Source organism: Medicago sativa, chromosome 8 (assembly GCF_051527215.1).
Source record: "Medicago sativa cultivar Bolivia chromosome 8, Bolivia_mono, whole genome shotgun sequence".
Classification (NCBI taxonomy): Eukaryota; Viridiplantae; Streptophyta; class Magnoliopsida; order Fabales; family Fabaceae; genus Medicago; species Medicago sativa.
Window position 1 is genome coordinate 71863859 of NC_140756.1, and position 114315 is coordinate 71978173.

Genomic DNA, 114315 nt, shown 5'->3' on the forward strand with positions numbered 1-114315 from the left:
AAGAAGATGAAATAAATATGAATTTTATTGATCGTACCTGATCAGAAGGTGGCTGCCGGTGCTTCCATAATGCGGTGGTTGAAGGTGGTGGAAGTGCGTCAATTGAATACTAGAACGGCGGGGAGATGTGTACCTGCAGACACTCCGATGCTCAAGTTAGTAAAGGTCAAGAATGGGGGTTTAGAAGTGAAAGAGATTCTACCTTGGAGGCTACAGAAAGCCTCATATTTATAGAGGTGGGTGAATGCAGAGCCGTTGTAATGACACACATGTGTCCGACAGTTACGAAACCGGGGGAAGTGTAACCGATGTGAGATATTTGCGGGAACGTGGAAAGAGACGTTACATCTCGTTTGAATTGGTCTCAGTTGCTCCGTGCACCCCCCCCCCCTGCGGTGAAGAGGTGTGTTGCGAGTAAACTGCCAAATGTAGCATTTGGGCTTGATTTGTTATCGGGCTTAATCAATTGGGCCTAGGTCTCTGACCAGTCCAGAACATTTATGTTTTAAGCAATAAAAATTTCATATATATTTTTTTGAACAAGTAAAAATTTCATATATTAATTCGTGTTTGTTAAAATATTCTATTTGTTGTGAGAGATTTTTATAATAGTCTAAATATTTATATAAAAACTAATTCTAAAATTTGAGGGGTACACACGACCTAACTTAAAAGCAAAGATCAAAAGTGGTAACAAAAATTTTTGAAGGACTAAAAGTCGAAGAAATTTTTTAACAGGACTAAAACGGAAAGTTGAAATATTTATATGGATCAAAAACATGTTTAACTATAAAATAAAATAGGGGAAATGGGGATTTTTTTTTTTAGGTGAAAGGGGGAATGGGGATGTTATTATTAAATAAAATGACATAAATGACGATTTTATAATTGTTCCTGAAGGGATTGAACTCCATCTCTATCTTTTATGGTTACAAGGTCAAACTCTAATGGTCTGTTTGTTTGAGAAGAAATAGAGACGAGTGAGATGTGGAAGAAAGAAGCAAGTTCTTTCGTTTGGCAGAGCAAAGAGATAGAATAGAAAGACTAAAATGTTGTGGGGCCCACACTTTTTCTTTTCTTCACATGTATGCGAAGAACTTCACATGTATGCGAAGAAAGACGAGAGAGATCTGTAAAATTTATATATTTCCTATGCTGCCCTTCTCTCTCTTCACGTTGACAAGCTCATTTGCAAAATAAGATCACTGTACAAATTAAATTTAATATCTTATATAAGTTATATTTTAAAAAATAATTACTAATACCCTCTCACACCAAAAATAATTAATTAAGTTGATCTAGTTTATAAATCTAATACAAATGAAATAAAGTAATCTTAGTAAAATTAATTCCCAAAGAAAATAGTAAAATTAATTGATGGGATGTGCTTTTAATTCAAGGGTATTATTGTACTTTCAAAACTAATCAATACTTCTATCTTTTCAATCTCTCTCTTCTTTTTCTTATACCAAACAACCCATCAAATCTACTCTATTTCTCACCTTTTTCTCTCTTCTCAACTTCTCTCTCACCTTTTTCTCTCTTCACAACTTCTCTTATAAACCAAACACACCCTAACTCATGAACTAATACCTCGAGCATTGTTACTACCTATTCAAAACCCCTCTTTTTAATAAAGATTAATTAAAACAAGAACTTTTTGTTAAAGATAGACTTTGAAGAAACTCAAAATAAATAAAAAAATAATAATGAAATATAAAAAAGGATAAATAAAAAAACCATTTCAATTATTAAAAAAAGATTTCAAAATACTCTTTTAAAATCAACTAGCCAAATATTCGTACATTCGCACTTTGCTTAATTGGTCATTTTGATATTATATTAAGGTAGAAAATATAGTAAAAAAACTTTTTAGAAATTTTATTTTGAATATTATTAAAATATAAGTGTAGTTGATGTAATCCTTATTCAATCAATAAATTCTGAGTATGGTTATGATGCCAAATTTTCAAACTCCTTTTAATCAATGTAACTTTCTCTTTCAAAACATGTTCATCCCTCAACTTGTAAAGAGAGTCGATGTTCCTTAAAGAATTTTTGATACATTGGTAAGTTTGCCCAACATTTCAACATACGTTGAAGGCATGACCCCCAATTTTCTTCATCAATAGTCAACATTAAATGGCAATGATTTGAAATACCTCTAGGAAGAGCCGTTTGAATGCAATTGGGCCATATAGAGGAGTGATCCATTGTTCAGATAACAAAAAACGGTCTAAGAGACTCATAAGGAAACCATCCCCACGATTCCAAGTAAAGTTTCTTCAACACAAAGGTAAATAAAATAAAATATTATCATCAATAAAGTGATTAAATTGAGAAAAGTCCTTATATCGATCACCTAGCCCTCTACTTCTTCTCTCAATAGTTGATCAAATAGAAAGAAAATCACCATTCACGCATCAAATATCATCCCTATTATTTTTAATCAACTCGTCCAACCTTACCCACAACATTTGGCTATCTCCACTATCACATAAAGCGTAAACATTTGCAATAGAAAACTCATTATTTCTATTAATAAACCAGGCTTGTATAATTAGAACATTTTCATCACTCCTGGTGACCAAAACCTCCACCTCCGTAACATCCCATAAGGTTAAGATTCCACCCGAAGCCCCTACGGAAGGCTGATAAGAATAGCCAATTGAAGCAATACCTCAGAGAGACCGACACACGTAATCATCCACCAACTCTAATTTTCCCATCCTCCAACATTAAAAGAAATAATACATATTTGCACCACCAACTGCCCTCACCACCTTCAAACTAACCCAACCTAAACGCCAGAATTAACCCCACTCACACCTTCCTCAACCCCTCTCATTCCCACCTCTACTCCCTCAACCTTTCCCCCTCTGCCACTTGACATTGATAACACACTAAACATATTGTTGCGATCTCTTGTATTCAGCACCCTAATAACTATCTTCAAGTTCAATAATGAAGGCACTAATTTTTTAGCACTAAGTTTAGACAATTTATTTCCCACCTTCAACATACCGGAAATCATCGTTCCTTTATTGATTTTTGAATGAACGATTGGAACAAACTCACAAATACTTTTTATCTTGAATCCACTCATATCTCCACGGTCTTGGCCCCGTTGATTCTTGTGGAGTAGGGGGACAAGATTGTTGGCCCCACCACGTGTGGGTATTGTTTCCAGCCAAAGACAATTACTACAAGTAATTGTAAATAGTCTTCTACCTATTTAATGCAAGGATGCATTTGTCTACAAATATCCAGCCGAAGCAAATTTCCATTTTTCTTCTAGCTTTTGGTGGCTTGGTTAGTTGTGCAGAAAAGTTTGAATTTTTGAAATCCATTCAAACTTTTACACTCTAATTTCTTTGACTTTTTGGTGTAAGAGGTGTGAATCAATTCCAACTCTTACTCCTCTTTTCTTCTATAAATAGAGGAGTTCTTAGAACATAGAAGTAGAGAGAGAGCAAGAGAAGCAGAAAAAAATTATAAAGCTTCTTTTGTGTGTAGAAGTGTGTGAGGAAAAAATAGAGTGTTGAGTAAATCCAGAGAGTGTGGGAAAAATACACCGGGTGGGTATCATCTCTATAACTCGTAGGTGCTATAAAATAATAGCATTAGAATAGGAGTGGGTCTCACGGGAAACACTATATTGTATCTCTTGTGTGTGTAAGAGAGTGGAGAGAATATTGTAATATTCTTTAATATAGTGGAATATTTTTTCGGAGTTTGTCCCGTGGTTTTTCCTTCGGTATTAGAAGGTTTTCCACGTTAAATATTGATGTTCATTTTTATCGTTACCGCTGCGCTACAAGATCCAATCTCTTTTGGATTTTGGAATTTTAATTTACACTTGCGTTAAGCTCGTCGAGCCCAACAAGTGGTATCAGAGCTCCGGTTGGAGCTCGAGCTTATAGTGTAAATTAAATGGTGGAGAACACTGGTAACACTGGTACGATGATTAAACTCACTTCTACAAACTACTCCATTTGGAAGCCAAAAATGGAGGATATACTTTACTACAAGGATATGTATGATCCTGTAGAAAAGGGAGACACGAAGCCAGATAAGGTGACGGATGAAGACTGGAAAAAGTCTCATCGGAAGGCTGTCAGTCTGATTAGGCAGTGGGTGGATTCAGTGTATTCCACCATGTAGCCACAGAGACAAATGCCCAGACTCTGTGGAAGAACATCGAAAAGATGTATCAAAGAAAGACCGCTCAAAACAAAACTTTCGCTATTAGAAAGTTGGTGAATTTAAAGTATCGGGAGGGAAGATCAGTTGCCGAGCACTTGAGTGACTTTCAAGACTTGGTAAACCAATTGGTTGCCATGAAGCTGGTGGTGGATGATGAATTACAAGCACTGTTACTTTTGAGTTCTTTGCCGGAAAGTTGGGAAACTTTGGTGGTGTCATTAAGCAACTCTGCTCCAGATGGAGCACTCACTTTGTCCCAAGTGAAAGATAGTATGTTCAATGAAGAAACAAGAAGAAAAGACATGGGATCAAGTAGCTCTCAAGCCCTTGTCACGGAGAACAGAGGCAGAAGTAAGAGCAGGGGGAGATCCAATAAATCCAAAGACAGATCACAATCTCAACCTCCAAGAAAGTTCAAGTGTTTTCACTGCGGCGAAGAAGGTCACATCAAAAGAAATTGCAAATCTTGGAAGAACAAAGAAAAGAAGGGCCGGAGGAATCAAAGACCAGACGACGATGAAAATACCACAAACCCAGTAGTTGATGGGGAAGTGGTGTTGCTTTCTGTTGAAGAAGAATGTCATGTTGCAGATTCATGTGTTGAATGGGTCATTGACTCAGCAGCTTCTTATCATGCCACTTCCAACAAAGAATTCTTTACGATGTACAAAGTAGGAGACTTTGGCAAAGTAAAGATGGGCAATAATAGCATTGCAGATATTGTTGGAATTGGTGATGTGTGTGTTCAAACCAATACCGGTTTCACACTAACACTGAAGGACGTGCGACATGCCGGATTTGCGTCTAAATCTAATCTCTGTCCATGCTCTTGATTTAGCCGGATTTCAAAACAACTTTGGTGATGGAAAGTGGAAACTTACCAAAGGATTGTTGATTGTTGCTAGAGGCGCCGTGTATTCGACGCTTTACAAAACTCAAGTCAAGTTGATCAAAGATGGCTTGAATGCGGTCGAGAATGTTGCTTTGCCAGATTTGTGGCATAAAAGGCTGGCTCATCTAAGTGAAAAAGGATTGCAAATTTTGTCAAGGAAGTCCCTCATTCCGTCTGACAAAGGTACTAAGTTGAATCCTTGTGATTATTGTTTATTTGGCAAGCAACATAGAGTATCTTTCAGTAGAACTTCAAAACTGAAAGATAATATACTGGATATGGTATATTCTGATGTGTGTGGACCCATGGAAGTGGAGACTCTTGGTGGTAGCAGATATTTTGTGACGTTTATTGATGATGCTTCCAGAAAGGTGTGGGTGTACTTCCTTAAAAGCAAGGATCAGGTGTTTCAGTACATCAAAAAGTTTCATGCGATGGTGGAGAGATCGACTGGTAAACCTTTGAAGTGTCTTCGTTCGGATAATGAGGGTGAATATACTTCCCATGAATTTAAAAGTTATTGTTCTGAGCACGGCATCAGACATGAGAAGACGGTACCTGGTGTTATACCCTAATTTTGGACCTGAAAATACTTGTCCAATTCTTCTTTTCTTGCATTATAAGTCATCTGATATGGCTCTGTTCAATTGCATCTTTCTCTGCGTTTTATTTCAATATTATTTGCAAAATTCATATAAAAGGGTATTTTAGTCATTTCCTGCATTCAACTCATTTTAATCTTTGAAAATTGTTTGGGTCTTTTAAATTGGTTTGTATAAGTCCTTGTTTCAATCTCATGTCAAAATTCACTTCAAAAATATCAGTTAAGTCATTTTTTAGTCAGTTTAGCCCTTAGGGGGCATTTTAGCCATTTCCTATGCTAAAATTTCTTTCAGTCTTTTAAAATTTTGTTTGAGTCTTTTCAAGTAGTTTGAATAAGTCTTTGTTTCATTCTATGTCAAAACCCTTTCCAAAAATTGCATTTGAAGTCATTTTTAGTCAGTTTTGCCCCTAGGGGCATTTTAGTCTTTTCATGCGTTAAAACCCTGTTTAAATTCTAAAAATTGTCTCTGAGTCTTTTATTTTGCTTGTATGAATTCTTGCTTTAATCCCTTGTTAAAAAAAATCATTTTAAAATCGCATTTGAGTCGTTTCGAGTCATTTTAGTCCCTAGGGGCGTTTTGGTCATTTCACATAATATTTCTGATTCGTTTTAATCTGCTTTGTTGATTTTAATCGTCTCGCGTTACGTTAATTTTCAATTTACTCTTTCAATTCAATTTTAGTTTTGATTTTCATTTTAGTCCGCGCACTTTCGTTATTTACATTTTAATCCCTTTTAAGTTTGTTAGAGTCCAAGTGCCATGTGTCCAAATGCTATTGGTCCTCAAAAGTTTGTTACAAGTCAAGTGCCACATGTCTCTATCCTATTGGTCCAAGGCTAATGACTTAGTCTATAAATTGGTCAAAGGGTCAATGAATCATTTCCACCAATCATTCTTTACAATTCCACAAAAAATCACAAATAAATTTTCTTTCTTTTCCCTCTCCTCTTCTCTCTCACGTAACTAACTCTTTCCCCATCTCTAACAACTTTTCTCCACCACAAAAACCACCACTCCACCACCATAACTAACTAACTCCACCCTCCAAACCACCACAACAACCTCCTTCTTCCACTACCAATCTTCAAATCCACCACTCCACCACCGTAACCTTTCCCTTCCACCATCATCACCAATATTCATCCACAATCTGATTAGTTTTCTTCTCCATTTTCGTTCAACAACAACAAGCCAAATTGATAGACTCATCTTCACAATCCAAGCACAATTCGATTCAGTTGCATTCCATCATCATCATCATCGAATTTCTTGCTACCGGAACAAGCAGCGGCGAATTCGAATCCAGAATCAAGAAGGAGGACGGAAACAGGTCGTGAAAGAAGGAACACGAAGCTGATTTCAGTCCAATTCAAGGGATCAGAACGAGGATTTCAGCAGCAAGATCCACAACCGGTCAAGCTTCGAACGAAGAACGTGAGGTAATCCTTTCCTCTTTCCACATGTTGTTCTACGTTTGGTGCTTCCTCTGTGATCATGTTGTAATTCTCATATGTTGCTGATTCATGTGCAATTTCGTTTGAATCTCCATTCTTTGCGTCGGATTTAAGCTTTGGCGTGTTTATTGTTGCGTTCTTTCTTGTTGGTGCGTGTATTTGTTCCTGCTTATGCTGCGTGTTTAAAAACGAAAAACGATTGATAGAAGAAAAGAGAGTGAACGTTTAAGAAAGGGGAGGAACTCGAAATCTGGAGCCAACCGAAAAGGTTGACTCGTTTTTAATTGCAAAAACGATTTTAGGATAGAATCATGATTCCAGATCCAAAGCTAGGTGAATCTTTTGTGTTTAATTGTTTTTTCTCAAGGAAATATGACGGAAAGGATGTGATTCGATGCATGAGTGTGTTATGTTTCAAGTGTTGTGCTGAAAAAATGAAGGAGGAAGTAGATGAATATGAGAGAATGGAAGGAATGGAACGATGGGGGAAGAAGAAGAAGCTCTTTCATGTTTTAACTTATGGCTAACCCATGAACCATGATCCTAACCCATAAGCCCGATCCATAACCCTACCCGTTTCTGCATTTTGGATTTGGGCTTGGGCCTGCTTGACTTTGTTTTCAATTGCCAGTTTACTTTTGTGCTATTTTCACCCATCAAATTGATTTTTTACACCCTGGTGCACTCAAAATTGCTTTAAAAAATTCCTAGAAAATTTTCCTAGTGCTTTTCTTAATATTTTTGTTGATTCTTGGTGGTTGTTACCTGTTAATGTTGGCTAGAAAAATATTGGTGAAAATGTTGATTTCTTGATTAGTTTAGTGCTTTTAATTTTGTTAAAGCCTTGTTAAAACCTCCAAAAAATTGTGAACTCTCTTGCAATTATTTTTGATGCTTGAAATTGGTTTCTCATGATATTTTGGTATGTTGAAAATTGATAAGAATATATAGGGAGACTTCTTGTGGCTTTGTGTCACTTTTTGATAATTTCTTATGAAAATTTTGCATATTCTTGATCCCAAAGTCTTGCTATGGTATATTGGTCCTTGGTATGAGAGTTTGCAATGCGTATGCCCCTGATTTAGAGTCGCTCTTTACTGTTTTGGAGTGTGACTTGTTAGTACCTTGTGTTATAAGTCATGTAAATAATTGTTTGTGGAAATAAAGTGTAAAATATGCTTAAATGTGTCATAATTCTTGGTGTAATATTGTCTTATAATTTTCGTGTCATAGCTGAAGTGAAACTCTTTGAAGATTGTCATGGCATGAAAATTATAGGCCTTATGATTGTGGGAATTTTATGACAAAGTTTAGGCATATTTTACCACTTTTGTGTGCTAGGATTTCTACCTTTTTTGTCAAGTTTCATTACTTCCCTATGCTATTTCACTTGCATCCATTTCAATCCTTATTATTCCTTGTGTTACTAACCCTTTCATTTCATGTCTCATATTCTTCATAAGCATTCACACTTCATCTTCCTCTCCATCCCATTTCTTGCGCTTTAAGTTTTCAATTTCATGCAAAAATTAGAATGTAAAGATTTAGGAGTTCTTGTAATATTTTACTTCCATGATTTTAATTTCTTGGCAAAGAGGCCATAGAATGTATCTAGGGTATGATGTAAAGGACAATGGACTCTAATGATGTACACCGACACAAGCACCGACACATGCACACACACCACTATAGCTAGAATATGCATGTTTAGATGTATGTTTAGGATTGTATGTTTAGATGTATGTTTAGGCTTTATACTTAGAAAAATTATTTTCCAAAAAAATATGAACAAACTTCACCCAAATCTTTTTCACAATAAACCTTGGGGTCAAAACCCCATTGATTTTTCTTTTCATTTTCTTAATCAAATTTCAATAAACTTTAATCATACTTTGACTTGTTTTTGCAAATAACTAATCAAACCCCACTCTTTTCTTAAATTCTCATGCCTTCAAGGCCTCTCAATCTCCATTCTTCAAAATCCTATTTTCAAACTTAAAATCAACCAACACAAAAACAAAAACAATTTTTTGAAGAGAACTACGGTGGATTTGATCCCTTAATCGGGTACGTAGGCAAGGAACAAAATTCCTTCAATTCAACTAAAATAAAAATTCAAAAACATTCTTCTCCCTCCAATTCTTCACTTAGAATACCTTTAGGTGTAAATAACACTTTCAAAATAGCATTTAAAAATAAAGCGCGCGCGTAGAAATTAAAGACGGTTCCTATAGGATACTATAGTCGTTATGGGTGCCTAACACCTTCCCGTAGCGAAAACAACTCCCGGACCTCGATTTTCAAGGGTTTTGCTTACTTTTTCCCTTCCCAAGAAAAAATAAGATATCACCGGTTTAAAAGGTTCAAACGTAATCAATGTTTGACACCCGAAAACCAAGATAAAACAGCTGGCGACTTCACTGGGGATTCGAGAGTTACGCCTAGTCTTTATTTCCACGCTTGCGCTCTTTTTACTTGTTTCTTTTACTTGCTTTCCTATGTGAATAAATGTTTAAATTTTTGCAAACGTGTGGGGTGAGAATATCAAAAGTCCTGCACCCGGGCTGAGTGAACTTAGGATTTAGGAGGGATATAATCGACAATTCATTCCGGGGGTTGCCTCGTGTTTTGGATTATGCGATCAATCCCACATAGCTAAGGCATTTTGGGGGTGATGTTGTCGGCGCGTGTTGTCGCGTTTAGGCACTTTACTTCTAATTGTTCTATGACGCTATGAACCGTAGATAACCGAACCCATCCATGGCCATTTTCTAGGATGTAGTGCGGAGGCTAAACCGAGTGTTGTCTCGAGTTTTAGTCGTCACGCGATACTACACTCAAGTTAGACCTTCTTACGGATAATCTTGGAGCGAGTGTTGTCTCGTGACACCATGATATACGTCGGAGAGGTTGCAACTTGGGAACCTTTTTAGAACCCGGTTACTATTATCCTAAAGCCTTAGATTCACCGGACGCCGTGTCCACCCATGACTCCTTGACTGTGAACTTCAACCCACCATGTTTTCTCCGAACTTGAACATAATCATGCATACATGCATACATGCATAAAACTTTTTCCCATGCATTTATCAGAGGACTTAGACAAGTCATCTTTTGAACATCACGAATGTGAACACCAAGTGATGCCATCTCAACTAAACTTTTAGTTTTGATCAAGATTTTCAAATAAAACCGTGTTTCTCCGTGATGTTCACAACCACTTTGACAAGTCTTTTGACAAAAAAAGAGTCTTTTTGCATATGCATTAACACATTTCATGCATCATATGCATTCACTGGCCACAAAAAACTTCTCTCGTGCTCATTGCCTCCTGGTTTTGTCCGCCGCAGTCTGAAAAGTGGCTCGTGTTTGCAAAGTCTACCAACCAGATAGAGTTCATCAAACAAGATTTCACAAGAGAAGGATTATGGCTAACTTTGAAGAAGAAAATGCTCAGCTCCGTGCCGAATTGGCTGCTATGAAAGAAGACTTGGCTAAGGCTCATGACACTATGTCCGCTTTGCTGGCTGCACAAGAACAACTAGCCACATCTGTACCAGTTTCTACTGAAGCAATTCCATCTATCCCATTGTCTACTGTGGCTACCGATGCTCGGTTTGTTATGCCCAACGGCCGTCCTTATGACCTCTCAGCTTACTATTCTCCTAATACTGCTGCTGGTGTCTCTGGTTTTGCTGGTCAGGGACAGATTCCTGTATCTACTGCTATGCCTCAAGTAACCACTGTTGTTACCGACCCTATTGTACACACTGTGCAACAGGTGATTGATGTTGACACTCCGCGTGGACAAGATCCCGCAATGGAAGCTATGAAAAGACAGTTAAGGGAGTTGGCTGGAGAACTCCATGAAGTCAAGGCTAGCCGGGGAAACAATGGTGCTCCTGCTAAAGCTCGTGATCTATGCTTGGTATCCCGATTTGAGGTTCCTAAGAAATTCAAAGAGCCAGAATTTGACAAATACAATGGAACTGCTTGTCCCCACAACCATGTTATCCGGTATGTCCGAAAGATGGCTAACTACGCAGATAACGACGCACTGATGATCCACTGCTTCCAAAGTAGCTTGACAGATGACGCAGCAGATTGGTACACTAGTTTGAGTAAAGACAACATCCACACTTTTGAGGAACTCGCTACTGCTTTTGAAAGCCATTATGAATTTAATACCCGTCTGAAGCCGAATAGGGACTCTCTTAAGGCTCTGTCTCAGAAATCAGATGAAACCTTCCGTGAATATGCTCAGAGGTGGAGAGGGGCAGCTGCCCGTGTTTCTCCTCGATTAGATGAGGAAGAATTAACGCAGACATTCCTGAAGACTCTGAAGAAGGAATATAAAGAAAGGATGATAGTCTCTGCTCCAAACAACTTCTCCGACATGGTCACTATGGGAACTCGTCTAGAGGAGGCTGTCAGAGAAGGCATCATTGTTCTTGAGAAAGGTGAATCTTCAAGCAGTGCACCAAAGAAGTACGGTAATGGCCACCATAAGAGGAAAGAATCCGAAGTAGGGATGGTATCTGGTAACCCATCTGTAGCTGCTACACAATTACCTCTGCCCTATCACTACATGCAGTACTCTCAACATCTTTTCTTCCCACCATTCTACCAGCAATATCCTCTGCCACCGGGTCAACCACCGGTGCCCGTTAATGCCATTGCACAACAAGTACAACAACAGCCTCCTGCTCAACAACAACAGCAGCAACAACAGGGTCCCCGACCCAGACCTTCTTTTCCACCAATACCTATGCGGTATGGTGAGCTGCTCCCAAGTCTACTGGCTAAGGGACACTGTGTCACTAGACCAGGCAAGCCTCCGCCTAATCCTTTGCCTCCCAGGTTCCGACAGGATCTTACATGTGAATTCCATCAGGGCGCTCAAGGCCATGATGTGGAAGGTTGCTTTGCTCTGAAGTATATTCTGAAAGACCTGATAGAAAAAGGACGGTTGACTTTTGAAAACAGTGTTCCTCATGTTCTTGACAATCCACTCCCAAACCATGCTGCTGTTAACATGATCGAGGCTTTCGAAAGAGTTCCCGTTCTTCAAGAGGATCCCATGTTGAATGTCTGCAATGTTGTTACTCCCTTGGTACCGCTACATGTCAAGCTTTGCCAGGCTTCTTTGTTCAATCACGATCATGCTTCTTGTTCAGAATGTCTTCAAAATCCTATGGGCTGTTGTGTGGTGCGGAATGATATCCAGAGCCTGATGGATGACAAGCACTTGATTGCCAGTGATGTATGTGTGATTGTACCAAGGGCCGGTGCTAGCATGGCTTCATTGAAAGACGCCCAGAAGGCTGTTCAAGAAGGACAAGCTGCTGGCTGGGGCAAAGTGATTCAGATTTTGGAAAACAAACGTAAAGAGGGCCTTGGATTCTCCCCAACCTCAGGTGTTTCAACAGGAACTTTCTACAGTGCTGGGTTCATCAATGCTATTGCTGAAGATGCTGCTGAAAGTAGTCACGTGCCTACATTTGTTGTACCAGGAGGCACTGTGAGAAATTGGGAGGCCATTGATGTTCCTTTAGTCATGCATGCTTCCATGTAATGTGTCTTGTTGCTCATGTTTTCTTTGTTTTCAAAATAACAATCCTTTCGCTTTGCCCAAGGCGAAAGTGATATCATTGTAAGGGCGTGTTTGTTTCGGCATTGCCGTTATCAATAAAAATTGTCGTTTTTCTCACGACTCCTTGTTTTTTACTTTTTAGTGCCTTTTTCTTGGAAATAATGGTAATGCCAGAAAAAACCAAAACATCTGTATTTTCTTATGAATTTTAAAAATCTGCATAAAAAAAAAACATTTTTCTAAAATCATCCCAATCATATTATGCAGATTGAACCACAATAAACCCGTTGAACACAGTGACCCTATGGTTCCTCCAAATTTTGAATTCCCTGTATACGAAGCTGAAGATGAGGATGATGATGAAGAGATACCGTATGAGATCACTCGACTGCTTGAGCAAGAAAGAAGAGCCATTCAGCCTCACCAGGAAGAGATTGAGCTTATCAACCTGGGTACTGAAGAGGACAAGCGAGAGATCAAGATCGGTGCTGCACTTGAGCCAGAAGTGAAAAAGAAGATCATTCAACTTCTCCATGATTATCCGGATGTCATTGCATGGTCCTATGAAGATATGCCGGGTCTAGATCCCAGGATTGTGGAACATCGGATACCGACAAGACCTGAATGTCCTCCTGTCAAACAGAAATTGAGAAGATCTCGTCCAGACATGGCTCTTAAGATCAAGGCTGAAGTGCAGAAGCAAATTGATGCGGGTTTCCTCATGACAGCTGAATATCCTGAGTGGATTGCCAACATTATACCAGTTCCGAAGAAAGATGGGGAAGTTCGAATGTGTGTTGATTACAGAGATCTGAATAAAGCCAGTCCAAAAGATAACTTCCCATTGCCTCATATTGATGTGCTTGTTGACAGTACTGCTCAATCCAAAGTGTTCTCCTTTATGGATGGCTTCTCTGGTTATAATCAGATACGAATGTCACCTGAAGATAGAGAAAAGACGTCCTTCATCACTCCGTGGGGGACGTTCTGTTATAAAGTAATGCCGTTTGGCTTAATAAATGCTGGTGCTACTTATCAAATGGGTATGACAACTCTGTTTCATGATATGATTCACAAAGAGATTGAAGTATATGTTGATGATATGATTGTGAAGTCAAGTGATGAAGAGCAACATGTTGTGTATTTGAAAAAGATGTTTGAAAGATTAAGAAAGTACAAGCTGCGGTTGAATCCTAACAAGTGTACATTCGGTGTAAGATCTGGAAAGTTGCTAGGCTTCATTGTCAGCCAAAGAGGCATTGAAGTTGATCCAGACAAAGTCCGAGCCATCAGAGAGATGCCGGCCCCTCAAGCTGAGAAGCAAGTCAGAGGTTTCCTCGGACGTCTGAATTATATTTCAAGATTCATATCTCACATGACTACTACCTGTGGACCAATCTTCAAATTGCTCAGAAAGAATCAGCCTGTTGTATGGAATGATGAATGCCAGGAAGCTTTTGATAGCATTAAAGAATACCTGTTAGAACCACCTATCCTTGTCCCGCCAGTGGAAGGAGGGCCTTTGATTATGTATCTGTCAGTGTTAGATGATTCTGTGGGTTGTGTTCTCGGTCAACAAGACGAGACTGGTAAGAAAGAGCATGCTATCTACTATCTGAGCAAGAAGTTCACCGACTGTGAGACTCGGTATACAATGCTTGAAAAGACTTGTTGTGCTTTAGCTTGGGCTGCCAAACGCCTGCGTCATTATATGGTGAATCATACAACTTGGTTGATATCCCGAATGGATCCAATCAAGTACATCTTCGAGAAGCCTGCTGTTACTGGAAAGATCGCACGTTGGCAAATGTTGTTGTCTGAATATGATATTGTGTACAAAGCTCAGAAAGCAATCAAAGGAAGTGTCCTTGTTGAGCATCTTGCTTGTCAACCTCTTGATGATTACCAGCCAATTAAGTTTGATTTCCCTGATGAAGAGATTATGTACTTGAAAGCAAAAGACTGTGAAGAACCACTGATCAATGAAGGGCCGGATCCCAATAGCAAGTGGGGATTGGTGTTTGATGGTGCTGTTAATGCTTATGGTAAAGGAATTGGAGCCATCATTGTAACACCGCAGGGGCACCACATTCCTTTCACTGCTCGAATAACTTTTGAATGCACAAACAACATAGCTGAATATGAAGCATGCATCTTGGGCATTGAAGAAGCCCTTGACCTGAGAATCAAACACCTTGACATCTATGGAAATTCTGCACTTGTTATTAATCAGATAAAAGGTGAATGGGAGACTCATCATGAGAAGCTGATCCCTTACCGTGACTATGCAAGACGTCTATTGACATACTTTACCAAGGTTGAGCTGCATCACATCCCTCGGGATGAAAATCAGATGGTTGATGCTCTCGCTACTTTGTCTTCTATGTTTCGTGTCAATCATTGGAACGATGTGCCCGTAATCAAAGTGCAACGTCTTGATAGACCCGCTCATGTGTTTACCATTGAAAATATGCCAGATCAAGCGGATAAGGGTGTGAATAATGAAAAGCCCTGGTATTACAACATCAAACAATTCTTGCAAAATCGTGAATATCCACCTGGTGCTTCCAACAGGGATAAAAAGACTTTGAGACGATGGGCTAGCAAATTCCTTCTGGACGGAGAAATCCTATATAAGAGGAACTATGACCTGGTTTTGTTGAGATGTGTTGATAAACAAGAAGCTGAGAAATTGATGCACGATGTACATGATGGCACTTTTGGGACCCATGCTTCGGGTCACACCATGTCAAGAAAACTGTTAAGGGCCGGCTATTACTGGATAACTATGGAGCGTGACTGTCACAAACATGCTAAGAGATGCCACAAATGTCAAATTTATGCTGACAAGATTCATGTGCCTCCACACGCTCTCAATGTTATATCTTCCCCATGGCCTTTCTCTATGTGGGGCATTGACATGATTGGAAGAATTGAACCAAAGGCTTCCAATGGACATCGTTTCATCCTAGTGGCAATTGACTATTTCACCAAGTGGGTTAAAGCTGCTTCCTATGCAAATGTGACTAAGCAAGTGGTAGTGAAGTTTATCAAGAATAACATCATCTGTCGATATGGTGTCCCCAACAAGATCATCACTGACAATGGTTCCAATCTGAACAATAGCATGATGCAAGCTTTATGTGAAGAATTCAAAATTGAACATCACAACTCTTCTCCTTATAGACCTCAGATGAATGGTGCAGTTGAGGCCGCTAACAAGAACATCAAGAAAATTGTTCAGAAGATGGTCACTACTTACAAAGACTGGCATGAAATGCTACCTTTTGCCTTACATGGTTACCGTACTACAGTGCGCAGTTCAACCGGGGCAACTCCTTTCTCTTTGGTATATGGTATGGAAGCAGTTCTCCCTCTGGAAGTGGAGATTCCATCTCTTCGAGTGATCATGGAAGCAAAGTTAACTGAGGCTGAATGGTGTTAAAGTCGGTATGATCAATTGAATCTGATTGAAGAGAAACGTATGGATGCTATGGCTCATGGACAGTTGTATCAAGTGCGAATGAAGAATGCTTTTGACAAGAAAGTCCGACCTCGAGAATTCAAGGAAGGCGAACTTGTATTGAAAAGAAGGATAAGTCAGCAACCCGACCCAAGGGGCAAGTGGACACCTAACTATGAAGGTCCTTATGTTGTCAAGAAGGCTTTCTCTGGTGGTGCTTTGATTCTTACACACATGGATGGTGTTGAACTCCCAAATCCTGTTAATGCCGATATAGTCAAGAAATACTTTGTCTAAAAAGAAAAGAACAGCGTGGTAGGTCGAAAACCCAAAAGGGCGGCCTAGGCAAAAATGTGCTTCCCGGTGGATCGAAAACCCGAAAGGGCGATCCAGGCAAAAGTTAGGGACAAAAAAAAAATGAATATGAAAGAGCTCGCTGAGATTGTACGCAACTCAGGCAAGAATGAGCGCCTCGATGAGCCGAAAACCCGAAAGGGCGGTTCATGCAAAAATGAGGTTGACAATAAAAGACAAGTAACTATATCTGGCAAATCACCATCCCTCCTTGGGGCATCTGCAACTGTCAATGATCATCTTCATCAAGGGCTTCTGTACTTGTGAATTCAAAATTTCTATGAAATATAGCGGTCATCGTGTTCAATGTATCACCAACCAATAAAATTACCATTTTCCAAGCTTTGTAAATACGTGAAGTCATGCTTTTGGCTGATTTTCACTCTTCTACATCAATTTGAGCCTGTGCTATTGTTTGAAACTCTACTTTTCTTTCTACTTTCAATGCTATATACAAAACATTTTCTTTCTATTTGATAATGTCAATGTCTGAAACAAACATCTTTTAAAAACTAAAAAATCTTTTTCTGTCTATTTTGAAAGCAAACCTGAGCAATAAGGTACATTTCAATGAAACATGCATGAATGAATGATGTAGACCAAGATTTTCGGGTGTCAAGCCATTGATTGGACTTGAACCTTCAATCTACCGGACTTGCTCGATTTTATTCTTGGGAAGGGAAAAAGAGATTGAAAAACCCTTTTTGGATCCGGGGGTCGGTTACGATTCGGGAAGGTGTTAGGCACCCGCGTCGTTCACGGTACTCCGTGAGAACCTCTTTCTAACTTCATTTTTATTTGAAAATTTGTTGTTTAAAGTTGAAGTGAAAGAATGGAGGGAGAAGAAGTAGGAGTTTTTGTCATTTTTATTTGATCGATTTGGAAGGAATAAACCCTTGCCTACGTACCCTTAAAAGGGATCAAAACCACCGTAGTTCACTCTCAAAATATTTTTTGTGGGTTAGGTTGCTTTTAATTATTTTTGAAAATGGTTTTCAAGAAGGGGATTGAGGGGCCTCAAGGCTCTAGAAAGAAAATAGAAGTGAGGTTGTTTCATTTTATTTGAGAAATTTAGTCTAAGTATACTTAAAGTTCGTTTAGGAATTTGATTAAGAAAATAAAAAGGGAAAACAACTTGGACTTGGGTCCAAGGTTTATTAAGAAAATAATTTGACTCTTGCTTATTTGATTTTTTTTGAGATAAAAATGATTTTTCTAACTAACGGAAAGCTAGCGTAATAACGTGAAAAATAAAGCGCGAGTAAAACGATAAATAATGTGATAGTGTCGGTGCTTGTGTCGGTGTGTGCATTACCTACATTATTACAAAAATTCCTAGATACATTCTATGGCCTCTTTGCCAAGCTACAAACCAATGGTAAAAAATATACATTCGTTTTCTAGTTATACACACTAGATATCATGGAATTTAAAATAAATTGCTATAGGAAAAGAAAATGCATGAGATTATACTAAAATTAAAGCAATTGTGATATGATGAGATAATAAGAAATTTAAAAGCATCGTATGCAAAGATGTTAAAATTTTTAAAGCAAAGCATGTAGTAAAGCAAAATTCACAAGTAAAAACATTGAACAAGACATTTAAAATGCATGAGATTATATTAAAGATGACGCAAAAGATAAAGCATACCAAAATATTAGATCATGAACCAAAAGATTTAGAAGAACATTACATACGAAAACAAATATCAACTAAAATGCATGACATTAAGTATATTAAAAACATGGAATGCAAGTTTTGAAAACAAACATTAAATTAAAGCAAAATTAACCACAAGATGCATGCTATAAGGATTAAAGTATTTAAAAAAATGCATGACACATAGTGAAATTTTTGAGTTTAAAAAACATGGGGTTAAATTTTAAAAGAAGGACTAGAATAAAATGCATGACACATAGTGAAATTTTTGAGTTTAAAAACATGGGGTTAAATTTTAAAAGAAGGACTAAAATAAAATGCATGACACATAGTAAAATTTTTGAGTTTAATAACATAGGGTTAAATTTTAAAAGAAGGACTAGAATGTAAATAAGGCATAGATAAAGGATTAAAATGCAAACAAGGCAACTTGGCTCAGCCTGGATTAATTTGGACCGTCTGATGAATCAGAGGGTCCAGATTAAATAACCAGCAAATTCATCACAGCCACAAGATGAATCAAAGAGCGTATAAAGAGGAAGAAACACTACACATTAAAGCAGATTACTCAGGAACCGTCAGATCGTAGATCTGACGGTTAAAAAACAAGGCGCACCAAAACAAATAAGGACAGGCATACACACCAACTAAAGTGAGGGTTAACAGTAGCCGTTAGATTAAAGACCTAACGGCTCACAAGGATGGCCTATGTTAAGCTTGCTAGACGCGCATACACAAGATTATGTAGAGGTATATAAGCTAAAATACACAGACAAACTCATTCTAAACCCTAATTCTTCTAATCTCTCAGCCGCTTCACTCTTCTTCTTCTTCTCTGTTCTTAAACACGTTAAACACACTATAGTTACAAACCCACAGACAAACTCACTCCAACCTCTCATCTCTCAATCGCTCTTTCTCTTATCGTTCATCCATCGTTCTTCACATTTAAAACTCCTTCAACCCTTTCTAAACATAAAAGACTCAACACAACAAGAAACAACACATAGCGGTTTCAGCAAAAAGGGTGGAGAGCAATCAAAGCAAACAGAGAGCAGACAGAGAGTAAACACAAACGAGGACGAACATATAGATATATACGGTTGATGAAGAACGAACCTGAGCTAAATCGGAGAATCGACGAAATCGGTACGGAAAACTTCAGCTAAAGCTCGATCTGAACACGACACTTATGATCTGGATCATCTCTGGTTCACTAAGAGCTTCACGTTTCCGAGCTTCGATCTGAATTTGTTTGATGTTTGTACAATTTAGTTCCGATCTACACCTCTTGATGCTTGTGGATTCGGATTATGCTTCCTTTGATTCTTGCGCGTGGAATCTGTACTGATGTGTGAACCAATTGATGAATCGTTGTATGGTTATGGTTACCGATTTGAAGCAAAGAACAAGTGAGTTCAGATTTGAATCACGTTATGATTTAGAGTGAGTTTGGAATTGATTTAGGTGGAAAAAATGGTGTTGTTGATGGATTTTGAAGATGCAATGAAGAAGATTAAATTCGATTTTGTGTTTAAAGGTTCATATGATGATTTTGATTTGTGTGTTTAGTGAATCTGGAAAACGAAAATGCTAAAAAAGTTCATGAATGTTCTTCAAAGTTTTTGTATAATTTGAGTGTTTGATCTGAGAATTGGACAGAAGAAAGAATACTAGGGTTTGTGATTTGATAGCTGCGGCTACAGTGATTGGCAGAGTCAGTGTCATAAATGCTGTATTTATACTGTGTAAAATAGGGTTTGCAGATGAATTCAGATGACGTGTCCCTTTTTGATTGGGCACCTTTGCAGCTGGACTGAATGAAAATGTGAACCACTAAACTTGGACTAAAGGACTATAAAAAAAACTAAAAAAAACAAACGAAAATCCCTTGTAAAATAAAAATAAGAACGTGACTTTAAGGGAACTAGAGACAAAAGTATAAACAAAATAAAATAATATAAAACATGAGGCAAAAAAGGAAATTAAAAATAATGAGAATTAAAAAATAATAATAAAGATGAAGTAAATGAATTAATAACATTTAAAACTGTCCCTTCGGAACCAAAAATGAGGTATTTTAAAATACTTCTCTGACGAAAATTCGTCTGAGACGAAGAAAATACTCGGCGTTAAAAGCATGAATAAAAACGGTAAATACCAAGAAAAGTGGTCAAAATTTGGGGTATGACAGATGCCCCTATTTAAGTTTCTTCGTCACGAAGATTTGAAAGAAAACTTTTAAATCGATGGGTCGAAGAGACTTAAATACTAAGTACACCGAATTTTGACCAGTTGAAAAGCTGAGAATGCAATGAATATAATGATATGAATGCAAGCGATGCAAGTATGAATGCAATGACGACAAAAATAAACTGACTGGGGAACAAACTGATAGGTCACTGGGGAGACAAGGAAAAACTGCATATTACCAACTACCATGATAAAGACAACATACGGAGGATAAAGCTTGTCTGTTACCAACTGTCGTAGTAAATGATGAAAATACGGAAAATAAAGCTTGAGCAGAAGATAAAACTCAGACGGAAGATAAAGCTTGAGACGGAAAATAAAGCTTGAGACAGAAAATAAAGCTTGTCCATTACCAACAGCCCGTGGTAAATGATGAAAATGGTAACAAAATCTGTTATCAATACAGGAGTACTTTAAGCAGGATACTGGGTAACTGATTAGCATTGGCAAAGTGATTGTTTGACACAAGGGTATTTGCGGGCTATTAAACTGATCCAAAACTCTTGTTAGGGTATTAACCTGGTTCAAAAGGCGGTGGCAGGGTATTAGCCTGATCCAAAAAATAACGACAGGGTATTAACCTGGTCCAAAAAGGTACAAAAGACATTGGCAGAGTATTGATCTGGTCCAAAAGGCACAAAAGACATTGGCAGAGTATTGATCTGGTCCAAAAGGCACAAAAGACATTGGCAGGGTATTAACCTGGACCAGAAGGTAAGAAAAGGCTTTGGCAGGTGATTAACCTGGTCCGACTGGTGCTAAAGAGATTGACAGGTGATTAACCTGGTCCAAAAGACATTGGCAGGGTATTAACCTGGTCCAAAAGACATTAAAGATATTGGCAGGTGATTAACCTGGTCCAAATTTGGCTCAAAAGACATTGGCAAGTGATTAACCTGGTCCAACAAGCGCTAACGAGATTGGCAGGTGATTAACCTGGTCCAAAAGGGATTAGCAGGGTATCAACCTGGTCCAAAAGGCATAAAGGGAATTGGCAGGTGATTAACCTGGCCCAAAATGTAAGAAAAGACATTGGCAGGGGATTAACCTGGTCCAAAAGGTAGTTGAAGATCGAACTGAAAGGATACGACCAAACAAGACTACAGGTGACATCTTTGGAACATACACAATGGGGATAACACTTTTGTGAGATACAATTGAAATAAGACACAAGGTGGTCAATGCAATCATGTATGAATGATATTTGTATGCAAGTTATGTGTGCCTGAATGCTTATATGCATGAATATATGTATGAATGAATGTATGATTACATGAATGTATGAATATATGACTGTATATGACAGGTGAACTTAATGAAACAAAACAGGACAGGTAAAATGAGAGATGGACTAACATCGCAGTACAAACACTCGGCAATCTTCGTTGGGGATGACATTACTGGAGATGAATCAAGACATTGTCGGGGTAAAAGCCCCTTCAAACAAACCACTGATGGGGATAAAGCCCACATTCAAACCAGCTGATGGGATAAAGAGCCCAATAATCAAAACACATGAAGGGAGACACAACCCATTAATCAAACCACTGAAGGGAGAATGCCCCATAATCAAACCACTTGAAGGGAGAATGCCCCATAATCAAACCACTAGAAGGGAGAAAATGCCCCATAATCAAAACACTTGAAAGGGTAAAGCCCAATAATCAATCCCCTTGGGGAAACAGCTCATCAATCAACGATTTGGCAGAAGTCGCCATTTCTCGGGGTAAAACTCGGTCAGAAGTCGCCACTTAATCAAACCGCTGGCAGAAGTCGCCATCAATACAACCATTGGCATGAGTCGCCACTTGTAACCCAGCACAAAGTGCATTCTTTCCATTTGGCCCACTTGAACTGCGATGCCTCTATCTTTATTTTTCGTTCAATTTTTTTTGTATTGTTTTTTTTTTGAATCCCTAATTTTTGCCTGGATCGCCCTTTCGGGTTTTCAATCCACCGGGAATATATTTTTTGTATGCCCCTAATTTTTGCCTGGACCGCCCATTCGGGTTTTCAGTCCACCGGGACGCTCATTTTTGCCTAAGCCGCCCTTTCGGGTTTTCAACTTAGCGAGCTTTTTTTTTTTTTTTTTGTATTCTATATTTTTTTTTTTACAGAGGCCAACTCACAGCACTTGGTCATACCTATCTTGCAGAGTTTAACTGTCCTTGAGACGGATGTTGATGTATGTTTCTCTTACTCATGAATTCAAAGAAGATGTACCTGTTGCTTATGCTTTTCAAAAGACATTAAAAAAGTTTAAATATTTTTTGCTTTAAGTATTTACATCAAAAATAGAAGAAAATTATGCAAACAGAGTAAATGAGAGTTCCAAATAAATGGGCACAAGCTCAAATTAGATGTAAAAGAGTGGTGACCTGCCAAAGGCGTGGCTCCACAGATTTTAAAAGTTTTGGAAAATGGTAATTATATGGAAAAGGTACATTGAACACAATAACCGCTATGCTCTCTAGCAATTTTGAATTTCAATGTTCCGAGTCTTTGACTTACAGATGCTTTAGATCAGAGGCCTTTTGACAGTTGAGATGCCCCAGATGAATCATACTTGATTTGATGAAGATGCCTTGCCATAAGTCGGAAGTCTTTTGACGACTGGAATGCCCCAAGTGAGTCATGTCCGACCAGATGCAGTTACTTTGTCATAATCCTTAACTTTTGCATAGGTCGCCTTTGCGGGTTTCAACCTATCAGGATAAACATTCTCTTTTTTATGTCTCTAACTTTTGCATGGACCGCCCTTTCAGGTTTTCAGTCCATCGAGACGCTCTTTTTTGCCTAAGCCGCCTTTTCAGGTTTGCGACTTATCGAGCTCTTTTTTTTTTATACATGTCTCTAATTTTTGCATGGACCGCCCTTTCGGGTTTTCGGTCCATCGAGACGCTCCTTTTTGCCTAAGCCGCTTTTTAAGGTTTGCGACTTATCGAGCTTTTGCTTTTTTTTTTTTTTTGTGTTTTTACAAAGTATTTCTTGACTGCATCGGTATTCACGGGACCTACAAGTTTGTCACCATTCTTTGTAATTTAGCATCCATTTGCCCTTGGAATCGGGTAACATATTTTTGAGCACAAAGCCATTTTCTTGACATTCACGGGGACGAGCCTTCTTTGTCGAATACTTGATATAACTGTCTATGGCACCCGACAATAACACTTTTGAATTTCAATCAAGTTTAGCTTTCATTGAAACTTCCGTTGACAGGACTTTGACCTCCATGTGGAACACTGCCTTTAAATTGTATACTGAGGGATGGTGGGGGGGTTGCCCCTGTTGAAGTGTGCACTTGAAGTATAACATCCCTGCAAGGCAGATGGTAGCATCTCGTGCCAGTCTTTATACATGAAAGTCCTCTTCTGGACAATCTTTCTTGATATTCACAGCTTCGATGGCCAAGATGCCCTAGTAGGCGAGAAGTCATATTGGAAACTTCTTCATCATCCTCCTCTTCAGTCTCGGATACAAGGAACTCAAAGTCGAGAGGGAGTACAGGGTTTAAGTGTTCAACGGGTTTATTAATGCATGATTTGATTATTGATATAAACATGACGATTATGCAAATATGTGGAAATGATTAAAAGAAAATTTTTGGTTTTTTTTGTATTACCATTTTTCCAGAAAAAGCACAATAATAAAAACAAAGTCGGGATCAAAGCGACTTTTTAATTAATGATGAAAATACATAAAGCAAAACGCCCTAAACAAAGTTCAATTTCGTCTCGGGTGGGACGAAAGGATTTTTTTTTTTTTGTTTTGAAAAACATAAAGCAACAAACATACATATTAATTGATCAAATGAGTAATAGAAATAAACATCAACTAAGACCCAATTGCAGCTAAACATTCCATGTATCAACATCAGGTTCCAAGATCCGACATCGGATTAACTTGCACATTCGAATTCAAAATCTTCAAAAGGTATGAGGTTTTTTCGGATCAACTTCTGTACTATCTTCTGAAATGCAAAACATTGTTCAATATCATGACCTACTGCCCCTTGATGGAAGGCACAAGAGAGATCAGCTCTATACCCTGCTGGCAAGATTGTTGGTACTGAGAGAGGTGCCTTGGTGTGGATCAAATTCCTTTCAAGCAACCTTGGGAACAGATCTGCATACTTCATAGAAATAGGATGAATCTGAGTTCTTGGAGCCTATTGTCGAGGCTGCTGTTGATATTGCTGAAATTGGGGTTGACAACCCGAACTTTGAACAACATTTGTGACAGGCATAACAGCGGTAACAGGGTGATAAGCCAGATACTGTTGTTGAGGCTGGTTTTCTACCACACTCATTTCCTGATCCTCCTCTTCTGAACCTTTAGTGGGAACAACTTCTTTGATCAAATGTCCTTTTCGGACCCAATCTTCAATACGCATGCCTGCGGTCATCATATCCGTGAAATTGCCAGATGCACTTGCAAGCATATGCTCAAAATAAAACGGATCCAGAGTTTCCAGGAAAATCTCGGTCAACTCTTTCTCTTCTAGACGTGGACGGACTTGTTCAGCGAAATCTCTCCAACGTTGGGCATAAGCTTTGAAGGATTCATTATCATTTTGGGTCATGGCCTGCAGTTCCTTTCTATGTGGGGCCAAGTGCAAGTTGTAGTTATACCGCTGAACGAAAGCCTCACACAAATCACTGAAAGTTTTGATATCATCCTTGCTCAGACTCATATACCATATCAGTGCAGCACCAGTCAAACTATCTTGGAAACAGTGGATAAGGAGTTCATCATTACCTACTTGAGCAGACATCTTTCTCACGTACATCACCAAATGAAGCTCAGGGCAAGTGTTTCCTTTGTACTTCTCAAAATCAGGGACCTTGAATTTGGATGGCATAACGACATTGGGAACCAAGCAAAGATCATAAGCATTTTTCCCAAACAGTTCTTTCCCACGAAGAGCTTTCAATTCCAATTGTATTTTGTCAAACTTTTCTTCCAGTTCAGCTATCCGGTCGTGTGCAACCACATTTTCTGAGTGATAGATTGGCCGAGGACCCTGCTGAGTAGTATGAATCAAAGGAGCTGAGTAGGTCATAGCAGCTTGAGGGATCAAAGGGCCTGATTGAGGGACATGCGTTGTCTGTTGCACAAAAGGAGCTTGAACCTTAGAGATACCAGGACGGAATACTTCACCAGAACTTAATGGTGTGCTCCAGAGATAACCTTCAAGCATTGCATGTTGAGGAGTACTAGCAAACACTGTTGAAATTGGGGTAGTGGAAGCAAACGTCTGAGCTCGAGTGCTACCAATAGGAAGAGACAATGGCTGACTCTGTGCAACCGTCATTAAAGATACTAAGTTCCTCAAAATCTCATTTTCGGCCCGGAGGGTTGTCACCTCTTCACGAAGCTTGTGGTTCTCTTGTTCAAGATGATGCATTCTGATTTGCACGAGTGTTGTAGATGCGAGAAGACGGATGGGTAGACCTTTTGTAGACAGAACCAAAGCATGAGACACGGACTAGAAACTATGAATGCAAAATGATGCATGATGTGCTTATGCAAAAATATACAATCTTTTTGTTATCGAAGGATTTGTCAAGGCGAGTGTAAACATTGCAAAGGAACATGGCTTCATTTGAATATTGTAAAGATATTGCAATCGGTTCCCTTTTCAAAAGGTAAGAACGAAACCAAGGACGTAGTTTTTAACAAAAGCAAAAGCTTAGTTAAGATTTTTGAAATTGTATTGCTTGGTGCTCATTCTTACAAGGTCCATACCTTTAATGTTTACAAAAAGATTGGCTAAATCCTTCAATATTTTTTTAATGGATGAAAAAAGTTTATGGATGAATGCATGTATGCATGATTATGCAAGGAATACATGATGAGGTTTAAAGTATACAATGTTGGAGCTTAGGGATAACAACGCCATTTGGTAAGGACTATGGTTTCAAATTGCACTTGTAACAAGGGTTCTGCCAAGTTCCCAACTTACAACTACCCTTATGAATATCTCGGTGCGTAGGATTAACTCCTAGACCAATAATTCGTAAGGAAGTCTAGTTTGAGTGTAGTATCGCGTGACGACCAAAGTCAGGACTACTCCTGGTTTAGTCTCCGCACTACGTCCTAATAATAAGGCCAAGATGGGTTAAGGGTGATCTAAAGGTCCTCAACGCTTGATGGATTTCAAAAATAATAACGCCAATCACGACTACTCATGGTGACGTATATGTACTCTTGAACCCACGTTGAGTGGAGTTATATCACATGCACACATAGGCAGGACTACTCCTGGTATGGCACTATGATCGTACTCCGTCCTATCTTAGGTTTCACTCAAGTCCGGGAGTAGGACTTCTTTTTTTCACCCCTCACGTATAAACATTTACAAAGTATATACAAAAGATAAAGCAAAAAGTAATAAAGAAAGAAAGGTGGGCTAAACCCGCGTAGGATCCCCAGTGAAGTCGCCATTTTTGTAGACCAAGATTTTCGGGTGTCAAGCCATTGATTGGACTTGAACCTTCAATCTACCGGACTTGCTCGATTTTATTCTTGGGAAGGGAAAAAGAGATTGAAAAACCCTTTTTGGATCCGGGGGTCGGTTACGATTCGGGAAGGTGTTAGGCACCCGCGTCGTTCACGGTACTCCGTGAGAACCTCTTTCTAACTTCATTTTTATTTGAAAATTTGTTGTTTAAAGTTGAAGTGAAAGAATGGAGGGAGAAGAAGTAGGAGTTTTTGTCATTTTTATTTGATCGATTTGGAAGGAATAAACCCTTGCCTACGTACCCTTAAAAGGGATCAAAACCACCGTAGTTCACTCTCAAAATATTTTTTGTGGGTTAGGTTGCTTTTAATTATTTTTGAAAATGGTTTTCAAGAAGGGGATTGAGGGGCCTCAAGGCTCTAGAAAGAAAATAGAAGTGAGGTTGTTTCATTTTATTTGAGAAATTTAGTCTAAGTATACTTAAAGTTCGTTTAGGAATTTGATTAAGAAAATAAAAAGGGAAAACAACTTGGACTTGGGTCCAAGGTTTATTAAGAAAATAATTTGACTCTTGCTTATTTGATTTTTTTTGAGATAAAAATGATTTTTCTAACTAACGGAAAGCTAGCGTAATAACGTGAAAAATAAAGCGCGAGTAAAACGATAAATAAAGTGATAGTGTCGGTGCTTGTGTCGGTGTGTGCATTACCTACATTATTACAAAAATTCCTAGATACATTCTATGGCCTCTTTGCCAAGCTACAAACCAATGGTAAAAAATATACATTCGTTTTCTAGTTATACACACTAGATATCATGGAATTTAAAATAAATTGCTATAGGAAAAGAAAATGCATGAGATTATACTAAAATTAAAGCAATTGTGATATGATGAGATAATAAGAAATTTAAAAGCATCGTATGCAAAGATGTTAAAATTTTTAAAGCAAAGCATGTAGTAAAGCAAAATTCACAAGTAAAAACATTGAACAAGACATTTAAAATGCATGAGATTATATTAAAGATGACGCAAAAGATAAAGCATACCAAAATATTAGATCATGAACCAAAAGATTTAGAAGAACATTACATACGAAAACAAATATCAACTAAAATGCATGACATTAAGTATATTAAAAACATGGAATGCAAGTTTTGAAAACAAACATTAAATTAAAGCAAAATTAACCACAAGATGCATGCTATAAGGATTAAAGTATTTAAAAAAATGCATGACACATAGTGAAATTTTTGAGTTTAAAAAACATGGGGTTAAATTTTAAAAGAAGGACTAGAATAAAATGCATGACACATAGTGAAATTTTTGAGTTTAAAAACATGGGGTTAAATTTTAAAAGAAGGACTAAAATAAAATGCATGACACATAGTAAAATTTTTGAGTTTAATAACATAGGGTTAAATTTTAAAAGAAGGACTAGAATGTAAATAAGGCATAGATAAAGGATTAAAATGCAAACAAAGCAACTTGGCTCAGCCTGGATTAATTTGGACCGTCTGATGAATCAGAGGGTCCAGATTAAATAACCAGCAAATTCATCACAGCCACAAGATGAATCAAAGAGCGTATAAAGAGGAAGAAACACTACACATTAAAGCAGATTACTCAGGAACCGTCAGATCGTAGATCTGACGGTTAAAAAACAAGGCGCACCAAAACAAATAAGGACAGGCATACACACCAACTAAAGTGAGGGTTAACAGTAGCCGTTAGATTAAAGACCTAACGGCTCACAAGGATGGCCTATGTTAAGCTTGCTAGACGCGCATACACAAGATTATGTAGAGGTATATAAGCTAAAATACACAGACAAACTCATTCTAAACCCTAATTCTTCTAATCTCTCAGCCGCTTCACTCTTCTTCTTCTCTGTTCTTAAACACGTTAAACACACTATAGTTACAAACCCACAGACAAACTCACTCCAACCTCTCATCTCTCAATCGCTCTTTCTCTTATCGTTCATCCATCGTTCTTCACATTTAAAACTCCTTCAACCCTTTCTAAACATAAAAGACTCAACACAACAAGAAACAACACATAGCGGTTTCAGCAAAAAGGGTGGAGAGCAATCAAAGCAAACAGAGAGCAGACAGAGAGTAAACACAAACGAGGACGAACATATAGATATATACGGTTGATGAAGAACGAACCTGAGCTAAATCGGAGAATCGACGAAATCGGTACGGAAAACTTCAGCTAAAGCTCGATCTGAACACGACACTTATGATCTGGATCATCTCTGGTTCACTAAGAGCTTCACGTTTCCGAGCTTCGATCTGAATTTGTTTGATGTTTGTACAATTTAGTTCCGATCTACACCTCTTGATGCTTGTGGATTCGGATTATGCTTCCTTTGATTCTTGCGCGTGGAATCTGTACTGATGTGTGAACCAATTGATGAATCGTTGTATGGTTATGGTTACCGATTTGAAGCAAAGAACAAGTGAGTTCAGATTTGAATCACGTTATGATTTAGAGTGAGTTTGGAATTGATTTAGGTGGAAAAAATGGTGTTGTTGATGGATTTTGAAGATGCAATGAAGAAGATTAAATTCGATTTTGTGTTTAAAGGTTCATATGATGATTTTGATTTGTGTGTTTAGTGAATCTGGAAAACGAAAATGCTAAAAAAGTTCATGAATGTTCTTCAAAGTTTTTGTATAATTTGAGTGTTTGATCTGAGAATTGGACAGAAGAAAGAATACTAGGGTTTGTGATTTGATAGCTGCGGCTACAGTGATTGGCAGAGTCAGTGTCATAAATGCTGTATTTATACTGTGTAAAATAGGGTTTGCAGATGAATTCAGATGACGTGTCCCTTTTTGATTGGGCACCTTTGCAGCTGGACTGAATGAAAATGTGAACCACTAAACTTGGACTAAAGGACTATAAAAAAAACTAAAAAAAACAAACGAAAATCCCTTGTAAAATAAAAATAAGAACGTGACTTTAAGGGAACTAGAGACAAAAGTATAAACAAAATAAAATAATATAAAACATGAGGCAAAAAAGGAAATTAAAAATAATGAGAATTAAAAAATAATAATAAAGATGAAGTAAATGAATTAATAACATTTAAAACTGTCCCTTCGGAACCAAAAATGAGGTATTTTAAAATACTTCTCTGACGAAAATTCGTCTGAGACGAAGAAAATACTCGGCGTTAAAAGCATGAATAAAAACGGTAAATACCAAGAAAAGTGGTCAAAATTTGGGGTATGACAAATGAGTGTCAATGTCTCTTTCAATACATGTTACAAGCAGGTTACTCCTCAGGATGATCTGTGGTCAATGGCAAGAATGAAAAAACAGAATGAAAATGAAAAAATGAAAAAATACAAATGAAAAGCTCGCTAAGTCGAAAACCCGAAAGGGCGGCTTAGGCAAAAATGAGCACCCCGCTGATTGACAACCTATGAAGGCAATTCAGGCAAAAATGGGGCACTGAAAAGAATTTATTCCCCGGTGAATCGAAAACCCGAAAGGGCGGTTCAGGCAAAAATGGGGTTTGAAAATGAAAAAATAAAATATTGAAAAGCGTTGACCACAGATGTGAACATCCAATGTTTACCCAGCACTGACACGCCTAGCAACGGCGACCTGTATCCAGGAGTTTTTCAAGGCTATTTCCTCTACAAGTTTTATTGCCCTCAGCCATGGTTTCGATACGTCTCTCAACGACGGTCTCTCCAAAAGAGGTTTTCCCCTGTGAATATGTTGCAGCACGAGCCATTACGTGCCCAATCTTCCAATGTTCTGTCTGCCTTTGTGAAATTTCTCTGTCAAGTTTCAGACCAATCATGCATTTCAAGCATTCATACATGCATAATCATGCATTTTATGTGCTCATACATCCAATAATCTTGTTATACCATACATACATGTTGCATATCCAACTCTCAACTGTCAAATTCAATCCAAATTTCAACTGTCAAACTCAATTTCAATTTCAATTTCAATTCCAACTGTCAAATTCAAATTCAACTGTCAAATTCGATGCAATCTCCAATCTCAATTTCAATTCAAATTCAACTGTCAAATTCGATGCAATCTCCAATCTCAATTTCAATTCAATGTCAAATTCGAAGCAATCTCAATTTCAATTTCAATTCAATGTCAATGTCAATATCCAATGTCAATGTTAATGTCAAATGTCAATGTCAATGTCAATGTTAATGTCAAATGCCAATGTCAATGTCAATGTTAATGTCAAATGCCAATGTCAATGTCAATGTCAATGTCAATATCCAATGCCGATGTCAATGTCAATGTCAATGTCAATGCCAATCCAATGCCAATGTCAATGTCAATTTCAATATCCAATGCCAATGTCAATGTCAATGTCAATGTCAATATCCAATCTCAATGTCAATGTCAATGTCAATGCCAATGTCAATGTTAATGTCAAATGCCAATGTCAATGTCAATGTCAATGTCAATGTCAAATGCTGATGCCAATGTCAATGTCAATGTCAATGTTAATGTCAAATGCCAATGTCAATGTCAATGTCAATGTTAATGTCAAATGCCAATGTCAATGTCAATGCCAATGTCAATATCAATGCCAATGTCAATGTTAATGTCAAATGCCAATGTCAATGTCAATGTCAATGTTAATGTCAAATGCCAATGTCAATGTCAATGTCAATGTTAATATCCAATGCCAATGTCAATGTCAATGTCAATGCCAATGTCAATGTCAATGTCAATTTCAATTTCCAAGCCAATGTCAAATGCCAATGTCAAATTCAACTTTCAACTGAATTCAAATCAATGTCAATTTACTTTTGGGCCAACAAAAATGGTCATGTCTATTTTCAAATCAAGTCAATAACAATTTACCCTCAATTGGTATCTTGTTAAACCAGACTTTCAATTTGTATTTTGTTACTGGTCAAGTGGCAAGTTCGATCCAAAGAACAGCTTGTACCTATCTTTTGTTTGTATTCTCTCGGTCAAGTGGCAAGTTCGATCCAGAGAACAGCTTGTACCTATCTTTTGTTTGTATTCTCTCGGTCAAGTGGCAAGTTCGATCCAAAGAACAGCTTGTACCCGTTTCTTGTTTGTATTTCCTCGGTCAAGTGGCAAGTTCGATCCAAAGAACAGCTTGTACCCGTGTCTTGTTTGTATCTCCTCGGTCAAGTGGCAAGTTCGATCCAAAGAACAGCTTGTACCCGTTTCTTGTTTGTATTTCCGGTCAAGTGGCAAGTTCGATCCAAAGAACAGCTTGTACCCGTTTCTCGTTTGTATTTCCTCGGTCAAGTGGCAAGTTCGATCCAAAGAACAGCTTGTACCCGTGTCTTGTTTGTATTTCCTCGGTCAAGTGGCAAGTTCGATCCAAAGAACAGCTTGTACCCGTCTCCTGTTTGTATTTCTCGGTCAAGTGGCAAGTTCGATCCAAAGAACAGCTTGTACCTGTCTATTTGTTGCCCGTTCTTTCTACCTTGATGTCTATAAATCCCTTGGTGGTGTGACACAGCCCGTAGATTCCGGTTCGATTGTCCTGCATTCATAAATGAAATGTTGCATGGCATTCATGTGTTTTTTTGAAAATCTGAAAGTGTATTTTTATGTCCAAAAGCAGTGCAAATGTTAATATTTAAGTATCTTCGTCCCGTCAACTCAAAGACTTCGTCTCTTGACTCTCCGGACAAAGAAACTTAAATAGGGGCAGCTGTTATACCCTAATTTTGGACCTGAAAATACTTGTCCAATTCTTCTTTTCTTGCATTATAAGTCATCTGATATGGCTCTGTTCAATTGCATCTTTCTCTGCGTTTTATTTCAATATTATTTGCAAAATTCATATAAAAGGGTATTTTAGTCATTTCCTGCATTCAACTCATTTTAATCTTTGAAAATTGTTTGGGTCTTTTAAATTGGTTTGTATAAGTCCTTGTTTCAATCTCATGTCAAAATTCACTTCAAAAATATCAGTTAAGTCATTTTTTACTCAGTTTAGCCCTTAGGGGGCATTTTAGCCATTTCCTATGCTAAAATTTCTTTCAGTCTTTTAAAATTTTGTTTGAGTCTTTTCAAGTAGTTTGAATAAGTCTTTGTTTCATTCTATGTCAAAACCCTTTCCAAAAATTGCATTTGAAGTCATTTTTAGTCAGTTTTGCCCCTAGGGGCATTTTAGTCTTTTCATGCGTTAAAACCCTGTTTAAATTCTAAAAATTGTCTCTGAGTCTTTTATTTTGCTTGTATGAATTCTTGCTTTAATCCCTTGTTAAAAAAAATCATTTTAAAATCGCATTTGAGTCGTTTCGAGTCATTTTAGTCCCTAGGGGCGTTTTGGTCATTTCACATAATATTTCTGATTCGTTTTAATCTGCTTTGTTGATTTTAATCGTCTCGCGTTACGTTAATTTTCAATTTACTCTTTCAATTCAATTTTAGTTTTGATTTTCATTTTAGTCCGCGCACTTTCGTTATTTACATTTTAATCCCTTTTAAGTTTGTTAGAGTCCAAGTGCCATGTGTCCAAATGCTATTGGTCCTCAAAAGTTTGTTACAAGTCAAGTGCCACATGTCTCTATCCTATTGGTCCAAGGCTAATGACTTAGTCTATAAATTGGTCAAAGGGTCAATGAATCATTTCCACCAATCATTCTTTACAATTCCACAAAAAATCACAAATAAATTTTCTTTCTTTTCCCTCTCCTCTTCTCTCTCACGTAACTAACTCTTTCCCCATCTCTAACAACTTTTCTCCACCACAAAAACCACCACTCCACCACCATAACTAACTAACTCCACCCTCCAAACCACCACAACAACCTCCTTCTTCCACTACCAATCTTCAAATCCACCACTCCACCACCGTAACCTTTCCCTTCCACCATCATCACCAATATTCATCCACAATCCGATTAGTTTTCTTCTCCATTTTCGTTCAACAACAACAAGCCAAATTGATAGACTCATCTTCACAATCCAAGCACAATTCGATTCAGTTGCATTCCATCATCATCATCATCGAATTTCTTGCTACCGGAACAAGCAGCGGCGAATTCGAATCCAGAATCAAGAAGGAGGACGGAAACAGGTCGTGAAAGAAGGAACACGAAGCTGATTTCAGTCCAATTCAAGGGATCAGAACGAGGATTTCAGCAGCAAGATCCACAACCGGTCAAGCTTCGAACGAAGAACGTGAGGTAATCCTTTCCTCTTTCCACATGTTGTTCTACGTTTGGTGCTTCCTCTGTGATCATGTTGTAATTCTCATATGTTGCTGATTCATGTGCAATTTCGTTTGAATCTCCATTCTTTGCGTCAGATTTAAGCTTTGGCGTGTTTATTGTTGCGTTCTTTCTTGTTGGTGCGTGTATTTGTTCCTGCTTATGCTGCGTGTTTAAAAACGAAAAACGATTGATAGAAGAAAAGAGAGTGAACGTTTAAGAAAGGGGAGGAACTCGAAATCTGGAGCCAACCGAAAAGGTTGACTCGTTTTTAATTGCAAAAACGATTTTAGGATAGAATCATGATTCCAGATCCAAAGCTAGGTGAATCTTTTGTGTTTAATTGTTTTTTCTCAAGGAAATATGACGGAAAGGATGTGATTCGATGCATGAGTGTGTTATGTTTCAAGTGTTGTGCTGAAAAAATGAAGGAGGAAGTAGATGAATATGAGAGAATGGAAGGAATGGAACGATGGGGGAAGAAGAAGAAGCTCTTTCACGTTTTAACTTATGGCTAACCCATGAACCATGATCCTAACCCATAAGCCCGATCCATAACCCTACCCGTTTCTGCATTTTGGATTTGGGCTTGGGCCTGCTTGACTTTGTTTTCAATTGCCAGTTTACTTTTGTGCTATTTTCACCCCGCAAATTGATTTTTTACACCCTGGTGCACTCAAAATTGCTTTAAAAAATTCCTAGAAAATTTTCCTAGTGCTTTTCTTAATATTTTTGTTGATTCTTGGTGGTTGTTACCTGTTAATGTTGGCTAGAAAAATATTGGTGAAAATGTTGATTTCTTGATTAGTTTAGTGCTTTTAATTTTGTTAAAGCCTTGTTAAAACCTCCAAAAAATTGTGAACTCTCTTGCAATTATTTTTGATGCTTGAAATTGGTTTCTCATGATATTTTGGTATGTTGAAAATTGATAAGAATATATAGGGAGACTTCTTGTGGCTTTGTGTCACTTTTTGATAATTTCTTATGAAAATTTTGCATATTCTTGATCCCAAAGTCTTGCTATGGTATATTGGTCCTTGGTATGAGAGTTTGCAATGCGTATGCCCCTGATTTAGAGTCGCTCTTTACTGTTTTGGAGTGTGACTTGTTAGTACCTTGTGTTATAAGTCATGTAAATAATTGTTTGTGGAAATAAAGTGTAAAATATGCTTAAATGTGTCATAATTCTTGGTGTAATATTGTCTTATAATTTTCGTGTCATAGCTGAAGTGAAACTCTTTGAAGATTGTCATGGCATGAAAATTATAGGCCTTATGATTGTGGGAATTTTATGACAAAGTTTAGGCATATTTTACCACTTTTGTGTGCTAGGATTTCTACCTTTTTTGTCAAGTTTCATTACTTCCCTATGCTATTTCACTTGCATCCATTTCAATCCTTATTATTCCTTGTGTTACTAACCCTTTCATTTCATGTCTCATATTCTTCATAAGCATTCACACTTCATCTTCCTCTCCATCCCATTTCTTGCGCTTTAAGTTTTCAATTTCATGCAAAAATTAGAATGTAAAGATTTAGGAGTTCTTGTAATATTTTACTTCCATGATTTTAATTTCTTGGCAAAGAGGCCATAGAATGTATCTAGGGTATGATGTAAAGGACAATGGACTCTAATGATGTACACCGACACAAGCACCGACACATGCACACACACCACTATAGCTAGAATATGCATGTTTAGATGTATGTTTAGGATTGTATGTTTAGATGTATGTTTAGGCTTTATACTTAGAAAAATTATTTTCCAAAAAAATATGAACAAACTTCACCCAAATCTTTTTCACAATAAACCTTGGGGTCAAAACCCCATTGATTTTTCTTTTCATTTTCTTAATCAAATTTCAATAAACTTTAATCATACTTTGACTTGTTTTTGCAAATAACTAATCAAACCCCACTCTTTTCTTAAATTCTCATGCCTTCAAGGCCTCTCAATCTCCATTCTTCAAAATCCTATTTTCAAACTTAAAATCAACCAACACAAAAACAAAAACAATTTTTTGAAGAGAACTACGGTGGATTTGATCCCTTAATCGGGTACGTAGGCAAGGAACAAAATTCCTTCAATTCAACTAAAATAAAAATTCAAAAACATTCTTCTCCCTCCAATTCTTCACTTAGAATACCTTTAGGTGTAAATAACACTTTCAAAATAGCATTTAAAAATAAAGCGCGCGCGTAGAAATTAAAGACGGTTCCTATAGGATACTATAGTCGTTATGGGTGCCTAACACCTTCCCGTAGCGAAAACAACTCCCGGACCTCGATTCTCAAGGGTTTTGCTTACTTTTTCCCTTCCCAAGAAAAAATAAGATATCACCGGTTTAAAAGGTTCAAACGTAATCAATGTTTGACACCCGAAAACCAAGATAAAACACCTGGCACCCCACAACATAATGGTGTAGCTGAAAGAATCAACAGAACCATTATGGAGAAAGTTAGATGTATGCTGAAAATGGCTAAGCTGCCTAAGCCATTTTGGGGTGAAGCTGTTCAAACCACATGCTACCTGATTAACAGATCTCCATCTGTTCCTTTGGGCTTTGACATTCCTGAGAGAGTATGGTCCGGACATGATATAAGTTACTCTCATTTGAAGGTGTTTGGATGCAAAGCCTTTGCTCATGTAAATAAGGAGCATAGACAAAAACTTGATGATAAAGCCATTCCTTGCATATTTGTGGGCTATGGAGATGAGGAATTTGGCTACAGGTTATGGGATCCATAAAAGAGGAAAATAATTAGAAGCAGAGACGTAGTGTTTCATGAGCAAGAAACTATGTCGGATTCTGCTATTCCAGAAACACCAAAATGTGATGGTAAGGTTGATCTTACACCGACCACTCCTCCTATAAGAGTTGCCACATAAGGGGGAGATCTTGACAAAGACCCTAGGGTTGATGGCGAGCCAGCAATTGAAGATGGTGATAATGATGAAGATGTTCAGGAGGGAGAGCAATCCCCAACATCTCAGCTCAGGAGATCAAACAGAGATCATCAACCATCTACCAGGTACCCTAGTTCGGAGTACATCCTCATCACTGATGAGGGGGAGCCAGAAAGTTTCGATGAAGTTCAAACTCATAAGGATAAAATCCAATGGATGAAGGCAATGCAAGAAGAGATGGATTCCTTGCAGAAAAATGATACTTATGAGCTTGTGAAACTTCCTGAAGGCAGAAAAGCCCTGAAGAACAAGTGGGTGTTCAAGCTCAAGAATGATGGTGACAAGCTAGTGAAGTACAAAGCTCGCTTAGTCGTTAAAGGTTTTGGACAAAAGCGAGGAATAGATTTTGATGAAATCTTCTCTCCAGTTGTTAAGATGAGTTCAATTCGAGTTATACTCGGATTGGTTGCTAGCTTGGATTTGGAGCTTGAACAAATGGATGTAAAGACTGCATTTCTTCATGAAGATTTAGATGAAGAAATCTACATGGTTCAACCAGAAGGATTTGAGAAGACTCGAAAGGAGCACTTGGTTTGCAAATTGAAGAAGAGCTTGTATGGATTAAAACAAGCTCCAAGACAATGGTATAAGAAATTTGACTCTTTCATGATGAGTCATGAATATACCAAGACAGATGCAGACCATTGTGTATATGTCAAAACATTTCGAGGTGACAAATTCATCATTCTTCTGTTATATGTAGATGATATGTTGATCGTGGGACAAGATAAGGATATGATTGGTAATTTGAAGAAGGAATTGTCAAAATCTTTTGACATGAAAAATCTAGGCCCTGCAAAGCAAATTCTAGGTATGAAGATTTTGCGAGACCGGAAAGCAAGGAAGCTATGGTTGTCACAACAACAATATGTGGATCGGGTTCTAGAAAGATTCAACATGAAGGGTGCTAAACCAGTCAGCACGCCGTTAGCCAATCACTTTAAACTCAGCAGAGTGAGTTGTCCTACTAGTCAAGATGAAAAAGAAGCTATGGCTGCCATACCTTACTCCTCAGCAATTGGGAGTTTGATGTATGCAATGGTTTGCACTAGACCAGATATTGCTCATGCAGTTGGAGTTGTTAGCAGGTTTCTTTCCAATCCTGGTAAACAACATTAGGAAGCTGTGAAGTGGATCTTGAGGTATCTGAAAGGAAGCTCTGATAAGTGCTTATGCTTTGGAGGATCAGATTCGATTTTGAAAGGCTACACAGATGCTGATATGGCAGGTGACCTGGATGGTAGAAAGTCTACTTCAGGAATGGTGTTTACTTTCTCAGGGGGTGCTGTATCATGGCAATCTAAATTGCAAAAATGTGTTGCCTTATCAACAACAGAGGCGGAATATATTGACATGGCTGAAGCAGGGAAATAAATGCTTTGGCTAAAAAGATTTCTTGATCAATTGGGAATGAAGCAGGAAAAGTACGTTATCCATTGCGATAGTCAAAGCTCTTTGGATTTGAGTAAGAATGTGATGTACCACTCTCGTACAAAGCATATTGATGTCAGATATCATTGGTTGCGTCAAGCAGCGGAAGAACAACAATTTATGTTGGAAAAGATTCACACCGATAAAAATCCCACGGATATGTTGACGAAGGTTGTAGCACGTGAAAAGCTTCAACTTTGTGCCGAGTTGATCGGCATGGATCGCAGGTGAATGAATTGCGAGGATATCTCCCTTTGGCTGGAGGGGGAGAATTGTTGGCCCCACCACGTGTGGGTATTGTTTCCAGCCAAAGACAATTACTACAAGTAATTGTAAATAGTCTTCTACCTATTTAATGCAAGGATGCATTTGTCTACAAATATCCAGCCGAAGCAAATTTCCATTTTTCTTCTAGCTTTTGGTGGCTTGGCTAGTTGTGCAGAAAAGTTTGAATTTTTGAAATCCATTCAAACTTTTACACTCTAATTTCTTTGACTTTTTGGTGTAAGAGGTGTGAATCAATTCCAACTCTTACTCCTCTTTTCTTCTATAAATAGAGGAGTTCTTAGAACATAGAAGTAGAGAGAGAGCAAGAGAAGAAGAAAAAAATTATAAAGCTTCTTTTGTTTGTAGAAGTGTGTGAGGAAAAAATAGAGTGTTGAGTAAATCCAGAGAGTGTGGGAAAAATACATCGGGTGAGTATCATCTCTATAACTCCTAGGTGCTATAAAATAATAGCATTAGAATAGGAGTGGGTCTCACGGGAAACACTATATTGTATCTCTTGTGTGTGTAAGAGAGTGGAGAGAATATTGTAATATTCTTTAATATAGTGGAATATTTTTTCGGAGTTTGTCCCGTGGTTTTTCCTTCGGTATTAGAAGGTTTTCCACGTTAAATATTGATGTTCATTTTTATCGTTACCGCTGCGCTACAAGATCCAATCTCTTTTGGATTTTGGAATTTTAATTTACACTTGCGTTAAGCTCGTCGAGCCCAACAAAGATTGACCTCTTTGGGTCGACCCTTTTGACTTTTAAACTTAGAACCTTCCTTTAGGTGATTGGAAATATATATTGATCTATATTCCTTCTCTACGAACCATTGATCTTTCCTCTCTATAACAACTGGTATCATGACCTTAGTTTCTTCTATCAATTACCAATACCAAAAGATAAAACATTTCCTTTGTGAACCTTGTCGAAACCTGCCACATCCTGAACTTTGCTCGGACAATGAACAACACACCTTCTGTCATCAGCGTCTTTACCTGCCTCTAGAGACCAGTCCTCATATAACTATTTAACAAAAGTATCAACTAAAGGAGCATCATCTTGCAAAACATCTGGCCCTGAATACAAAGATTCTTTCTCTTCCTCATACGCAACTAAACATGTGTCATCTTCTATGCCAAACTCTAGGTCCTCCACAATTTGAATCTTATATTTCTGTTAGTCTATCCAAAATTCTTCCAGCATATTGAATGAGTAGCGTGTTACTTTTTTTTAGGGAAATGTTAACTAGTGTCTCCGGGACACTCTTTAAGGACCATATTTAGTAAGTATATTATGAAAATGTATATAATTAATGTCTTGAAAATCGAAATGTTTGACTTTTTTAAAGAATAATTGCCTATTCTGGATAGCTTAAAGAGTGCTCCGGGGGTACTCGTTAACAAGACCACTTTTTTTAATCATATTTGAGGTGATGTTTATTTTTATTATTACGTTAGATATTTGTTGATATAATTTATTTAAAATTTGGTCAAAATTTGTGTGGGTTATGACATCAGAAATGAGGTAAATTGGAGGGTCAAAATCGCTCAATTGAGACTAGAGTTAAAAGTCGTCCAATTGAAAAACTAGAGGATGAACACCACTCATTTGAAACAAGAGGTTTTAAAATCACACAATTGTAAAATTAGGCGGTCAAATGTATAATTAAGACATTTTTGAAAGTAACTCAATGCCATTTTACAATAGGGTTTTGTTAACTTGTACCTCCAAAAGTACATTTTAAAGAACTCAAGATTAGAAATCTTACATTGAACATAATAGGTTTTGTACTTTTGAGAAATTGATTACAAGAAGAGTAAGTAAGTATATGTAGTTTCTTAGGGTATGCTCATAAGACATGTTAACATTTTTCTTTACAATAAAAAGTCAACCATGTTTGATATGTGGATTCTCTCCGGCCCTTTTGGTTCAGCCATATCTCCTTTTTCAATTCAACTTGGTTGATTGATACATGAAGACAAGAATAATAATAATAAAGAAGAGAGAGAAAAAAAAAGTTAGTAAATGGTTGAGATTAAGGTAAGATGAACAACACGAAAGAATGAAGATGAGAGGATCCAAATCCCCATGTTTTGGGTAAGACGATCATCATCACTTCATTTAACAATACTATTATCATTTATTAAGGAAGGCTCTGCCAGCTTTTGCAATAAAATCAGGTGGCATTTAGGGTGGGTAGCAACAATTCTTTCCCACCATGGGAAAGTTGCAATTTTACTGCCACGTGCCAGTTAACACAGGTTATTTTTTCTTTATCAAGTGTTACAAAAATGTAATACTCCCTCCGTCCCTATATGTAACCCCATTTTGCCTTTTTCACATTTCTTAAGAAAAGTTGTTAGTACAATTAATGTGTATATTTTGTGTGTTAATATTACCAAATTATCCTTTGTTTATATGTGTATTAAATTGACTTTTCATATTTCAAGATAAGTTAATACTATTAATTAGGGGTATCTTTAGGAAAAAATAATAAATGCATCTAGTAATTTGAAAAGGTATTTATATATAGGGACAATTTTTTAGTCAAATGGGTGGTTATATATAGGTACGGAGGGAGTATTTATAATAGTTTTAATAATTTTAATAATACACAACTTATTTTTGTGAAAACAAATCTGCACCTCCCCCATCTTCTCAAATCAGTGGCGAGTTTTTTACCCTCATCTTCCATGGCATCCCATTCAACATAATCAGAACTCAGCTATGTTCTTTTCCTTCTCCAAAGTCCAACCAAAACAAGAGAATCAAAATCAGTTTCACAATAAAAGTGTTAATTCCATCTCCACCAAAATATCAATGAAACCCAGAATAACCAAAATTCTGTAATTCCAATAAGTCCATACTGGATCTACAACTGCAAGAGTGAAATGTGTCTCTACCAAACCCCTCTCAATTGAAATTCATGTGTGGCAAAACCCCAATTTTCTCTTCAATCGAAACATATCCATGTCGTTGACGGTTCGGAGAGCTTCTATTGTTTTCAGTTGCGGACGATGATGAGTGAGAGATGGCGGGAGGATTGAAAGTATCATGAAATTCTTTTTGCTTTTTGTGAAGCATCGTGGAAGGGGAGAGGCGGAAAAGAAGGTGAGGAGAGTTGGTGTTTGATGAAGGGGTAAAACTGTAAAAGAGCAACAGTTAATATAAATAATTTAAGTATGATTTAATTACTTAATTTAGTTCTTTTAGAGGGTAATTAATAATTAGTTAAAGCAATTAGAAATTGACCTTTTTTTTCAAAAAAAAAATAATTAGAAATTGACCTTTGAATGTACAAAGACAGTAGTATTTAATCAATACAATTAATTTAATCTGAAAATTATAATTAACAAAATAGCAATAAACAATTGAAGTTGGGGTATCTTTTTTTTTTTTCCATGTAAATTGCCAAAAAGTCACAAGCAGGTATCCTATCTTAGATCTGAACCATTGAATTATAAAAATAATATATCTATGGCTGAAAAGCAACTTTCCCATCATGGGAAAGTATTCCTCCTACCCACCCTAAATGCCACCTAAAATCAACCATGTTAATTGCTTGCTTTCCTATGCTAACTTTTCCAGGAAGTAAGCCCCACTAACACGCTCTCGAGAGTACATACTCTTAAAAACATTTATTTGCTTTAAACGTTGACTAATTAAGATTGATATATACATCATCGAACATTTTGTTTTATTAGTTTTATATTCAAGTTCATAATATTCACCCGTGAATAAGAAATATGTAAACAGTTTTGAATTTCACACATACAATTTAAGTAGTAGCAAGCAACATTACCTCTGCCTATCATATGTTTACATCTAGGGTTAAGTCCCCGTGACTAGAGAAAACAAATATTATATTTCATCATTTACACAAATACAAAAGTAATACAAGGATGATATTGATGACACCAATATCATATTAATTAAGATTTTAGAGATAGAGAATTGCATGCAGATTCAAACCCACGCTTCACCTATAATCTGAAGAGTATTTACGAGACTAACATCAATATTCATTAACTAAAGTGAAGGATATATATAACACTAATTCACTTACACTGTTTTGGAAGTTCTATTATATATATGACAAATAAAAACATATATAATTGTTGACAACAAAATAATAAGAGTTTGACTTTATAATTTTAAAATAGAGTTTAAATATCATAAGAAACAATTGTAAAATGAATATTACCTGTTATAATTAAAACATATTTGCTCTACTGCGAATGGCACAACTTCTGCTTCTAGAATAAAGAAGGGGCTTGACCTTGATATTGTCATCATCTTCAAACTCACATATCTCGTCTTCTTCAATCCTTCCAATTCCAACACTGCGACTCCGAGGCACTTTCATCGCTTTCGATCCTAACTCAACACGATTTTCATCTCTGATCCTAAGTGACGCAGCCCTTACGAGTTCCTTGAAATCATCATCACTTGTGGTCGATGTTGTAGAGTTAACACTGAAGCTCCTAGGAAAGGAGTAAAGTTGCGTAGGACATCCCATGGTTGCAGGATCTACATAGGAAAAATCACGAGAACATTGGATCATGCCATTGACGTACATGTCCTTTACCTTTACCAGGAACCTTAATGGTGCCTTCATGTACCTACTGAGCTTGCTTCCTTTGCTCTTATCTTTTTTTGTCATGTTTCAAGATTACTTCGAAAAATGGCAATTAGAGGGCCTTTTATATAGGTTCAAGATTACTTTAAAAAATAGTAATTAGAGGGCCCATTATCTATACTATATATTAAAAAGATAACTTCAACTCTTTTGGACCGACTTTAATTTTTTCTTTTAAAAAATACACTCAATTTTGAATACAAATAACACATATAATAAATAGATAAGAATAAATTTAAATATTAAAAATATGTAACAAACACGATATGAATATATATATATATATATATATATATATACACTTATTTTTTCTCTGTTTTTTTTCTTCCCTTTATCATTTAAAAAGTGTAACAAACTATGAGTATATTTATACTTACTTTTTCATTATCCCAATTAAACAAATTTTTCTATAATAAAAATCGTTGTTGGTGTCATTAAGAAAAAAGAATTTAGATTTTTTTTTATTGTTGGTGTCATTGAAATAAATAATCATGATTAATTTGGTTTGTTATAACTTCAAAGCAACAAACATTTATATTTTTAGTTTTAATCAAAATTAAAATTTCATTAAAAAAAACGTTAATAATTTTCAGACGTTAACACAAGAAAAAGAGCAGAGTGCCCGTCTTTTTGCTAGTCTATATATAACTCTCAACTTTCAATACAAATAACACATATAACAAATAGATAAGAGTAAATTTAAATATTAAAATAAAAGTATAACAAACACAATATGAGTATATATTTAGTTTTTTTCTCTTTATCCTTTTTTTTTAAACCAAAGAGGTTACATCAAAGAGCTGCAACCAAAGATAATATTAAGGAAAAGGAGCAGATACAAAAGAGGGGGAACTATAGCCAAAACCCTCAGAAGGAAACAAACCTACAGTTAGGCATGTCTAACTTGTTTTGAACCAAAAAACTAGAAAGGAAGGATGGTGTTGTTTCCCAAGAAAATAATCCCTGCAAGGCCAAGCCAAAGTTTGCAAGGGAATCAACACACTGATTTCCTTCTCTGAAAATATGGGAGACTATAAAAATCATGTTAATCAAGAGCTTCATGCAGTTGGACCATCTGTTCCTTAACTGCCATGGAACAATATCATTGTTTGAAAAAGCCATTACTACTAACATAGAATCTGACTCTAACCAAAAATTTGTCCAACTTCTTTGAAAGGATGTCTCTATGGCCCTCATAGCACCAAGCAGCTCAGCATAAAATGCAGAAACCAAACCAAGATTTTCTGAGATACAAAGAAAACAATCTGCATTAGAGTCTCTAAAGATGATACCACAAGCAGAAGACATTGATGATGAAGATCCATCTGTGTTCCTTTTAATCCAGTTATTGAGAGGAGGATACCACATAACTTCCTTGATCCGAGGGGCTCTAGGGGGTGTATGTTAACATTAAACTTCTTTATGATGGTGAAGTCAGTCATAGAGGAGTTGGAGGTAGCTTTGGAACTGTTACCTGACAAAGCAACATTAGATGAAATTAAGACAATTGCAGATTTTCAATGAATAGCTTTCCCTTTGAATCTTGCAGAGTTTCTTGCAAACCAAACCACAGAGAGAATGTTTACAATGGCAGCTTTGATGATTATCTTGCACTGAGGATTCCATCTTCTATCACAAATGTGCCAAATTTTCTCAATGTCATTGAAGTGTAAGTTAATATTTAGAGTGGTAGCAAGCCAGTTCCAAATTTTAACTACATAAGGGCAATCAAAAAACAAATGGAAAGTAGTTTCAGTATTATTAAGACATAGATTGTAGATAGAAGGAATGTTGCATCCTCTCTCCATAAGCTTTTCATCTGTAGGTATCTTGTCATGCATAATCCTCCATGCTATCAGAGATTTTGAAGGTGGAATGTCAACACTCCAAATAGTAGAAGCCCAATGAAGCTTCTGCATATAATGATTTTTAAAAAGGTAAGCTTCCTTTAGGGTAATGTCACCAGTCTTGGACTCACACCACATAAGCTTGTCTTGTCTATGATCCATAGGTATAATAGTAAATTCAACAGTCTGTCTGAGAGAAGGATATTGTTGTTGCAGCTGCCAATGAACGTGCAAATGAAAATTTTGGATATAGTCACTGACTTTTGAGGTAAGAAATATGTGAAGATGAGCAAGTATCTGATATATATCACATAAAGGAGGGCCACACCATCTATCAGTCCAAAAAAAATATATTTTCACCATCACCAACTAAGAAATTAGAGTTGTCAAGAACTGTTGAATAATCACTTTTCACACTACTCCAAATTGAGGAATGTTGTCTATCTCTGAAAACTCTGCTTCTAAGAATGATTGCCCAATGTTCATCTGAATTGACAAGATTCCAACACAATTTGAGGTTAGCAGCTTCATTGATCTTGATTAAGGATCTAAGACCTAGACTCCCTTCATAAGGTCTGCATAACTTTTTCCATGCCACTGAACAAGCTTTCTTTGAGATATGTCTCCACTCCAGATAAATTTTTTGATGCATCTCTCAAGATCCTTTAGCAAAGATATTGGCCAAGAATATGTTGTTATTATACTATGAATGAGCACGCCCTTTATCCTTTAAAAAGCATAACAAATTAAATGAATATATTTATATTTATGTTTCATTATTCCAATTATATCCATAATAAAGATTGTTGTTGGTGTCATTAAAAATAAGAATTTAGATTATATTATTTTTTTGTTATATTATTGGTGTCATTGAAATAGATAATCATGGTTAATTTGATTTACTTTGATTTGAAAGCAACAAATATTTATATTTAGTTTTAATCAAAATCAAAATTTCATAAAAAAATACCGTTCATAATTTTCAAACGTTAGTGCAATAAAAAGAGCAGAAAGACTGGCACGCGAGCGCCCGTCTTTTCGCTAGTATAGATAAAGTAAATAGACAGCTAGCTCTAATATGCCGGAAATAGATTGACTAACTTTCAGTTGTTTACCTTTAGTAACTTTAGATATGAGAGAGAGAGAGAGAGAGAGAGAGAGAGAGAGAGAGAGAGAGAGAGAGAGAGAGAGAGAGAGAGAGAGAGAGAGAATGATCAGAAAAGATGCGAGAGAAAATAAAAGATGAGAAAGATAGATAGATAAAAAGATATGTGACTTTTCCATCAAAAAGATAGAGAATTCTAACCTAACACAGATCTATCTTAATAAACTTAAAGAGGTACTCCATTTGATATTTTATTATGCATATTGAATCTCTCAACATAAATATATGATTAACATCTTGCTAATCTCACAAAATAAATATATGATTAAATATCTTGTTAATTATACGAATGGCAGGGTGAGTTCTTTGGATTAGTGGTCCATCGTAAATCAATGACTCATAAGTCACTCTTTAAATCTCAAATGAGAAACTTACAATTTTATATATTTCAAATGATATAATACATGAAAGTATTGTCCCCTATTCATTCTAATTCTAGAGACAAATTTACAGTTGAAATAGCGGTAATAATTAATGACATGAATGGAAACACAACGTAGTCAAATTAGAGACCGTCAAACATAGTGACTTGATTGACATAAAGTTAATAATAGGGTGGTGGAATGGAGAAAATAGTATGGTAGAGTGGTGGCAATTGAAGAGTTCGTCTTAATAGGTATCATACTCCTTGGGTTGAATAGAACTCGTCTTCGAGTTTATATCAAGTTCATCATCCAAATATAGGAGAAATATTGGCAACATTCAAAGGTATTTGAGATACCATAGGTTCTTTGCATTTCTACCTCGAAAGCATTTTCATTGACTGGACCATCATCTTTTGGAAATAAACTGTCATTTGGTTGATTTGGAAATTTTTCTTCTGTCACCAAAGACACCAATAACCTTGATTCCTTGTTTCTTTCATTGACTTTATTTGGTGGTAAGGGAGTTAATTTGACTTTTACTCCATCTTTGACACAGGAGTATGTGTTTGCAAGGAAGAAAGCCCCACTAACATGCTCTCAAGAGTATAGACTCTCTAAAAATAATATTCATTTGCTTTAAACGTTGACTAAAGAGGATTAACATTTTGTTTCATTAGTTTTAAATCCAATTCCTCTAAAAAAGATTAAAAATTCAAGTTCAAATATTCACCCATGAATAAACAATATGTGAATTTAACTTTGTAATCTTAAAATACAAAGTTTAATTATCATATGAGACATTGTAAAAAAATTATTACATTATTAATAATAATAATTAAAACATGCTTCCTCTACTACGAATAACACATGCTTATTAATTAACTTTGTAATCTTAAAATACAAAGTTTCATTGTACAACTTCTACTTCTAGAATAAATAAGGGGCTTGACCTTGATATTATCATCATCTTCAAACTCACATACCTCGTCTTCTTCAATCCTTCCAATGCCAACACTGTGACTCCGAAGAACTTTCATCGAATCCTTACCCAACTCAACACGATTTTCATCTCTGATCCTAAGCGAAGCAGCCCTTACGAGTTCCTTGAAATCATCATCACTTGTGGTAGATGTTGTAGAGTTAACACTGAAGCTCCTAGGAAAGGAGTAAAATTGCGTGGGACATACCATGGTTGCAGGATCTACATAGGAAAAATCACGAGAACATTGGATCATGCCATTGACGTACATGTCCTTTACCTTTACCAGGAACCTTAATGGTGCCTTCATGTACCTGATGAGCTTGCTTCCTTTGCTCTTATCTTTTTTTGTCATGTTTCAAGATTACTTCAAAAAATGGCAATTAAAGGGCCCCTAATATAGATAAAGAAAATAGACAGCTAGCTGTATTATTAGTGGTTTCTGTAGGGAAGCTTAAGTTACACGACAGATAACTTCAAGTTGAGTTACTCTAATTAATATTTTATTATAGATATTGAATTGAATTTCACAAATTAAATAAATGATTACTACTGTATATATCTTGTTAACAGGGCCGTCCCTAAGAATTTGGAGGCTCGGCTCTAGGAATGAAAAGAGGTCAGTGATAAAATCAAAACGTATTTTTTTTAAAAGAGCAATGTTCTATTTATATTTTTTAAAAGATAAATATAAGGTGTCGTATATATGTGGTACACCCAAAGGTGAAAATGACTACCGTATACATGAGGAACCCCCACCTAACACCAAAAGCAAGAGGATCTAATTCTAATAGGCCTAAAAGGCTAAAACAAGGTGACAGAAAATGACTGGGGGTATTAAAAAAAATTGGAGTGCAGTAGTACTAGTGGGTATTAATTTTTTTTTTTGAGGCCCGTGGCTGAGGGAGGCCCAGCTCTGTTGAGCTGTTGCACCCCCTCAAGGCCGGGCCTGCTTGTTAATTATATGAAAAACAAATGGTAGGGTGAGTTCTACATATAAATGGTAATGGTCCATCGTGGATCGATCTTTAAATTTATCAGGATTCTTACGCTGATCGGCGATACTATTTAAAAATAAAAACTCATGTCCATTCTCATATTTACGTTCAAAGTGGTGTCTTGATTGATGTCAGCGCCGAATTATATTTTTATTTTTTTCGTTGTTTTAATCAAATTAACTGATATCAATTAAATGTTAGAATGATTATTAACATCTACTATAAAAAGACAACTCCCTTTTAAAAAAGGGTTAATTATGTTTCTAGTCCCTATAAAATAGCGACCTTGTAAGTTTAGTCTCTACTTAATTTTAATAGCATTTTTAGTCCCTATAAAAAAAAATTTACTTATAATTTTAGTCCCTGCTAAAACAAAGTTTGATTAATTATCCTTAAACTCTTAAATTTTTGAACGATTTTTTTGAGACAAGATTAGAACACTATGAAAGGTTCGTTTACTAAAATTTAGAATTTTCTGACATGAAATGAATTAAATATGAATTTTTTAAAACGACAAAAGTTAAAGATAAAAAGTAATAAAATCTGGATGTAGAAATCAAATTTTGCGATAATTTTTTGCGGACGAACTTTTAGTAATGTTCTAAACACGTCTGCAAAAAATTGTTCAAAAATTTAAGAGTTTAATCATAAATTAAACAAATTTGAATTGAGTAGGGACTAATACTCAGTGCAGAAAAACAAAATTAGGGACTAAAAATGCTATTAAAATTAAGTAGGGACTAAACTTACAAGGTCGCTATTTTATAGGGACTAGAAACATAATTAACCCTTTAAAAAATAAACGACGATGTTCGTCGCCGTTAGGATTTTAGACTTTTTTTAGTACTAATTGACCATTTGTAAAGATGGTCTACACTAAAATTTCAGAATGATTAAGCGTTCAAAGTTTCCTATAAACTGCATGTATTTTTTTCCTATAGGTATACATAGTTCTGTATTCTAACCGTCAATATAAATACGAAATATGATGCTTGAAAAATAGTTACCTATTCTCCAATATATACAAAGTGCAAGTATACACTGCCGCGACAAGTAATAAAGAATAAATAGAATATCGATCCCACGAAGATTGTCGTGGAAAAGTTTGAAGCACTTTCAAATACTAAGCTTAATTATTTAAGGTCCAAAAAAGCAAATAACAAAGACATGAACTTAAGATACTAAAGTTGTAAAATGCATAAGTAAATAAAGCATGTAAAAATGAATTAGAGATTCAAGTGAAAAAGTGTGGTTAAGGAAACTTGTTAAAGATAGACGTTTGCAAGATTTAGAAAGTTACAACTCTGAGATGAAAGCTATAGTTTCGTACAACTTCCCAAGGAAAGATGTAAAGAGCTATAGCTTCGCATAGCTTCCTGGCCACCTCGTGGCCACTGGGAGTATATCGCAACTCATCCTTCATGTTAGGCACGTGAAGACGTCCAATCGGAGTGCAGTCACATAATTTTAACATGCTACATTGCTAGGTTAGGTCATCAGCATTTCCCACTGAAGTGATATTCTGTTGAGCCTTTGGCCTATGACAAGAGTCATAGTTAGATCCCAATGCTTAAGAGGCTCCTCTAAGATCTAGTACTTGTGCAAATTAGTCTCTCTTGTTCCCTTCACTTTTGAGTGCGTAGAGACTAATTCATATCAAACAAACATTTTCCATTCCCTTACCCAATCGGTACCAGGGAACTATAACATCCAAATTAAAAAAGATCAAGTTTTATTTTAAATATTTTAAGTTAAAACAATTTGTTTGAAAGAAGCTTTAAGGGTTGTAACAAACTATACTTACAAACATAATTATTACCTTATCATTCCCTAACCACAAAAGTGGTTAGTTCATAATGAACTTAAATACAAACATAGAAATGGAAAATATAAGAGATAAAAACATAATTGCATAAATAAATAGAAATGAAAAATATAAGTTACAATCCTTTGAAGATGAAGGTGAGTCTTTGTAGCCTCACTTAATAATTTACTCTAAAACTCTAAGATTCTAACTACTATGCTTTCAAGTTGAAATGGATGAAGGTTTGAGATAAAGAATAATGATTTGAATCTCTAAAAATGGTGGCTAGGGTTGATTGGAGGTTGCTACCTCCAATCTTTATTCTATTCAGCACAAAACAACACTAACACACCATGTAGATGAATGCTTGTTGTCCTTTTATAAAATTGACTTGTAAACGTTTTTGGATCAAATTAGTCTTTTCCATGTTCAATATCAATTTCGAATTGTTCTGCAAAAAAGAGCCGACTTATTGGGTAAAAAAATCTTTGCTTAATTATTTCTACTATCTCATTCCATTTTAATTTATCATCCATGAAATGATCTGTTGTTTTTGGATTTCCAAACTGTTGTATTTTGGTTTTCCAAATTCTATTTTCTACCGAAGTTGTTACTAGGTTGAGTCACGACCAGGTCGCTCTCTTTAAGATGTTTCGCGGCACTGCCCAAAATTGTGCAAAGCAGACCATCAACCACGCCGCCTCCAGGATAAAACAAGCTCAGCTACAACTGTTCGATTAACTACTGCACTGTAGAAAACCGTTCGAGAATTACACCTCCAATATGGTACCAAGACCATTCTTTTAATACTGAAACCAATATGGTATTGTAACCACTCTATTATGGTGCTAAGACCACTCAAATAAGGTGTTATCACTATTCTAGCTTTAATTTCTCCAAAACATCAATATGGCACTACGACCACTCAAATATGGTGATACCACCATTTCTCCTCAAATAGAAAAAATATTGTTATAATATTTATATACAGTTAAGATCATTCTTGATTCCGACGGGACATTGCTATTCCAAATAGGGACTATGATCTTAAAAGTACGCTTTATTCCGAAGGGACGTATATTACCGAATATTACCGAAGGGACTATGTTTTTAAAACCATTCTTAATTCCGAAGGGACATTAAACCGAAAAGGGACTATGGTCTTAAGAACACTCTTAATTCCGAAGGGACAGAAAAATGAGATGAGGAGAAGAATAGCTCGTTAACACAAGCTGGAGGGAGAAGAGAGAAAGAGTTCTCGACAACTCAATGAAACTCTTTGGTGTGTGGAATGCACTGTGTGAGTTCTCTATTTATAGGGGAAAATTCACAACTAATAAGTGAGAAACTTTGGGAACAAGTAATATATTACTTTGTGATTAAGTAATTCACATATTAGATCTAGTACAAAAATATCTTAAGTGAGTACCAAAATACACTATATTATGTACCAAAATATATTTCAGATCAAGTACTAAAATATATTAGATTGCGTACCCAAATATTTTAGCAAAACCTGAGGACTAAGAAAACACTTTCTAATAATGATACTTTCTAATAATGATTAAATTAATTATTTAATTTATCACTTTCTAATAATAATGATTAAATTAATTATATTAATTATTTAATTTATCATTTTCAAATAATAAAATATATATCAATATATATTTTTTTCTCTAGTGCTTACTTCGTTCACATAATTATGTACCCCCATTAATTAGAGGTACACCCCCAGTATATAAACACTATTAATGTGTGTGTTCCATTCGATGTAGGACTTCCACTTTTTTCAATTCACACAACACTAGTTGGGTCTTTTTCAATTCACAAAACACTAGTTCTACCCAACATGGGAATTTGTGTTTAGTCTTTTTACTCAATTTCCACACATGTTCCAACATGATCCATACTAACCTCTCCCTTTTTGCTCAAATATGTCCCTCTTTGTATTTCTTATTCATCCTAAAAGACACAAATTAGTCCATAAGAATCTTGCCTCTGTCTAGGAAATCAATAATATCTACAGACTCCATTAGACCCCCACATTGCTTTGATCACCCATTGAGCATTTCATGAATAAAGACTCACTTGACTAGGTTAAGAATGCTAATGAGATTCTTATTACTCGAGTTGAGCAACCCAACTTTAATATTCATTTAAACTTAATTTGGAGTATCTTCGAGGGTGTTGTTATTTGCTTGGAGACTATTCAATAAAAGGAGCCCAACGAATAATAATTTAATTAGTCGTAGTGTGGTGCCTTCTAATTCTTTACTTTGTTCGGTAGGATATGATAAAGAAGAAACAATTAATATTTTTTGTTTTTGTGAATTCTTTAATCCTTATTCCTTAGTGATATTTTTTTTTGGACAGATATTCCTTAGTGATATTTGAAATCTTAGTTTTTTATTTTTTTTGATGAGAATGTCTTTTGTCAACCCAACCGAAAAATGTGAAGATAATTTTTCCTTTACTTATTATTTCATCAGTTAATCAAATAGTGCATCAAAATTCACTTGATTTCATTTATTTTATAAAAGGAATAAAAATGAAATTAAAAATTATATATTTAAAAGGATTAAAAATATACTTAACCTTTATTCAAAAATAAAAATATACTTAACCTTTTAGAAAATAAAAATTATATATTTAAAAGGATTAAAATTATATATGTGAAGATAATTTTTCCTTTACTTGTTGCTCCATCATCGGTTAATCAAATAGTGTATCAAAAATCACTTTATTTCATTTCATTTTTTTCTTGACTGATTCTTTATACACAATTTTTTTCATTTTCATTTATTTTTTCTATTTCTATTTCTAGCTTCTTTATGCAATCCAAATTCCGAACAAAGGCAAATATGGCGGCACAGGAATGGGAAGAATAATTGGTCTGTTCTCGTAGCGTTGCCGTCAATAATATAAGAAGTAATACAAATGCCTCCCTCTGAATAGACAACAGTGAATATGACAGAAAAAAAGTCAATAGAACAGAACCACAATTTTTTCTTTTCTAAGGGAATAACAACATGTGGCGGCTGTTATATCAAGTCATCTATTAATATCTCAACTCAACTAACTTGGAGTATATTTTAATATGTATCAAACATTAAATAGGAATCCATCCAACTATATTACCTTTTATTTTTTTGAAAAAATGTACTTTGAATAAAGCTGACCCAAGAAAATAAGAGGCTATGACAAATTTTATAAAGAGGTTTTTTAAAATAAAAAATAAAAAGGTAACACAATGTCTGTAAAGGATTTGAGGCCTTAATTTGCCCAACTAATCAAGACAAACATATATACATACATAAATAATTAGGTTAAATATGTTTTTCTCCTTATAAATATACCAACATTTCATTTTAATATCTCTAAATAATTTTTTTAACTTTTAGTTCAAAAAAGTCTTTCATCGCCATTTTTTGTGCCAACTTTGAAGTCAACTGTTGTGTATTTTATATTTTTGAATGAAATTTTTTAGGAATATTTAGAATATTCTTGTGTAGATTTCATATTTTTTAATCAAATTTTTCAGGAATGTTTAGAATATTTTAAGAGTCTTTTTTAAAAAATAAATAAAAAATTTTAACAAAAAATAAATTAAATATGAATTTTTTATATTTTTGTTGCTTAAAATTTCATATTTTAGTCATAAAATTCAATTTCTTTTTGAGGACATTCTGATAGCGTTCTAAACTTTTTAGGAAATTTTCCTTCAAAAATATGAATGTTACACATAGGTTGACTTAAAAGTATGAACAAAAAGTGATGATTGAATTTTTTTTTCATGACTTATAGTTTGGCCATTTTAAAGAAATAGATTTCAAAAAAAACTGTTTTGCTTTCTTCTATTTAAGAAAATGCATGTCTGATTTAACCTAGGTCTGACGTGGGAAAGGATCCTCTCCAGTGACTGGAGGGTCCAGTTAATTTCAACCATTGAATAATAAATACACATGAGCAATTAAATGTTAAAATTAAGAGAAATAGTGTATTTAATGGTTTGGATCCTTGACTGGAGAAAATTGTAGATGATTTCACTGGAGGGAATCTTCTCCCGTCTGACGTAGTTTAAATCTTGTCAATTCGGTTGAACTAATTCCCACTTGAATTTATATATTTATTGGCTTAATTGATCATTTGGTCCCTTAAATTAATTCCCACTTTATTTTTTAACATAAAGTTGTTTATAACGTTTCATTAATCAAGATGTATTCGTTGCGATATTTAATACGTCGACTAAGATATGAGAACTAACTATAGACCGGACCATCTTAACTAAACAATAGACATCCTCGTTTACTTGTCTCCTTACAAAAATTGCTATAATGATTAGAAATGAGGTTCCTATATATGTAATCCCCTCTCAACTTAAGTCACCACTTACGTTGCAAGATGTATAGATCCGCCGCCGCTAAAGACAAAAAGAAAGGTTCCTCTCTAATTTCAATTCAACACTCTTCAATTATTATTCCCCAATAACTCAAAAAAAAAAATCTATAAATACATAAATGGATCACAAACATATAATAGTAACTAATTACCTAATCTCTTGAATCATAATAACTTCTTCAAAGTCATATTGAAAATATTCCTTACCATATTTTATATCTTCTTTAGAAAACAGAAACATAAATCAGGATAATGGAATCTTATTCTAGCTCATATTCTTCATCTAAATCTTCATACATATCTCAAAACACTAACAAACCAAAGGGATCGATAAAAAATGAATACCCTACTCAATCCAAATATTCTTGGCTTCACTCAGTAAGAAAGTCACCAACAAAGACATGGAATAAGAAGTTACCAATAGCACCAATGGCACCAACACCTGCTAAAGTGTACAAAGTGGATCCTATAAACTTCAAAGAACTTGTTCAGTCCCTCACATGTGCACCTCAGTTCATACCTCCACAGCCTCATCACAACCTTGATCTTCAAAGCGCCACAGACTATACCACTGTCAATGACAGTATTCCTTCTCTTCCAATGGAAAACTTATCAAACAAAGATACTATTACTGTTGAAGTGTCCCCTCCATTAGAGCCAGTGAGTACTACTAATAGTTGGTATCAGTATTTTCAAGCTGAATATTTTGGAAAGAATTCTGATCAGGATGAGGAAGTAATCACACCTGGTTTGCTTGAAATGAATTTGTTCTCACCAACTTCTTTTGGTAACTGGTGTTTTGTTCCTCCCATCATCACTCCAAGAGTTTGATTTGTTTGGAACCTGTTCTTTTTGCTATGCCTTTTAGAATAGTTTCATTTTTTTTTCTCTCTTTAATTATTTCTCTACTACCGAAGAGTGAAGACATATATTGGTGTTTTCATCCCACCAGCTCAATATTCCATTTGAATCATAGCCATAGGCATCAATTGGAATTTTCAGCTGCTGCATGTAAACCGTTCTCTGATATGCTGTCTATATTCTATACATGTAATTTTATTTACCTAGATTCCATTCAGTTATTAATTACAGTAACATTCAAATTTAATTTAACTTTTATTTTTAGCTCATCAAATGTCAAAAAGACTATAAAAACTCAATAATTGATATTCAGAATGCTGTTATCTTAAACTTATATCCAAGGGTTTGATGTTTTACCATTAAACCAAACCCTTTGGAGTTACAACTCTTTTAATTTTGATATTGAATAATATGTCCTACCCAAATATAATTATTTTGATGTTGACTTGTGACCTTGGTTTCCGCTCTTGTTAAAGTCTCATGTTCGATACCCCGGTTGTCAATTTTGGTTGGCTAATCCATACATAGCTCTGCTCATACTTTAAATGTGATCATTCGCAAGTGAATGATGAGATTAGACATGTATAAACAATAACCTCTATATATACTATGATTCCTCAACAACAACAAAAAAATATATAATGTGGTCCAGTGGTGGAGCCAGAAAATATGAATAGTGGGGGCACCATTATATATATTTTGCAAGAAAATGTAATTGCAGTTTTTGATACTTCAACTATAGAAGGTGTAACACACTAAATCGAAGCGAAACAACACCGGTGCGCAACATTTTTTTATCAATAGAGTCTGGTTTTCAAACATGTCGAACGAAGTGAGCATCTTAAGTTTCACCATTAACCCAAATTTAAGCTCAACAAATTAATAAAATATGTTCCCCCTCGTTACATTTATAAATAAGTTATAAATTATAAATGTATAAGATTGGAAATGTAAAATTAAAATTTACAATAGGGGTTTAACCTTTAAAAATCAATAATGGAAGAAAGTATAGATGAGTGAGGTTTGTTGTTTGTATTGTATGTAGTGTTTGTGTTTCTTTTAATGAAATTTTATTATAGATGTAAGACAACTAAAAGTGAGACAAAAACAAATGTCTGATTGTGAAAGTGTGTATACCATGTTCTATGTGAGTGCAATAGAGAAGTTTCTAACATTTCAATTGAATAATAGATGAGTGTAGGCTACATGGTCAAAATTTCAACATATAAATATAGTAGTTAATAATTTCAAAAAACTTAGTGTAGGCATGTGCACCCACTAAGCTCTATGTGCCTCCGCCCCTGATGTGGTCTAGGTTAAGGAGGGATATATTTGGGGAGTGTATGCTAATAATCGATTTGGTGTTAGATACAAACCACAGATTCGTAAACATTAAAGTATTATCAGCCTTCATTCTTTTTGCCAAAGAACATTGGTATTAATAGAACTACTTATTCAATTTTTTATTTCTTGGCTCTTGTTTTTCTATTTTTTTTTTTTTTTGTGTAGGTCATTTTTATTATGGTTTAGTCTAGAATGTTTTATCATTTTTTTAACTAAGTTCTACTAGTACCCCATCCCAAACTTAAGATGTTGTTAAGAACAATCTCAAACTTAATTTCAAACCATACCGATTACCTATGATTCAATCACTCCAGATAAAAATTATATAGATATAGCATTGAGTTGAAAACCCTGTGGCATGGTTCATCACTAAAACAACAAAGAGAGACTCAAAATGGGTTAGCAAAGGTTTATAATAAATAAGAGTAACTTGAAAAGGCTTAAAGTACCAAACAATTGTCTCATAAGTATGATAATACAATCAATAGTCTATAGAGAACCAATGCAAGCTCCAGAAAAACAACACTTGAACATATGGATGCTCACATGTTTGAAAGAATTATAGTAAAAAGTGGAAAATATTTGGCTTGAATTCTCATTGGTTATGCTATAAAGAAAACATATGGTGATTATGATTAGTAGCTTCCGCAACAAGCCACAATATTTATCGTGCTCTTGAACTTTAGTGATAAGTTAGCCCTCTTCCTTAGTGGTAAGAATAGAACTCTGAGACAAAAACAATTCTTTATTTTTATTTTTTTGGTTATGCAGTTCATTCAAGTTCAACAAACATAGTTACCGGTAGCAAACAATAACTAATCATATGATGAATGTTTAAGACGTGACATGAATTGAAAATTGATTGAAAAATTAAAATTAAATGGGTTGCCTCCGCGTGCTTGTTTAATGTTATCAGCTTAACGCCTCAATCACTGTTATCGTGAAGTCAATGTCGGCATGTTTCCCTAAGTAAGATTTTAGAATTTGTGATATCCCTCCTTATAAAACTGTTAGACTCTTGCTGCAAATAATTCTTCATTTGAATCTCCAATGTTAAGAATTTTGATCGAAATGACAACTTGTCTACTTGCGCCACCGCATCCTCTTGTACTTTATATGGATGTTTAATTGATCTATATGCAAGTGTTAGAGTATGTTTGATGGCTCCACCTAAACTCTTTCTGATCTTTTTTAGCGTCAATAACTACACCAAGTTAATGTTTGCATCTAGATTATACAGAGTATTTTCTATGGACATCTTCTTAATAGAGTTGAAACTTCCGGGATCATTTTTCTTTAGTTTAATTGTCTTTAAAATATGGCATTATAACTTTCCTTTTGAGCAATAAGTTTTTGCTTATTTTATTTTAGAGAAATGATAACTTCTGCCCTTAAGGCACATGTTAATGAATCAAAAATAGAAATATTTTGTTATAATTAATGCATTTTAATTTAATTTTTTTACTTTTAATTAATTGAATGCATAAAATTTTAAAAAAAAACTTTTAATTTTAATTATTTAACATGACATTAGTTAGCATGGGTGCCTCTCTAAATTTACTATGTAATGCCTTTCAACTCTACTCATAGTCTTGGGAAAAATAAAAAATAAGTAGGGTATATATTTCTGTTAAATTATTCATTTTCTTCTAGTTTCATTATCTGGAAGGCAAATATGGTGGGCGGGGGGGACCATTTCCGCCGGTCTGTCCCCGTTGCTTTACCATTAATCAATACACTCACTCACTCATGCATATATACTCATTCCCTCTGAATAAGACAGATAAAAAATACACGTGGTATGGGACAGAGGCTGCTATTATCAAGTGCTCCAATAATCTCTCATTCACTTATCACATATCACTCAACTCATCTTGAAGTTGAATCTTCATCTAGAGTCTAGACAGACTCTCACCCTTCAATATCATGACATTAATTAATTAAATGTTGTGAGTGAACGTTAACAAAAGATAATTTTGGAGTTAATATTTTAATATTTCTAGCTATGTTGCTGTTTAAGAAAATTCTATTCCCACATTATTTTGCCATTACATGTATATATCGATTAGCTGACGGTCAAATACAAAAAGAAAGGTCCAATTTCTTCTCATTCCTCAGCTGCCTCACACTACTTAGGTCGTTAGCCTTTGTTGAAATTCAATTCCACACTTTCAATTATTATTGTCCTCATATTTATTGTCCATACACTTACAACATTAATCTATTATCTATATATACCTAAATGTATATCTCAACATAACATAAAGTTTAAAAAATATACTATACTGCATTCTATCTTGTTAGAAAACAAAAAACATAAATAGAACCATGGAATCTTATTCTAGCTCATATTCTTCATCTAAATCTTCATACATATCCAAAATTACTAAGAAACCAAAGGGATCAATGAAAAACGAATACCCTTTTGAATCCAAATATTCTTGGCTTCACTCAGTAAGAAAGTCACCAGCATGGAATAAGAAGGCACCAATAGCACCAATGGCACGAACACCTATCAAAGTATACAGAGTGGATCCAATAAACTTTAAAGAACTTGTTCAATCCCTCACTTGTGCACCTCAGTTCATGCCTCCACAGCCTCATCACAACCTTGACCTTCAAAGCACCACTGACCATACCACTGCTAAGGACATTGTTCCTTCTCTTCCAATGAAAAATATATCAAGCAGAGACACTGTTGAAGTGTCCTCTCCATTAGTGCCAGTCAGTTCTACTAATAGTTGGTATCAGTACTTTCAAGCTGAATATTTTGGAAAGAATAATGAGGATGAGGAGGTAATGACACCTGGTTTGCTGGAAATGAATTTGTTCTCACCAACTTCTTTTGGTAACTGGTGTTTTGTTCCTCCCATCATGAACCCAAGAGTTTGATCTGTTTGGAAGCTGTTCTTTATAAAACACCAGAATCTGTTTCGAATTATGCGACGTCGATTAGAATTTTCAGCTGCTGTGTGTAAACCGTTATTCTATATACTGTCTAGAGTATATACATGTAATTTTTATTTACCTTTCACGATCAGTTATATATTACAGTCACATTCAAATTTAATGTAACATTTATTTTGAGTTCATCAAATGCCAAAAAAGACTATATAAATTCATTAACTTATACTGAAGAGATGGTAGATAGAGTAAATTTGGTTGTTTATGAAAATGTGTTTAGGTGGTGATACATATCGATAAGATGTGGCGCACCGTTAAATAAGTGATTTTTTGAATATTTGATCTTGTGTTCGGATTATGGTTTGTGTGAACAATTTCGACGATGAATGTCTTGAGAATTATCGTGTTAAATGTATGTCATGTGAAATGTTTACCATGTGAAATTGAGAAAAAACTGAGTGATGATGCCAATGATGGTGCTCAGTATGGAGTGACCTATTTTAACCAAAGGGAGAAAGGTATGTATGGTTGACTGCCCACTCATGTGAGGAGGACGATCCCTTGTACCCTATGACGGTCGGGAATGGATCCTCTCTTCAGTCATTGGAAGGTCCAGTGAAATCCTAACCATTGAATAATAAATACACATGAACAATTAAACGTTATAATTAAGAGAGATAGTATATTTAATGGTTTTAATCTTTGACTCGAGAAAATTGTAGATAATTTCACAGGAGAGAGCCTTCGTCCACGACGGTTTAATGAACACAAGTTGTGTTCATATTATACATGAAATAAGATTTGTTGATGTTGTAATATCTTGTATTTTGGTAATTTCCAGGTGATAGGTGACAACTAGATTGAAAATAAATTTATTTTATTTTGTTGAATTAACCTATATTTTATATTTTATGAGGTTTTTAAGGTTTAATGTGTTTGAGTTTGATCTAGTTCATTTTTCTTCCTAATAAAAAATCCTCCTAACTTGGGACTCAAACATGCACTCTTTCACGAAAATTTTGGAGGATTTATATGAATTCATCAAATTTAATCTATATGGTTATAATTTTTTAAATTTTCACGAAAATTTTGGAGGATTTATATGAATTCATCAAATTTAATCTATATGGTTATAATTTTTTAAATATATTGTTATAAAAATATATTAATCACAAACATTAATTTATCATTTTCTAAAAATATACTCTTTAAAGAAATATGAAATATTTCTCTGATTTACCCTATATTCCCCCTCTCTAAAGTCTTTTCCTCCCCTCCAAACAATCTAAAACAAATCCTAATACTTCTGTTTTTGTTTAGTTGTTTTATGGAGAATGTTAAACAGTGCCCTTAAGGTATTGGTGCATGTTCTTAGGGAACAAAACATGTGTGCAGATTTTATGGCTAAGAAAGGATCACATGCAAGGTGTTCTGCTCACTGGAACTGCCCTCCGCCTGACATGGAATCTCTCATCCTAATATATAAGCTTGGAACTTAATTTCGTCTCTCTTTTTTTCTTTTTCTTTTTGCCTCGTTACATTGTAACAAAAAAAATCCTTAATTATTATTCAGAAGGTACTGGTTAGCAAAACCCTTGTTTATTGTCCTAGTTTGCTAGAATTGAGTTTTGGAGATAATTTGATTCCTTTTGTTTGTTTTTTTTTTTTTTATTCTTTTCTTTGTTTGGTTTAGTCCCTTCAACTTACTTATCAAGTTCACACAAAAAAAAATATTGATATTTTATGTTTTGTTAGTATGTACTTTACTGTTTATTACTATATATTAGATGGAAAATAATAATAACTTACCATTAACTAAAATAACATACTAATTATGTATATCATCACATGTCTACTATTTTTAAGAGTATCTTATCGTCTATCTGAACTGGTACCACATAAAGTAAATCACAGTAAGTTGACTATGGATCGACCCCAACAATTTGAGGAAATATTAGTGATTTACTCTTTATGTTATTATTCATTTGCTTTGAGCATACACAATAGAGACCCTCACTCTTGAGATCTTAAACAGGTCTCACATTGACACATCACTTTTTTATAATTTTTTAATAACAGTGTTTAATAGGTCCAAATGTTTAGGGGGGTAACCTTGGCGCAACTCGTAAAGTTGTTGTCATTTGTTGTCATGTGACTGAAAGGTCACGGGTTCAAGTGCTGGAAACAGTCTCTTGTGTAAAACAAGTTAAGGTTGCGTACAATACACCAAATGGTGGGACCCCTTCCCGGAGCCTCTTGTGTAAAACAAGTTAAGGCTGCGTACAATACACCAAATGGTGGGACCCCTTCCCGGACCTTGCATATGCGGGAGCTCTAGTGCACCGGGTTGCCCTTTTTTTAGTGCTTAATAGGTACTCAATCACTCCAATAAAGATCCTCTAACAAAATGTCTAAATGGGTCCCACCAATAACTCTTTATCATTTACATTTCAACAAAAGCAACTCAACAACGATTATTTTATTAAAAAGTGGTGTCGGTTCCACTTAAGAACGAAGGTCTTAAGAGACCTCAAAAAAAATTCTTCAATGAGAGTATCTATTAGGTACCGGATCATAAATGAAGAAGACCTCATCATTGAAGATGGTCTTATATTTTCTCTGCTTCTAGTTTCTTTATGCAATCGAAACGTAGACTCACTCATTGCGTTGCCATTCGTCCATAGACTCACTCATGCTCATACTACTAATTATCTCTGAATAAGAACAAACAACACGTGGGAAGGATCGACAGAGGCTGCTCTTATCAAGTGCTTCAATAATATCTCACTCATTACTCAACTCTTCTTGAAGTTGAATTTCTATACTCTCAACCTCCAACACAATGACTTTAATTGTGAGTGACCGTTTCAACAAAGACAAATTTAGGTCATTATAATTTATACCAAAAAAACAAATTTGGAGGCAATATTGTGATATTTTCAGCTGAGGACAAAACTAGAAAGGGGACCAAACTACTACCTCCGGTCCTATTTATAAGAGAAATTTTGGTCAACAAAAGTTAATGTATTTGGTTAAAAAAGTGGACCAGATACATCCACTTTTGTTGACCCAAATTTCTCTTGTAAATAGGACCGGAGGGAGTATTACATTTACTTTGCTCCATTTATCTTTCTATTATTTGTGAATTATGTCAAAAATTAGTTGAGATCGGTAAATCAAATTTGTATCCATTGATTAACAAAGTAATGCGACTTGTGTCGACTCTTGTTATGTCAACAACAACCATATAATATGCTTTGCAGCGATGAAAACACTATAAAAACAATGTTACTCAACAAGACGGGAAGGTAAGTTTCTCAAAAACTACATGATTTTTATATTGAAGATGAGATTGTTGAAAAATTTACCTCAAAAATGATAATTGATGATTTTAATTCTAAAACAACAACGAGCATAACTTCATAAGTAAAAGTTAGTTTTTTTTTCGGTTTAGCTCAGTAAACATTACATAATATATACAGGGGGTCAGAGTTCGAACTCCGGACACCACACTTATTAATCTTAAAAGGATAATTTTTGACCAATGGTCTACTTAACAAAAAACAAAAAACAAAAACTTAGTTCTTTTTATATAGTATTGACAATATTAGAATGTATCTTATAATTTAGTATTGTTCATTTGAAAATTTATTTTTTCTTTGCTAAATTTTACTTTTAAACATGGCCCGCGAGCTTAACTTCTCGATTTGTCCCCGTTTCTAGCTATTAAGATTTGGGTCCTTCATTTTATTGAAGTTGTTTGAAGTTTGGTTAAAATCGCACATTGTTTAATTTTCCAAATTGTTGGATGTATTAATGTGTTTAGACACCCTCACTTTTTAAGTTGGCTTTTGGGATAAAATTTTAAGTCCAATTGACATGATATTAGAATAGGAATAAGGATCTCAAGAATTAAGATTATAAATGTGTCTTGGCACCGCCATCCTTCAAGCTAATTTTTATAATAAGATTCGAATTCATTTAACACATCTAACTAGGGGTAGAAATAGGCCAGGCTAGGCCAGACTTTGATAGGCTTGAGTCTGGCCTACGAAAATTTTTACAAGCCTGAGTCTGGCCTATGGCCTATCATAGGTCGTTTTTCTTGGTCTGGTCTGACCTATTTAAAAGTCTGGACTGGCCTGAAAGCCTACTTACAGGCCTAATTTACATTAAGGTCATCAAATAGTTCATTTGACCTCCTAAATATGCTAAAGAGACCTTAAAGCCTACTTAAAAGCCTATAACGACAAAGCCTATTAAGGGACTGATAGATAGAGAAAATGTGTTTATATTTTTAATGTATGCAGTTAATTAAATATATTAAAAAAAACACTTTAATAAATAGGTGTTAATAGGCCGCCCTATCAGACTTAACAGGCTTTTCTGGAAGCCTAAGCCAGGCATATTTAACTAAACAGGCTTTTTAAAAAGCCTAAGTCTAGGCCTATCTACTAAAAAGGCCAGGCCAGACCAGGCCACAGCAGACCAGACCGTAGGCTCCTGTTGGCCGGCCTGACCTATTCCCAACCCTACATCTAACTAAGTCACTATCTGAAAAAATTCTATCCCACATTTTTTTATATAACCACTTTATTCTGCCATTACATATATGTACCGATCCGCAGACGGTCAAGACAAAAAGAAAGGTTCCAATTTCTTCTCATTCCTCAGCTGCCTCACACCCTTAGGTCGTTAGCCTTTGTTGAAATTCAACTCCACACTCTTGAATTATTATTCCTTCATATTTATTGCTCATACCATACACTCACAACCAACAATCTATAAATACCTAAGTAGACATCACAACATAAGAATAAGTAAAGTAACTAGTCTCTTGAATTATAAAATCATATTAGAAGAAAATACTTAAGTACTATACATTCTATCTTCATTACAAAACAGAAGCTTCATGGAATCTTATTCTAGCTCATATTCACACGTATCCAAAAATACCAAGAAAGCAAATGGATCAATGAAACATGAATGCCCTTGTCAATCTCATTACTCTTGGCTTCACTCAGTAAGAAAGTCACCAGTAAAGACATGGAATAAGAAGTTACCAATAGCACCAATGGCACCAACACCTGCTAAAGTATACAAAGTGGATCCCATAAACTTCAAAGAACTAGTTCAGTCCCTCACTTGTGCACCTCAGTTCACACCTCCACAGCCTGATCACAACCTTGATCTTCAAAGCACCACAAACCATACCACTGCCAATGACAATGTTCTTTCTCTTCCAATGAAAAATTTATCAAGCAGAGACACCATCGAAGTGTCCCCTCCATTAGTGCCAGTGAGTACTACTAATAGCTGGTATCAGTACTTTCAAGCTGAATATTTTGGAAAGAACTCTGATCAGGATGAGGAAGTAATGACAGCTGGTTTGTTAGAAATGAATTTGTTCTCACCAACTTCTTTTGGTAACTGGTGTTTTGTTCCTCCCGTCATCACCCCAAGAGTTTGATTTGTTTTGAAGCTGCTCTTTAGCTAAAAGTAGTTGTATTTTTATCTTATTTTCAGTTAAGAAAAAGTAGATGTTTAAGTTGTGGATGTGAGGTCTATGACTTCTCACAAAATAATTAGTATAAACGATTCCTTTTCATTTTGACGAATAGATATAGTTTATGAATTTAATATACCAGCAAATCATAGGTAAATGATTTTTGTGATCCTAAATTGGCTATATGGCCACACATTGTAGAAATGCAGGTTTTTTTTTCTTTTTGAAATGCAGGTTTTTACTTAACTTCTCTTCATATTGTTAAGAGTCTCACATCGGATAGCTGATGGTCTGACAGTGTGTTTATAAGTGGGGGCAATCCTCATCTCACAAGCTGGTTTTGTGGGGTTGTGTTAGGCCCAACCACGATTTCTAAGACATATTTCATGTGATTATTTTCATTTTTATGTATCTTCTTCAACAAATTAAAGAATGAACTCTCCTAACGCTAATCAGATCATGCAGGGAAGTCACCCTTCCCATATGTTGTACAACTAAGATTTGCAATTCAAACATTTCTCGAAGTTTAAATACAACGCTAGTAATTTGAGCTTCTGATTAAGATCTAATTGGCCTGAAATTGTTGATGAGACGCTCGAGGTGAGACCAAATCATGCTTCCAATAGAAAATCTTGGTATGACATCTCTACTATTGTTACTGGATGACGAGGATTGAGAGTCCCTATATGGAGAACTGTGAACCAAAATAATTGACCCTCCAATTTCACTTTTCATCAACTCTGCTATATTTTCATTCACATCTTGACCTGAACAACCTGTAACATAGAATGATCCTATTGCTGTTTCACCCTCTACTCCAAACTCAATTCTTGTTATAGATAATCCATTCTCATGAATTACGCGTGTCAACTTCGATAGTAGCCCCGTTTTGTTTTGAGTGCTAATGTCTACCTTTAATCCCTGCAACATTGCAATGCAATAATAACAAACTTCACTACTTTCATTGTCATAGTCATTTTTTTTTTTTTTTGTTAAGATTAATAATAATATTGACCATGAACCATTGTAAATGCAAAAATCCAATAGCAAAAGCCTTCAAGGTATGAATCATGGGACATACATGTGAAGCTCTGCGCTCTATAGCAGCGATTAAACATAGGGTGAGCCTTTGCTTTTCGGTTTCGTTGTCAAGATTTGAACTACCTTGGTTCCTTATAAAGTACTCCTGTGTAACACATGATACATTGACATCAATACTCTAATTTAAAGACAGGGGAAACTTTAATATAAATTGTATTAATTGGTGCATTACATGTTTTCTATAATACATGAGATTCTCTGCTTGTATTGTTCAGCAATAATGTATAGTGTGATACAATGATGATGAATTAATTTTTGGTTAAATTCAAATTTAAAATAATTTTGTTAATATAATGTCATCATCTATCAAATCCTAATTTAAATATGGTTGGGAGGGGAGGACTAAAGGAGACTCTGTCAGATACCTCCGCAGAGATTAGTCATCGCAAATATTGGTGGATACTTCGTTATTCGTACCAATAACATGGTTACTTTTTTTCTTTTTTTTTTGTGAATACGATAGCCTAATCATTTTGTTTAACAGTATTCATGTTTATGACCACACATTAATTGAATTGTGATCAGAGAACAGAAAAAGAACACCACATAAAAATTGCACCAATATATCTTTTGTCCTTGCAAATAATTAATTGAAAAATCTGGAGTACCTGTTCTGCCATGGGGCTGTTTGAGGTAACAGCCGCATGAAACACCTCATATTGCATGTCTGTGAGCACGCACACAATATCAAACAACAACTTACGACGATCCCTGCTTCTCACATTCACCGACCAGTAATCTCGCCCCTCGTATCTATCCACCGAAACATGGGCCCCATCATACCGCCTTTTGTGCTCACCACCATTATCCCTGTGGCAGGCATGACAACTCTCGTAGTCACCGGCTGCGTACATCATCTGGTGGAGCCTCCGTTCGGTATGACTGTGGCCGGTGGTGGAGCTTTTTAACATCACACTCCTCATATCTTTCTCTGCCCTTCCTTCGTTGGCCTCTATCACATTCCGGATCTGATCCACGGCCTGGGCTAATCGCTCTCTATCGTTGATTGGCCCAGGTCTGGATGCATCCTCCGGATAGATAATGCATGCAACTTTGTTATGATGGGTCCAGGCTTTTGCAGATATGATGTTGAAGCCCAAGTCCATTAGTACCACTGATATCTCTGAAAACAAGCCAGGTTGATCCGTTCCTATCACCTCTATGGCAACATTTGCTTCTTGTGGTCCCTTGCAACAGCGTTGCACTGTTTCACTTGAAGTTTCTCTGATGCTTCTTGTCGTGCACTCACATAGTATCTGCAAAATCTCAGATTTTTTTAGATTTTATCATTTGAAAATGAAATTACGAAGTCGTGCTTACATTTGTACATACACCTGACACTGAGACTTAGATCCTCTACAAACGCAGCATAGTGTTGCAGTATGTTTCTCTCTCTAAATCTAAAATTGCAACACCGTGCTGCATTTGTAGAGTCTCCAAACAAGAAATATGAGAGCAACAAAAAATACCTGCTCAATGTGATTCACGAGACTTTTGTCAGTGAGCTTGTTCCCTATCTGATCCTTCACATGGAACACTGTCATGTCCAAAAATAATCTTAGAATTGCATATTATGTACACATTGTTTATATTGAGGTAGAATTGCATATTACTGACCATCCATTAACCATCCGCCATCAGAAGAAATGTATGATTTGGAAATTATAAGGTCTAGATCTGTCAATGCCTGGACCATCTCCAATAGTATCCCATGCGTGTTTGCTCTATCAATCTGTGAACACAAATGGACTATGCAAATTAATATACGATTCAAATGAAAAAGTACTATAATAATTAAGTAAAGTTAAATTAAGGCTATATATTTGCTTCTATAACCTTCACCACCGTGCAGTTTCTGCATGAATCATTGTCTATGCAAACCCTGCACATATGTATATGAAACAAAAAAACACGGGATGATCAAATTCTTTAATCCATAGCATGAACTCCGGCTGAATTCTAACAATCAAATAGTGCATATCTTTTTTGAAGCCAAGAGAGATATTGAACAAGGAAAATAACAAACTTAGTATAGTACCTAGGTGGATGGATTCTTTCTTTGAGTGACTCAATTTCTCTATCTATGTGAGGCTGCTGGTAAACGATCTCCATATCCTCTACGAAACAATGGTTCAACCTGAGTTTTGTTGGCTGATAATCGATGACTGATGCATGGATGTACCTAACAAAGATTCCATAGCCGCATAGTTCATAAACGTTTTCAAAACGCATGAAGAAAGAAAGTATGTACATATGAAAACAATCAAGTGATTGGTATATAGTGATTGCACATATATGAAGGGAAATAATATCGATTGATAAGATAACCATCAACAATTGGAACCTTACATACAGCAAAGAAATTGGTATAAAGAAGGAAGACTTTGCTCATAAATATTAGGCTTCAAAAGGAGAACTATTAGAAAAAGTTGAAGTAGCAATGAAAATTGAGACAAAAAAAAGACAAAATCCGTTTTTAATTTTGTCACTAAGTGTTAGAGATTCTAAATTTAATGACCAATTTTATTTACTCTGTCACAAAATATCGTGTTTTTACCATTTATAAACGAAGTGACAATCATCATTGAAACTCACACACAACTGCATGGTCACAGATTCAAACCTGAATGAATATGTTCAGCTTAACAATATCGATACGTCTAATTGAGCTAACTTTGTAGTAGTAACAAAATCTGCCAATATACATGCAATAAATGACAAAATTCACACGTGGAATCGTACAGAGGAGCAGCAAGAGGGTGCCCAATTCTTGTGATATTCTATGTTTGGTTACGTATATATTAAGAAATAATAGCTGTGAGCTGTAGATGTACATATACATTTAGAGCCAAAACATATGCGGTGAACCGATCATGTATAAGCAACGCACGCCCACATAAAAACAAAGTGTGCCAATCTTGAAAACCAATACTTTGCACTGATGTACGGCTTTGGCTGCTGGCGTTTTTTAATTTATTTATTTGCACTCCAATATATGACGTGATAATTAAAGAAATTATTCTTTTTTCTCATTGTCAAATCTTAGCCTTCACCACTTTTTCTTCTTTTCCTGTTAGAGTGGTTTATCAGTTTATGGTTAATTTTGGCCATAAATCACCCCTTTAACTTTTCCTATTTCTCTAAGTTAAATAAGTGATTTTCACATATTTTTAGTTTCTTTCATATGGTTTTTTGAATTCGTCGTCTTAGCACGGTGTTGCTTGTATTGATTTCTCATGGTTGTGTGGTGTTTTTATTTCTTGTTTTTGTGCAGTTTTTATTTGATTCAAGATGAAATATTAGTTTTGATCCATTATAAATTCAATCAATGATTTTGGCGGCGTCAACAATACAGATCCATGGACATATGTGTATTTTGGAAACTTGAATAGTTATATTTGTAGACTTATGCACTTTGTCATTTTATGCTATTGTGGGTTTATTCGAAGATTAATCTTTTTTGTTTTAGCGAATTTGTATTGTATCAATATTCTCTATTAATTTGAATGAATCAATGTTGTTTTTAACTATAAAAAAATTGTAGAAATTACAAAAAAAAAAAACTATAAAAAATTATAGAAATTTTTATCCTACTTCACTTTTCTTATCTATAACAATAGCAACAAACCAAAATGACAACTTGTATTGACATTGAGTATTCACAAGTTTAATCAAATAGGATCGAAAAAGTGTCCACACCTTACCAATGTCATGCCACGTGACATTTTCTATGTACGTGGCAGTCCTAATATACAAATTTTATATGAAGATCAAGTATGAGTGTAAAGTTTATTACTCGCTTGAATTTTTTTAACAAAATTAATCACTTGAGTTTTTTTTAAGGATTTTAATCACTTGAGTTAAATTATATGTTTGCGTATGTTTCTTATCTCATGTTAAAACATCTATCATTTTTTACTAAGGATTTAGATTTCACACTTGCTCGGTGTCAATGGAGGGAATCTATTACCGATTAAATACATGTTTAGCATTCATATTTATAAGCATAGTTTGTGAACAAAAAAATGTACTGATTATATATTTAGTAGAACTAGACCTAACCCGTGCGATGCACGGGTTTGTTTCGATTTTCATATATAAGAATCAGGTTTACTATATTATTAGTTGTCGACATGTTTAAATATATTATGTATAACATTTCAATAAAGACTACAATGAATAAAATGCACCGAAGTTGCAACTCGTCATACAAAATCTAAACAATGAGCAAAATTTAAACAATGAGCTAATTAAATAGTTCAAAATACACATCAAAGGAAAAAAGTTACTGTATAAAGTTAGTATGAGAAACATATCAAGTGATTCAACCATATAAGCCTATAAGGTCACCTACATTTTCATTTTTCAAGACATATGTCGTAGGAAAAATGAGGAAGAAATGGTTGAAAACCCGCAGACTTTTGGGTTTAGATTGCGAAGGAGAAAGGAGAAAAAAGGGTTCGAAACTGTTTGATAAAAAAGAAAAGGAATTAATTGGTTTTTTGAAAAGGGAGTTTAATATTGGATATCATGTAGTGGAAGCCAAATGCTATCACAAAATCAGCAAGTGGCTTGGTGGTTAAAATGCTTTGAAGTATCCAACAATGGCATGGGTTCGAATCTCTGGAGGGATTTTTTTCATAAATAATATTTTTCAGAACCTTAAAAAAAGGGCGGGATTAGGGTTAATCAGGGTTGCTTGCAACACTGTTTAACATTTATATATACTAGAACGCAGACCCGTGCGCCGCACGGGTCTTATGAGTTAGAATAATTTGATATATAATAGACCGAGATATAGTGGAATGAAATTTAAATAATTAAACTACATAAATGAAATTTATCGCCAAACAAAAGCTACAATATCGATAAATACTGTATTGCCAACCAAACATGTTACACCAAAGAAATAAACGGTTTTTAATGACAACATAGCATATATTATGGAATATTACACATTTCGAAATACTTTTTCGTACACAACATTAGACGTCACATCAATATCTTCACCATCTTCATTGGTTATCGCCCTCCTCTGGATGTAACTCTCGAGACAACAACATATAATTGTCAATGTGAAAATACTGGCGTTGAGAAATATAATCCAACATGTCACAGTAATTGCCCTTGGCTCTCGTTAATTGTCACGAAAAATGAGACAACTAAAAGAAACTGTCGTCTTTGAAACTTGAAAGATCACGATTGATGCACAGGTCTTTGTGATGCACACATGAAATGTTTGTAAAACATGTGTAAAATGTATAGTTGCTTCTAATTTTTTTTTTTTTTGTTACAAAAATAAATAGAAAGAAAAGTGGTGTAATTTTTTGGAAGAAAAGATGGTATAATTATTACTTGACAAAATACACAATTATTTTTAACCCAATTTTTCATTTTATGGATCATTGAAGCAATTGTTAGAAAGACGCTTAAAAATAGTAGCAATCCCATAAATGATTTGCTATGTCATTTAATCATTCATTCATATTAGCAAAAAATAATAAATAATCATTCATTCAATAGCTTTTTCAAATGGACAATGGTTTCAATATCATATTTTTTTATAGTGATTTCAATATCATTGAATCATGCATTCATACTGTTAACATCAGTGAAAAAATGCTTTACTTTAAGGGAATAAGGATCAACAAAAAAATTACAAAAGATATTACTAAGTATAAAAAAAAACTAAAAAAAATTGAAGCTTCAAATGTGCACTAATATAATCAAACACTAAGTATAGCCAAAAAAATATCAATGTGAAAAGGATCTTAAGTGGCAATAAGTTTTTTTTGAATCAACAAAATATTATGGATAACCAAAACACTCGCAAGACGCTAAGAGACGGTGGAAAATAAAAACAAAGAGGCCGCATATATGCGTAACATCCACCCAAACAACCAAAACTATAATCCCACACAAATTCATAACAGCCCCACTAACGAAACGAAGCGAAATAGCGTAAGATATGACACTGAAATCCAATAATAACCACCGGAATTCAGACCCATAACTATGCCACAACCTGCGGAAATCGCAACACTAAAAACCGGAACCCCCCAAGCACCTGAAGCGGAGAGATCAGTCAAAAAACAGCAGCAGAAACAGGTGCCGAACCAGAAAAAAAAACAGGTGAAACAGGTGCTGCACTGTCATGACAGCAACAGAGCCACTGCCCACCTACATGCAATAAGTAAGAGCACATCATGATGTTCACCCCTCATTTTTAGTACAATCCACTATCAAAGCAACATAACAGAAAATTTCATTATGTACACTAATTATATGGAAGACTTAAACATTTGCCCACTTTTCCAACCCACTTTGAGAGTCTTGTATACTTATCCTTTATGGGAGCCTAGCTTCAACACAGGTACCAAAAAAACTATCTTCATTTGTGCTTGCACCTTTAATATAATTGATAAAGGTTCATCTTCACAAACCTGCAATGCAATTTCATAAAAATAACAATAATTTCAGATGAAGTCGACCCCTTTGCTTGAACTCAGCCATATCATAGAAGTATTCCCTATTAATTTCTTCATTTCTGCACAAAACTCCATCAACATCACTTGATCAATACTACACTTCATCACATCACAACTACTCAATTTCACTACTAAAAATAGTCACATCTCGAATCGAGTTCATGATACTTCAGAGGTTGAAATCAATATATGATGAATTTTATATAAAAACACTATAGTTGACATAAAAGTTTTAAGACTAAAGATTTAGGAACTTTACCTGAAGTTTTACAAAACAATCACAGGAAGTGATAATCATGATTATCCAAAATGGTAGTGGCTTATGTATGGGGGAATGCAGCCGCCCTTCAAGGGAAATCAAACCATGCCAACACCTTCTCATGTATTTAGAGAAATGATGAGTACTTATCTCATTGATAACATAAACCTGTGCAAGAGAAATCGTGATTGCTTAAATAAATAAAAAACTATGACAGCATAGAATAGAGTGCACTAATTACATAATATGTGGTAAAACGTGCAAGCAAGTCCATTGTGTCATTTTAACAAATTGTGCAAATATCCTTCTGATAGCCTATAGCTCACATCCAATTGAAATCATAATGAATGGATTTAATTGACAGGCATCCTTATAAACACACTCAGATTGATAACCTTGCTATATAAGAGCTTGCTTGTAGATGGTAAAACCTTAACATAATTTCCAAAAAAAATGTGACAAAAAAAAAAGGCTCAGGTATATCAGCCATTTTTATGGACATCTGGTTTAACCATGACACTATGGCACCTACAATATACATGATTTGCGCATCCTCATGTATCCATTTCTGCATCATTCACATCAGAACATGAATGACCCTCACTCATCCAATCATTAAATTTAATGATACAACAGATAAGGACTTAATGTGATTGAAGGGTTTCCATGAATTTGTTTTGAAGAGTTTTTGTTCATAACATCTGGTATAAACTAATGAAACTAAACTTTTTTCAATGTCCTTTTCATGTATATTTTTTAAACTCTGATAAACTGCCATTCAGAAAGCGTGTAATCTCTGACCACATTCATTGATAGCTATTTTAGCACATACTCATTTTACTAACAGACCAAAGTTCAACAACCATAATTTATTCAGCAACTATTACCCCTGCAACTGAGGGTAAAAATGGATAATAGTCTACCATACCATATATTCAGCAACCATATACATTGACATGATCAAACTTTTAGCTTACCATAATTTTTTTCGATGCACGGCAAGTAAATGTCAACCATGTGTTGATTAAGGATTGTTAACTTAATTGGTTGTCCATCATACAAAAAGATTGAGAATCATGATAGCAATTACTATCATATATAAAATTAAGATGAAATGGATTTTCATTATTTATTTGGGTGAATATCTATCTTTTTTAAACATACAAAATATGAGTTGATATAGAAAACTCAAATTGGATGTCGCTGCTGTTCATCGAAAGATAAAATAGGCATCCACAGATTCACATGGTTTACTCTAGAGCGAATATCAAATCCATGAGATTCAAGCTTAAAAAGAAAACATCCTTCAGTAGTATCCTAAATCATTGATTGTAGAAAAAAAAAATATAAACTTATCGACAATACACTTTTAAGTTAAAATTAGAGATTATTTAACTTGCCTCAGAATTGCAGACCTTGTCATTTTTCACATAAAATCTTCACAATAATAGTAATAACTCTCGATGCAAATTTACTGTATGCCTGATAGACCATCCTATACCAGTCTTAAACTCACAGGTTCTTGCCAACACTGAACTGAAGCATCTATGAAGCAACATTGTTACACACACAAAATAAATTAATTTTGGCATAAAACAGTAGAATGAAGAGTAATCTTGCGAAAATCATGAACAAAATAATTAACCTCAGCTGATTCAACCAAATCTTTGATAGTTGTAGAAAATTATCAGAGAGAGGGACTGTAATCAGACCAGTAAAACAAATTAGAAACTTTAGGCAAATCATTAGTTAATTTTTTAAATGCACACAAAGGATAGAATAATGGTTATTGTAAAAGCTGCACCCTATAATTTTTTCTGAATCACGGTGGCGCACCGTGATTTTGATAAAGTCACCACAGAAACCCAAAATAAGCTTGGATAAAAAATATACACATCTAAGTATAACCTTATGAAATAAGCTCCTTATAGCAGTCAAAGAAAACTACCTTAAAACTCAATTTAAATTACTTGCAACTTGAAATAATATGAAAAAGGAAGACATTACACATGTAGAGCAGACTCTAATAGATAATGTTGTTTCTTCCTCATTTTCCTTTGTCCCTAGAAGCCACAAACCAAGCTTAGTCGCCTTAAGATTCTGATCGTTCTCATACGTCACTCTGCCTTCATAAAATGATACAGATAATGAGCAAACACCTTTATAGAAATGATTCCTCAAAAAAAAAAAACTATAGAGAAATGAGAAAATACTCGTGCCTTGGTTGAAGTCAATAGAGAAGAACATAGCAAAGTACCTTGATATAAAGTAAGCTACAATGTGATTCCATAAGTATGCCCACTTGCAAAAATATGTAACACACTTCATATGTTCTTGCCAAATGATTAGCAACACAGAATGAAAAATAATAGCAGATTCATATGTTCCTTTCAAAAACCAAAATCATATGTTAAATAATTAAGAGGTAATTACATATTGTCAAGCAAGATACTACAACAAATATCAGCGACACACACAAAGAAGTGGAGAACAACAAAACATATATAGCTTTAAATCAAGGCAAGCCTGATGCAAATACAATGTTTCAAAAAGCAGGACACAAAAAGGAAAGAACTATAAGTGAAAAACCTGAAGGGGAAAGAAACCTGTAAAAGCATCACCTTCTCATCAAAGCCTCACTCTCCATCATCATCTTCAACATATGAACTCAAACCTAGTCACACTAACTATAAGAGAAGTTACAGCTCCTAAAGAAACAGAAGAAAAAAAATATGCTAGCATAAATTGTGTGAGAAGGAAATAGTAAAATTGAAACCACGTTAAATCACTTCTATCAAATTGTGAAGTTGGTGAGATGAAATAATATTTATAAAAAGATATTGAAGTGATACCAATGAAACAACCAAAAAATACAATTTTCGTACCTTTTTTGCTTATGATTGTAGCCAGTTCTTTGAACAATGGAATGAATAGACAACATGAACGACACAACAATTAAATCAAAACAATAGACATACAAATTTGAATGGAAAAAGTGCAACAAAATTTAGGATTTTGTTACCTCCTTTTTGTATTCCAGAACCAACTACATCCTCTTAATATACCATAAACAAATACATGTTGCATCACATCTTCAAAATGACCCGGATCTTAAAATACACATAAATCACAAAAATGATTTAAAATCAAAACACGGATTAAGATTTATATTAACTTTCTTCAGTGGAACAGAGGTGAAATTATCACAACATCCTAACCTAATTCAACCTTTATATCCATTCCATTTCTTTCCATCAGCTTTCCCAACCTAATTCAAATTCACGGTAAAACTATATCGCTTCACAAAACTCACCACAACAACGGATCTGTTGCTTGGATTCTCTATCGTAAACCTCTCTCTGAATTCAGACCTAAAAATCACAAAACAAAAATCATCAGAATCAAATCGAACTTCAACAGAACAAATTCATAACGTAAACAATCACCCTTCGGTCGCCGTCTTGGATCCATCAATTTGTGCGTTCAACAAATTGATGCGTGCAAGCGAGTAACTCGCTTAAATGATTGAAGCAGAAAGAAAAAGAAATCGAAAAGGCCATGGTCACAGCAGCAGTGTCGCAGAGAGAAGGAGAGAGGGAGAGAACTGACCGTGCGGTAATACGTGATTGCATAAGGAATGGGGGGAGAGGGTTGGCGGTGGTGACGATGATAAGAGGAAGAAGAAGAAACGCGTGAGAGAAAGAGACGAAAAATTGTTAGGTTTAGGTTTAAATTAGGTTTCGTAATTAAGATTTAGGTTAGGGTTAAAACAGGAATTTTAGTCATTAGGGTTTAGGAAAAATTAGGGCTTCAAAATTGGCTTGGGACAACTTTTATATATAGAATAGATTAAGATTAAGATATACTTTTGGGTAAATTAAAGATACCATATGCACATAATTCCACATATTAATCTTTACAAGTAACTAAAAGCAGTTTAAGGGGTTGATTTCTTCCATAAAATATTTCTTCATATGTACCGACCTGAAATCGAATCCTGGATCAAATAAAATGGTTAAACGACTCAAGTATTTATCACTTATGTTACACTGCATTGGTATTTAGGAAAATATTTTAGTCCGTTTATAAAAGTAATTTTGATTTCAAAATGAAGTTGAGTTAGAAGTAATTTCATTCATGCTTATTAATTCTCTTCTTTTTCTTTTTTTTTGAGACTCCTTAACTTATAATTTGCGCTTCATATAGGTCTCTCCCTTAAACCCGCATTGGTGTAAAGATGTGGTTAGAATAATGTCAATGTGTAAAGATGTGGTTAGTATAATGTCACACCATTTATGTAGCATCCAGTCTCTGGTCTTCTCGTAACAAAAGTAAGTTTTCTTTCTGTAGAGGCTTTTATTTCTTTTGACTATTTTACCTAGTCAATGATTGACTCAAAATTTTACCCAGAAATAAAATTATTTACTCAACCACATACCATAAACCCACGCTATCGACTTGGTCAGCATTCCCAATCTTACGAAACCTATAGGATCATTTGATGCATAATTCCCCCTTGTTTTTGTCAAAAGGACAAATGATGATTAATAATAATGTAGCTGTCATCTCCTCTCGTTAATTAAGCTTGAGCTACAGCTCAGGCCAGACCATTTATTTGTGTTTGTAGCTCTCAACAGCAGTAGCTCTCAATAGAAAGATGTGTCCTCATGTAAGCCCTTTTCAAATTAGATTAATAAATCGATCAAATATTAAAATACAGAACAAAATTCCAAAAACTTGCGTTACCTAAAAAGGAAAAAAGACAACCTGCACGGTTTCATTTCTCTTTGTTGCTAGAGCCTTCCAGGATCAATCTACTAGAGAGAAGTTGAAGGGAGACGAAATTTTCATGAGTTTACCTAAACATTCACATCCCCATGTTAAGAATAAATCTTTGCACGGATCTAACTCACATACTCAAATTGTGTTTGTAGACCATACCAATCACGTCATTAATTCAAAGATAGTTACTGAAGTTATTTAATAATTGATTACCCTGATGTACCATGATGTACCACAATTGATGTGACAATACATTATTGGATGTATTTGTAAAGATTCCTAATGCATATAAATTAAACTCATTATATCAGATTTTTAGAACACGTAACTTTAGTTCATTAAGGCATAGTTTTAAAAACCGGAAAAGAAACCAAATGTATGTTTAGACGAGCAGTGATTTTGTTGAAGCTTCAAAGTGTATCTTCAAAGAAATGCATGATGGCTCAACGTAATTCTGTTATTCTCACCACAAATCCAAACATGCAATAAATTTCCTTTGCAATTGCATACACAAGCTGCCATTTTAAAAATTGCATAAGATGAGGCTAACATGGTCAAACTAGCCAAACAAGTTGCACCAAAATGTCCTAATTTTTGGGGTTTGTAATGAGAAAATTGCTCTTCTCCCTTTAGTTTTTTCTCATTCTCTTAATTCAACGTGAGTTAAGTGACGCTCGGCATTTTTCAGCGTGAGTAACTTCCGTTGAAACTCACTCAATTAAGGGAATGAGCAATTTTGAAAGGGAGAAGAGCAATTTTCTTGTAATGATGAGCCCAACACACAGACCCACAAACCCGATCCACGGGACGGGCCATATTCACAGCACTAATAGAAACGAATGATTATTTATGAATCAAGCTAGTTGAGAAGAAAAACCAATAATTATAACTGGTAATTTCCATGCAACTAACAGTGTATTTACCTTCTCTCCAAAAAAAAAAAAGTGTATTTACTTACGTATTCAATTGACTCGCGGTGCATTCAACATAGCTCAGAGTAGTAGCAGCTGTAGCTTCTCTCGACACATTGATGCACTGCCATCGTGGTTCCAAACACATTAATTGATTTGAACTGTCTGCTAATGGGTTTGTTTGGCACGGTGCTTAAATGCACCTTCCATGGCTGCCAACAGGAAACAGTTTCTCTTTCACATTTAACAACTCATTGAAAAGCAATTTCTGACGCACAACTCAAAGTAAGATGAATCCACTGTTTATACCAAATATGCAGTCTACCTTATTCTGCACAAAGATCGTGATTATGTTGTAATTTAATAAGTTTTGATATAGGTTTATAACAAACATCTTCCTGTAATGTCGGTTTGAGATTTGTGTGGAAGCTTCCATAAATGTTGGAAGTTTTGTTAAGTACCAAGCAATGTATGTCATTTGTGTTGGACATGATGGCTGCAATTTGGTTTTGCTCTCTAAAAATGAAAAGCTCTTCTATCATGTTTTATGGTGCTTAAGGCATCTGCAAATTCAAGTTTTCCAATTTAAGTAATTGTTTTCACTTATATACCCTTACCAATAAATGGTAAATACATATTTAAGATTAGGGCTAAAGGGAATGATTGTAGATTACACAATACTTTCTATAAAACCTACACTGTTAATTACTTTTCTTAAGGGGTGTGCCAAAACCTTAAATGGCATACAATATCGATGGTGGGAGTACTAATGGTGTTTGTTCTGCAGTGCAGATATTGTGTGCTTGTGTTAAAAGATTTATAGACATTCATCGTCCATCCAGTAGTATCATTTTTTATTTGAGGATGTAATCAGGTTGGGAACCCATCTTCAAATTGGAATATCTCCGTGCAATAAGCCAGATACTATAATGTTAAATCCATACATGACAACTATGGTTAAACTAGAGACTGCTAGAAATCCATGTACCTTACAAGTTATAATGTAATTGACATAACACCGCAGAACTAATAGATAAAAAAGAGAAAATGGAATGACTTTTATGAATTTTATTAGAGGACAATGAATTAGTACAGAGACAGCTGGAGAAGAAAAGATACATCTAAGACAGAAAAAAATAGAAACTAGAATTCATGAGAAGGAAGAAGATTCATTCATTTACAATAGAATACCCTTCTCTAACCTCAGATACCAATCACCTTTTCAAATCTTCATGGCATGTGAACTTATCTCCTCAAAAGTTAGGGAAAACACATACTCCTAGTCCTATATAACAAACTGTGATTATAAAGTTGTCGAAACCTTAAAAAAAAAATAATCAACAGTTAAAAATTTGCACTATCCTCTAAGTATATGTTTGGAACAGAGTTGCGTTGAGCAAAATTGAGGCAGGAAACCGCTTCAACATGAAAGCTCGGTTTTCTAGCTTCTCTATTTTCACAGCAACTATTCACTTGGATTGGAGATTGGTACTTCCACAGCCAAACAAAACAGGCCATAAGTAAAGAGCATTCCTCACTTTAGAAGGAACAAATCTAACAACAAAGTCTATTCCCATCAGTTCCCCCCTTTTCAGCTCCCAATGTAACTAAATTTCCCTTGTGTGCATAGACGCTCACATCAGTACAAATCAGTCTGGACTCTGGAGCAATGTTGTCAAATTTACACCGTACCAGTGCCATGGCATTACGGCATAGTGAATTTTCTGTCAGCCGCCATAAGCGGCAATGCTATACCTATTAGATCTACGATGTTTTTTCTATACGGACCGAACCCTACTCACGCCAAACTTTATATTCAACCAGTAGTACATATCAGTATGCATTTAAATCTGTTTAAAATGCATTTGTATGCTCAAACATATACTATTTTATTGCAATATAACAAAATTTTACATTGATCTCAAGTGCAAGGGTTATTATAGAATTAATTTTGAATAAATCTAGTCCTAGATAAAAGGAATGTGAAGTATAACTATAACCTCTAGAAGAGCACAAAATTTCAATAAGCAATGTTGCATTTAAATTCTGGTTTATGGTCTTAGGAATTAAGTTGAGGTTGAGTCATTTTCCTTAGCAATAGCAGTAGCAGCGGCAGCGGCAGCAGCTTCTTCTTCGAGACGCTTCTTTTTCCAATAATCATCAAGTGGAGGTCCAAATATTGATTTACCAGAAACAACACCAATACTGCACAGTCCATAATTCAAATGTCATATAGGTTAATAATGATAATTGATTATATGAGATGGAAAATAAATCGGTGGATGTATTTATAGAGAGAAAGGCAAGACTTACATGACTGCACCGATGACAAGTGGGAAGGAAAGAAACTTTCTTCGCCCGAATCCTCCAAACATTTTCGAATATAGTTTTAGAGAAAACGCTTCAATTGCCGGTGACACGGTGAGGAGTAGGTGAGGTCAAACGAAACCCACAACAGCTGTTGGACTGGACAATAGAAGGCCATTTAGCACACCAAGCCCATAGGACTCAAATCAGTTGATCCAAACATTCATGACTATTTCTTCAGGCCCTTAGAACTTTACTCTTCTCACTTCCCAAATTTCTCTTATTTTCAATTGTCGTTGGCTGAACGGCACTTAACTGTCATTCGACTGACTTTCTGGCAGTAGTTAAGGACCATTCACCATTTTTTAATTCGGTTTAAATAATTTAAAAAGTCTTTCAACAGGATTTAACTGTTGTTGGAGGTAAATGGGTAATTTTAGGTGGATGAGAGAAATTTTGGAAGTCTAATGAGTAACTTTCTTTATTTTATTTGTCCCTACTTATAAGACGATTATGACTTATGACTAATTGACAAGGTATATATTGTTTCACTGATGTTGTATATCAATTACATTCATTAAGTGGATCAATTACATTGATTTAACACGGTCACAATATTCTATTGTATATCATATCTCTATCCAACTTATTAATCTATAAATTTTTTTTAATAGTTTCTCTTACCGTTTTTTAGGTTTTCTTTTGCCTCTAATGATTTGATTGATCTTCATTTGATTTACTCCTTATTACAAAATCTACATATCTAAGTTTCCACCATCTTCTCCGTCATTGTATATTATGTGCCCAATATATTTAAATTGTGAAACATGATGCATGACATGATCTTCTACTTTCACTTCAAAACTAGAAATACTTTTCTTTTTGTTAAAATTGTTTTCAATATATTTTGTCTTACTTGTACTCAAGCGGAAGTCATGCGCTTCTTCTGATGAGTATCTCAACTTTCCATTTAACTCTTCTCTTTGACAGTGTATATGAATTAAATTCATAAAATTATGATATATTAAGTGATGAATAAAATGTAAAACATAATCAAGATTACTATTGTTTAGAAAGAAACAAAAAAAAGACTTAATTTTTCAAGTTTGTAAAAGTATTTAAATACTACTACCTATCAAATACTTAGAAAAATCGCATTCCTAACAAAAATAGAACTGTGTTTTGTTTTTTAGCTAGGTACCATGAACGAAGACAGAACCTCTCCGCCTTATATAGTTATATATAATTAATTAATTATAGTTGGTCCTATCAACTTTGCAGTACGTTTGCAGCATTCATTGAAAAATTGATTATTAATAAAATGCATTTTGTTTTTGATATATAAAATAAAATTGTGCAGCATAAGTTTCTTTTTGTTAAGTCTCAACCAATAATGAGCATCTTTTCCGTGCCAAAACTAGAGACAAAGCAAGGAATTTTCTTTTTTTTCAAACCCCTTTAAACTCGCAGCTTAGATACCCTTTCCTAGTAAACTTGTGGGTTTAGGGAGCATATAAGTTACTGCTTACAACTAAAAATGATCATTAGATAATAATTATAAGTTTATAAACTCATTGTTCAATCAACCTTGCTAAATAAATCAGTCAAAAGAGATAAATTGTTGGTCTACGATGAGCTGCACCAAGACATGCTTTTCCAAAGGTAAAAAGGTCAAGAATTCATCATGCACATGCAAAAAGCATGATGGTGTTGGAGTGGCAGCGTGGCTATGTCAAAGTGTCGCAGCAACCTTTTTTGCTTCCTTAGAATTGTGCTGTTGTGTGTACATTGAAACAAGGGATGGTCCCGAAGATGATTCCATTGTTCAACTCAATCTTATTCCTTGTGCAGAAAAGGAGGATTATAGCGCCGAAATTTTGAAACATAATTGAACTGCTGAAGAACTTTACAACTAATCAATGTCGAAAGTTGAAACGGCATATTACATGTATCTATGGTTTGTTATCTTCTCTTATCAAGTTGAAAAATTGAACTTCTCTTATCAAAGTGCACGAAAATAATGTTACTGTATTTATAATTAATTATTGTAAATTTGAAAAAGTATACATCTAATATTAGAAATAACTTTGTTAAGAGATGTTAATAGTTAGTTAAGTTGGTTATATTTGTTTGATATCTTCTCCTTCTTTTAATATGTATTAATGGATTAGATTCACGGCCGTTTGATGAATCCAACGTTTAATATTATTTTCCCAAAACAAGAGAAATGGAGAACCCTAATAGAGGCACGCTGATATTATACATGGCCGTCTTAACAAATCCGTAGGCCCAGTTTTAGTCTTTTAAAGGATGTAAAAAAAAATTAAAATTTGGGCCCCAAAAAAGAAAAACACTAAACAAAATTATTACAAAAAAATACTCAAGCAAGACTTATGAATAAATTCGGTTTTACTTTTAATTTTGTTTATTGTATAAAAAACTAATAATTTGGCGATCATAAATTACCTAGGCATGCGCTGGTGACAATTAGGTCCAAAATAGTTGTATACAACGGTCACTTTCATGTTTTTGTCTCTCACAAATCCATCATCGTGACCAAGAAGCATAACTTTATTTTGCTCTCTAAACCAATTGTTGGAGATCGTTATATCAGTGGAACCGCGTGTAACGTCTAGAAGACCATCTTGACAATCATAAAGTGTGTTATGATCGATCCAAATTTTTGAAGCAGAAACCAATCTGATTGCATCTCCATCAACTTGACCTAATGAAATTATCTTTCCATCGGGACCCATCACCATTCCAGGAGCTTGAGGTCGACAATGATGAACTCGAATCCATGGATGATTATATTGGTTGTCTAATAACAAATTACAAACATGTCATTCTAAGTTGGTAGATATGTGCTTGAAATATTAACAGAGGAAAATTAAATTAACTATAATAATTATTGTACAAACTTGAATGAAAAAGAAATTACGCACAAAATTTATAGAAAAATGATAGAATTTATCTCTAATTTTAATGTTGTATAAGTTTTAGAGACGTTAAAATAAAATTAAAATGTATTTGTTTCTGGTTTTAGATAATGTTCTAGTATATAACAGTGTAGCAAATTCTTTTTGAATTAGGTCAGCCTTGGTAGCACTTTTTTACATGGATTTTGTTTTGCTACACGCTGCCTTGTGGGAGACATTTCAATTATCCATTTGTTTCATATATAATTTTCATTTCAAATTCAATACGTTTTAATAATATTGTGTTTCTTATTAATATTTACCTTATATATCATCAAACACGCATTATCTGCAATATGGACATCGACGCCTCGACCGTCAATAGTGGTGAAACTACTAATGAGAAGAGGTCTCTGAAGCTTAATATTCATGTTCCTTTGGAATGTGATCCAAACTTTACCTTGAATTCTGGAAGCTCCATATCTCAAGGTTCCAGGTGCTGGATTTACAGGATGGTCACTAGGATCGGTAACTTTATAATGGATTAAGTCCTTACCTATGTTGTTTGTCATTTTCCCTACATATCCCACTGAGCAAACGGCAAGTTGTTGCCGATGTTTCCTCCATTCAGGATTGAACCTCCAACATTGATCAATCACATTCATTTTCATTTCTTCTATCTTAGATTGCTCATTAGAACTAACATTGGTTGTAAAAAATGTGACCATAAGAACAAGTAAAATAAAACACCAAAAGAAGGAGTTAATTACTTGATGACTAGCCATGATTGAATATATACTTATTTTGAATTAATTATAATACTAATTGAGTTACTGAGAAAAGAGAGATGCTAAGAAGCCATAGGTTTGTTTGGTTTTTATATTAGATACTAATGGTGTGAGCAAGTGATAATGTAGGTTAAAGTTGTTAGTAATTGCTCGGTGTTTAGAAGTTTGTTTAAGTTGTTGTGTTCAACTGTGGCCAAGGGATTCACTCGTTTAAGATGAAAACTAAAAATAAAAAGAAGAAGGGTTTCCCTCAACAAAAAAGAAGAAGAAGGGTTTAGTTAGTTTTAAATCCTTAGCTTCAATTGTAACAATCTAACAAACAATTAGCTAAATTTAGACAATATGTATAGAACGAGATAATGGAAAGCTATAAATATACACAAATGGGTTTAGGAAAACAAAACATTGCCTATCATTTCTATTGTTGTTACATTTGTTAATATACGTATGTTTTAGTTGTTTATGATGATTGATGGAGCTAATTTTGTGTAGCTAGAAATTTATTAATTTCAATCTATTACATAATATATTATTGGATTATGTAATTATTTAGGTAAAATATGTTTAGTCCCTAAAATTGAGAGCTTTCAAGTTAGCCTCTACTTAATTTTTTTTTTAGTCCCTACTAATATCACCATTTTCATTTTTGGTCCCTAGGATCAAACTGAAGCTGACTAGACTAATGGAAACATTGACTGGACCTGCCACATAGATGTCCACGTCAACCAATATTGCCATGTGTCATGGTGATTCATTTTTTTTTGAAAAAAGTTCAATTTCTTTTTTTAAAAAAATATTATTATTATTATTGCTTTTTACCACGTGACAGTATCCAAATTGCATTCATTGTGAAAAATGGACACCACTTGTGTACCGTTGGAATATCAATGTTATATAACATTGGCTAATGAAGGTGTGCCACATAGTACTTCACATGCATATATTATCTCTTTCCTCTTTAGACTTTCCTATGGGGCACACTTTCATTGGTCAATGTTATATAACCTTGGTATCCTAATAGTACCAATGTTGTAAAAAAATTAAGGATTGACAATAACCTTGATTATAACAATTAAGGATTGACATAAAAAATTATAAAAAAAAAAATTGTATTCACTGTCAAGTAATAACCTAAGATAAGCAAATGTTATTTAATAGATAAGCATTAAGTTGTGCATTATAAGTGCACATAGTCAGACATGTAGCAATATCGGTTGACGTCTACGTGGCAAGTCCAACCAGTGTTCTATTAGTCTAATCAGCATCAATTTGACCTCAGGGACCAAAGATGAAAATGGTGATATTAGTAGGAACTAAAGGAACTATAAATATTAAGTAGGGATTAAACTTGAAAGCTCAAAATTTTATAGGGAATAAAAACATATTTTACCCTTTTTTATTTTTATTTGTAAGATTATCAATTAAATTTAGGGTTAAATATATTTTTGGTTCCTATAAATATGTCAACTTTCATTTTAGTCTCTCTAATTTTTTTTCAACTTTTAGTCTTCCAAAAGTTTTTCATCTTCACTTTTGGTCCCTCCTTTAAAGTAAATTCATGTGTAGAATTCATATTTATGATGAAAATTTTGTAGAAAAATTTATAATATTATAAGAATCTCTCCAAAAAAAAGAATTTTTTAACAAAACATGAATTAAATATGAATTTTCATATTTTTATGGTTAAAAATTCATATTTAATTTATTTTTTTAATTCTAATTTATTTATTTTTGAGTGATTTTACAATATTCTACACATTTCTGTACAGTTTCATTAAAAAAGACTAAAATTAACTTAAAAATAGGGACCAAAAATAGTGATTGAAAATTTTATAGGGACTAATAGTTGAAGGAAAATTTTAGAGGGACTAAAACGAAAAGCTAGTAAATTTATAGGGACTAAAAACATATTTAACCCTTAAATTTATAGACCTAATTAAATATGGATGTTAAATCTCATTATTATTTTTAAATTTTTAATTGTAATTTCAATGTTTCTTAATTTTGTTTTTAAATAAGGGGCTAAATCTCAAAGAATAACTACAAAGAAACTAAACAAGAAAGGGAAATGTTAACGAGTGCCCTCGGAGCACTCTTTAAGTAAGTATCTACAACCCTCACGACTTTCCTATAAACATGAACCACATGGACGCTCAAATTTGAAGCAAGGAGTTTTGTAATTTGTCGTCTTATATTTTTTAACTCGTGTGACTTTGATCCCTTTATTTATGTATTTTTATCAATAGTTGTTAAGAAATTAGAAGTTCTTAGTATGATGGTTAGGTTATAAGACACTTGTGCGAGCGAAACTTCCAACCATGAGGACAATACATTATTTTGATGCCTCATGCGTCTATGGGAGTACAAGTCCCTTAAACAGTTAAGGAGCAACATGATATTCTGGAGTCAATTATTCGTGGGAGGATAAGCCCATGATAAATTGGTATGGAGCAATCTCACATCTGCAGGGCCAGGAATTTTCGGCCCACGAGGTTAACCATGGTTTACATAGTCCTTAGGTCATAGTTGGTAGGAAACATGTATTAATCCAGCAAAGATGTAGAGGGAATTTGAAGAAAACAACAATTTAAGTGGTGTTGTCGGGGAGTTTTGATATTTTAAGGTAAGGAATTCGCTTTACTTATCTTTTTTTTCTTCTTTCTTTTATCTATTTTTGTTTCATATATCCTTAAACTCAAAAAGATTTAATTTTTAATTAGTTTAGTTTGTTTTATTTTTCTAGTCATATCTTTGTTGTTGATTTCTTTTTTTTTTCCTACTCTAAATTTTTTAAAAGATTTGTGTTTGTTTTATTATTGTTGTTCTTATCTTGGAGAGTTTTTTTTTATAAAAACAAAACAATATTCATTCATTCAACTTAATTGAGAGTATATCAGATACAATAACATGTTCAACATCGCTAAAAATGTAAAGAGCGAATTTGCGAACAAACTCACATCACCCAAGTTAATAACATACAACAGCAAAATGCCTACAAATAATATGATAAATTCTAAGTCACTGAAATACACATGTTTTCGGATATGCAACGTCCACGCCCAAATCATTGTTTGAATCTTTAATTGACTGAAGTTGAACGTTCAATAGGAATCAAATGAACACCGCAACAAGACACGAAATCAAACGCCGCACAAGACGACGAACAACACAACGCTGCACTCAGTCGACAAAATTACAAAAAACACAATATGAAAAATTTGATACGTGTGAAAACCACTTATTTAAATTGAAAGAAAGAGGAAAAAGATGCAGAGAGGTGATTCTAGATCAAAAAATGACCTAAAACCACTTCTCCTCGATGATTGAAGAAGAAAAAGAAAACTTAGAGAGAAGGCGGAGTTTCTCTCACAAATAATTTGACACTTTTTGTTGTTAACTATTATTTTGGAGAGTTTTATTTGGTAAAATTATAGTCATGGTACCTTAATTTAATTTCAGCTATCTTAGATTTTGGTACTTTCATCACTTAAATCTTGATGTCATGTTTTTTATTCTAATAATCAAGGAAGGAGTTGATGGTAGATACAAAAATATTTTTCATAACCCCCAACCACTATATCGGAATATAGAGAAATGATCCTTTCTATTTGCTTAGAGTAAATGAAAAATATCATTTAGTGAGAGAAGAATACAAAAAATATATAATATAGTGGATCCTACCGCTAATCGAGTTACAACACTATTAATTATTTATATTTTTTTCAAATTTTTTATGTTTTTATCTCTCTAAATAATAGAAATGAAGAAAGTACTAAATAGAGAATCCTAACTGGAATCTATAACCCTCTTCCTCTCAAAAGAAAATAATAATGCTTACTATCAACTGTAATAACCATGTGACATCAAATCCAGCTCCATTCATGTGTGCTGCTAGCTGCAACTGATAAAAAAGCAGTCCCCAACAATAGTGCATACATCTTATCTGTTTCTCTAACACAAACACTTCATACGGTCATAACTCTTCTACACCACAAATGCATTGCTTTTAGTGGCTTTTATCCGTTCTTTTCCATAAGGTAAGGGGAATGTGATGGCTTTGCACCCCAACGCCTTTCCTCCAACGCATTTGGAGGAGCCGACACTACCCAGCCAAAAATAAGTATAGCCGACTAAAACATATAACTATTTCCGGTTCATTTTAGATGTTTCATTTGAGTTTTGCACACTTCTTAAGATAATTATTTGACGTTGATTTCAATGATAAAACAAATGTTATGTAGGGAAATATTTTTATTAATAGTACTCGTTACGGTCTTTGTTATAAGAGAAAATTTACCTTTTATGTTCTTTTTATAAATGATGTATATAATCTCTAATATAGACTAAATAAAATATTTATTGAATGAATCTAAAAAATAAATTTTCTCTTATTATAGAGATCGGAGTAATACTTAGTGAACTAGTGATGGTAAGTTGAAATATAATAAATAAATGAGTTTGTCTAACATATACAATATTGTGCATGTTAAAACTACAAAAAGTAGTAATTTTTTTATTAAAAAACACTAATTATTTATTAAAAAGTTATATATTTAATATAAGATGTACAAGTTCTAAGACAAGCTTGTCATTTTAAATTTGTTAACATATGTAAATTTGCATATGATAGAAAAACCTTAAATAATAATAAAGTGGTAGAAAAATTTATAGTGCGATGGAGGAAGTAAGTATATTTTTCATATACATTTGAGAACATTTTTTTTTATATGACAAATGTTAGTAATTAATTGTTATGTTGGTTTTTTCTCATTGTTAGGGCTTGAACCCCTAGACGTCCAATTTCACAACCCTTAGCTCAAACCAGTTTTAAGGCAATTATAGATACTTTATAAATAAGTTGCAAGACAATTATAAGACCAATTTCTCAAAGTAATTAAGATATATTTAAAGGGTTGATAACACACAGGCTTGTATCAAACTTTGAGCAAAATAAAAGGAAGTATTTGTAACAGCCCAGGCGCCTTTTTTTTGTAACAGCCCAGGCGGGTCCCGGCTAGGCACTGTACCCTCCGGCACTGTTACTCACAAGCTTAATTGGTAGTGGGAATGCATTGAACTAGTACTTAACCCCAGGTACTAGGTTCGATTCCCACGGGAGGCAAAAACACCACTATAGGGGGGGTGGTGATTAAGCTTGTGAGTAACAGTGCCGGGGGATACAGTGCCTAGCCGGGACCCGCCTGGGCTGTTACAGTATTAAACCATATATTTGTATTAGTTGTTATATTATAATATTTACTCATTCGTTTAGATTTGAACCCATAACCACAAATTTCTTGTCTCGGTGTTCAAACCAGTTGAGTCAAACCCTTCCGCAAACAACCAACACTTGTACCATAGTTAATTATTTTAGATTTTATTAATGAACAGTTAATAAGTGAGTGGGTCATTAATAGATAAAAGTTTTTTTTTTTTTAAGGAAAAAGTATTTTTGAAATTTGTTTGTTGATCACAATTACTTTCAAATTGTAAGAAAAACAACTTTAAACATGTCTATGTCCATAGAAAGAGAAGTATTTCTTTAATGTAAATACTACATACTTATACACGAAATAGCATGTCATAGTTAGTGATGAAAACAATGATTTGCTCTCTATTTGTTCACTGAAAGTGAAGTGCTTTGACCTTTCGTGCGCAACAAGGGGTAGATAAAATAGAGGTATAGATCTGAAGTGAGAGGAAAATGTAGCCACCCAAAAGTAAAGATGGGATGAGGAAAGAAAACATAAACCTTTTCATTGTTTTTTTTATTAATTTATCAACCAGGTGGTGTGTACCATATGAAAAAGAAATAAATTATCAAGTGAAGATTGATTCAGTCGATAAGGATTGACTCATACTATGTAATAGTGTGAGTTTAACTCATTGTTGATGTAAACTTCTTTAATAAATGATCTAAAAGTATTTCTATCATCACTCTTTGACATTTGAGGAAGAAAATTGCTAAACCTCGTGAGGGATTACACAATGAAGCCTTCGCGAATCAAATATTAGTGCATTTTTCGGTTTCTCTCATGTTGCTATCTCTCTTTCGTATATTCCGCAAAAACCGCGTTTTAATTGGTTAACTGTTCATTCAGGATGATTTAGGGTCGATTTTAGTCGCTTTAAATAGCACAACTCTTTGAAAAATATCATAACCCTTATGATTTTCACATCCAATATATCTAAACTTTTTGTTACCAAATGAAAGAAAAGGAACTAAATTTTGGAACCATATATGTTTGCATAAATGCTAACTCATTCTAAAGGAGAGTATTTTTCAAAAATGAAATTAAAAATAAAAAGGCAGAGTAAACAACTCTATGATTTTCTTCTTTCCTTAGCTTTTAATTTCTTGAACAATCCTTTCCTTAGCTTTTAACGCAAAACCTGTATTATTCTTTCTCAATTTTCTTCCCCAAGGCCCCAACTCCTATGACTAATCTAGTAACCTATAGATTCTCTAGCTACAACTATGAAGACTTTATTTTCACGATTATTGTATGCCTCAAATGCTTACCGTTAATGTCCAGTAAGCACCTATACTTACGTGTGTGCGTGAGCACTGCCCACATGCGCATCTTAAAGATGAGAAGAGTCCAGTTTTTTCTTTCTTTGACCGCAAGAATTTAGAAGAGTCTCGTTGCACTTAGGTGACATTGAAGGTTGGTGATATTGATGACATTGTATATACTATCTCTTTCATTACCAATCATTTTCTTTCATCAAAATTAATTTATTTTAATCATTTATAGAACATTTTCCGTCATCAAAACACACTAATGCTACCAATGTCACCAAAATTCAATGTCAGCTAAGTATTTCCATTACTATGAAGCCAAATACTTTAAATTGATGATGCCCTTGTCCATTTAAATATTTAATTTTAATTTTAATTTTTTATTAAAATATATTGGCCGTTTCATATCTTGAATTTTAATTTTTTTTTATGTATTTACGTATCTGTATCGTATCAAGTATATAAGTTTCTAGGCCTACGATTGCTTGCCTACAAAAGATAATTTGATAAAAAGAGATCTTTAGCGGTTGATTCAACTATGTGTTGGGTTGATCCAAAATATTAGGAAGCTCAAAGCAAGATTAAAGATGAGGAATTTTAAAGTTTAAAATACTCCTCCTTATTTTATTATAAGTCGTTTGATATTTTCACATATATTAAAAAATGTAGTGAATTTTATATTGAAAAAAGAAATTATGAGTGGTTTTATAAAATTATCATTTATTAATGACATGAAAAAGAGATATAAAAGAAATTAAAAGAGAGAGTAATAAATGATAAAGAGAACGATAGAAAAAATACCACTAATGATGTATTGGTAAGCAAATTGACTTTTTTTTTTTGGTAGTGAAGCAAATTGACTTATGATAAAAGTAAAATATTTTTTTAAAATGGCCTATAATAAAAAATGAAAAGCTATGTACATATTTTGGAAGATGTACATACGGAGGGAGAAATATTTTTGTAAAATTACAAAATTTTAGTTTAAAGGTTATTTTTTAAGTTTTAGAATACGAATTCATTTATCAAAACTTTCCGCTCTTTATATTTTAGGTCAAATGCATCCAAAGGTCCTTTAAGTTTTTCCTAAGTTGGTCCTTTAAATTTCAAAAGTCCCAAATAAATCCTTTTAGTTTCTGAAACGTTTCAAAGTCATATAGTCAGCGTTTGAATTGCTATAAAGATGTCAAATTAAACATTAGTTGCAAAACAATAATATTTAGGCACAGAGAGTAGAACACACAATAACTATAACAGTGCTTTTAAGGTTTTCCCTTATGAAATTTGTTGTGTTTCATCACATAATGAAACTTTCATCACATAATTAATGACTCAAACCGTGTACCAATCCCTTTTGCTGCAAATTAATATAAAGATGAAAGTAAAATTGTGATGCTATGATGCCGCATATAGGTGTAACATCTAAAAAAGATACAACAATGCCGCATATAGGCGTAACATCTAAAAAAATCCACAAAACAACAACACCCAAGGCAAAGACAACAAAAGCTATGATGCTGAAATCCAATTCAAACCATCGAAATTCAGTCCCATAGCCCTACCAGCAACACACAACAGCAAAACAAACCCACCGAACAGCAGAAAATAGACATGGGCAGCAGAAAAAACTGTCACAGAGGCTGCTGCCATCTGCAGCATCAACCACACAACTAAGCAGCAGGAAGCGCTGGTGGTGAAAAATCCCTGCCAGAAACACAACAGCACAGCCCCGAGACAACAAAACCAAATAAAAACATCCTAGACTGACGGACAGTATGACTTTGAAACGTTTTAGAAACTAAAAGGACTTATTTGAGACATTTGAAACTTAAAGGACCAACTTAAAAAAAACGAAAAACTTAAAAGACCTTTCGATGCATTTGACCTATATTTTAATGGTCCAGATGTTCTAAATTATTTCCTAACATTTTTCTCTACATGAAAAGATCCTAATGTTAATTTTAATACATGCCATATAGGATCCACATCTATATGTTACATTGAACTATGTTATCAATATATTTGTTTTTAGGGGTATGTTATCAATATATATTATTTTCAATAGACACTTACAAATTAGTTAAAATTCAAATTAATCTCTAAGCAATCATTTAGTGAAACTAATTTGAATTTCAAATTTTCAATTGATTAAAACGTGTTTTGAGAAGAATGGACCAGACAATATCCATTGATTATTTTTTTTGGTACAAATAGCACCATTGATTTTAACTTTGTGACTAAACTTTTTCCTAAAAAAAAAAAAAAAAACTTTGTGACTAAACTTACAAACCAATCTTTGGAGGGGCCCATTAATAGTCCTAAATATAAAAAGAGATGTGACGTATTGACCCCACATGCCACAAGCCACCATAGTGCCAAATGACTCAAAAGCCATGCACTGTAAACACATTTGAGACAAAAATACCCTTGTTAACTCCCAATAATTACACATTTTCACCCCAAAAATCCTCCATAAATAAGGGTACCCTCCACTACATTTCTTCCCTTTCTCCCTCCTCCCTTTCACCACTCTCTAATTACACAAAACTCTGCCACTTTACTGCCACCATGCTCTCCACCCTCCCTCCCTCCGACCCTCTTCTCGACAACCCATTCTCCGCCTTCCACGGTGGTTTCCCGCCGTGGGATTTTCACGACCTATTTTCAGATGATATCAAACCCTCAAGCCCTAAACCTATCACTTCAAGTTCCGGTTCAGATGAACCAAACCAACCTCATGAGAAACGTAAACCGGACTCAGACGAACCGAACCAAGGGGCGGTCGATGAGCGAAAGCGCCGACGCATGATATCGAACCGGGAATCAGCCCGAAGGTCACGGATGCGTAAGCAAAGACATGTTGAGAATCTAAGGAACCAGTTGAACAAGTGTAGAATGGAAAACCGGGAAATGAAAAACCGGTTACAATTCATTTTGTTTCACTTGAACCGGATACGAACCGAAAATGAATGGCTTCGGTCTGAGCGAACCATGCTGAACCAAAGAATCAACAACTTTACTCAAATTTTGGTTTGCCAACAATTTCAACCTTTCTCCACTTCATGGACATGTAACACTACTATGGTGGAGTAAATCACCTTGATTAATCAAGTGAATTAATGATTAATCAAGTGAATTAATTATAATATAATCTTGGTTAAAATTCTATGACAAAGTAGTAATTTGTCTGTGTAAAATATTAAAATTAGATAAAATTGATAAAAGAGTCTGGGGATTTTCCGTGGTATTTTTTGGGGATCCAAAAGCTAGAATAGGTTTTGGAAAATATTGTAAATTTTTTCAAAACCACAAGGGTAATATATACTTTCGATTATAATCAATATATGTATGTATATATTATCCTATTTTTGTTTAATCTATATATGGGTTGCTTTGCTTGTGTATTTGGTTGATTATCAAAATTGTTTCCCTTACATATTTAGTTTTAAAATGTATTTTTCAACACAGAATCTTGCCACAGACACGACATATTTATACGATTTTTTAGTTGTATTTTTCTCTTTTCTTGGTTTCTTGATATATCATCACGTTCAATAGTATATGATGTCGAGATACTATGTCAAAAATTGTGTATTCAAATAACACATATGAATTTAGATATATAATTATCCATTATTCAAAGATAATTTATACAATGAGTATTTTATATTCTAATATCCATGACTCATGACTAATGCTGCAAACTCTGAACTCAAAGCAAATATCATATGTGAATCAAACTTCCTAATGATTTGATCCAATCTCAATATGTAGTTAGGAAATCATGGATGAAAAAAATGTAGTTAAGCAATCACATCACGTTGGCCGGGGAAATAGGAATGAAAGCGGAAACAATGATAACACTGGTGACAAAATATATGCAATTGCCAATAAAAAGAATTCTTGCATCTAAAGAAAGGTAAAAAGTGGACAGAGAGAAAAGAGAGAAATTGAAAAAGAAAATGTGGTGGAATATTTGATCAAATGTAATAAGGGAGAGAAAAATATTAAAATAAAACCACATTGTTGCCATCTACTCCTTAAGTGGTGTGATGGTGCAAAATCCAAAGATCCAAATTTATTGACTTTAAGGTAGAAAATCGAGATTGGATTGGTAATTTTCATCATACCCTTCATTAAGACAAGGAATATGCGGATTGACTAGTTAAGTTTGGTGCTTTTTTTTTCGAATGTTCTAAAGTCTTGAAATTTTTGGTCACCTCAACTGTATCATTCCCTTCTTGATGATATTCTTGGAGTTGCTCGTCTGAGATTGTAGTTTTAGTTTTGTTTTGTCATTTCTTTTTGATAAAAAGAAAAGAAAAAAAAAACAGTGCATGTGATTAATTTTGTTTAATTTTATTGAGAGGGAGATAGAAAGCGAGAGAGATAAAAAATAAAGAGAAATTCTTACATGAACTCTTACCTAAGAGATCATTCTTACACCCAACCAATTAAAATCAAACATCTCATTAAAATAATAAAAATAATTAATATCATAATTTTTTCTCATTATTTTTAATATTTCTCTCTTTTTCCCACTTTATTTAACCAACAAAAACCACCCATCACCATTTATGTTTTCATTTCCTTAATTAAAATCACATTTTTTTTAAAGTTAGTAACATGTGTCATATTTTTATTGGTTGGGTGTAAGAATAATCTCTTAGGTAAGAGTTCATGCAAAAATATCTCAAAAATAAATAGTAGGGAGAGTCACGGGGCCTTTTTGTCTCATAGTCATTGCATAATCTATATAATTAGTCTATAATATCGACTAAATTCAAATAAAAGAAAATTACTTTTTTCTTTGGTACAATATACATCAATTATTTAATAATTTTTTTAAAAAAAACATGTTATATTTAAGACAGAAGGATATATAATCAACTCTGCCCCTTTGTATCTTGTATAAGTCACTCAAGGTCATCTTCAATGAGCATGAGAAGAGTTGTTTGTCGGTTAATGATTATGCACTAATAAAAATAAAATCAAGTACTATTTCTTATGAATGAGTTGTAGCGTGTGTGTATATATATAATCGGAAATCATTTGATATGTGAATTAGATACATTAAAATAAACTCATTTTTTAAAATTTTATAAGGTGTTAATTTTGATGTATCTAATTGACATATAGAATGATTTTTAATTAATGTAAAATATTATACACATGATCTATGTTATAATATCTTTCAATCTAACGGTTGATTTTATCATACAGTTATACAGTAAAGAATTATTGATGGTGTCATATATTAATTTTGACACCACAGTGTCAATTGATCATGTCTCATATGAACAAGTTAAATTTTTATTTCAATATAAGGACGTGTTGATGAATTATTGGAAAAATTTTGAGTTCAAACCCTAAGTAGAAATAGTGTTGATCGGACTTTAATTACCTCATTCTCTTAAAAATTAGAGGATTAACACAAAAGAAAATGTTAAGATGTGTGGTTATCCTTGAGGTCGATTTAGTACTTTTAAAATGTGTTAAATGAACTGTAAAATAGGAAAAAAGAATCTAATAATTATATTACTGGTGTAAAGTATTCATCAACTTTTATAAAAGAAAGTATTCATCGGCTTTTTTGACGATCAATCTCCATCAAAAAATCTAGTTGACCACTTTTAATAAAGTCTCCCCTTCCAACCACATTTTTTCTATCCTCACAACTCAAATTCACTTGGCAATTAGTATTTTTTTTGGTAGTGTAACTTATTTTTTTTTTGGTAGTGTGATGAAGTATTTCTAACGTCGCACAAGTTGTTTTTATGATTTATTGACAATGTACGCTCTCTATAAAAACTAAATTGTTTAATATAGATATTTTTATATATATATATATATATATATATATATATATATATATATATATATATATATATATATATATATCTGTCTATCACTTTTCATGAGAAACAAGCATTCCATTAATTTATAAAATAAAAATAATCATGAAAAACGAATACGTCACTTTCTGTAATTAAACAAAATACGAACTTAATCCCTCCTCTTCTTAAAGAGAATCCAGCTGATTGGTTTTGGATTAAGTGCAATTAGGATGGGCACTTTAACGTATATCATAATATAAAGTGATTGATGACTTTATATATGTTCAAGATTTTTGGTTAAATGAGGGGCCACATGTTATAATCAAATACGTAGCCTAATCAACGGACTGCAAAGAGGGCATTCGTCACTTCAAATTCGATTATTTTATGTTGTGGTATCTAATTTAATTATGAGATTAACGGTGATGGATTATCCGTTTAAAATAACTTTGATAAATTAAAAATATTAATTGAAGTGGTAATTTTAATGTTTTAATTAGTTGTGTGTGCAAAGTTTTTTTAATTAGCTTTTTTAATTAGTTTTTGTTGGAGAACTCTTTAATTATATACACTGCACAAACGTTGAACAAAATAGACCCCCTACCACCCTCACCTTTGTATTTCATCAATTATTAGTCAGTGTTAAAGTATGATGAAAATTTTGTATCAATAACATGCAAACGAAAGGAAAATCTCATACATATTACCATTGTATCACGTTTTATACTATCTTCGTATTATTATCGATCGGATAAGACTCTTCTAAAAAAAAATCCCCTTTAAAGACTCCTTAAAAAATTTCAAATACTAAATTGAGAAATATCAACTCTTGATCAATCAATGTAACACTTTTTTACGCTATCAATCAATTATAAATAGGTAGATAATATATATAATTTCTAAGATAAATATGATAAAGTTATTTTTTTTTAGTGATCAATCAATTGTCATTGATAATGTAAAAGTATTGACATTGTCGTTCAATATAATGAAATTCTCATAAGTTTAATAATTTTCGTTGCGCTTTCACAGTTTTTTTCTAGTCCACCTGTTTTAATAATTTTCTTACAGTTTGTTTGTTTTTCATGGATTCCTTCTTACAAAGGTGATCATATTTAAGATGTATCAGACATTAAACATGTGTATTTCTCTCAATTGAGATTCAAACATTAGTTAGTTTTGATTTTAATGTTTATTCTATCTCCAATGAAATAAATTGGTTATTTCCTAGTCCCCAAAAAAATTCACCATGAAAACATTTTTTTGATGAAAACCTGATGCTATAAAATCGCATATATACTTCGATATACATTTAGCCAGTCACCATCACTGGTGTTAGGTATTGGTCGCACCCATTTGAAATCATCAATCCACATCACTCTCAAAAGCAATAATGTATGTGATGTTCAACTACCAAAACCAATAATATTTTGAGAGTGGTCATGGTTTTTTTACGTTTTCACTTTCTTCGCATATAGGAAAAGCTATTATGTACATACTTTGAAAGAAAAAATTCGACCCAAATTAACTAAAATTGTTACAAATTACACGTTTTGTTTCTACAAATATATAGAAAGTATCCATATGGAAATATTACCCCAATACTTTAAGCTGGAGGTTTAAAGTGCGAATATTTCAACAATTTTTTTGACGGGGATAAAATTTTATCTTTATCAAGCAACTAAATTAGTTTCTACCGAAGAAGCAATACAAGGAGGACAACTCTCAGTCTAAACTATATTCGAAGAAGATAAAACAAATTTGACCAAAAAATGAATAGCTACATTATCACTACATTTAACACACACAAAAAAAAAAATGAAAACAAAAAAACTAAGACCATTACAATCAACAAGCTCCATACCAAAGTAAGAAAGGTCATTTAAAATGTTGTGAAAACCATGGACCACGTTAAGCGAATCACCTTCAAACATCACCTCAAAAAACTCATGTAGAGAGCAAGTTGAATCGCTAACCTTACACTAAAAGTCTCAGCAATATCATAATTTGGAAGGGCTTCCACATACCAAATGGCTGCTGCTACTACAACATATCCATTAGAATCTCTAAAAACTGCATTTATACACCCATATTGTTAATTGGGCTAACATCATATCAATGTGGAGAAAAGGGATTCCAAGAGATGGGAGAATCTCGCGATAATCAAATATTATTTGTGTGTTCAACAATATTGATATTACATTTTACATATAATTTTGTTGAACACACAAATATATAATTTTACATATAAAATTATATATTATTTATTATGTGTTCAAATACTAGTGCCTAATTCAATTAAGAAGTGGATAAAGGAATAATTAGTGATGTTCAATAAGGTTTTTTTCTTCGAATAAGGGTGTGTACTTTTTTTGCCTTGGGTTGTTCCTTTTACAGGTTGTCGAGGATGCCACGTCGAGTCGTCGACACAATGTGGTGAGACGGTTGCACCTCCTTAACATGTGATTGCATGGCCATCTGGTTGTAATTAGAGGGTCCAGGTTGTGAGCGCTTAGTCGGTGATTCGTGGCTTTCTGCTGGTGTAGGTGGTCCTTCTTTGGACGAACGACAAATTGAGCATTTTTACTCCAGGATCCGACCTTGGCCCGAAACAGTTGACCCCTAAGTTGTCATCCCAAGGTTGAAGACAAGAACGTATAATATTTCATTGGTTCATAAACAGTTCATACTAAATTGTGATTTCATTCGAACAGGTTCTAGTGGTTAGTTCTAAGGTTACAGTGAGATACACATGCGTGATGTATTGAATATTTAAAGTTTTCCTTGTGTAAAAACTTCTTTCGGACATTTGTTGTTTGCGCTAACTTGGTGTTTATATGTTTAATCATGATTTTAGATGTAAGTTTTGTGAATGCGATTTTATTAAGATAGTGGACGACATGTCCATTTGATTCTAGCTTTAAGGTGCTTTGGAATTAGCATGATGATTGCTTTTGTTAGTCACACCCATTGACTTTCCACTATGTATGTATGACACTTGAGGTCATTTGGTGAAGTGCATATAATGCTAAATGGACTTTTAATGACCCGTTTTCCTTGTCTTGGAATGAAGGTGGACCATTAGATATGCTTTTTGATTTAGAGTCGTTGGATAAGGAAAAGTGGGGCTCTGATTCCCTCCTTTTGCTCTTATGTTTCCTTCCTTTGTGTGTGTGCGCGCGCACACACACACACACTTGTTTCCATTACTGAAATGGGTTTTTTTAGGTGTTCCCTTATTTTTGAGTTTTCACATGCTTCTCTCTAAGGTCACTTTGTTGCACCACATTTCTCTAGTTGAGTGATTCCAAATAATCTAGGCTTCATTTGTTCTCAATGACGAGAGGTGCATTTCTTTTATTTTCCTTCATTTATGTCTAGAAATTAAAACGAAATCTTTTGGTCTCGATGAAGAGAGTCTTTGGAGCCATATCGATTTTGATGAGGCACCCCATTTATAGCGTTGACGCTGGTCCTTTCATCCCTTATGTTTCTCATTCCCATCCCCATTTTCCATTTCATCGTCGACTATCATGCTTATGATTGCCACAACCATTAACCATTTTCACTTTATCTTAGCATTTTGAGAGTTACGCAACGTGATTTAAGTTGATACCTAGATGTCGAGATGGGTTCCTATATCACAGTCTAGTAGTTTCTGAGCTTTTTTGTGTTGAGAGTTTATATAAGAGGTTTCCTAATAAGTTTTCGTCTCTAGAGACGTAAATTAGTTCAAAGAAACTAAAATTATTTGCTAGAGATTGGACATTCTCAAGATACTTCACCAATTGTCGATCTTTGGTTTAGTATTCTTAACCACTTGACTTATGACTCGTTGTAAATCATTTTTATCCCTTAACTCCTTGACTCCATCTTTGTTGTTAACGTCATCCCAACATTGAGGGCTTCATATTTGGCTTAGATATTGCTGGCCTTGAATTCGAAATGAACATATTTCTCAATCAATAATCCGTCTAGTCCCTCTAGAACTACTAAGACTTGAGCTTTGGTACTTTCCCTTAAAGTGGACAATTGAAGAGTGCCTAAGTATAAAAACTTGCTTAGTTATATGGCCCGGAAATAGTGCTTCAAGGTTGGAAACCAACTATGAAACGAAGAGGCATTTTTCTATATTTACAAACATAAATGAACAGTATTTCACACACACACATAAAAATGCATTTTCTCAAAATACCAAATCATTTTATTATCAATTTCTTTTTAATTATTAAAGAAAATCATTTAATGAGTGTTTGGGTGAACAATATTTATTTATGTTTGTGACCATAGTAGAGTTTCTCTGAAATGAATCCGAATAGTGGTCTTATCCCTATCTAACAGTCGAGTAGGTTTTGGATTGCTCACTATTATGGAATTTTGCTTTAAATTAATCCTAAAGTTGGCAATTCACTTCGTCCTTACAAGTCAATCGCAATGAGTGTTGATTAATAAACCGATAAGCATCGCTTTCTATACTGATTGTGGCATGGAGTGTGCTACATTAGAGGCATAAATTACTTTGTAAAAGAAATAAAATAATAGATATATCAAACGAGCATGGAGTAGCACGACATATATGAAAGCATGCTTTATTTATTTATTTTGGTAGAATGAAAGCATGCTTTTTTAAAATAAAGCATAGAAAAAAGCATGTGATTATGACCTAAATAATAGGTGGCGTTAGCTTACATAATAAATTTTACCACAAATTTATTGAAACTAATTAAAAAACAAAATCGTATAACATCAAAACAAAAAGAAACAAAGATTCTTAATTTGAAATTTGTATTTATTTTTGTGATAAAATTCATACACACACACAAACCAGACGAAAAGTTATGGAACCAGTGAAATACTTTGATTGTCCGTTTTTTAGTATAATTTTATATAGGGGTCGCTACATTTTTTTTAAGGAATATAGGGTCGCTACATATAATTTTATTTTTGATGGGTCTTATATATAATTTTTATTCTCTAAAATAATGGAATTTCTAGCCATTGCATAATATATACATGGTTTTTTATATTTTTTTTTAATTTTGAACTAATTTTAACATAGGGAGATTAGTCACTTTAGTCCCTGAATAGGAAAGGAGTCGTCACTTTAGTCCCTGAATGCAGATAAATTGCAAAATAGTCCCTGAATGTAGACTCTGTTAGTCAATTGAGTCCCTGAATGTAGACTCTATTGACTAACAGAGTCTACATTCAGGGACTGTTTTGCAATTTCTCTGCATTCAGGGACTAAAATGACTACTCTTTTCCCATTCAAGGACTAAAGTGACTAATTCCCCTTTTAACATATGTGGTATCAATGTATCATTATATTTCATTGATTTCAATCCCACCTTTTTATGAGGATCAGAGAACTCTATAGTCTATATTAAATTGATCAATGATATGAACTGTTCGTCAACAATATTCAATAGAATCGTTTGTGTGTTTTTTCTCTACTACTAAAACCGTCTGGTAGTCGGAAAAGATTTTGAACCCTAGTTTATGTATAGTTTAATGAGATCGATTTTGAGTCTCACTTATAAAAATATGTTGGAGCGACGCCCCTACACATCAATAAATTATGAGTAATGATATTTGTACAACCATTTTGTGACAATTTTGTCACAATCTTCTTTTTCTCTCTTCTTATTGATCAAAAACAAGATGGAGAAAAAAAAAAAGAGATAACCTAAGAATGCAATGTGAATATGAGAGAGAAAATTGTTTAAAAATTGCCACAAAATGGTTTATGAATATCATTTCTCATAAATTATATCATATGTTCTCCTTCCCTCTATTTTCTAAGTATTCCTTTATTTATTTATTTTTTGAAACGGCAAATATTATTAAACGTCATCCCCGCAAGACGCAAGGAGTGAACGAAAGCAAGATACAAATGGTGCCGCATATAGACGGAACACCATAACCACCTAAAAACACCCCTGGAGATAAACCCATCAAAACACCTCACCACCTAAAAACGGTCTCCAAAAAGACAACAAACATTGTATACACAGGATCCACCACCGTCTATCGTCACTACTCACCCACAAAGATCACCCTCAACATACAACTACCAGCTCCCAACTCCCAAGCCGAGCCACAATTTGAAGAGCACCTAACCGAAGGATTATGCAGCTATCACAAACCTCGCGACCTCCGATCCATCGAAAGAGCACAACACAAAGCCTAAAAACCAACAAAGTCAAAGAACTGACTCCCGATCTCGAATCAAAAGTGATCGGCCCACCAGACTATAGACTAAATTGGCAGGGCACCCCAAGCCCCTGATACACCAGAGAAAAACCAAAACAAGTCAAGCAAAGATTGCAGCTAGACCCCGACTCCCGATTTCGAAGCCAAATGAACCGGCCCACCGAAAACCAGCATACAATATGTAAGACAAGAGACATGGCATGCGAAGTTAAACAACAAACAAATCAAAGGAAAAAAATGCTCAACAAAAAGGGACTCGCACCCTCCAAACACCCTAGACACCTAAACCACCCAAATAACAAAAAAGAGCCAATGACGACAAACAAGGACCCGTGAACCAAGGCTGCCTCCAAGAAATCCACCCCAACAAGCACCCACCTACACCACCTCAAAAGACAGACACACAAAGAACTCGTAGGGTGAATGACACCAAAACAAGCAGAATCAAAATCTACACGACCACCGACGCGAACAACCTCAACCACCACGATCCTTACGACAACAAACGATCCGAAAGTTCAACGAAGGAGGATTAATCATGGATGGAAGCGCTACCGCCACACCTTTAGCCGCCAGAGTCGGACCCCACAGTTCAGTATCACACATCACCCCCTTCGCGTCACGCATCCGTCACAACCTACACTCCAACCGAAACCACCACCAACACCTCCTTAACAATCCTCTCAAACACCCGTAACCACCAAAACCACCACTTTCACCACCACCAAAACCCCGCTACCACGCACCGAATAAACCACCACTTAAACCCCACAAAACACCACACCCACCCACCACAAAAGACTAATCCTCCTCCACCGCGCGCGACAGCAGGGAAGTGGTGAAACAGATCGGAACAGCAGCACGGACACCCAAAGAGAAGGAGGAGCAGAAACCAGGGACCTACCCCTCTGGTGAGGCCCACGAACCCAACGACCATAGCAACACACCCACACAACCCAAAATGAACACGTGAGAAAACCAACCTCACATACCTCCAGCAACCCAACGCTGGCAGCGACGACAGCGACGAGATCTGTAGGAGAGGCTGCGACCACCTTACAATGGTAGATCTAGCTGTCGGAGAAACGACTGCTTGCAACGCGATCTGGAGGAGAGTCAACAACCACGGAACATAGAAGGCTTGAGAGCAAGCTGCGGAGGAGGGAGGGTGCTGCGGTGGTGCGGAGAAACAAATCTCGTTGCACCACCCTCCCCAATATCTACATCGGAATGCAAGTTTGGATTTGGGGAAAAAATGGTGGCTGGAAAGGTTGTTTAGTTTAGAGAGAGGCTAGAGGAAATATCTTAGAGAGAGAAAGTATCTATTCTCTTAATTAACTAAGTATTCCTTTATAAATATATTTTGAAAACGTTTAATTAAAAAAGCTAGTATACTAATAAATAAAAAAATTCCATTGTGTTGTGTATGTGATCAAAGAAATGAGCCAATTAATCATTCATGGGTCATGTTAACCAATGCCCCCGTGCACTGGTTAATGAAGTTAAAAGAGAAAGTTTTAAATTAAAAATGTCACTTTTTATAATTTTAAGACCTTGAATGCACAAGTTCCAATGTAATATTACCACATTTGGCTTCCTTAACCAGTACCCCGGGGGAACTGGTTAACATTTTCCATCATTTATTTATGGAATGTGAATGGGTGAAGAGAGTATGGTTTGCTACACCATTGGGAATAACTTTCTCTTCCAATGATGAGGTCAATTTAAATTTCAATGAACGAATTTTAATTTAGCCAAAAACATGTTACGGTCCGTGATGCAACTGATTTTTACAAGCTTAATGTTGATGCAGTTGAACCAAATGCAGAGGGTAACTGGGGCCAGCAGCAGTGATTCGAGACGCAAATGGTATGGTTGCTGCAGCGAGGTGCTGGTATATGGCAGTATTACCTGAATCAAATGTCACTGAAGGATTGGCCTTGCTAAAGGGAATGAAGTTTGCTAAAGAGATGTTGTTCCTTAATCTAAAAGTGGAAGCAGACTCATCTGACGTCATCACCTCCATCAACGAGGCTCAACCCCAACAATCCTATTTAGGATCAATTATTGAAGACTGTAAGAGTTTCGTTTCTAGTTTTCCTAGTATAAAGTTTTGCCATATTCGACAAGAGGCGAATCAAGCTGCTCGCTACTTAACTAAATTTGCAATACTAGAATGTATTGATTTTGTTTGGGTCGAAGAAACCCCGCCATGTATTTCTGCAGTTGTGGCTTTCGATTTATTGCCACCGTCAGTTTAATAAAATTAGTCATTTAACAAAAAACTAATATAAACTTCACAAAAGAACACGCCATTCGTCCTGTCTAGATAAGAATACCTCAATTAGTCTCTTTCTGCTTACCCTAAGTTTTGAGATAATTTCCTTAATTTGAGGAACTTGCTTTTAATGATTCTAGCTTGTTTCACACTCTCGTCAAACTAGGTGTATTCTTTACTCTAAGCTAGGGAATACTAATCATGAATAGGACAAATTTGTATACTGAATGAAAGGCTTAATTACCCTATTTCTTGTATTTTTATGCAAAGCCCTTGCACTGTATTGTCCTAAATGCCAACCATTTTTTTGTTCCATTGGTTACCACTTACCACCATTGTCAATGGTGCGCCATAAAAGGATATTATTGGTCCCAAATTTGGGACAAGCCAAATTCAGAGATTGCATATCTAAAATATTAGAGGCTAAAGTATTGCTAAGCCTCTAAAAATTAGGATCTACAATCATTATTCTAATCAAACAATACAATTACGACAGCATGAAAGGCACGTTGTATATTTTATTTAAAATTTGATATTGTGAAAATTGGTATTATTACATCCATAGATCATGGTGATATTAATATATCTGTTGAAACCAATTAGAAGCTACAAGGTCCTAAATTTCAAAATTTGTAGGTACGTTGTTAAACCCGCTAAGGTTGTATAGTTTAAAGGAGTTTCCCCCCCCCCCCCCCCCCCCCCATAGTTTGAGAACTCTTTTGTTTGGGTAGATAAAAAGAATGCGTGCCTCTGAAATCTTAGATTTATAACAACAAATTAAATATTGAAAAATGTCACTTTTGAACATAAAAAAGAAGCCTTGGAGATGAAAGGTAAATGAGTGGATTAGACTTGAGAGTTGAGACCACTTTCGAGTTTTATATCAAGGGGGTATTAGGCAAAGTTTAAGAAAATGATCCCTTAAATAATACTTCATATTTTTTTTTTTTTATAAACTATGAATGTGATACACAATAATTATGATAGTTGACATCTAAACATTAATTATTGCGACAACATTAATCGTGTGTCAAATGCACCTCATCCTATATATTATTAATAAAAAAGAATAACAAAACAAACAAAGTTGGGGGGTCAAACCAAACCCAATAAAGTTGAGTAAAACGATATGCAAGCGTAGGCATATCAAACATATCTTAAAAAAAAAAACAGCCATAATAAAACTAGGATATATAAATCACCACTGAGAATCTACAATCGTTTTACAAAATATCAACAAAAAATATCTTCACTTTAATCAGGAAGTCGTAAGATTGCGGTTTCTTCAAGTATTTTAGATGCAAAATCATTTCAAATGTCTTCAATTCCTCAAATCTATTTTCACAAAATTAATTCTCATATAAGCAACAATAAGAAAATAGTTGATTCTTATGAATTCTTGATCAAATAATTTGTTGTAATAAATATAGTGCTAATTTAAATGCATTATGAATTCTTGATGAAATAATAAAATGTGTTCAATTCTTGACCATTTGTATTATGTCTTTTAAATTGTCATTTTTATTTATGTCATTTTAATAGTTTTTGTCACTGTTTTGAAAAAAACTAGTTAATCACAATTTGGATTATAAAATCCAAAATACAACAAACAAGATTTGAATTATGAAATCCAAATGGAAATAAATTATCAATTTGAAGGGGTTTGGGAAGTGAGTAGGGTGAGAAAAGAAATTTAAAAAAAATAAAAGTTGAAAGTCAGTTGAACTTAAGTTTGTAGTGTTTGGGGGCCTTCTGAAATAGTTTTGTAAAGAAAAGAAGACAGTTGCTTTTTTGACATTCAAAATGTCTTAGGAACACAAGTAAAAGACCAAAAAACCCAGCGGCAGTTAACTGCCGCTGGTTTTCTAGTTATAACCCAACGGTAGTTAACAACCGCTGGGGGTATTTTAGTAATTTACTTGTGTTATACAGTACTTCTGAATGTCGGAAAAGCAATTCTCATAAAAGAAAGTGAAGAGTTGTTGGGCATAAGTCTATTGGGGACTTTTTACACGTGTTACTATATATACCCCCATAAAATGAAGCCTTACTATATACATCCCTTCCCTCCAAAAAAGAAATTGGCTCCCCTACGGGGTTGGGCTTTAGTCGTTGCACCACTGACCTATGCCTTGGGTCGACCCTTTTTATATACATACTTAAGAGGCAATTGGGCCTATCTTATTTCATTTCAAAATGGTCTGAAATTGAAAAATTACCCTTCTCCCTTTCAAAATTGATCATTCCCTTAACGCAACTAGAGTTAACGCCTGCTCGACATTTGTTCAGCTAGAGTTAACTCCCACGGGCCATCAAATTCTGATTGACTCAATGCTCTTTATTTCAAAAAAATACTTGTATAATGTATAAGTAAAAGATTGAAAATTGAAATATAATTTATATAAACAAAAAAAAAAAATATGAAAGGGTTGGCTGGGGAGCAGAAAGATTGTGCTGTTGACGAAGCCCTGGAAGGCAAATGGCGAGTGAAGCGCCATGGGGCTGACAAAGGATATGCAGCTCCTACGACGGTTTTGCCTTTCTATGTATGACGTTTTGTTCCGAGAGTTACATGACAGACTTCCCTTAACTAGTTTTGAGGTTAGGTCCCTGAGCCATTTGCAGATGGCCCCTTCTCAATTTCATCCTCTGAGTTGGGCGCTGGTGACAACCTTTCAATATTTGTGTGAATACTAGAACAACGCTCCCACCATTCGTTTATTTTTTGTCTTGACCCCAGAAGTTTCCGAGCGAAAGGTCATTTTTGGTGAGGAGTGTTTTCTTTTTACGTCTTCTGCATGATTCGTTTATATCCCTTATTTTTTATCTTGAGCTTTGATTTTCTTTGCAGACGTTATAAGTATCCTTGAGGGCTTGTTGAAGAGGAAAAACGAGCTCAAAGTGGTAAGTACTACTCCCTCCCCTGTTGTCAATGCATGAGAATACTTCCGAAATTCATAAACGAAACAATTTAGTTTTTTTTTAAGTTCCTAAAAAACAATACAAGACCTAAACAATTGTTAGTAGAATCCTTCAGGGATACATCATTGTTGAATTATTCATGAACTCATAGAGAATAAAATTGAGTTTTTAAATTCTTGAAGAACTATACAACCAATCTATACAATTGAGTTTTTAACTTTTGAATTCTTCCGAAATTCATAGAGAATAAATAAAGACTATAGCAATAATATGTATCTATAAGACTATGATTACAATTCATGGAATTTTAACACCATAGCCAATAATCATGAATACAAAATTAAAATTTACCTACATATTTAAGATAGATCAAGAAAAATCGATCTCTCCGAGTTCATTAATACTTTAGCCCAATTACTTTTTTTTTTCTTCACATTTTTAGAAGTGTAAACATCACACAATTTCTAAAAATACACGTCCAAACTTTATTGATGAGTATAATTTTTCTTCAGCTAGAATTTGCACAATTGCTCTTCTCACACAGTTAATTACTCAATGGCACGTGGAAATGACATTAATAACTCCGACGACAGTTAATTGCTGCTAGCCTACTGACAAACACTTAAGTGCCGCTCCCACAACATCACTTAATTGCCGCTCCTAGAAAATGGCTCTTATCAAGAAAGCCTACTTCCATTGAAAATAATAAGCTATGTCTTGGTGTAATTTTGTGGACTTTTAAGTCTTCTCATCCATTGGTGTGTAATATTTTGTCAAAAACTCGTAATGTTGCACTTTTGTTGAATTTCAATTATCAGTGTATTGTTAATTTAATGTCGAATCGTGTTACATTATTGAATTATGAATGATTATGTTATGGTGTTGGTGATGTTCAAGTATTGTTAGTGAATTGGTTGTACACCTTTTGAAATTGTGGTTATGCTTTCCTGGCGCTGAGACGTGTCCTGTTTTGACATCAATAAATGATGTATGTCTGCATACCAGAGCGTACCGATAGTTAATAGCGCTGACACTCAGCGATAGTTACTACCGCTGCAATAACGACAATTAGATGCAGGTAGATGGCCAACGACATTTAACTGTTAACAGTTGTTGAGGATAAAAAGATCATTTCATGGTGCGGGAGAGCATTTCTCTAGATGAGAAAAACAATTTTCCGAATTTGACATTGAAACTAATCCCTAAACACCTACGGTCCCTATGATATTATAATTATGCATCATTCTTTTTTTTTTTAAAGAAATTATGCATCATTCTTTATATTTTATTGTATTTCTTTGCTTATTTTTTTTATAAACTAGTGTATTTACCCGGCGTTGCCCGGGTTAGATATTAAATAAGTTTTAAAAGTTTGTGTGCACGAATACACGTGTTAGTATATTAGATTGAATTTATTTAAATTTACAATTATAATAATATCATAAAAATAAATATAAATATTTCAAAAAAAATTAAAAATAAACATAAATGATGAGATGAATGTCCAATGCAAGAATAAAAAGTGTAACAAAATCAATAATGAATTAGTCCAAGTGGTAATAGTTTTGGGTCCCTTTAAACATGGACTATTACTTTCCCACCCTATTGTCTTCTCACGCGCCCTGTAAAATTTCCAAAAATGCCCTTGTGCATTCCGGATTTTAAAATTCGAATTCATGTTTACTATTTCGGATTTTATAATCCGGACAATTCTTATGTATAATCAGCCATCAGACTCTCTCACATTTCAACAGTTTTGAGTTTTGCTTTTAAAAATATTGAGAATGAATGTGGAAGTAACATGTAGCATAAAAAACCTTACTTTATATATATACTATTGATGAAAATTAGAGTGAGATGGGATGTCATTTTACTCAAGTTCAAATCAGAGAAGATTTTAAAGTAAAAAAAAAAAAAAAAAACTTAGTTTTTATATTCGGCAGGCCATTTAGTAAAATTAACAATAAACAGACATATTTCCCCTAAAAAGGGGGAAAAGCGAGAAATGTTTACTTTCTTTCACCGGGACAAAAAAACTTTTTAAACTTTGGAGCCTCTTCCTTAAAAAAAAAAAAAAAAACTTTTGAGTCTCTAAAAATTGAAAACAAATATTGCTCTATGCAAGGAATTTAGATTTCTTGCAATACGCAGTCACTACATGCTACATTCACTCATTTAGAACATCAGTTCCATAAAATCTGATGGTTTAAAGAAAATATTTTTATTTTATAATTAAAAATATCGAATTTAAATTTGGATTGTCCGATTACAAGAATGTGGGGAATCCCGAACTGTTGTATAATGTGATACCTTATCTTTCAACTCAACCCTACTTCAAAAATCAATAGAAAGAAAACACTGCAAATGTATCAATCATACTTTTTACAAATTTCACGTATGGATTATCATTTGTCCGCTAAAGATCAAGGGCTTGTTTGAATTACATTTCATAAACTGTTTTTTTAGTTTTAAACTTTTTGAAAAGATCACATATCTACATTCCTACCCTTTTAAGCAACGCAATTCAATAATCTAGAAAATAAAATTAAAATATTGGGGGGGGGGGGGGGGGGGGGGGGGGGGGGTGTGATAAAAAACTTACTCGATTCTTCCTAATGGAAAATATATTATTTTTTTGATACACAACATATCCTGGATATGATATCTCACTCATATGCTCAATCGAATCAGGGCACTAAATAAAGTTACATAACATTAGTGAAGCATAAAGGAAAATTTGAAGTTAAAGAAATTATAACCATGGTTCATAATTGAAGCGTCGATGCTGCTCTTCTTCTACCATTCGCGAGCGATCTCTATGTGCAGGAAGACGAGGGAGCTTAGATAGCTTAATGTAACTATCATCCTTTACATCAATGGCACTTCTACATGAAAAAATGCTATAGCTTCTCAAACTTATAAAATTAAATCCAACACCTTTTTTGGTCTTGCTTTGCATCTTGCAATTTTTATCACTTTTAGTACACTCCTTGTAAGCCACAAGAAAAGGGTCTTCTTGCAATTTGAATCCCTTCCCGGAAGTGCTTCTTTGAGGAGGCTGTGTTGGACATGGAGGCAAAGGAATTGAAATCTTCTTGTCTTGAAATCCAAGAATGTTCTTCTTAGAGAAATTATCAAAATGACTAGGTGGTAATTTTGAAGAAGATTTCTTGTTGATGGAATTCAAAGGACACTCATTGTTGGGAGTCTTGCAAATTCCTGGCTTGTCCTCCCATGAAAAGGGTATGCTTCCATAAGAATGAGATTTTCTATGACTCATTTTAGCTTGACCCAAATAATCATCAATAAGAAATATGGTTCAAATGTTATAGGAAGAGGTAGAGCATAGGGTTTTAAAGCTACTAGTATTTTAATTTTGTTTGTATTCTATAACGGTTAATGATATATCTAAAGGGAAAGCAAATAGAACGTAAAATGGGAGCTGATTATTATTGCTTATAAATGAATCAAATAAAGCACATGTAACCGAAGAAGAAAAATATGAATCAAAATTTGGTCCTAAAAGGTTTTAATTTTCCATAAATGGAGCGAATTAGGACTCTAGGAGTTAAATTGATAGGTATAATTTTTGCAAGTGGCTGTGACATTTCAATTGTTGATTTGTTGGTAGGTGGAGTGGGTGGTGTATTTAGTAACTGATGTATCAATAGTGATGTTTCTACCATTTGCATCTTGGTTTTTTGGTGTAGTTTAAAGATCAAATGGTACCATATCATTAATTTGAACAAGATAAGTAAATCCATACCTCCTCCACTCTTAGGTCCCTTTCTTAGAAATTAGTTCTAAAATCCGCAAGGCAAGGATCATATTCCGTTATGTTTAGTAATCGGAAATTCGTCTTTTTAAAATGAATAAATGAGTTGTTATGGTTTCGAAGTCCGACTCCTACGTATATAATGTAATGTCTCTATCATATCAAATGAACTAAGCTCACAAGAATATTCTATTAAGTTTTTAAATACTTTAATTCATTTATTAATGTCGTACTTAAGATACCCTTGAATTAATATAGGTTTATAATTGTTTGCAGACATTTTTAGTCGTTGTCACTATTGGTGGCAGCTGCATAATCATTCAACATTGAAATCAAATTTTTTTTTTTTTTTTTGGTACAATGAAATCAAATTTTTAATTGTAAGCATGGGCGGATGATGCATGTAACGTTAGTTTTAGCCCAAATAGTTGTTTGCAGACATTTGAAGTCATTGTCACTATTGGTGGCAGCTGCATAATCATGCAACATTGAAATCAAATGTAACATCATTAAGAACAAAATGCACAACGATATTTAGATCTAAAGTTGATTCCCAGTTGGTTTTGTCAAAAGAACACATTGCGTAAACAATGAAAAGGATTATTCTTAACTTTCCAAGCATCATCTAAATTAAAAGTATGAGTTAGGAATCTATTTTTCCTAGGCAGGGGAACGAGAACAACTTATCACCTAATTAATGAAAATGATATATTGAATTGATAGAGTATATTTCAGAGTCAAGTGCAAGGAAAGGCATGGATAGTAAAGTCTAGAGGGGAGGCAGCACCGTCCGTCCCCGGCAATCCTGAGTTCCCGTTGTAATTTTGACAATTTTCATTTAAAATGTATTGGGAAAAAAATTCAACACCACTTACCGTGCCAAACATCTACATTGTAGTTAAATATACGAGTAATGGTTCAAACATAACTTTTACCTACGGATAAATAAACATTTACCTATGGACAATGTATAATTGACACCAAAATTATTAACTTTTACCTACAGAAAAAAGACATTTGCGACAGATTTTGTCCGTAAATACAAGTTTTTTTTTCTTTCTTTTTTTTTTTCAAATTTTGAAGCCCCTCTAAATTTGAGACTCTGTATGAAGGGCCTTGTTGCATTTGCATAAAGTCGCCCCCGAGGTGAGGGATACATTACCCTCCCAATTTCTAATTTTTTACCTCTTTTTTCTGCCTCTCTTTTTAATATAAGATATTGATGTAAATTGGCTCTGGTATCCCATGAGAGAATCCTTCCCCTAGAGATACATAACAAGTTAAAGTATATATGTTTTTAAGATGGAATGAGTTTTTTTTTTTTTGACAAGAAGATGGAATGAGTTAAAATAGAAAAATATTTGGTTGATGACAGTCCAAAAAAAAAAATGATTTGGATACACACATAAAATAATATATTATTTCATTATTTTAAAAACATACATAATTTAATTTCTTCTTTTCTACTTTTTTTCTTTTATGTGAGTATGCTTAAAAGTTGTGACTATTGGAGACCTTCTCGTTAAAGTATTATCATAAAAAAAAAAAAAAGTCTTACATGGTCACAAATATTTGGAC

At 34.5% G+C, this 114315-nt stretch overlaps 8 protein-coding genes, 2 long non-coding RNA genes and 1 pseudogene across 19 annotated transcripts; 5 read left to right on the forward strand and 6 right to left on the reverse strand.

Annotated features, from left to right (window-relative positions):
• Positions 1-21842: 21842 nt before the first annotated feature.
• Positions 21843-27910, reverse strand: LOC146901192 (uncharacterized). The gene has a single exon (XM_085734455.1). It carries the CDS (start codon positions 25887-25889, stop codon positions 24651-24653), a length of 1239 nt encoding a protein of 412 aa, XP_085590581.1. The 5' UTR covers positions 25890-27910; the 3' UTR covers positions 21843-24650.
• Positions 27911-40586: 12676 nt separating this feature from the next.
• LOC146901193 (uncharacterized) lies at positions 40587-43523 on the reverse strand. Of its 2 annotated transcripts, none has more exons than XM_085733878.1 (2): positions 43027-43523; positions 40587-40778 (listed from the first exon to the last, which is right to left on the reverse strand). In XM_085733878.1, exon 1 carries the CDS (start codon positions 43483-43485, stop codon positions 43036-43038), a length of 450 nt encoding a protein of 149 aa, XP_085590004.1. In that variant the 5' UTR covers positions 43486-43523; the 3' UTR covers positions 40587-40778; positions 43027-43035. The 2 variants fall into 2 exon arrangements, with proteins under 2 accessions (XP_085590004.1, XP_085590003.1); XM_085733877.1 differs by lacking the exon at positions 40587-40778 and adding an exon at positions 42667-42812.
• A 4026-nt stretch (positions 43524-47549) lies between these two features.
• On the reverse strand, positions 47550-48182 carry LOC146901194 (uncharacterized). The gene has a single exon (XM_085733879.1). The coding sequence runs from the start codon at positions 48170-48172 to the stop codon at positions 47717-47719; it is 456 nt and encodes a 151-aa protein (XP_085590005.1). The 5' UTR covers positions 48173-48182; the 3' UTR covers positions 47550-47716.
• A 6996-nt stretch (positions 48183-55178) lies between these two features.
• On the forward strand, positions 55179-56149 carry LOC146901195 (uncharacterized). The gene has a single exon (XM_085735869.1). It carries the CDS (start codon positions 55273-55275, stop codon positions 55849-55851), a length of 579 nt encoding a protein of 192 aa, XP_085591995.1. The 5' UTR covers positions 55179-55272; the 3' UTR covers positions 55852-56149.
• A 3367-nt stretch (positions 56150-59516) lies between these two features.
• On the forward strand, positions 59517-60302 carry LOC146901196 (uncharacterized). Its single transcript, XM_085734804.1, has one exon. It carries the CDS (start codon positions 59554-59556, stop codon positions 60115-60117), a length of 564 nt encoding a protein of 187 aa, XP_085590930.1. The 5' UTR covers positions 59517-59553; the 3' UTR covers positions 60118-60302.
• Positions 60303-64896: 4594 nt separating this feature from the next.
• LOC146901197 (uncharacterized) lies at positions 64897-65728 on the forward strand. Its single transcript, XM_085734814.1, has one exon. The coding sequence runs from the start codon at positions 65042-65044 to the stop codon at positions 65597-65599; it is 558 nt and encodes a 185-aa protein (XP_085590940.1). The 5' UTR covers positions 64897-65041; the 3' UTR covers positions 65600-65728.
• Positions 65729-66121: 393 nt separating this feature from the next.
• LOC146901198 (ACT domain-containing protein ACR1-like) lies at positions 66122-69508 on the reverse strand. Of its 8 annotated transcripts, none has more exons than XM_085734811.1 (8): positions 69360-69508; positions 68775-68918; positions 68573-68618; positions 68354-68468; positions 68206-68273; positions 67345-67992; positions 66717-66821; positions 66122-66556 (listed from the first exon to the last, which is right to left on the reverse strand). In XM_085734811.1, exons 2-8 carry the CDS (start codon positions 68846-68848, stop codon positions 66194-66196), a joined length of 1419 nt encoding a protein of 472 aa, XP_085590937.1. In that variant the 5' UTR covers positions 68849-68918; positions 69360-69508; the 3' UTR covers positions 66122-66193. The 8 variants fall into 8 exon arrangements, with proteins under 8 accessions (XP_085590937.1, XP_085590932.1, XP_085590935.1 ...); XM_085734806.1 differs by having other exon boundaries at positions 69294-69383; XM_085734809.1 differs by lacking the exon at positions 69360-69508 and adding an exon at positions 69090-69221.
• Positions 69509-72434: 2926 nt separating this feature from the next.
• LOC146901199 (uncharacterized) lies at positions 72435-77312 on the reverse strand. Of its 2 annotated transcripts, XR_015022798.1 has the most exons (8): positions 76930-77312; positions 76702-76854; positions 75741-76593; positions 75491-75609; positions 75129-75183; positions 74884-75028; positions 73484-73598; positions 72435-73179 (listed from the first exon to the last, which is right to left on the reverse strand). It is a non-coding gene; the product is annotated as an uncharacterized LOC146901199 (long non-coding RNA). The 2 variants fall into 2 exon arrangements; XR_015022797.1 differs by having other exon boundaries at positions 75491-75605; positions 75741-76854; positions 76930-77310.
• A 6633-nt stretch (positions 77313-83945) lies between these two features.
• Positions 83946-85186, reverse strand: LOC146901200 (pectate lyase 1 pseudogene; annotated as a pseudogene).
• A 6179-nt stretch (positions 85187-91365) lies between these two features.
• Positions 91366-92117, forward strand: LOC146901201 (uncharacterized). Its single transcript, XR_015022691.1, has 2 exons — positions 91366-91857; positions 91948-92117. It is a non-coding gene; the product is annotated as an uncharacterized LOC146901201 (long non-coding RNA).
• Positions 92118-94204: 2087 nt separating this feature from the next.
• On the forward strand, positions 94205-95116 carry LOC146901202 (basic leucine zipper 4-like). Its single transcript, XM_085734633.1, has one exon. The coding sequence runs from the start codon at positions 94281-94283 to the stop codon at positions 94803-94805; it is 525 nt and encodes a 174-aa protein (XP_085590759.1). The 5' UTR covers positions 94205-94280; the 3' UTR covers positions 94806-95116.
• Positions 95117-114315: the final 19199 nt, after the last annotated feature.

Excerpts from the sequence above, each read along its gene's own strand:
- LOC146901195 (XM_085735869.1), top strand. The coding sequence starts at position 55,273 with ATGGAATCTTATTCTAGCTCATATTCTTCATCTAAATCTTCATACATA.
- LOC146901198 (XM_085734805.1), bottom strand. The coding sequence starts at position 69,067 with ATGGTTATCTTATCAATCGATATTATTTCCCTTCATATATGTGCAATC. Across the intron at positions 67,993-68,205 it reads TCGTGAATCACATTGAGCAG|ATACTATGTGAGTGCACGAC; the intron begins GTATTTTTTGTT and ends GAGATTTTGCAG. Across the intron at positions 66,822-67,344 it reads ACAGCCCCATGGCAGAACAG|GAGTACTTTATAAGGAACCA; the intron begins GTACTCCAGATT and ends TGTGTTACACAG.
- LOC146901193 (XM_085733878.1), bottom strand. The coding sequence starts at position 43,485 with ATGACAAAAAAAGATAAGAGCAAAGGAAGCAAGCTCAGTAGGTACATG.
- LOC146901192 (XM_085734455.1), bottom strand. The coding sequence starts at position 25,889 with ATGCATCATCTTGAACAAGAGAACCACAAGCTTCGTGAAGAGGTGACA.
- LOC146901196 (XM_085734804.1), top strand. The coding sequence starts at position 59,554 with ATGGAATCTTATTCTAGCTCATATTCTTCATCTAAATCTTCATACATA.
- LOC146901194 (XM_085733879.1), bottom strand. The coding sequence starts at position 48,172 with ATGACAAAAAAAGATAAGAGCAAAGGAAGCAAGCTCATCAGGTACATG.
- LOC146901197 (XM_085734814.1), top strand. The coding sequence starts at position 65,042 with ATGGAATCTTATTCTAGCTCATATTCACACGTATCCAAAAATACCAAG.
- LOC146901202 (XM_085734633.1), top strand. The coding sequence starts at position 94,281 with ATGCTCTCCACCCTCCCTCCCTCCGACCCTCTTCTCGACAACCCATTC.